This window comes from Eleutherodactylus coqui, chromosome 1 (genome assembly GCF_035609145.1).
Source record: "Eleutherodactylus coqui strain aEleCoq1 chromosome 1, aEleCoq1.hap1, whole genome shotgun sequence".
Taxonomy (NCBI): domain Eukaryota; kingdom Metazoa; phylum Chordata; class Amphibia; order Anura; family Eleutherodactylidae; genus Eleutherodactylus; species Eleutherodactylus coqui.
The window spans coordinates 313,303,196-313,447,374 of NC_089837.1; the positions used below are offsets into that span (position 1 = coordinate 313,303,196).

Here is a 144,179-nt window from a genome sequence, read left to right on the forward strand (position 1 = left end):
AAAAAAGAAAGCGTTTAATCTACTAAAACAAGAAGGCAGCAAAGAAGCCTTAAAATCCTATAGGGAAAGAAAATGTGTAAAAGAAACATCAAAAGTGCTAAGGAGAAAGCAGAAAGACTGATCGCCAAAGAGCAAAAATAACCCTAAACCATTCTTCAGTTATATTAACAGCAAAAGGATTTGCATTGAGAGCACTGGCCCTTTAATAAATAATGCAGGAGAAATCATAGAAGACGATGGGGGGGGGGGGGGGGGGGGGGGGGGGAGGCAAAACTACTAAATAGCTTCATTTCAAGTGTATTCACAAATGAAAAGGAAATGTCACACGAGATGCAGGGGAATAAAGCGTACTCCCTGCTAAATCTTGCATACCTAACACAGGAGGAAGTACAGGGTCAGTTAAAGAGGATTAAAATCGCCGGGCCCAGATGAAATACACCCAAGGGTTCTAAGGTAACTAAGTGATGTGATAGCTGGACCGCTATTTCCTATATTTATGGACACTAACAAGACCGGGGTTGTACCACTGGATCGGCACAATTGCCAAAGTGGTTCCAATATACAAAAAGGGGTGCAAAAAGACAGCCTGGTAACTACAGGCTGGTAAGTCTGACTTCAATAACTGGAAAAATATTTGAGGGGTTTCTGAGAGACGCCATCCTAGAATAACTCAAGGAGAACAACAGTATAACCCCTCATCAGCATGGGTTCATGAGGGGGAGGGGGGTCAATCATGACAGACCAATCTGATCAGCTTCTACGATGAAGTAAGCTCTAGGCTGGACCTGGGAGAGTCTAGTGATCTCATATATCTGGATTTCTCTAAAGCGTTTGACACCGTGCCACATACTGGGCTAATATATAAAATGAAACAGCTCGGACTGGGTGAAAGTGTGCATCTGGGTAAAGAACTGGCTCAGATATAGAATGCAAAGGGTGGTAATAAATGGTTCGTACTCTGATTGGGCCACTGTCGCTAGTTGGGTGCCACAGGGTTCAGTATTAGGCCACATTCTGTTCAATATATTTATTAACGACCTGATAGAGGGGCTGCACAGTAAAATATCAATATTTCCAGATGATACAAAATTATGCAAGATAATTAATACAACAGAGGACAATGTACAGCTACAAACGGACCTAGATAAGCTGGGGGCTTGGGCAGAAAAATGGCAAATGAAGTTCAATATTGATAAATGTAAGGTTATGCATATGGGTAGGAGAAACGGATGTCACCAATATACACTAAATGGGGTACAGCTAGGGAAAAGTGATGTGGAAAAAGACCTGAGGGTACTAGTCGATTGTAGATTTAACTGGAGCAACCAATGCCAGTCATCTGCTGCAAAAGCTAATAAAGTCTTAGGGTGCATTAAAAGAGGGCATAGGGGCGAGGGACGAGAACATTATTCTTACGCTATATAAGGCACTTGTCAGGCCTCACATGGAATACTGCGCACAGTTCTGGTCACCGGTGCTCAGGAAAGATGTAGCAGTGCTTGAGGGGGATCAAAGAAGAGCAACTAAACTAATACATGGAATGAAAGGACTGGAATATCCAGAGAGGCTATCAAAATTAGGATTATTTACCCTAGAAAAAAAAGACTGCTAAGGGGCGATCAAATAACTATGTATAAATAAATTAGGGGACAATACAAGGATCTCTCCCATGATCTGTTTATACCCAGGACTGTGTCGGTAACAAGAGGGCATCCGCTAAGTCTAGAAGAAAGCAGGTTTCATCATGAACACAAAAGGGGGTTCTTTACTGTAAGAGCAGTGAGACTGTGGTACTCTCTGCCTGAGGACGTGGTGATGGCAAAATCCATTGAGGAGTTTAAGAGGGGACTAGATGTCTTTCTAGAGCACTTTATTATTACAGGATATAGACATTAGGTGACCAGCGGGGTGGTTGTTGCGGGTCTTACATTTAGATAGGAACTATCAAAAGTTGATCCAGGGATTATTCTGACTGCCATTATGGAGTCGGTAAGGAATTTTCCCCCTGAATTGTGACTAATTAGCTTCTGCCTCTTGGGGTTTTTAGACTTCCTCTGGATCAACAAGGTGGTTGAAATAGGCTGAACTAGATGGACACTATCCTCATTCAGCCTAACATACTATGTTACATGAGCGACTTTTTCAAGATACGGGGGGGAAAAAAATTGAGGCAGGCCCTCACATCGCATTGCCCATTGTTTTCAATGGGGCTGGCAAAGCATCGCACTAAGTAGTAGGTGCAAACGAGTGCGATTTGAGGTTGCCCATTGAAAACATTTTGCTACTTCCCTGAAGTGATGCGGGACAGTTTTTACAGAAATGCCTCACATCCATGGGGAAATCGCATGTTGGCTAGAACACGTCCCAATATTGCACTAGCTCGTGTGAAATTAGCCTTAGGCATTTATCCGACAACCATAAATTTTAGCTTTCCTATTGTAGCAGCAATACCTGGAGCTCTCAAGGTTTTGCTGAACTTGGATCTCCATAAACTATGATGCTTTAGGTAACTTCTAGGGTCCAGGGATGGTTATCTCACACACTGCTCCTATCTGAATGAAGTGAGTATTATGCATGGAACAGCATGCTGCTCGGCCGTATTGCAAGGATTAGGCAATAAACAAGTCCTTAGGTTTCTACCCTTTCTGGGATCTATTTTTGGCTTTTTAAAAAGAAAAGAAAAAGCAGAATAAAAGCATAAATCTGAAAACCACCATATGTAAAGCACTTCTAGATTAGTCATGGAGTTCTAAACCCAATAGCAGTTTATCAAAAATTATTCCGCTTGTGTCCAGTCTTCTATCCGTTCTCCAGGAAGATAAAGGGGTGGTAAAATATAAGCAAATATCAGAGTCACACACGGCTTGTGGGCCCTGTTTACAGGGAAAAAAACCATCACAGAAACAAAAAAGTCCATCTCTTCACTGAGTATGTGCATAACCAGTGGGACATAACGTTCTTTCTGGGTAAACCACAGCTGCTTGTGGTTAGTGAAAAACATCCAATAAACTTCAGATTAAAGCAGGAACGTGTAGTGGAAAACTTGGCTTTCCTCTACTTGCAGAAATAAATGTAGCATTGGTGACTGCACAAATGTGACAAGGCTACAGTGCGAAGCTAAGGAATGGAAACAGCAGGAATTACTTATGTTCACAAGTACTTTTAAAAGTGCTTTGAAGAGGTTGTCAGATCAAAAAAAAAATAATCAATGTGCTATATTTGTAAAACCTCACTACTCTAAGGCCGCTTAATCGTGCGATGCGACAGTGCTACAAGTTGCATGTATGTGAAGCCTGTGCTTTCCAATAGGTTCCTTCACATTAGGAATGTTTTATAGGCTGCTACAATGTGAAAAAAACACAGCATGCTAAACTTCGTCATGATTTGCGATGTTTTGTAGCCCATGTTTCCCTATGGAGCCTTCCTTTCTGTTGCATTGCATGCAAATGGGTTGCAATGTGATGCAACTCTTACAGTAGGAAGTCCTACTGTTTGTCTATAAACTAAACCCTAGCTGCATTAAAAAAAAAACAAAAAACACAATGCATCACTTACCAGGTGCTGTCCGCTCTGCCGCGCTTCTCCTCGCAGGTCCCCTGCACTTGTTTGAAGTCTTCAGGTGGCGCTTCCTAGATTAGAGGTTCAAAAACCCCACCTACAGGAAGCGCTGGCTCTGATTGACTGAGCCACGGTGCTCGAGAACCAATCACAGCCATTCAATGCCTATTCAAAGCTTATTTTTCAGGTTAGAGCTTATATTTCAAGGCCCCCCCCCCCCCAAAAAAAAAACTGGCAAAGAAGCAACACAAAATCGTGATATTGCAGAGAGAAACCGCTGCGATTTAGCACAGAACGCAGACGCAATATCGCTGCAATTTTCTTGTGGCGATATTGCTGTTCCCCCTGTGAAAAAGGCCTCAAGGTGCATTTAGACAGAATGAATATCATTCAGGAAAAAAAAAATTTGAAACACAGCTAACAATTGAATGATAATTCACTTTCATTCATTTCATACAGGCGTGAAAATCGTGATTGGCTCGTTTGCTAATGGTTCAGTCGTTCTCTTACATACATGCAGCGAATGTGAATAACTGAACAATTTTGTGAGCGAATAAAGTTATTTGCCTGTAAAAAATGGGTGCACAAGCAAATTGTGACATTGTTCGCTCATCATCTAAAAGCAGCCTTATCAACAAGCTGTGTCTAGTTTAGCAGTGAAAAACTATTTTAAGAGAATTAGATGCAATACCAGACAGAGCCTAGGGCAAAAAGAGGCGCTGTTTTTTTTAGGGAAAAAGGCTGGAATTATCCATGTAGATATTGTAGTAGTCTCTTGAGCCCCAGCCATTAGTGAATCGAAAAAGTAAAAGAATAAAATAAAGGCTATTTTTCTCTTTTATATCCAGTTCTTTATTTTGCTTAAAAAAAAAAGGCAAAAACTGAATGCGCAATTGCAACCGGAAAAAAAAAAAAAATCAGGAAAAACATTTTAAAAACAGATACCTGAAAAGTCAAGCAGTAAGGTAACATCCATCTAGAAGATACATATTTTTCCACAATTTAGTAGGAATTGGCCAAACTATTCTACACCTTGCTTTTGTCTTGCATATTTTTCTCCTTCAGTGTCTTGGAACATACTTGGTTCCTCTAAACAGCTGTGCGTGTTCATTACACAGTGTTCCAGGCAATTCCGAGTATGTAGTCATAGCAATTCATGCGTAGAGGTCAGTCCAAGCACCTTATCCAGAAGGGCAGGAGCACAAGCTCTTTAACAAACAGTTTCAGTGCTAGAGCAAGTGTGTAGCTCTGTCATTGTCACAGTTTCTGATTGCACAATAGCATAAATACAAAGTTATACGAAGTTGAGCTTCAGTTTTGAAAATACTTGGAGTAAGATATTGGCAAATTGTATACCTAGCACTTTGATATACATTTAGGCCTCCTTCCCACGAACGGATTTCCGCCGCGTAATTCGCGGCGAAAATCCGCTGCGGTGCCCGCAGCTATTAGGTTCTATTGAACCTAATAGCACAATGCTCACGATGCGTAATTCCACCGCGGAATTACGCACCGCGATTTCTCCCGTCCTCACCCGCAGCATGCTCTATTTTCTGCGGGTGAGGACGGGCTGTACGCACTGACGGCTTCCATTGCAGTCAATGGAAGCCGTCCGTTCACGCTATCTCCCGCTGTAACCAGCGGGAGATAGCGTGAAAAAACGCTTTCCCGCCCACCGCCGAGCGTCATATGACGCCAAATGACGCGGTCCGGCCGCGTCACGTGACACGGCCGGCCGTGCACGTGACACGGCTGGTGACGCGAGGGCGGTGGGCGGTGACGGGCGGTGACGCGCGGCGGTGGGCGGGGAAGCGATTTCACGCTATCTCCCGCAGGTAAGTATAGGGGCTCTGGGGGGCGCCGTGACGGGCTTCGCAGCGGAATATTACGCTGCGGAGCCCGTCACGCTCGTGGGAAGGAGGCCTTAGGGAAATGCTCACAATGACCCAAGCAGCAGGGAAATTTACCCTGTGACTTTCCTTCTCTAAACACACTAAATTTTAAAGATAAAAGGCAACAACTCAACAGCAACCTTAATGATTAAAAGCCCATTTAGACAACGATTATCATTCAAAAGCCATCTTTTGAGCGATAACCGTTGCGTGTGAAATGTGCCCATCTTCCACTGTTCGGCCAAACAATGAATTTCAGAACAGCTGATAAGCAGGACTGCATGCGGTGTTCTGCCAGGGAAGAGCTGATAACAGCTGATTGTTCTGCTGGCGGGCTGACAGCTGAGACAAAGCAAAGCGAAAGTAATCAGAAAACAGCAGGTGGTCTGTTCCCTGATTACAGCTCCCTGCGGCTCACATGCTGCTACTTGGTACTAATAGGCATTCGTGCCAAGTAGTAGTTTATGCAAAATGATCGCTCAAAAGCCATCTTTTAAGTGATCATCTTTGTGGTGTAAATTCACCTTTACAGTCCATCACTGCGGAAAATCTGCATATTCCCCTGACTTAGAAACCATGTCAAGAATGGATATCAGTCCTTTTTTCCATATGTGTGGTGAAGAACCCATGCCATATGAACTACAGTGCAATTTTCCCATGTGAACAGGGACTTGGTATATTCACATGCATCAGATTTGTTGCAGGAACTTCTGTCACTTCCGCACAGTTTAATTGGGCGTTTCTGCAAACCCCATTCAGATGAATGTGACAGGCACAGAAATCCCTACAACAAGCTTGCCACACGTGAATATAAATTTACGCAGTTGCCCCTGACATTAGTGGGCTGTATGTGTAGTATGAATTGTGGCAGTGAACTTAGGTGCTTGCTGTATGCTTATACAATTACATACATCTTCCATTGACGTCCACTATAGTTAACTGATTAACGTGGTTCATTTTTTTTGGTGGTAGTGGTGGTGCGGTTGCCAGATACCCTTCTTCAAGTTGCTATAACAATTTATGGTACAGGACAGCACGGTGTACAAAACCTAGACCCATGCAGGAATAACAGCTCTACGACATGGTAACAGACTGCCGTGCAGAATAGAATGCTTACCTTTTGGTGTGGCTTAGTCTTCACAGTGTGAGCACGCAGGTAAAACCCCTTAGGCTGCTTTCAGATGCGTGTACTATGTGTTCATTTGTGCACCCATGTTATAGGCAAGTGTCCCAGTCAACTGGGCCTACTGACTCAAAACACACAGCATTATGTTGCTAAATCAACTGCACCAAAACACTTGTACAAGGAAAAGAGCACTTCTATTGATTTTAAGGAACTTGGCCAAGTGTTTTAAAAAAAACTACAAAAAAAAGATATGCAAACCTGCCCTTATTAGAGATGAGCGAGTATACTCGCTAAGGCTCATTACTCGAGCGAGTAGTGCCTTAGCCGAGTATCTCCCCGCTCGTCTCTAAGGATTCTGGGCCGGCGCGGCTGACAGGTGAGTTGCAGCGGGGGGGGGGGGGGGGGGGGGGGGGGGGGAGGGAGAGAGAGATCTCCCCTCCGTTGCTCCCCACCCCCCACGGGCCCCCGAATCTTTAGAGATGAGCGGGGTGATACTCAGCTAAGGCACTACTCGCTCGAGTAATGTGCCTTCGCGAGTATACTCGCTCATCTCTAGCACTTATGCAGCAGATTGCCAACTAAAACACTAGGGCTAGTGGGTTTATACCATTTGGGCAAAACCATTCCCAAGAGACTTCGCAGCAATGATTGCCGGGGAATTCGAATTTGTGGATTAATTTTTTTCCTATTATAGGTTAAACTAACCATAGGCTAATAAATATAGGCAACCGTTTGACTTTTGAAACCATTAATAAGTTCAGTCATTTTGAATAGCAGCACTATATATTAACACAGAGATTGTAGATGGTTTGCAGATTGATGTATGCCCTGTTTTATGACCAGGGTGGAAGCAGCAACGGTTGATGTGATCACATTGGCGCCTGCCCACCGCATACAATCTGTCGCATCTAATTATTCCAGTTATTAGGTAACATAATGATTCCTTAATGTAACTCAACAAGCACTCTTTTAGGACAGAGAATTTTGGATTGAAAAAGTGATTGTTGGGCATCATGTGACAGGTTAATATTAACGGAAAAGGAAGAAACTCCGTTAACCTGAGGCATCATTTGGACCTTGACATAGATAAAATATTCACACATATAAACCTCTTAGGCCTCATGTCCACTAGCAAAATTGAATTGCGGATTCCGCAGGTGAAATTTTGCCAATAGGAAATCATTGGCCATCTGCAGGTCAATTAAACTGAATTTTGCACCTGCGGATAGAATTTTAATTGATTTGCGCTTTTAACGCGCAGGAAAAAAAAAAAAAAAGCAGCCTGCTCCATTTTAATGCAGATTCTGCGTGGATCGGCCACATTGCTATCAATAGGTGCGACTATCCGCATGAAAAAAAACCCAAAACATTTAAGGGTGCATTCAGACGACCGTATATCGGCTGGGTTTTCCCACCCAGCCGATAGACGTCTCTCTCTCTGCAGGGGGGGGGGGGGGGGGCCTGGAAGAGCCAGGAGCAGTGCTCTGAGCTCCCGCCCCCTCTCTGCCTCCTCCCCGCCCCTCTGCACTTTTTGCAATGGGGAGAGGCGGGACGGGGGCAGGGCCAATTCTAAAAACTTAGCCCCACCCCCGTCTCACCTTCTTTTATTCCAAAGAGTGCAGAGCGGCAGAGAGGGGGTGGAGAGGAGGCAGAGAGGGGGTGGGAGCTCTGTTCCTGCTCCTGGCTCTTCCATCCCCTCCCCCCCCCCCTGCAGACAAGGACATCGTATATCGGCTTGGCGTGAAAACCGAGCCGATCTACGGTCGTCTGAATCCACCCTAAAGCAAATCTGCACGGAATCTGCTGCAGAAATGTGCGCGGATTATATTTTTCTAGTGGACATGAGGCCTTACTCCATCATTACAACATATTTGTAGATGAAAAAAATACAATGAGATATCAATGCAGTATACGCTTTAATGCAGACCGTTTTTATAAACAATAGGCAATTTATTTACACATTAGAGGGTTTTTTTTTATTCATCCACAGATTATAGTTATTCCATCAATATTTAGTGTATTATTACACCTCCTTTCAAATACCTTGAAAATACGAGCTGATAACCCATTATATAAGAAAGATAATAAGTGTGCTGCTGACATGATGCCATTCTTGTCACTTTCCCTGGCAATAGCATCTTTTCTTATTGAAAATAAAAATGTCTTTCTGAAGAGTTAACAGGTGCCCTGTGTGCCTGGGACATTGGCATCTGGAGGTATAAAAGGTCTCTCACCTTAGAGTTACATGAAAAATATACTTCTTATTGCTGTGCTGATATTTTCTTCAACATGCCGACTAATGCTTTGACCACACAAAACTCAAACACAAACCAGGTCAGGCTGCTCGCTCACCTGCGTTAGGGCTTTCAATCAGAATTCTGGTTTTCTGCTGCAAAAATGGGACAGAGATGGAATTCGGACAGAAGCCCTAATGCAGTGTGAAAGCAGCCTTAAATACACCCTCCTCCATCAAATAGTCAGTTAAGCTTCTTTGGGCTATAGTCACGTGAGCTGTTTTTTGCAACTGTTTTTGATGCTTTTTTATTAGGCCCGATTGTGAAGGTGGAAAAAAAAAGAGCAATGAAAAAAAAAAAAAAAAAGATTTGCACAAAAATGGTATATGTGATAACAGCTTTTAAAAGGTCATCCTGCGTTCTTTCTTGGCACATACAATATACCTGGTTCCTGAACTACACAAACATACATTCCTCAGGCTGGCACATGTCTTGTTTTTGTCTTAGTGGAATGTTTTCAAAATTAAGTTTCTCAAAGAAACCCATGAAGGTAGGGTTCCCTAGCCTACTACCCTGTTGTGAATTTGCCTTTCCACTGAACTATTACAGAGGGCTGAATGACAGTGCAGGGGGATGGTGGTGGAGAGCAGGAGGACAGAGCAAAGAAAGGTACTATTACAGAGGACAGTAATTTACTCCTAGTGAATTTTCTAATCTTATCAGCACTGACGGGAAATGATCAGCAGCTACTCAGAGAGAAGATGAGCAATAGCTGTGTAGTATTGAGTGGATGTAGTTATGATACACAGCCTATGAAGGTGAGAGGGAGGGAGAACTGAGCAGGTCTGTGACAGAAACCAGCTGATCAGTGCTACATTTCCTCTGCAACCTATGGCAGGTTTACTATGGCTTCCCCCAGCAAAATCAATTCAGTTCTTTGCCAATAGTGCAGCTGACTCTTCAAACTCTTGGCAAAACCCTTTAACTCATGTGGTCATTATTTATATGTACTAATGCTAAGAAACTTTGCTTTTCGATATTTCCTGATTTTTTCCCCCACTTTTAAAGCAATGAAGACTAAAACATAGATTTGTACTTTGAATGGTAAAATAATGGTTCTGCAATAGGAAAGAATAGAAATGTAATGAGTTGGTGGATTTGCTCTTATTAGTGAGAACTGAGCTTTAAAAGGTGCTCAGCATACTACACATGATAGTAGTCATTTATATGAAAGCTCAGTCTGACAGCTCTTCATTTTCCCATTCTTTTATTAAATAGTGCGCAACCACTCAATAGACAAAATAAATGACTGAGAGGCCATTCTCACAGCTTACACATGATGCTGTTGAACTAGTTGCTGGTGCCATATTGTAGCATGTATTGACATATTAAAAATAGTGAAAATATCACTTCTGTTTCTTCGCATACTTCATTTATTCATTATGTTTTGGCCATTACTTGGAAGGTCAAAAAAGGACCTTAGGGCTAAAATTCTGTGCCTGCTGCATATGGATATACTATTCATTTTAATGTATAAATCAGTCTGCAGTTAGCTCCTAAACTGCTCCAGCAGGCATTCAGAAATTTATAGCATAACCTTATGGCTGAGTGCAAAAAAAAAAGCTGGGTATTTGGAGGCCAGTAATAGAAAAGAAGAGCTTCAACCTTTATATATTGTGAAATTATTCAGCACGGAATTTTAAAAACACACGAAAACAGTAACTTTGTTGAGCATTTAGAGGACATTTTGGCAAATACACAAATTCTTACAAAACACACAGCCCATTCTTGTTTACAGTGACTCCCCATTACTAAGGCAGCAAATCCAGGGCATAGTGAGAACATGCATTGGAATGTCTCAACATATGTAGATACAACTTTTTTTTTTTTTAATCCAAAAAAATAATCCATTGCTTACACTACTCCTTCTGTACTGCACAGATATCTTATAACTTCTATCAGCACTATCATTGCAGCATCGTGACAGGTGCTTTACTAGTGCCCTATAGTGCAGGGAATGGGAACATTCCTAGTAGGCAGCTACTATCTCTTCAATGATTACGCAAATATACTTATTGTACAATCTTGAAAACCATAGCAAAATATAAACATCCACATTTAACAAAAGTAACATGTATTTGCTTGTTTCTATCAACACTTTTTAAGACTAGATCATGCATTCAAGAAATAACTATTTACAGTAACAGACACAATGTAAGTGAATTGGCAGACAAGTGCAAAACACCCCTTAGTCACTAAAAATATAATACCACATTGTTTATGTCTACTTTCATACACTGTATAAGTGCCAGTCCCTATATGGCATCAATTATACTTTTCATCATTGTATGATGGGTCATAAGAACTTGTCAGAGGCTCGTATAACCTGGCCATGATAAACCTTCAGCTCTCTATGGGCAGCTGCTTAGTAGTAGGGTGGCAGATAAGCAAGACCAGAGAATATTTGTTGAGGAAGCCAAGAATGCATAAATAGACTTTAGTCAAACCAAAGCTCTTAGAGGGCCATGGCAGGTCAGATTTATGTCCAGCTTGGCTTGTTACAAAAAACAGAAAATTAAGCTACATGTAAAGATGGCATTGCAAAAAACCAATGGGAATTTCAGAAGTGGCAAGATCTTTTATCACAAGTTGGTAAAGGTGGCCTGAAAAAGGCTGCCCATAAATCCAGTATACTAAATATCCCATTTGATTTCTGGATTCAAAACCGTGGCTAAAGATTTTGTGAAACTTTTCATTCCCTGGCCAATTGAGCAGCATACAAGTGGAGTGTAGTCAGGCGGCCTCGAAATAGAAAAGCAGAAAAATAATATCCTAACAAGTCAAAAAATAAAGTGACAGAGGAAAAGGTAATTGACAATAGAGAATCTCAATCTCATGGTCAATCAGAGTAAAAGTGCACTTCATATGATAATTTTTGTCACATGCTGTTTTTCAGAGAATAAAACGCAATCTGAGGCTGGAAGGCAATAGTTTTTGTAGGAGGAACCAGGCAAATCAACTGTATGCAATGCATACCCACCTCAACAATCTTTACAAGACTGTATAGCTAATTCATCTCATGTGGCTGAAAATGCTATATGTAGACTATATACTAAGTTTTTTTTTTTTTGTTTTTTTTTTACAATGGAATGCAAAGAATTTTCCAACCTACAAAAAGAGGTTATTAAAAATCCCCCTAGATCACTTCCGTTTTAAGATCCAGACCTAATTCAGACATGCGTCAAACCGTTTTTTTTTAAATGGTAACATTTCACAGCAGACAAAACAAGGAGAGAGACTTCCAAACTTTTCTATTCCCGGGATCAGTTCAAGTTTTACATTTGTAATAACAGAAGGGAAAACGGACCTCTTAGAATTTAATGAGGCGCAATACAAATTAATTCAATGATGACTGCAAAGTTCTTAAAGGATTTATTTCTAGCATTTATCCTGTTTATATCTCCACAGAGAATTTGTGATTGTGCAGGTCTGTTACCACAGAGGCTGTGCAGATATAAACTATTCATGGCCGATCAGCAGGGTAGGCACTGAATAGTGGATCAGCAGGGATTTAGAAGCCAATACTGATCAGCTGTTTGCTAGGCCGGTGTGCTTGTGCGCCGAGTTGGTTTTGGCAGGAAGTATGCAGCTCCATTCCTACCGCAGTGGGCAGACATGGTATTACAGGTAAATTTCCTATTTAAATTAATGGCCTGTAATGCCAAGCCTGCTGTCTGCTCCCTGCAGAAATCAGCTAAGTCTGTGAGTACATCAGCCCAGCGAACACCTGTAACCAAGATCCTGGGGGATGGATACCCTCCATTCTATTGTTAACGGTCTACTTTAAGGATAGGCCATCAATAGTTTAAAACTGGACAGCCTCTTTGAATTTATGAACAGTTGTTATAAATCTTTTAAAGGGGTTGTCTCGCGGCAAACCTCAAAATTTTACCTTACCCCATTTTCCCTGTCACCCCCCTGGCATAAAATAGCAAAGTAAAGCGGTTTTTAAGCCGCTTGCTACTTACCGATCCGACGAAATAAGGACTTTAAAAAATCTTCTCCCAAGATGGCTGCCGGTCCTTTCCCAGGGATGCACTGCGGTTTTCTCCCATGGTGCACCGCGGGTCTTCTCCCATGGTGCACCGTGGGCTCTGTGCGTTCCATTGCCGATTCCAGCCTCCTGATTGGCTGGAATCGGCCCACGTGATGGGGCGGAGCTACGCGATGACGCGTAGAAGGGGGCGGAGCCAGAACGCCGCTCGTGCCTGGACCGAGCAGAAAGGGAGAAGACCGCACAGCGCAAGCGCGTCTAAAAAAGCAAGAAGACATCAGAATTAGACGGATGCATGGCGACGGGGACGCCAGCAACGGAGCAGGTAAGTGAATAACTTCTGTATGGCTCATATTTAATGCACGATGTACATTACAAAGTGCATTAATATGGCCATACAGAAGTGTATAACCCCACTTGCTGCCGTGAGACAACCCCTTTAATTTGCTCAGATCTTGTGGATACTACTTGCAGTTTGTAATAAACTATTTCAACATATCATCCTTCGCTTCACGTCCACTATGAAAGGTTTACACAGTCCTATTTCTAACCCATCCTCCTACTTTATTTTTACCTACACCAATTTGTTCCGTATTGGACAGAATATATACATAAGGGTTACAGACTGCATACTGACTTATAAGCCTACCCTTAAATGGTCGCTGTTGTTTCAACAAAATTTTGTTAATATGATCGCCAATGTGATAACTAGCAAATCACTATAACTAAAAGTGACGTTACTTACCTGAAAAAAAAAATGCTTGTGCCAGGACTGACACTCTCCCAAGAGTTAGTAAGGAGAGGTGTGGGGGAGGGCAGCGCTGCCATTGGTCAAATGCAGGATGAGAACTAAGGGAAAGGAAGCATGTATGGTACCGGCAGACCCCACCGGCAGGGCCACCACCCACTGAAAAGGAGTGGATGGTTTATAACAGTGCAGCAGCTCTGGGGCACTTTATAGGAAAATAAAAAAGTATGCACCTCCAAACACATTACTACACAATCTGAGGAATAAGAGCTACAAGCCCATGTTTTTATTTCAGTATTTGATTAAATGACAGGAATACTTTGATGCCTGTAGTGCTTAAAATTCCAGGAGAGAAGCTGGTCTTAAAGATGTATTCGCTTACATAGAAAAAATATTGAAGTACAAAACTGTGCAAAATACTTGTTTTCTTAAGGCTGGATTCACATGAACGTATATCGGCTCCGTTTTCACGCCGAACTGATATACGTCGTCCTCATCTGCGGGGGGGGGGGGGGATGGAAGAGCCAGGAGCAGGAAGTGAGCTCCCGCCCCCTCTCTGCCCCTCTGCACTATTTGCAATGGGGAGAGGCGGGGCAGGGCTAATTCTCGGAATTTAGCCCCGCCCCCGTCCCACCTCCTTGCATTGCAAATAGTGCAGAGGGGCAGAGAGGGAGTGCAGAGGGGCGGAGAGGGGGTGGGAGCTCAGTTCCTGCTCCTGCCTCTTTCATCCTCCCCCCCCCCCCCCCCCCGCAGATGAGGATGACATATATCGGCTCGGCGTGAAAACCGAGCCGATATACGTTCGTGTGAATCCAGCCTTAAGCTGATTAGCTGATTTTGCTAATAACTCACACCAGAGACCGGCCATGGTCTGTAGCGCTGGCTGTTCTTATGTAGTAGGAAAGATTCCCTGTTCTGCCAGCTAGACTCCACCCCATAATATAACAAACAAATCATCTAAACGGAAACAAATTATTTGTCATTGGGTCCAGTCCCTCCTATCACATAAATTTTCCTTCTACCTAGATGCCCTCCTGGTACTTTTGAACTAGTGGCACAAAAGCAAAAAATTGTTTGGAGAGATGTGAAAAAGAGGTGGCACATCCACCAAATCAGTCACATGCCTTGTCTTTCACAGTTCTTCTTCAGGTTATTTATTGACCTGAAGCCGTTACAATAGCCTTCATTGTGCTTTTTACATGAATTTTAATAAGTCCATATTACAGAATGCAGAAGCAATAGAATACTTTAAAAGGGATTCTGCCATCAGGTTTGTGCTGCCTGGGATGCTGTGACAAGGAAGCCTGTTGTCCTTGTGGGCGTTTTATTCTGAAAAGCTGCAACATTTCAAATTAAACACACTTTGAAGTTTGACTTAGAGCTGAGCTCCAAGTCACGGGCCGGGCCAGCCTCTTCCTGCTCACTGCATGCAGAGAGACAGCTCTATTTATGCACAAAAGGCAAGAGAGCTGTCACTCTGCAAGCAGGTGGGGATAGGCTGCTGCAACCCTGGCCACGTGACTCGGAGTTCAGCTCAAAGGCAAACTTCAAAATGTATCCATTCTGAAACACCATGACGTTTCCGAATAAAACATCCACATGCCAGATTCATACTGTTCTCAGATCAGGCAGGATGAACCAGACAACAGAACTCCTTGAAAAATACTTGATGCAAATCAATGGCTACGCCTAGTGCTTCATATAACAGTCAGTAATACTTTAGCAATAAACTTTGTAAAGGTCATCTTTGCTTTTCCATTTTTTAGTATGCCGACTGATGTACTGGTAAGTGTGTGACTCTAGCCCCCCCCCCCAAAAAAAACCAATAAAATTATCCATGAGCCTTTGTGCTTTCTTCTGTCTTATCCTTAATGCAGAGAATCAGTAACATAAAAAAATGAAATTCAGATTTCGATAACACTTGAGAAATTGCCATAAAAAGGGAACTTGGCAAATTTTAAAACACTCTAAAGTTAGCAATTCACATTAGATATACAGTATATTGATCAAACTCAGCAATTTTGTAGCAACTGACCAGTCATCTAATGTGTATGGGAGTTCCTGACTCTCCCCCAATGACAAAGGTCGGGAGAGAAGAATCCGACTGTTAGATTTCAATATGCCCAATCTTTTTTGTTCCCAGGGAAAATAAGCCGCTGCTAGAGATGTCTGACAACAGCTTATTACCTTCTTCTCATTAAAGGGGGTCTGTCAGGTCAAACATGCTTGCATTTAAACTGCAGGCATGATGTTCTAGAGCAGGAGGAGCTGAGCAGATTGATATCTAGTTTTATGGGGGAAGAGTCCTTCTAAACTTGTATTTCATTCATTTATATCTCTGCGCAGCCCAATGGGCAGTCCTATCAGTGATTGACAGCCATCTGTGTACAAAGTTATACTGAGTCTTTCCCCATAAGACTAGATATCAATCCGCTCAGCTCCTCCAGCTCTATAATATGCTGCCTGCAGTTTCGACAGCGTGTTCAAGCCGACGGACCCCCTCAAGACACATGCATGCCTGGCCAAGCTGAGTGTGCTTATATAAGGGATGGGGATGTTGGGAGAGGTAGCTATCAGCTGAATAAGTGTTTGGCCGACAGCTTTCTAATGTCTATGGCCAGCTTAACATTGTGTCTCAGATATATTGCATTGTAAGGCAAAAGGAGAACCTGGATTTGTAAGTCACGCTGTAAATTGATACTTTCCATTCTCCATTCTACAAAATTTTTGTAACAAGTAAAAAAATAGAGTTGTAATGTATGTACATACATAAAATGCTCATTGTGTAATTAACAGCAATACGGATAAAGTGTGCATTTTCTAGACACCCAAGGTAAATTGAATTATTAGGCATGTATGGTTAAATATTTATTTCCTTTCTAAGTCTATGCCTACACCACAGATCATGGATTCCAAATCAGCCTCTCCCTCGAAATTTATTCCATAGCATTTCCTTTGCATCACACCCAGGATAATACAAATGCTCCTGTGTTTGTGTTTTGAGTCTCCCTTGCAGGGTGTTAACCCCTCAGGTCACTACCAGAGCCGCTTCCCACAGAAATAAATGGGAGCGGTCAGAGATTTAATTAGAGTGAGTCATTCTGGAAGAGGCAGTCTGAAACTCATGTAATACAACTTGCCATAACAACAGAGGCAGTGTCAAAAATATCTCTGCAATCTAGTGTGGCACCCGAATCCTATATTACAGAATACTTGTTCTCCAAACTAATTTGAAGGATTAAAACTAAATAGGTTAAATGCATTTTAGTCTTTGTACATGAAAAAATGATAGGATAATCAAAACGTAAAAACAAGAAATCTTGAAAATGACGAATTTTGAAAATGGCCTGCACCATTGTTTCCCCAACTCCAGTCCTCATGGAGCCCCAACAGGTCATGTTTTCAGGATCTCCTATAGTAAGAACACCTGCGGCAATGTCTGAGGCACCGACCCAGAAAATCTGACCTGTTGGGGCTCCATGGGGACTGGTGTTAAACACTGGCCTACACATACAAGCTGTAGCAACAGAGATCAATATGGAGACATTGGGCCAAATAAACTATGGTAAGCACACGAGGTATCTACCGTACACCTGATTCAGGTCATCTACTGGCTGCAATGTCTGATTTCAGAGAACAAATCTGGGATTTTTTAACCACACAAACACATTTTTTGTGACCGGACTTAAAAAGGCCCCAAAGCTAAATTACCAGGAAAGCTTATAAAGTGCTGCTAACTTTCACATATATACTGTATGAAAAGAGAAAGTAATCATCATGGAGGGGCAAACATTTTCCGTCCAGCCTAGCAGGTAACAATATTTTGTATACAATTACACCAAAAAAGCATGAACCATAGAGTGCAAGTAGAAGTGAAATGCCGGACTCATATAAAAAAGCCATTACAGAGAAATCGGCTGACAGATGTCCTACTTTAGAACAGATCATACAGGTCACATTGCTAAGATCAGATCTGGGTGGTTCCTACTAATTTTAATAGGGAGATGGCATGGTCATAAGTAGCCATTCCCTAGATAAATTCAGTGCTGGAACCAGTTAATTCTTGGCATTTGTAATAATCACAGCACCTTAACCCCACTGATGTGACCTTAAGGACCTTCATTACAGTTCATAATGGGTAAAAATCCCTTGAATTCTAACATGATATATAACTGCATGCTATCGTACTGGTCTGCTCTACATACTGCACAGCTTCTTAATGGACTAACGAGGATAAAGACTTGTATTGTCCCATCAGGACCATCTGCTTCATTCATTAGAATGTGAACATTTAGGTGTAAAACTATACAATATGTATCTAATTAATAAAGGGCTTTGTTTTGTTCAAATCAAACATTGAATTGGATATGAAAAAGATAGATATGCCATTTCCATTTCTAATCCTGTAATGGAAACTCCCTAGAAATACAAGTTTTCAGTAAGTGGAAACTCATTCTGCCCCTTACTCTTGCATCCTTGGTTCATATTGCTTGCAGATTTATACATCAACTTTAAACCAATTATTGACCTAGATATAAAACCTACTGACACATAAATGATACTGTTACCATTTAGAGGAAGCCATCCCTGAACTGGCAAACTAAAACACAGCTTATTCTACCATACAGTCAGTCTATTGTATCTGACTCCATCATGTGTGTCTATATCTCCATTTCACTTTTGGTCTACTTGCAATCTATTGCCCTTTTGTGGTTCCAGAACTCAATGTGGTTAGTGGTGTCCAGTTGTTGTCATAATGTCCTATTCTTGTGTTATTTTGGTTTTAATTATGGAATAAAAGCCATGTTTCAGTTTGCCTTTTCAGTGATGGTATAGTTTTTGTTGGGCATACACAAGAATTGTTGGACATTTAGGCTGGGTTCACACAGGGCATATTTCCGCGTAAATTCCGTCCGGAATGTCGCTGCAGCAAATCCGCCTGCGGCCGCTAATCCCGGTATTAGCCAGCCATGTGGACGAGATTTCTGAGAAATCTCGTCCACACAGGACAGTGAATCAGTTGTGGCAAAGCCGGCGTTGCAGCATGGATTTCCCGGCCGCAGCATGTCCATTTGTTTTCTTTCCGCTGTGGCACCGCTCTCCTCTATAGGAGCGCCAGCTGCAATGGAAAAGCGTGCGGCCAAGCTGCTTCAAAACCCGCAGCTAAGTGCTGCGGGTTTTGAAGCAGCGCTTTACCGGTGGAAATCTCGAGTTTTTTTGCTGCGGCCAAACCACGAGATTTCCAGTGGGATTCCGCCATGTGAGAACCTAGCATCTGCATTCAGCTCCTTTGTTCTTTGATGTGTTAAATAGCTGAAACAATGCTATCAGCACTACCCTCAGAGAACTTGATGAGACCACACGATGATTTTTAGGCTGGCTTGAATTTAACAATCAACTAGCAGTGTACGATGGCTGCGTGTTTAGACGCAATGATGATCGCTCAAACGATCGCTTTTTAGCGATTTTTGAGCGATCATCGCTCCGGGTAAATGGGCCTTAATAGTGGTGTCTTAAATAGTTTCTAATCACCTATCCAAATGACTAAACTTGGCCAAATGCATTGTGAATTCACTATTTTGTCAGTTGTCTGATAGAAGCTTATTCCCCACTCAGTTATTTAAGTAAGCATGCATGCTCAAGGCAATCTAGGCATATACATTTATAGCAGAGATGGGGAGACTGTTGGCCAGCACTTATCTTAGGTCACCTTAACAGGATTTCTCATGATATGCTTATTATTCCTTTCCTGCAGTCTAATATAACACAGGCGTATGGATCGGAAGCAGTTAGCTCTGACCTGTGTAGTGGGTAGTACTAGCAATTGCAGGCGCAGCTCTCATTAAAATCGATGGAGCTGCGCCGCCACAGGGTCAGAGATCTGCTTCCACTCCGTATTCCTATGTGGTGTGGCGCAGACAGTGGGCGTCTGATCAGCTGATCCCAAGTGGTGGACCCCAGCACTGATCAACTATTGAGGATCTACCCTAAGGATAAGGTCATCAACAGTATTTACCTGGGAAATCCCTTTCAATTAGCATCTCCAACCACTCTAGATACTTATTTATACCTTGCATCAGCCTATAAATCATTTAAGACATCATTTGCAAAACCTGAAAATCCAGACCACACAGGTGAGTCTTTGCAAGCAAACCTGGCAGCTCTACTCTGCATAAAAGCTGAAAGAGCTTTGGTCCAGGGTGCACCATAAAAAAAAAAGAACTGGCATTAAAAACAGTGAACATTCTTTAGGTAATATTTATGTAAACATTTGTTATATATTTGATATACCTATATGGATGTAGTATGCTTCTATAGGTCTAGTTTTATTGCAGTAGTAAGCAGTCTACACAGCTGATACCCTTGCCAGCACTGGTTTTATGCACAAGTGGATAGCTCTTGAGATTCATGTTTCTATGCTGCCCTCTAGCTTCTATCAGAATGTAGCATACTAGAAAGCCCATTCATAATAGTTGTGGCAGAGTTTAAAAAAAAGGTGCAAGTCTTGCCCCAAATTCATATATGCCCATGCACCAGAAATACAAAAATTACAAAAACACTGGTCAACATGAAGCTTTTTATAAATGTGAGCCTGATTTACAGAAAATTAGTGTAAACCGGCATCTTTTATGTGCTATGACATAATGCAGAGTATCACACGTTCTCCAAACACTGCTTATTCATTAATACGTTAGTGATCGGAATTAGACTGCAAGAAATAAGTGACTTTATTAGAACTTTGAGAACTCCTAGTCACCTATACACCACAAGGTATAAAGGTCTAGAACATCTAACTAAAAATAAATAGTTACAAAAACAAATCCATCTCTCATATTAATAATGCTACAATGGCATTTACCTTTTTTGGACTATAAGATGCACAGGAAGACATATGCAAACTGGAATACAAGCAGAGAGACTCTCATTCAGGCTTTATCAATGATTTATCGATGCAACTGCACCCGTTTCTAACACAACTGCCCTGAAACAAACAGCAGGTTTTTAAAGGCCCTCACAAGTTTTACCGTAATGAGGGCTGTGGAATTCCATGGCACATCAGCTTTACGAAGCCTCGACCAATGTCTTTCAGCTAAAAGAAAAGACGTCTTAATAGTCAGAAAAATGCAGAAAATCTGTTCTTCCGGGTTACTAATATGTAAGCCAAAGTGAAGTCATTTCATCCAAATATTGTACACAAAACAGCACCTGGTCTTTGAATACACGCCGTCTAGGGATTTCAATCCCAAAGCACCCTTGTTAGAAAGAGAAACCCATTATTGTATAGGGCTAGCTGTCATTGAAGATTTTATATTACTTTTGTGTTTTGCAACCGAAAAACTAAAAAGAGCTTCCAACACACTCCATGAGTGCTCCGCAGTGCTACATTAATACACGGTTTTAGTGCAATCCCGAAAAATGTCTTAATATGATCATTCCAGGAATGCAGGAGGAGAAAACTATGTTCTTATCAACATAGCAAGAAGGCTGTAAGTGAATTCATGCATCCGCTTTACATGTGACGTCAGCCCATTCTATCAGGCTTGGAGGGAAGATAAAAATTTAAGAACATAAAAAGAAGCTATTAGGGTTATTTGGCAAAACAGGACCGGCAATACTACAGAGGAACCGTCACCAAGACAAATCACTTTATTAAGGTTAAATTAGTGCATCAATTAGATGCCATAAAAACACCTAATAGATGTAATGGCATCCACTGAATGGCCCCAGAAGTCCTAAAAGGGGACTACAGGGAAGCATGCACTGTAAACAACCCAACAGATCTGTTTGGGCTGACTAGACAAGAAAGATCCCTTGACAGTCTGCATTATAAGGCCTCCGTATTTGGGACCGTGTACTGTCCACGTTAATCTACGGATAGCATAAAGCCTCGTTATAGGCCTATGAGGCTATGTACATTTATATTTTTTCATACAAACCCATGGCCCACGTGAAAAAACTCATGACGTGTCCTATTCCTGTTAGTTTCACAGAAGAGAATTAGGGCATGCCAATGCATGGCAAGGTGCTATTTGATGCAGGTTGCGCCTGACCATCTCGGGCAAAACTCAAACTCATGGCTAGTCTGCCAGAGGCCTCAGGGAACTGCAAAGTAACCTGTAGGAAGATCCCTGCAAGCCAGAAAACAGGTCTGTGTTGCTGCAGATACAGTACATCGTTTGCTACCTCTTCCTGATTAGGACTAGGGGGTATTGGAGGGTACAAGTGCAGCCACTAGATTAGTGTTGGTTGCAAATCTATTACATGGACTAACTTATGGTCCTTTTAGACGAGCAGATTCTTGTTTGAAAGATCGAATGAGGGAGTGATGTCACCGCTGACTCGTTCGCACCCTTGCAGACCGTTGAGACAGGCAAGTACATTGTTGGCTGAATGATTTTTTTGAACGATAGTCGTTACAGCTAAAAGCACCTTTAGAAGGTATCTGTCATGACAGACTCTTCTGGTATGAGCAGGGGAGTTCCCGTTAATCCTAGGGCACCACAGACCCGGGACGTATAGCAGCCTCTATTCTAGAAAGGAGCTCTATACAATTTGCTAATAGTTATCATTATGCCTATAACAGCATATTAGGGGACTGTTCATAATACTTTTGTTAATACTGTATATCATTTAAAGTGGCAGTAAACCATAGCTGCATTTTTAGTAGGGAAGATACCCATGTATCGGTTAGGAAGTAGAACAATTCATTCATGGAATAGGGTCGGAGCTCCAATAGTTTGCTAGGGCCTATCCCAGATACGCAGTTTCAGCATTTTATGGAAGTGTGCAATTCTTTACTGCTATGTGTAATATCAGGGTTCTATACAAGGAGAAGGAATCTCCATAGTGTAAACTCCTAAATCTTAATAGGAGTCAAGACCCATTTACATGGCAATCAGAGGCTCAGCTTTCTTTCTGCTGCTGACTTGCTGGCTTAGTTGGCTCTGTTGTAGTGACCCTATTCTAGGGTACAGTTACAAGCCATAAGTGTTCCTCTTCTGTATACAGGCAGTCCTCGAGTTACGAACATCCAACTTGCATACAACTACTACTTATGAGCAGGAAACTCAGTATTATGGATCGTTCCCAAGGGAGTATTTGGAGGAGTGGGCGAAGTACACGGGAGTAAGTGACCGAAATGTACTTACATCTGTGTGAAGAAGTTCTATGTACAGGGACCAGCCCTCAGCCAAAGTGTACCGCACAGCATTCTGCGCTCATGCTGACAAAGAATGCCCACCTTTTCGGGCCTAGTTTGTAGTACTGTATGTACATTACAGGAAGTTGACTTGAGTCGGATACTGTACCTTACATAAAGTTAGCCTTTGTCACTGTCGTAGCCTTTTAAAATACTACACTGTGTACTGCCCTGCAACGATGCTATGGAAACACAGATCCAATGCAAGTGCTGGTGATAGAGCAAAGAAAAGAAAAACCATCATCATGGAAGATAAAAAGTTAAAATAATAAAGAGATCAGAGAGAAGTGATGAAACTCCATCATCCATTGGCAGAAGCATTTGGTTACAGACGGTCAACGAATCGCAACAATTGTAACAGATAACGATGGAGCATGTGAAAGGCCATACCCCGATGAGTGCTACAGTTATTACCAAGCCATGCAGTGCTTTCTTTATCAAGATGGAAAGGCTTTTAAAAATTTTGATATAAGATCAAAATCAACATAATATGCCCATCAGTCTTACGTCATTGCAAGTAAAGGCTCAAAGCCATTTTCTGGTGGAGTTACACTTAAAAAAATATATACCTGTTCCAACTTACAATTCAACAAACCTTCAGAACCTCTCTTGTTCGTAACCGGAAGACTGCCTGTAGATACTGTCTCCTATCAGCCAATACCATTATACTTACAGAATTATAGTGTCAGCAGCATTGTTCTTACAATGTAACCACACTTGTTGGTAAAAAAAATAAATAAAATAAATTTAAATGCCCATAAAATATTCCTGAACCTAGGACAGCCAGACTCGAAGTTCAGGATCTGTTCAGAAAAGCAAATATAAGCTTATGATATAGGAACTGGGCAGAGCCACTACATACAGCTAACATAATCTTGTAGCAATTGCGCAAAGATTGGAGATAACTCTAACCAAATTATAAACCGTGAGTTGGTTCTTTAAGTGCCATTATGCACACTCTGCAGAGCTGGAGAAGCAGGATCAGTTTCCTCTTGTCTAGCACTTTAAGGGTTCAAGGCACTTTGCACAATTCTTTAACCGCTACCAACTGAAATTCATGATGTGACGGTGTATGAATTCATCAAATGCATCAACAAACTGTTCCACAATATGAAGGCACGCTGGAGTCAGGTCATCATTGGATAAGAACACCCTATTGCTTTGAATAACCCAGCTCCATTCTGCCTCGGTAGAAGACCATATGGCACCAGTGGATTCCAAGGGGAGAGTGGCAAGTACTCAATTTGTCATGGCAGGTGAAACATTGCCTCCAATATAATTAGATATGTTAGACTTTTTTTTTTTTACTACAAACATTCTAAACCCGAACTTATTCCAGAACTTGCATCTGCACATCACAAGAGAACTATCGAATGACCTGAAGTTAGCTTAGCAAGCCATGTTCTTGTGCTGGTTACGTTCCAAGGATGAGAACGTCTTGTGTGGAACATATGATAAGGAGCATTGTCCAGGGAGATCTTCGATGCTCATGTTTTACCTCGTAGATTCTTGGTTATTTGAAATCAGAATTTATCTTGTGTTTAAGGCTCAAAACTCTTAGTCGTTTTTTGTAGCTCTTTTCATACATTTTTTGCAATGCACATTCAGTCTATTCCACTGGAGCTAAGGGCTCAGCTCAATTTTTTTTTCACCTGCAGTATTGCATTTCAAGTCATCAAGAAATTTGCCGTGGCAATCTGAGGAGACCTGCTGAAGTGGTGCTCTCTTATATTTCCACAACATGCAAAAAAAAAAATGTAATTGTTGTCCAATGTGATTCCCATGTTGGTCACACAGGACCTCACCAGGTTTGTCAGTTTATTTTGAGGTACCCTTCTTTTGTAAGGCTCAAGATCCCAGCAAACACAACTCTTCTGAGCCAATGAGGTACAAGATGTGGCAAACATTTAGACATAACCCACTAGGAAAGCTAGGAGACAAGTCATCAGGCAAAATACATGGTGCGCAAAGTGTCTTGGTGAACTTGTACTGCCTTAGCTAAGGCCTGTGGATCTCTTCCATTGCTTTGTCCAGAAATGTGGCTGCCTTCTCCACTGCAAGAAATGTGGAAAGAGACAGCTTGGTAATTTAGTGACAAACAAGTAGAACTAAAACATCCTGGAAAACAAATACTGTAGAAGGTTTTAAAATTTTTGTACATGAAACCTCTAGTTTTATAAAACGTTGATGTGTCATAGGAACAGGCATACATTGGCGAGTTCTACACTTCACAATTACAGGAACACTCCAGGCAAGAATATGATACCATGGGGGCAAATTTATAAAACAGTCAAAAAGAGAAATGGTCTTTGTTGTAAATAGCAACCAATCACAGCTTATCTTTCATTTTGTATTCTGCTCTTGAAAAATTTAAGTAATTGGCTGCCATGGACAACAATAATACTTTCTCTCTTAGACCGTTTTATGAATATTTCCCAATATATTATACCTAGTGAGGGGGCGGTCCATGACTGTGCTGTTTGGTGTATTCCGAATCCCCCCTTAAGCTCTGCACTAGACAATGGTAATTTAGCTTTGTCTAGAGTCTTTACGTTTTAACGCTCATCACTGAGCCAATATTGATATGATCCCATAGACTTCTATAGGAGCATTATGCACACTGCAGTCATGTAGGTTCCTACAGGCAGTTTGTCAATATTAGCTTAGAGCTCATTAGAACAATTAGTATGGGTAACGTCATGTCAGAGTTTTAAAAGAAGAAAAACAAAAAACAGCTCTATTCATGTACATGTCGGAGGTTTTATAAAGACTCGAAGCTTAAGGGGGTTGTCTAGTTATAAACTATTGTAACCAGTTGTAAACAATAAATAGACAGGAGTCTACCACCCATAATCCCCCATGGATCAGCAGTTTATCTGGCTGGTGTGCCAATGCACTGAGCCGCTTTCTGCAAGAAGCAGACAACGCCATTCTCACTGCAGTGGCCAGTCTTAGTATTACAGGCTAAGATCTTATTAATTTGGCCACTGCAGTGAGAATACTGCAGGAAGTAGACAGCTCCAATCAACTCTGTGCACAAGCAAACTGGCACAGTGGACAACTGATCGATGGGGGTCTCGGGCAACAAATACCTGCTGATGTACGGTGTACAGATTGCCCATTCTACAGGTAGGCCATCAATAGTTTACAACCCGACAACCACTTTAATGATAAAATCTGTGTGTTCTAAGCAATCATAGAAATGAAAAAGTTTGTGTTACGAAGGAGCCCTCTCCTCTCCATCACAGGAATATTCCTGAATGTTCCAATCTCAGTGGAATGGATACTTGTTCCACTGAAAAATGCTCTTCCAAGGTGAATAAGATATTAACATTTCCATAGCCTGTGTGAGGTCAGTCTGCTTCTAGACTTTACAGTAATCCATTTCCCTTCCCTCCGTATGGTAAATAGAGAACTACGTTGAATAGTGCAAAACCACCAGACAGTTGTAAAATAATTCCAATATTTAAAACACTTGCATATTTATTATAACATTCAATATTCAAAAACTGCAAAACTCAGGGATAAAAACACAGACCGTTTGTAGATCAACTTGATTTTCACCTTCTTGGCTGCATCCAAATGAAGTCAACAGGGCAAATACTTGAGTATATTAAACGCTATTAATGATGGGGGATTGACAAACAAGTGTCTGATTGGCAAATAATAGTCTGATGGAACGTTTGCTCCTTAGCTTGGTCTGGGTTCTGTCCCCCTCCATCATAAACTACAACCGTTTTGCTATAACTTTGCATCTCCAGCCTGAAGCACACATGCCCAGTGAGGTTCCTTGCTTTGGCCATCAGGCTCATCGACAACGCGCATGCGCTAACTCAAGAAGTGTGGCACAAGCGCAGCGTTTGGAATGTATGGAGTGTTCAGCTTGAGAGAGTTGGAGATGTCGGCCAATAGCAAATGGGCCTTGAGTTGTGACAATGGAGGGGAGGGAGTCCGAACCAGCCTGGAGATGAAACCGGATATAACAAAGAATAGATTTCCAGCACTGGATGAATATAAAAGCTGTAAATTTATTCAGACATGAGAATGAAAGAATATAGGATGCACGTCAAACCTACTATGGCTCAATCGTGTGGCTGGACATGTATGAAGACAACATCACTTAACTTATGTTGCTCTTCAGTGATTACAGGTTGGCTTTAAGGATATTAAGGAGCTTTTGACTGCCATGAACAGTCTAAACCAGAGAGAGGGTTTTTCTTGGAAGACATGAAATGTTGTGTCAGAGCTATAATGGCTTTGGCGCGTCATTTACGAAAATATAATAACTATTCCGTTATACTGCTAGAATTTATACTACTACAAAGTTTTTGCTTTCTAAATGTTTTTAATGGTTCCTTTTATTTACAAATGCCTGGTTGCCGAATGGGAGAAAAACACTAATCAGATTGTTGCCAACTAATTAGCATACCAGCAGCACTACTTGCAACAGCGATTACAAGGTGGTGGAGTGACTAGAGATCATAGAAGCTCCCAACAACTCTTTACAGGCTATACCTAGATAAAGAATGTCATCTAGAACTATACACTTTGTTACAAATGGCAAATCGAAGATCCGTAATTTAGTACTTTATCGCATGTACACAAGTCCGTTCACCATAACTCCGATCAGATACTATTAACATCTTTGGGATGTCGTAAGAATGGTTTTCGATTTTAACTAGCAACCCCATTATGGCAAACAGAATGCAGCTGTGGATATTTGAAAACAATCACAGCTTTGAAAATTTGAAAGCTAAACTTGTTTTTCTTGCACCTTTTTTGTAAAATCAACCCTTTCATCTCACCTGTCATGTTCCTTGTCTACTAGGTGATATCGTGCTCGGAATGCCACCAGTCGAGCATAGTATGCAGGAGCGGGTATAGACACAGACCGTGTGCAGCGCACATATGTGTGACACAGCTGATATGTGAGGATCTGTAGCTCATCGGCTGTGAATCGGTTGTCATCCCAAAGAACATAGTAATGTGAGGGACGGCTGGTGCCCTGCAGAAAGGAAGAGACAGTAAGTCAAACAAAATTCATGTTTTACAACTGTAGTAGCTCTTGTACATTTTTGGACATATAGTCCCTAAGTTTCTATAACTGTATACCACTGCAGTTTAGAGATCTTTTAGATTCCTCAAATATCCATAATTAAAAAGGTTATAGCACAATACAGTTATCACCTATCCATAAGAGAATCCTGAAAACAGGGGTCCTATGTCTCACACGTCTCATGACTGTGGGCTCGCTGCACTCATCTACAGCGACATTCAACTATAAAAGGAGAGACTGTCACATATATGGTGCTTCTCTATTAATTTCAATGGGGTTGGTGGAAATGGAATAAAAGCGCTCAGCTATCTGCAGCAGTTCCATTGCAGAGGAATGGATTGGCGCTGCACATGGTGCAAAAATTTTGGCACAAAAATTCATCTAAATGAAACCAACTAATTGGGGTTGTAACCATTTACCCTCTATTCCAAAAAAGTTGGGATGCTGTGTAAAATGTTAATTAATGTTAAGAAAAAAAAGAATGCAATTATCTCATATAGCTATATTTTATTCACAGTAGAACATAGAACGCATATCAGAAGGTGAAAGTGACTCATTTTTCCATTTCATTACAAAAAAAAACAAAAAAACACATTTAGAAATTGATGGCAGTAATACATCACTCAAAAGTTGAGCCAGTGCCATGTCTACCATTGTGTAGTATCCTCTCTTCTTTTTACAACAGTCCATAAACATCTGGGAAGTGAGAAGACATAATTGTGGAGTTTTGGGAAAGGAATGTTGCCCCATTCTTGTCTGATGTGGGATTCTAGCTGTTCAACAGTCCTGGATCAACTTTGCTCGATTTTTCATTTTATAGTGCGCCCAATGTTTTCTACTGCTGAAAGGTTTGGACTGCAGGCAGTGAGTTCAGTACCCAGACTCTTCTTCTGCGAAGCCATGTTGTTGCAATGGATACAGTATGCGGTTAAGCATTGTCTGGCTGAAGAATGCAAGGACAAAAAGCTCTGTATACTGCTCAGCATTGATAGTGCCTTTCGAGATGTGTAAGCTGGCCATGCCATAGGTACTAATGCAACCCCATATCATCAGAGATGCAGGCTTTTGAACTGTTTGCTGATAACAAGCTGGATGGTCCCTCTCCTCTTGACTCCACAGGACATGGCGGCCGTGGTTTCCAAAAAAAGAATTTCAAATTTTCATTCCTCTGACCAAAGAGCAGTTTTCCATTTTGCCTCCGTCCATTTTAAATGAGCTTTGGCCCAGAGAAGACACCGGTGTTTCTGGATTGTGTTGTATATGGCTTCTTCTTTGCATAATACAGTTTTAACTTGTATTTGTGGATTGCCCAGCGAACTGTGTTCACAGACAAGGATCTCTGGAAGTATTCCTGAGTCCATGCAGAGATTTGTGTTACAGAATCATGCATAAAACGAAAAAAGTTTGGTACTGTGTTAGCCAGTAGAGAAAAATGTGATTGTGCTCTGTAAGAGAAACGACGTAATCTTGTAGATATGATACCTTTTAATGGCTAACAAAAATACATGATGTTATAGCGAGCTTTCAAACCTACTTAGGGTCCTTCTTTAGGCTTACACAAAGTCTGTGCCTGTCCATATATATGTGTGAATCTTCGGATATATTTAATTAAGCCTGAAGAAGGACCCCGAGTAGGTTTGAAAGCTCGCTGTAACATCATGTATTTTTGTCATTACTTGGTTTCTGTTACTGAGAACAATCCCAAAATCATGCATGTTTCTAATGCAGTGACATCTGAAGGACTGTAAATCTCGAGCACCTAAAATGGATCTTCAGCCTTGTCCCTTGTGCACATTAATTTCTGCAGATTCTCTAAATATTTTGACTATATTCTGTACTATAGATGGTGTGTTATTCAAGGTCTTCACAATTTCACTTTGAGGAACATGTTTCTGAGATTTGTTCCATAATTAGTGTTGTGCACAGATTGGTGAACCTCTGACCATCTTTACTTCTGAGAGACTCTGCCTCTCTTACATACTTTTTTTTCTTTTTATACACAGTCATTTGACTAAGTAGAAAATTGCCCCTTCAGCTGTTTTTCATTAGTACCACTTTGTTTTCCAGCTTTTTGTTAACACTGTCCCAACTTTTGTTGCTGCCATCTATTTCTAAATGAGTTCATTTATTTAAAGGAAATGGAAAAAGGTTTTACTTTGAACTTCTGATATGCGTTCTGTTCTATTGTGAATAAAATATGGTTATTTGAGATTTCCAAATCATTCTTTTTTTCTTATCAATTTACATTTTACACAGCATCTCAACTTTTGGGGAATTGGAGTTGTAGACTATACAGTGTAAAGATACGCCAGACTTATCCAGCAAAGTTAGGCCGGGCTCAAATGACCAGAACGGATTCCACATGCGGGAGAATAGAGGTTGTCTGCACAGATTCCAGTCACTAAATGAAGCATGCAGAAAATTTTCTTCCGCTCGAGGAATATGCAATTTGTATCCATGAGTGTGAAGGTAAAAAAAATTAAAAAAAATAAATAAAAACTACATGCCTTTCAATACCTGCTTTTTGCCACATTAAGTGCGTGCAGACAGCGGTCGCGGATTCCGCGATTTAAATCTGGTTGTGCAGGACCCACAGTGTTATAAAGCTGCAATTTTTCGCATGTCTAGTCTAAGTCTGCACTGTATGACTATTGTATTAGACAGTGTTAGTAAATCTGGCCCAATTTGTATCACCATTATTGCAATATTACTCCAGTTATATTTTCCAACGTCTTTTTGTTTGGGATAACGGGTCTTCACAGATCTTTTGCAGCACATTACCTGGATACCCGCATGACTGCACAGATAAAAATCAAACTCAAAAGGATGTGTGATGTTAGTGTCAACCGTTGTCCCTGCCGGAATGTTACCACTTTTTCCAATCTGCATAGAAAAAACAAACCAAAACATGTCTAAAAAAACAACAACGCAACAAACAAATGAACACACATATGTAGCAATTCAATATATATTTGGTCCATAAGGGTACCATAATGAATTGACAAGTCATTCCAAAAGGATTACTAGATACGTACATTATCCTTGAACATGTTAACGATAAAATACACAGCCGACAGGAAAGCAACAGGATCATTTAGACTAACATACTCCATAACCTCTCAGTAATTGAAGAAAACTTGTAAAAAAAAAAAAAAAATTGCCAGCCACCACATACCCGCTCACTGCGGTCAGCACAAAACAGGCGTGTGTGGTGCCGCTTCTGTACAACAATGTAAGTGATGCCAGGCTGATAGTCCTTCTCCAATTTGATACACGCATCCCTGATAGCCAGCAGCTCATAGTGCAGAATCTGTAAGGGAAGAAATTAAGAGTGATTACGCTTACCAATAATCCAGTTATCACAATCCCATGGTAACATCACCCCCACCCCACACGACAGAGAAAACCTCCCACTACTGAGCAGTAAGCCTGAGAAGATAAAATGGGACACACCTCTCCTCACAATCACTGAGGTATGAAGTATAAACCAGGTACTTTACCTCACTTAACAAGAGATTTCAAGATTTTTTTTTTAAGAGTATGGTCACATCGTGGAATCTGATGTGGATACTTATGTGTGAATTCCACCTCAAAAACTGCAGCAGAAATCCACGGCTAAGCCTCATGCCACTCTCGGAGTCTCTTTTTGATAGTTTGGTCACAAACATGTAGACCGGTAGCCCACTGGAGGTCATTTTGTGTGACTTTGGCAGTGGTCCTCTTGTTCCTCCTTGCACAAAGGAGCAGATACTGGTCCTAATGTTGGGTTGATGCCCTACTATAGACGTGTCCAACTCTTCTCGTGTAGCCGCCCATGTTGTTGCATCTGTTCCATGCTCAAGGCTACGCTAAGAGACATAGGAAAACCTTGTTGCAAAAGCATATATGAACATGTCACTCTAGAGAGGCAGGACTACCTGTGCAAAGTGATTGGGCTGCAGGTACCCCCTTATGCTACCAGTAGTGACAAGGACACTAGCAAAACTAGAGAAAAAAATCAGTCAGGAAGGCTAAAAAGAGTGTAACTGCTTCCTAACAAGACAGATTGATATCCCTGAAGTTTAAGTGACATGGGGACATAAGCCAATGGCACCTTTCAGTACCACCCTTATACCGATGATACTCAAATTTACCTATCCATCCCAGATAGAACCTCTCTTCTATCAAGAACCCTAAAATGTCCTCCACACACTTTCTAAAACTGAACATGGAGAAAACTGAACTAATCATCTTTCCCTCATCTCACTTAGTACCCCCACTAGACTTCTCAAGAACGATCAATGAATTCATACTTTGACCAATGAATTCATACTTTAACCAGTCCCACAAGTCCAGTGTCTGGGTGTAACTAATGACTCTATCCTCTCCTTCAAACCACACATACAAGCCCTCGCCACCTCCCGACGCCTTAAGTTAGTAAACATCTCTCAGACATGATCTTTCCTCAACCCAGAGTCAACAAAAATGCTAGTGCATGTCCTCATCATCTCCCACCTAGACTATTAGAACAACCGTCTCTGCAACCTCTCATCCAATGCTCTTGCACTTCTCTAATCCATCCTCAACTCTGTTGCTAGGCTAATCCTCCTTTTCTCCCTGATACTCCCCTGCCAGTACCTTTACCTTTACTAGCTGCCTACTGTCCCGAGAAACAAATTCAAGACATTGTCCACAATCTGCTCGTTCCAGACATCTCTGACCCAAAATCCCGATAGCTCACCGCACGTAAACTCCAGTCCTCAAATAAACCATAAGGGTTAAAAAATTAGTTATAAGGCGCAACCTATCAACATAGAAAAGTTTGGCAAAAATTCATCTCACGTAATTATATATTTATAAAACCAGCCTAGATACCATTCAGCATCCAGACGTGTGTCCCCAGTAAGTACTGAAGAGGAGGTCTACTGGCCTTGAAACATGTATATATTCTGGTTTTATAAATACCGTATTTTTCGCTTTATAAGACGCACCTGATGATAAGATGCACCTAGGTTTTAGAGAGAGGAAAGTAGGAAAAAAATATTTAGAACCAAAAAGTGGGCTTAAATATTTAATAAAATAACAGAATAATATGTAAGCATGAACAGCAGTCAGTCAACAGCCGCATTAAGAACTATTATTACTGTAATTAACAGATGAGCAGAGATTTTTATTTTAGAACAATACACCTCTAGTCATCAGGAAACCCCCAAAACTCCTCACTGCTGTCCGAACTAATCAAGCTCAGTGACTCACTATCACTGGTGTCAGCATCTTCATAAAGGATTCCATCCTCAGAACCGTCCAAGGCATTACTGATGCCACATTTTTTGAAGGATCCTACAACAATTTCCTCCTTCACAGCCAGCCACGATGTTTTCACCCACTCACAAACCTGAGTGATAGTGGGCCTTTCATGCGTCCTGTGGATGTCAGGTCATGATTTCCAGCAGCCATCCACTTGTTCCACTCCTCTCGCATGAAAACTTTAAATGGCTTGTTAATAGAAACATCCAGAGGCTGCAACTGGCTGGTAAGCCCCTCAGGAATTACAGCTAGATGGGTCTTTGCTTCTTTAAATATTTTTTGTGTGTTTTCACTGATATTTGCCCTAAACTGGTCAAGTACTAGCAGGGCAGGTTTCTTCAGAAGCCCTCCAGGGCATCTGGACCACACTTTTTCGATCCATATTTTCATTCCACCTTCATCTATCCATCCTTTCTCATGAACATGGACAATAACTCCTCGTGGGATTGCCTCTTTTGGCATGCTTTTTCTTTTGAAGATTAGCATTGGTGGAAGTTGGGTGCCATCTGCACAGCAGGACAACACAACCGTGTAATGCGTTTTCTCATGTCCTGAGGTTTTCACAGTTATGGATTTTGCACCTTTCAAATCAACAGTCCTGTTTGATGGAACATCAAAAGTTAACAGGACTTCATCCATATTCCCAATCTGGCCTATTTCAAAGCCATTTTTCTTTCTTGCATCAATTACAAATTTATGAAAAGACACAATCTTGGCTTCATATTCTTTAGGCATTTTTTGCGCAATCCTAGTTTTGGTGCGCATAGCAAGGCCACATCTCCTCATGAACCTGTAGCACCACAATGCGGATCCAGTGAAGTCCTTAATGTCTTTCTCTGCAGCAAGACGCTTGGCTTCAAAGATGATCATTTTGGTAGAGACTGAAAATCCGTTGTTCCTGTGACACATTATCCATTCTTTCATTTCCACGTCTATCTGTGGCCATTTTCCCACGAAACGTGTGCTTACTTTTATCTGCTTTTTGCAGCTCCTCCTTCTGTTTCCTCCATTCCCGTATCATTTTTTCTGTTGGAGGCGGCCCAAAATTTCTCTGAGCTGCTCTGTTCCCATGTTCTTTGGCGTATTTCACCACCTCCAGTTTAAAAGGGATTTTATATGCTAGTCGTTTCTGCTTTGACATCTTTCTAAAAATGGATGGATGCAGCAGGAGACTAAGGTAGCTTTGTCATGCAATAATGAAAGAACTGTAAGCACTTCCTCATAGGAGGAAGGGGTCAAGCTGATTGGTGGAGGAAGGGGAGCAATAGTTGTTCCCGCCGGCGCTCACCGCCAATCAGTGGGCAGCAGTGCAAAGGAGAGAGAACTGATTCTTTGGCCGAATGTTCGCAAGATTGCGCGTTAAACTCGCGATCGCGTGAACAAGCGGCACGTTCACTCTATAAGACGCACTGACTTTTCTCTTATAAAGCGAAACCGAGAAGCTTGGCAAAAATCCATGTAATTTATATGTCTATGGGTTGCTTCTTTGTAGCCAATTTTGTAACCATTCTGGTATTTGTTGTCTAAACGTTTACAGAGTCTGGTATGACATTATTTGAGGTTGGGGTGCACCTATTATATACAGGGATTTTTTCCCCTTCATTCAAAAATTACAGCCTATTACTCTTTGAAAAGAGGACCTAGTCTTCAATTTCTTTTTCCATGTTTTCGCTAGGGTTGCTCCAGCATTCTTTTCTATTCTGTAGTCCTCACAAGAGGACCTTTTTGCTCTCCTTTAATCTGCTCCTCAAATAATTGTCTCAAGGATTTCTCCCATACTTTAGAACTCACTGCTTGAAAACCCGCCGACACTCGATCCAATCACAGCGCTGACAGCGGGGATTTCAAAAGCAAACCAGGGAGAAGACTGCAGCAGCTTGCCGCACCCCTCAGGGACATAGACGCCGGCTGATAGGTGAGTATTGAGGGGTTTTTTTTGGCTTTTTTTTTTAACCTCACTCGAGTATAAGCCGATGGGGGGCTTTTTCAGCACATTTTTTTGTGCTGAAAAACTCGGCTTATACTCGAGTATATAAGGTAAGTAATGTATGTAAACCCCTGTTCTGATATGGACAGTGTCTTTAGAATTAACAGCACTTCATTCCTCTGTAATACAGAAGTCCTTTTTCATGCTTAACAGAAAAAAAGATGCAAGAATTATGGAGTAAATATAGAAATTCAGGAAGCATTTTCGTCTTAAAATCAGATCTACATGACCTACTAGCGTCAATAGGAGTGAAGCCCGGCCTCCTGCCCAGCACAAATGTGGGGCAAGGTTATCTTCGTAAAAGTGATCAACAGAGCTGTGCACAACTATCCCTAAATATGTCATCCTATCTAGAAAAAATTCCAAATGTACCAAAAAGAGAGAGAAGTGAAGTGAAGGAAGGAAGAACAAAAGAGTGTTGTCAGCATATAATGCTATACACTTCTCATACCGCATCTTAAACCCAATTACTGATGTGGACATACTGATCTGGACTGCAAGTGGTTCAATTGCAATGGTAAATAGGACTGGACACAGAGGCCAGACGGGATGCGTGCCCCTAGTAAGAGAAAATATATTAGTTCTGACCCGAGCTACAGGAGAGTGATACAGAACTTGCACCCACCTAACGAACGTCGACCCAAACCCAGATGGGTTATCCCCACCCGTGAAAATCTCCCTTCCAAAGGTTTATTTTGGTCAATAAATATAAGAGTACACCTTCTTGAATTAGAATGTTCAAGTGTAAGATTGGTAAAAAGTCGCCTAATAAACATATTCGTACTTGTGCTTGGCATAAATCCGGACTGATCAGCGTATATAATCTTTTTAGAAGCTCTACGAGTATTTATGTGGGTATCCAGTAATTTGGCCAGTATCTTGATGTCATTATTGAGGAGAGAAATTCATAGTCAAGCCATAGTCACTTGAATCTTTTCCAGGTTTGGGGATCAAAACTACTAGTGCCTCCCACCAATAATCAGTAGAACTCCCACCTGTAAAATATAATTATATAGCCTAAGAATTTTCTGGGACTGTAAACGCCACATTTCTCTCATACCGCTCAACAGGGGGCCTATCAGTGCCTGGGGACTTCTTGTTTGGTTACTGGCTATTCAGTCTTTCCCCAAGTCCCAAACATAGCCTATACCACCAAAATTGGGGGTCTAGTACCATCCTCACTAGTAAGATAAGCCAATAGACAGACATTTTTATAACCCTGGTCAAAAACATGTTAGGAGTTCAAGAGTTTTTTCTTTGTATAATCAACAGCAATTGGTTCTCTCTCTGCAGACAATCAAGTATAGAATGATTAGCCGTGGTAGGATCCATAACATAACACGCCTCTGCCTCAAAAATGCGATACTCCAAATCAAACCTAGCATTCTATAGGGACTTTCTAAAAGCCGAGATGGCCGAAGTAAAGGATCCTCTGCTAAGGGCCTGCCAGAATATAGACTTGGATGCTGATTTAATATTAACCTCCCAATACACCTCAGCTTCCTGTCTAGTATACTAAAAACGTCAGGTTAATCTAACCAAATGGCACCAAGTTTCCTTGTTATTGTGACCCTCTTCCCCTCCAAGATCAAGGACTAACTGAAGCGGTGAATGATCCGAAACACCCTGGGGCAAATGCAAAGCATCACACACCAGGGAAATACACTCCGGAGATCTGAACATATCTGGGAGAAAGAGCAATGAGAAACGGTGACAAGAACAAGCGGTATCGAGAGTGCCTTAACCCTTTCCAATCTAAGCTCCTATGTCGTGCGAGGTCCAACACATGTTTCTAACACTATGCAGAAGAGCACTCCAATGGCAGAGCTCTCTTCTGTTTATGTATATTACACTATGCAGAAGAAAGTTTCAGTTTCGGAGCCCTCTTCTGCAAAGTGTTAGAAACATTTATCTGCAGTTCTAGGATGCCTCTGTATGGCACTGTATTACAGAGATATCTTTCATAAAGAAATTAGAAATAAATTGAGTCTTTTTATACCGGCATATATTTACAGGATTATTACAAATGATCTTACCAGGGTGAAGCACTCAGAACTCATGTTTAATTTTCAAAAAAATTGCTAATAAAATCATCATGACGACAGTTCATTTTTGTGTGTTTCTGTTGAGTAATTCGAAGGAATCCATAATGCACTTTTCCACCCAAAATAAAGAGAGTTAGGGAGTGTGCAGGTGGTAGGGAAATTGGATTAGACAGGGTTAAAGGGGTTGTCTCACGCCGAAACGTTTTTTTTTTTTATTCAATAGGCCCCCCGTTCGGCGCGAGACAAACCCAAGGGATGGGTTAAAAAAAAAAAAAAGTTTATTACTTACCCGAATCCCCGCGCTGCGGCGACTTCTTTCTTCCTTTACCAAGATGGCCGCCGGGATCTTCACCCACGATGCACCGCGGGTCTTCTCCCATGGTGCACCGTGAGCTCTGTGCGGTCCATTGTCGATTCCAGCCTCCTGATTGGCTGGAATCGGCACACGTGACGGGGCGGAGCTACGAGGACCAGCTCTCCGGCACGAGCGGCCCCATTCACCAGGGAGAAGACCGGACTGCGCAAGCGCGTCTAAAAATGCCAGAAGACAGCGAATTTAGACGGATCCATGGCGACGGGGACGCTAGCAACGGAGCAGGTAAGTGAATAACTTCTGTATGGCTCATAATTAATGCACGATGTATATTACAAAGTGCATTAATATGGCCATACAGAAGTGCTGAACCCCACTTGATTTCACGAGACAACCCCTTTAAAGCCCAGACACACAACTGAGATCCTATTCGAGTCAGCTGTGTAGGACAGCTATTTGCTGGATCCATAAGAAGATTAAAAATCACCCATCAATATTCTTGGGGCTGGATCCAAGAGTCCCACAAAGGCCATTATATCATATAAAATCCGAATATCAGCATGGGTGGTAAATAGATATTAACTACAGCGAGAAGGCATCCATTAAGAATAACGGAGTATAAAAATAAATAAATCGACCCCTGAGTTAATATGAATCTACTGAAAAGCAAACTGAGTGAACTAAGATCCACTAGGAGCCAGTAAGATAGTTACACCTCTAGCATAGTTGGAATACGTAGCATGATGAACAGAGCCAATAAACACACATGTTTAGGCGCCAGCACCTTAGAGTCCTGTAGGTGCATTTTCTGTGAAAGGAAGACTTGAGGGGAATCCTTTTAAGAAAGCTAAATACTAGGACCCTTTTAATCTTGGATTTAAGGCTTCTGACATTCCAAGAGACTAATTTAAATTTAATATCAGCCATTGGGATATAAGAAAAAGATCACATAGGCAGAAGGCAAAACTGTTAAATGGTAGTAAACAACCACCCCACCGATCCAACCCAACCAAGGTCTGAATCCAAGAACCATCAAACCAAAGGGGGAGAGACAGGCCCAACTATGAGCCACCACAAAGAGAGAGAAGAAAAAAAAAATAAGAATAATCCGTAAAAGGGGAAGAGAAAAATACTCCCCTGTAAGGGACAAGATGTAATATTCACAGTAATAAACTTCCATAGAAAACAGAAACACACGCCCTGTATTAAACATAAGAAGATCATGAAAGAAGGCCCATCCAATCATGGGGGCCTACCCCCAGAGTGAGAGGCGAGAGAGCAATATGCTTTACATGAGTGTATACTTGGGGCTGACAAATTACAGCCCTGGGAAAAAGGGTACGGTTACCATAAACTAATTGCAGCACACATATACTATGACTGTGTAGGCTGACGCAGACAGAAAAATAAAGCCAATAGTAGAGGTCTATTGTCAGCAGAGGCCCAACCATCCACAGAGGGATGCAAAGAATAGCATGAACGACATCCACAGCAAGACTAAGTTAGGCCAACACAGCAAAAGATCTAATGCCGCTGCAGCCAGGAGACAACATCCTGCAGCTTGATGAAAAAGCCAGTACAGTTGTTTTTAATAACTTTCAACTTAAGGCCCGTTAAAGACAACAATTATTGCTCAAAATTCGCTCAAAAGCAGTCTTTTGAGGGGTAATTGTTCTATCTAAATGCGCTGCCATCATGCACTGCTCGTGCACTATTCAATCATCGCTCATTTCTAGCCAGCAAGAAATGAGAGATGAGCCACATCAGTGCCGCGCGCATATTTTTCTCAGCGGGCAGCACAGATAACATTCTTTCAGCTGATATCCCACTGGGACTTCCCAACGGGATGCCAGCTGAAAGCTCCGAGACCAAAAGGAGCTGTATACAGAAGACAGTGCTCCAGCTGTCTTCTGCATACCCCGCTCTGAGCGCTCAGTTGTATACCAGCTGAGCACTCCCGAGAACACAGCAGCTGTATACAGAAGACAGCACTCCCACTATCTTCTGTATACAGCAGGAGCCTTCAATTACACACTAATAAGCTCTTAAGTAGCTAATTAGCTACTTAAGAGCTTATGCAAAGTGAACACTCAAAACGGTCACTCAAACTGCCGTTTGAGCAAATTTTGAGCGATCATCTCGCCTTGTAAATGCACACAACGATTATCGCTCAAGAGATTGCTTTTGAGTAAATTTTGAGCGATAATCGTTGTGTCTAAGTGGGCCTTTAGCCGGGTACAACATTGTATCAACAAGCTGCTTAGACCGCAGGAGTTCTGCTTCCAAAAATTTTTGACACCACTTCTGCACATCCAAGGAGTAGTTTGGAAAAATCCTCACAAGTTGTCCCCCAACCCTTAAAGGATGCAGTCGACGATTCAATTCGAGCCCTTTATCTGTCCCAATAGTTCAACAGTTTAGCAATAAACATACGAGGAGGCTGCCCTGGAGTGGAGCAATTTACTCGCTCCACACAAAAGAAAGGAGTTTGAACAATAGAATTCTTTAAGCAGTGACTCAAGATATTCATAGAGTTGTGTCCCCTCCTATCAATCTGATGGAAAACCACTCTTGCAGATGCAACAAGTCATCTAGTCAAGAGCCGGCACCTGAGCTCTACGTGGTGTGGCCACATCCTCCAAATCAAAAACGTGGGTCTCCACTAAAGTAGTGCATTCTCGCAGATTTTGCACATCCACTCATAGAAATCAGAAATCACACTGCAAAGCATCTTTCTTCTCCATGAGCGCAGACCAACACTCTGTTATTGCCTAGATAACATCCATATTAGTCGGACCAATCACTGAAGAGCTGGTGTAGCAGTTGTAGCTGGTGTAGCAGTTGTAGCTGGTGTAGCTGGTGTAGCAGTTCCAGAGGAAGATCCCCGAGATTTGGTAGAGACACTAGGTGGAACATTCACAAATTCTTGTAATTTATTAGTGAGCTTGATCTGCTTGGTAGGAGCCATGCAAACTGAAGTGGCACACAAAACAGGAAGAAGTGTAATCTGGAGCAGAGGTAAGGCCAAGCCAGAGTGATTATAGTGTCACAGGGGAGTACTCAGAAAAAAAATCATTTTTCACCACATCATAGAACACACATGAATATCAGACTGTGGTGAACAATCCATAGTGGCCACCTGATGGCAGCAGAAGTCCACCGTCTGAGTGCAACATTGGGAGCAATTCCCTATAGCAGAGTTATGGCACAGAAAGTGCCATTTCAGGAGAAACCACTAGATAGCAGCCATAGCTCAGTAACTGTGAAGATCTGGGATAAAGGCCCGTGACATTTAAAAAAAAAGTGAATAATTGCGAAGTCTCTTGCTGTATATGAAGAAATCTATTGCCACAATACAGTTATGGTGGAGAAGATCCCAATGAAGGAGCCCCATGACCTCCTGTTTAATAAATCCAGAGAGACAAAAGGAACAATGTGTCTGACTTCAGGGATCTGTCCAAGCACCATGAGCTATCTGTACTTGTCTTACCTCCATAGAGAGGCTGCTGAGAGTGTCCACTCAACGGCAGCTTAATGAAAGGGGCTGCAATGAGTCTGTCCTGTTTTTAGACTTGCATAAACTGAATGACGAATGAATTCTCATTCACAACGGTGTCTGTGCATGCTTTTACGCAAAAAACGACGATCCCTCAGATTCTTGCCTGTAAAAGGGTACTTAGTGTTTACTCTTCTATCAGTCTTATATCTACTTGGCGAGCGATTTTCTCCTTTCAGTTATTACAAACTGAAGGAAGAATGATTTCTTGATTGTTGTGAGGAGCTCAGGGCTGAGATTTGAACTTTCAGTTTACTTAGTTCAAGATCCTCATCTACATGTGCTTGTAAAAAGCCCAGGAATAGGGGAAAAAAACTGCTTAAAAAAGGTATTGTGCGTCCCCTATAAATCTAAGAAAGGCTTTCCATACCATCAGATAGATGTTTGATGCTACCTCCACTCTACTGGCTAACAAAGTGGAAACCATCTGGTCTGACAATTTACCCTTTTAAGGAATATGCTTTCAGCTTCCAAGCGGGTAGGTACAATCTCAAGATGTGAGAATGGACTATCAGACTTAGAGAAGTGATTCTCTCTTCAGCAGAATTCAAGGTTGATCCATTAGGAAGGTTCAGAAGTAAATAAACAAAGATCTTAGGAACTTTTGGTGGGATGGATAGGGGCATGGCAATAAACTTAGAGGATGCCTATGGAGTCCTGAAATAAATTTATTGTAGAGACATGAGGCCCATTTACGCGCAAAGATGATCACTCAAAATTTGTTCAAAAGATAGGGAGATTGACAGTTTAAGTGATCGTTTTACATAAGCTGCTTATGGGCACTAATGCCCATTAGCAGCTTATTAGCCTCATTTGCATGTAAATGAGCCTCTGGGAGGGAGCTGTATGCAGAGAACAGCAGGTGGCCTGCCACTGGGCTTTGAGCTGAATACAATGTAATCAGCGCTCCCGTGGAAAACACAGCGTGTGGTCCGTGTTATCTTCTCTCCGGCCAAACAATGAATTTTATGCTCACCTAAAAATCATTGTTTGGCCAAAAAGTAAGCAATGGTAACATTTACACGCAACGATTATCGCTCTATAGCCATCGTTTGAGCCAATTTTGAGCGATAATCGTTGCGTGTAAATGGGCCTCAAGACTTGCATGCAGGTTGTTTTGTACAGCAGGAAGTGGTTCAGCCTTCTCAAACACTCATTGTCAAAGTAAAAAAGTCAAGCACCTAGGAGGAGTTGTCGGAATTGAATGAAACTTTCTCTGTGTGATTGTAAAGTTGATATAAGCAAGCGATAACAAATGTCAGAGCAAAAGGAGAATTTATTGCAGAAAACTGACCCCTTGAAGGGAGGCTCTAGTACCCTGTTGTATCGCCTCTAACTTGGATACAAAACTTTTCACTGTAGCAGAAGAATCAATTGTAGCAGTCTAACAAAGAAATTTTTAACTGCAATGATTCTCTTTCTGTTATTAAAATATAACTCTTTTCTGCTTCTTTCTATACAGACTTGCATCCTAGAGATTGGGCATCACTGCATGTCCGTAGGCTACACGGAGATTATTCTCTAATATCCGTTTACTTATTGCACACCCAGGTGTGTTATGGTACAATTTATGTTTGTTAGTTCTAGTCCCAACAATTTTTGGTTTTAAAATCACCCCTTATAAAAGTTATTTTTTACTAAAAGAAAGAGAATTATTACAGTGAAAATTAACCTGGATACAAGATGTGATATGGGTAGGCACAAAAGCTCTAGTATTCTGTTGTACCGCCTCTAGCTTGGATACAAAATGTGACATGGGCAGGCATGGAGGCTCTAGTACCCTGTTGTATCCAAGCTAGAGGCGGTGCAAGATGTGATATCGGCGGGCATGGAGTCTCTAGTACCCTGTTGGGTACATCGCGGCATTTAAAGGATTAACCGTTTTGGTGAGCGGAGATGCTGATTGCAGCTGTGGGGGGCAGGTATAAGAAACAGCCGGCAGCTGCATTGTATGGCACAGGAACGACCCCTGATCCCCCTCAATACAAACCCTGAACCTCCATGACATAAACGTACATCCTGGAGCATTAAGGGGTTAAAAAACATGCACTTTCCTCCCATCATGTCATCCTCAGAAGAAGCTCACCATCTTCCTGACCTACATCCTTTTCAGAGGATATATCAGACCATCTGGTGCACCCCAAAAGTAGTACTCGGCTGCTTTTTAAAGCTTTTAATGCAACTTCTCTGACTATTAGCCAAATGAATTGAGATTAGGAAGCAGATTCTTCTATCCTAATATTACTTATACACGAAAAACACTGGGGCTTTGGTTGGGAGGAGGAACAGCTTCTCCTTGTACACCACACACACTCTCTCCCCTTGGTTTTAGTAGTAGCTCTTTTTACCAGTCTCTCTAGTAGCATATATGAATAAGGAGTTAGTACTACAATTGTGTCCAAAGGTAATGTCAAAAAAAGGAGATGGAAAAATACCTCTGCAGCGCCATTTACTGGAAGCAGCTTTCTGCAATTCAATGTTAGACTCTTTATACAAGCCTTGTCACAATGACTGAGAATTGAAAACCAAGCCAAGATCCATACACAGACAGCTGTTTCAGGGTGTGTGCCCCTCATCAGCGTGCAGTAGGATTCTGGCTTAGCTAGCGAGAGACCTGTGACGCAGGTCAGGAACTCTATCTTTTCTCCCTGGGGAGAGCACCTAGAAGGGGAGCAAGTGAGGGTAGTGTCACACTCACCAAACATCAGTAGTAACGGACTGGAGTGTCTGAAGTGATTCCTCTCTCAGTGCACCTTCTCCTGATTCAGATACAGTGTAGTTGAGGGGGAGAAGTAACCACAGATCAATTCCTTCGAGGACTAAAAAACTGGCTGATGAACACACCCTCTGTCTTCTTGGCCTATAATTTGGCCCTGGCCAGGTCATGGTTTACTGTGCAGCATTTTTACGAGAAAAACAGCAACATAGGGCGAGAAACCTGGCAAGACTGGAATGCTACTATTTTGATCTACTTAGCCTTGCCAGAATATACAATGTGCCTGTATAATCTTGTCTACTTCTATATTCTTTTACATATTAAAGACAATTGTTAAAATATGAATGAATAGCTACAGCCAGAGACTGTGTGCTGTTCTAGTTTATGCAGTTCCAGTTTTCTGAGAAGTCACCAAAAGTGATAGGGCCGTGACTCGAACTAGATGTTTATTCGACCCTCCTTGCCCTCAAAGCAAGTAAACCACTGAAGGCAGTCACCTGCAGGAAACCATGCTCCCCTCCCCAATAATGAATGTCAACTTCTAGAAGCTAACCAGTCTGCAAAGTGGGAGGGATGCCCCACACCAGACTGCCATCAGCACTCAAAGTCTTATGCTTTACAGAGCGTGAATTAACGGTCACAGCAACAAGAGATCTGCAATCCAGAGGTGGATCCCAGGTAAAAAAGAAGACACACACTCAGGAGGTCCCATTTCTGAACAGAAACCGAATTATGAAGAGATGTGTACCACTTATGTTCTTGGGTTTCTTGTCTAGCCCTGGGAGATCCTCTCCAGGGGAGTGCTGTCATGGGTGAGGGAGTAAAGAAAAACATGTAGTTACACAGACTTCACATGGAAATGTTTATGCCACTTAGGGCCATGCATTCACCTGAGGAAGCTGGCCTTCTGGCACCCCATCTCTATAAAAGATGATCCTAGTGGGTTTAAACCGTGTGGACTTGTAAAACTGGATGAGAAGTTCCCTCACCATGTAGGAAAGATCCTCAATGATCTCCTGCCGAGGACGCTGCACCCGTACTGTTGCACAGTATCTGCTTGGATGAGCGTCCATACTACCTACAACCTGTGTTATAAAAAAATAAACCGATGTTAGTTGCTTCTTTACTTACATCAGATTGTGTACCATCATATATACGGTTTTGTTTCTTACCGCAGTGATTGAGGGCTTCTTCCCATCACCAGCTGGTGGATGTGTAACGTCTGCTCCAAGGAAAATGACTGGCTGCTGGAAGACCGCAGAGCTGTCACAATGGAAAACAAGAGATTTAACTACGCTTATTCAAAAAGAAAGGAAAAGAGATCAATATTGCACCCTACAGCTGAAAACCAAACAATATGTTGACTGATGTAATAAGACAAAAATAACTCTAAAAATACACAGGGCACCTGGAAAAGGGGTGCTGAGTGGAAAGGGTGTTGCTTAAATGCAACAATGTGCACCAAAATTGAGGCAAAATGTTAACTTTGGCACATATTTCGGCCTCCCTCACACAGGCATTTTTGTACAGCGTTTAGCGCTGCTTTTTCAGCACAGCGCTAAACGCTGTACAATGTTCCCATTCATTTCAATGGGGCTGCTCACATAAGGCTGAAAACGCAGCATCTTCAACGCTGCACTTTGACAGCGATGCATGTTCTATTTTTGCCCGTTTTCAGTCTTGCATTGCCCATTGTAATGAATGGGCAGTGGTTTCAGAGCTGCCGAAAACGCAGCACAACTTGGTACCGTGCTTTTTGCAGCACTAAACGCCCTAGCTACAATACCCGAGTAAAGAAGAAAAAAAGAAAATCAATACTCCCCTTACAGGTGAGGTCACTGTCCCCGGTGGCATTCTCGGGACTTGCCAGCCAGCAGGGGAACTTTCGTAATCACAGGGATTCAAAATCCCCGCCTCCAGTGAGAGATTGCTGATTGGCAGCTGTCAGCTGAGTGATAGCCGTCTGAGCCAATCAGAGTCAGCGCTGGATGCGTCCAATCACAGCTATAAATTCATTGAATGGCTGTGATTGGACGCATACAGGGCTGGCTTTGATTGGCTCAGAACGCTGTCACTCAGCTGACTCAGCTCATTAGAGCAATCTGCCGTCTTTCAAGGTCCCGACAGCAGCGCCGGGTACAGAGACTTCACCAGCTAGGAGAGTATTGTTTTTTTTTGTTTTTTTTTCAATCAGCAGCCTTGGCTGTGATTTCAGCTGTGCTGAAAACGCTGGCATAACGCATGCCAGCGCTGCTGAAACTGGGTGGAATCTGTAGTAAACGTCTGTGTGAGGGAGGCCTAAGGCTGTTGAAATCCATGGTAGACCTGAGAGCCTTCAAAAGGCATGAGGCTGGGATGGCAACCTATTGGCTCCCCACAATAGTGTTGTGAGGGTGAGAGGGAAAGTGACAGAGGGGCTAGTTGCTTAAACGTCACAGTCAGCAACATTTAAGTACGACTGAAGCTACCATTACCTGCAGGTGACTACTGTTTGACTACTAAACCCACTCCAGCAGTGGTGGGCACTGCAGGAACCACAGAGCGGGTGAGTAGCAAAAAATACATCACCAGGCTCTGCGTCACCTTCCCTAACAACACCATAACTTCATATGATACTAGTATTCTAAACCAGAAATATAAGAACAAGGCTCTAGACTCCTAACTAGTATGTACTAAAACGCTCAACATTCCATGAAGTTAAAACATAAATACAGCCATCCACATGGAATCCGACTCAAAATAGAGCATGCTTGTGATTTCCCCCCCACTCCCCCCATGTGAGTGGGGCGGGAGTATGGGAGAAATCGCAACTGACTTCTGCTCGTGGGCATGAAAACACGCTTTTACATTGCATCCCTTATGGCAGGTATTTGCTGCGGAATCCAGAGGCGGACACCCGCACCGGGTTCCGCAATGCAAACCTGGCTGTGTGCATTCGGCTTTAGATGACTCAGTAGAGCAAAAGTGATAATCTGGGCAAAAGCTGAACACACAAGTAATGACCAAAGAGAAAGTTCCAAAGTCTCACCTATGTGGTTCCTGCCGATCAGGGTATCCTACAAGTGTCACCTAGTGGCCGTTCTTTTGAACTGCCTGTATACTCAGGTCTGCCCTATGTGAGCATAGCCTTAGATAAAAACAAACATTCACCAAAAAGTCTGTGTCAATGAGTAAGGCCGCCTGCAGAAGGCCGGGTCAGATCCGGCAGCGAGAATTCTCGACGTGGGACCCGCCCTGAGCGCCTGCAGAGAGCAGCGCATACTCATCCGTGCCCCGCAGCTCCGGTCTGTGCATGCGCCGGCTGCCCCGCACCTCCATCCTCCACACAGCCCATTGCACTTTTTACCTTTTTATTCACAAATACAGCTGGTGATCCATTTGCACAGCTATCTACGTATGTATAGTATCCTAATGTTCAAGATGCGCATTTGTTTATTAATGTATATTATGCTCTATATTGTGCATGTTTCTCCCAGTCTGTAAAGCGCTGTGTAATATGTTGGCGCTAAGATAATTATTATTATATAGATTCTTGGGCAAATTCTGACAACCACTTCCTGACAACCGTGGTGTACAAACCAGGTACAGGAGCAGGTCAGCCAGAATATGACCATGGATCCCCCAATCAGCAGGTACCATGCAGGTGAAACTTTTGGGGCTGAGACAGGCACCCCTACATGGGGCAATAGCTGCATTTCATACTGTCCAATAGGACGATAGGCTTAAAAAAAGAGAAGGCATACCGTTGATGAGGCACTAATATGTTGTTGATTCCACCAAGTTTGACATTGATCTTTAGGCACAAATTGCTTAGAGTCTGTGGAGACGTCTTCACAACATTTTTCACCTGGACACATTGGGTGGCCATGCCCAGAAGAGTGTCTCCAACACGCTTCACTTCAGCTGGAAATGAAGTCATTGTTAAAAACTAATCAACATCAACAGTTCAGTCCTAGAAGAATGTACAATACACAGTCATGCCAACCAAAAACAGTGTTGTTAAATGCCTGGGTATCGGCTCATTGGTACATTGTAGCATCTATTTACACAAGTAAAACAAATTGTTTCAGGTAAGCACAAAATTAACCATATGCTTCAAAACAGGAAACACATAGACTCCTTGAGAAAAAAAATAATACACCCAAGATAGAAATGTTGGATTGCTTCAAAACTTGACACCCAGTTACAGTGGTTATAAAAAAAATCTACACACCCATGTTAAAATGCCATGATTTAGTCAAATTAAAAAACCAATCCGACAAAAATGAATCACTTCCGATTTATTTCCACCTTCAATGTGACACATTATCTGTACAAGTCCATTGAAAAACTTGGGGTGGAAAAATAACACAACTAAAATAATGTGGTTGCGTAAGTGTGAAAGACCCTCTTATATTTGGGGATGTGACGGTGTTCAGAATTTTTCAATCACATTTAAACTCCTGTTAAAGGGTTTTTCTTCATTAGAAATTTTTTTTTCAATACTTACCTATTCCCTCTCCAGGCAGTCATCTTCTCACTTATCTTGTCCTGACTCCTCCAGTTCCCCAGGTCACCTCACCTCCAGCCGTCCAGAGCCTCTACTTCCTGTTATGTAGCATCCATTCGGTACAGTTCCCTGCCTAGGAGAGAATGCTCGGCAGCCTGCTTTAGCACGCAGGCAGGGGCTATTGCCGCAACTGCGCGGTATCTCACTGCGAGTGTTTATATATTAGCGGCAAGACCCCGCGCCTGTGCACTAAAGCAGGCTGCCAAGGATTCGACATTCTCTGCTAGGCAGTGATCGCTAGGTCACTAGCAATGTAGCGTTCATTGACCTGCAGGTAGCAGAATGCCGAGAATGGACACTACATCACAGGAAATAGAAGAATCGGCTGGCTGGAAGTGACGTTACCCGGGGGACAGGAAGAGCCAGGAGAGATCGGTGAGGAGAAGATGTGGTAAGACGACTGACGGGGGAAGGAATAGGCAAGTATAGCATTTTTTTTCTAATGACAGTACCCTTTAAGTAGTGGTCAGTACTCCGCTGCCATTATAGTTCAACTCTTTTGGGAGGATTTTCCTGACATTTTCTTAGTTGGTTTTTCAGCAAAAGCTGTAAAGATCTTACAGAACATCCAAGGGATCTGATTGTTGAAAGGTATCAGTCAGGAGAAGGGCACATCACATATACCATGGAACACCATGAAGACCGTGATCAAGAAGTGGATTAAATTTGACACAACAGTGACATTACCAAGCACTGGACATCTCTCAAAAATTGATGAGCGGAAACGGAAGAAAATTGGTCTGGGAGTGTAGTGCATGTGACAAGCATCTCCCGTGTTCTTCATATATCTGGGCTGTGGGGTAGGGTGGCAAGACGGAAGCCTTTTCTAACAAGGAAAAACATCCAAGCCCAGCTATGTTTTGACAAAAACCTACATCAAGTTTACCAAAAGTATGTGGGAGAACATGTTATGGTTTGATTAGGCCATAATTCCACAAGGTATGTTTGGTACAAAGCCAACACTGTGCATCACCAAACGATCACCATAAGCACTGTGAGGATGGTGAGGGGCGGCATTATGAGCACATTTAGTAAATATCCATTGTGTTGAATAAAAAGTAAGTAAACCAATGAATTTAATAAACTGTAGATCTTCCTTTACCAGCAATCACCTCCACCAAATGTTTCCTGTAGCTGCAAATAAGATTTTCACTATGTCAAGGAGGACTTTTGGATCATAGTTCCCTGCAAAAAAAAAAAATACTGTATATACTCGAGTATAAGGCCGCCTGCAGACGGGCGGGTTGGATCCGGCGGCGAGGATTCTCGTCGCGGGACCCGACCCCAGCGCCTGCAGGGAGGAGCGCGTACTTACCTGCGCCCAGCGGCCCTGGCTCTTTAATGTGCCGGCTTCAGGGGCATGCGCAGACCTGAGCCGGCGGCCGGGTGAGTGACGATTCTGTGTGGGGCTCTACGAGCCCCTCACAGAAATAGGACATGCCACGGTTTGTTTGCCGCGTGAGATTTCGCGCGGCCAAACCGCAGCCGCTTGTATAGGAGTGCGTATTGTAATGCACTCCTATGCAGGCTTTCAGTGGCAGAAATCCCGCCGCGGGATTTCCACCCGTGTGCAGGCGGCCCAAGCCTAGTTTTTCAGCACATTCTTTTGTGCTGAAAAAGGCCCCCTCGGCTTATGCTCGAGTTAGGGAAGGCTTAAAAAAAACTCCATATTCACCTCCCAGCCGGCGTCTGTGTCTCCGGCGGCGGTTCGGCAGGCTGCTGGAATTCTCTCCCCTGTCATCCCCTGCCATTCTCTTTGCTCGGCTCTGTCATCCCCTGCCGTTACCGCTGTGTAAGAAAGAGCTGTGATTGGATCGAGCACCGGCCAATCACAGCCAGTGCTTGATCATTCACAGCCAATCCAGCTGCTTTAGAATTCTCCCTGCTCGGCTTTCAAATCCCCTGCAGTCAGTGCTGTGCAAGTAAGCGCTAAATTTGTAAAGTAACCAGGCAGCAGCTGATGATTTTTTATAAAGATAGAAAAAAACTTTTATTCCTCCATAAAAGTCAGACTGGCGACGTTTCGGTTTCCACTGAAACCTTTCTCAAGCTTGGATCCGGACCACACCAGGCTCTTGCATGTTTCTCCCCATATCCACAACAGATGATTTTCAGGTGGAATCCGGAGTTTTAGTCTTTCAACTCTGGTGAGTGCTGTGGTTGCATCAACTTCTTTTGGAAGTGCAAGTAAGCGCTGTGATTGGATCGAGCACCAGCTGTGATTGGCTGGCGCTCAATCCAATCACAGCGCTTACTTACACAGCACTGACAGAGCAGAGAGGACGACGGTGGATGACAGCAGCGAGGATTCAAGCAGCTTGTTGCACAGACACCATCTGGGAGGTGAGTATGGAGGGTTTTTCTACCTAGTATATACTTGCGTATAGCTTGGCTTATACTCGAGTCAATACGTTTTCCCAGTTTTTTGTGGGGAAACTTATTGTCTCGGCTTATACGGTAAATAAAAAAAATTGGAAATAATTCATTTTGGTTGGAATTTTTAACATGACAAAAGCATGACATTTTTAAAGGGATGTGTAAAATTTTTATATCCACTGTATGTCTCAAACAGTCATGTAAATAATTACAGTTATGGCCCGATTAGACTGTGGATCTTGCCATGAAAGGGCATAAAACTGCTTTCTCTATTGCTCTATAAAAAAGCTCTCACAGGCTACTTTTGTGTAGTGTACATGTTGACTGCTAGACATGCTTCGGTCATGCACTCAAATACAGTTAACTGACTTTGAGAGGGGATGCATCATTGGAATTCGAGAAGTAGGATAACAGTTTTGCTTGTTTTGACAAGTGTTCCCCTATCTAAGCCGTTCTGACCAAGATGCTAGGAGGTGTTGGGAGCAGTGTTATGTGAGGCAGGCACACATGGTGAACAGGCTCTGGGCAGCCCAGAGAGACCACCAGTAGAGAGGATCATTTGATCCGCCAACAAGCACCAGCAGATCCAACAGTTTCGTTGTCCACCATCCAGACACAGGTGGCGCCTTTAATGTAGACAGCCGTCTATGCCTGGACAGTTTCCAGGTACTTAGCAGAAGGAAATTTAGTGTCACAACATTCATTACCTGTCCTACCATTAACAGCCCAATACCGTCACATTTGCTTGCAGTGATGTCCTGAAAGAGGAACCTGGACTGCTACAGACTGGAACCGTATCGTCTTTAGCAAGAACTCCAGGTAACCATTTGTGTTCTAGTATGGAGGCTTCCTGGCAAGCACTCTAATCCTGCTTTTACTTTGGAGCGACACACTACTCGAACCGCCGGTGTGATGATATGGGGGACCATCGTATATGACAGTCACCCCTGGTAGTGGTACAAGGGACACTAACAGCTCAGTGATGTGTTCAGGACATCCTGCAGCCACATGTGTTCCTCTCATGTGTTGTTTTCCTTAACAAATTTATGCTTTCGTCCTAATATTGTAATTACATATATTGTCAGTACAGTCACATATAGAGCGTTTAATTCGATTCCAATTACTCTTTCTTGGCACATTATTTTTTTGACAAGGACTGCTTAATATATTGTCCATCTCTCCATTTTTCTAGACACAGGCCGTTGTTTATGCCTTGATTTATCAATCTTGCCTGCAGAACATGAACAGGTCTTCATTCTTACCGTATACTGGTGTTTTTCCTGGCAGTATGACTATAATCAGCTGGAGACCAGAATATGTGTTTTTGAGGTGTCTGAACATTGGCTCCACGCTGTCCGCGCCCTGCGCGTATTTACAGAAGCATGGTTGGCCCTGGATTGGCATCCCAGCATCTTTTGAAATCTTCCTCAGCTGGTCAGTGAAATTTCTGGAAAGTTTAACCAAAGAGAAAAAAAAAAGCCATTTCATATATGGGAAATAGACATTAGGCACAAGTAGTAAATAGATGCAATCCCCAGAGCCAACACTGCATTTCAGTGGTATAAGGCCTCATGTCCACAGCTGTGATAGAGTCCGCCACAGCGCCAACCCAAAATGCCCAATACTCACCACTCCGGATCAGCTGTATGCGTCCTGCCTGTCGGGCCGGCGTGCAGGCGCAGTACAGCACTGGACACACCGGCTGTGCCAGATGACGCGGCTGGCAGTGGGCAGGGACGTGTATTCACGCGATAACTACAAAAGAAGCCGGACGCACATTTTCCCATGGCAAATAGAGTATGCCACTTTTTTTTCACGCTGTGGAATTCCACAGCATAAACATTGAGCCATTGGGTTCAATATAACCTAATAGCTGCAAGACAACACCGCGGATTTCTGCAGCATAAAACGCAGCAGAAATCTGGCCTTGGACATTAGCCCTAAAGCTATTAATCTTCTGCGTGCAGAAATATATTATTTAACCCCTTTCCCCATGTGCGGATGGGTTTGAAGCAGGCTTGCAAGCTGAGCCTGCTGAATAACTGGCAGGTGTCGGCTCTTTGAAAAAGCTGACACCCGCTACAAACAGCTATGATCAGAGCTAGATCTGGTCGCAGCTGTTTGACAGCTAACATAGATGGGGGTCAGTCTTGACTGTGGCATGTAAACAGTCAGCCCCACTTCCCCCTCTGACTCAACACTGATTCCCTCTATAATGCGATCACGGGGTACTGATGATTGCAATGGTAGCCCTGGGTCTAATGAAGGCTCCTATGTTTGTCATTTAACCATATTAAGTCCTGCCTGTGGACATGACCCCTTTCCCCCCACCCACCATTTTTATTTTATCCTCCCCTCTTAAAAAAAAAACCCAAAAAAACCCACTTATTTATCTATCAATGCAGCTTTCTCAGGGCTAGTTTTTGCCAGATGAGTTTTATTTTTCATGTACCATATAATGTACTGAAAATTTTTTAGGAGGTTTTAAGTGAAGTGAAATTGAAAAAAAGCTAAATTCCATCATCTTTGGATGTGTTTTGTTTCTATTGCCACATTTTTAATTTAAGATATTTAATTTTTTTAAATTCTCTACCGCCATTTTCTGACAGCCATAACCTTTTTATTTTGTCGTCAAAACAGTTGTGCGAGGGCTCATTTTTTGCAGGACGTCCTATAGTTTCTATCGGTACCATTTTGGAGCACATGCAACTTTTTGATCGCTTTCTATTACATTTTTTCTTGGAGGCAAGGTGACCAAAAAAAGCGCAATCCCCCCCCACCTCCTCTTTTTTGACCACGTTCGCCTCGCTGCGCAAATAATGCTTTGATAGATTACACTTATGGATGCAGCGATATCAAATATCTTGGTTTTGGATTATTTAGATTCTTTTATTATAAATATGGCAAAAAGGTTTTTTGTTTTTGTTTTTTAACTTTTATTACCTTTTTTATTGAATAATAAAATTATTTAAATTTTTACATTTTTTTAGTCCACATAAGCGGCAGGAACTTGCAATGGTTTGATCGCTCATGCAATGTCATAGCATTACATTATACCGCAATCTGACAGGCAATAAAGTCATGCCACAGACATGGCTTGATAGCCAATCTGCAATGACAGCCCTGGGGCCTTTCAGAGGGTCCCCGGCTGCCATGGCAACCTGTGATCTTATTGCGGGGTGGCAGTGTGGGACCCCCGAACATTCACTGGGGCATTTCAATGCTGCTGTCAGAATTGCCACTTTTGTGGGTGGCTGCCGGTTGTAAGAAACCGCCGGCGCTCACATTGTACGTAGCAGTATCAACTTCCGGATCCCTACAAACCCCTAACCTCTAGGGCGTAAATTGGTGTCTTGCAGCGTTAAGGGGTTAATGCGATACTGTTTATTTAGAACTAGGAGAGCATCCAAATATGTGGATAAAAAAATCTGTACTAGGACATACAATTTAACCAATAAATTGACGTATATATGATATGGAGACCGGGGTGAGAATAGGTGGCAGAAGCATCAAAATTCTCTGTTGCATAGATGACCCAACTCGGCTTGCAGAAACAAGTCGGTCTGATGCAGCTGATATGCAAGATTAAAACTGAAAGTGAAAAAATGGGCCTCTACCTGAATTTAAAGAAGACTAAAATTCTGACAACAGCAAAAAATGGCCAAATTCAAATCAAAATTGACAATGAAGCCAAAGAATGCGTGCAAGACTTCATGCTCCTTGGTTTTGGAAGCTATGCCAGAGACAAAATGTAGGATACCATTGGTGCGATGCTACACATGGGCAAAATCTGGAAAAGTAGGGATATTGACATAGCAACTAAACGCAGGATAGTGCAAACCATCATATGCCCCATAGCCATGTATGGATGTGAAAGCTGGACTGCGAAAAAAGAAGAAGGATTAATGCGTTTGAGCTATGGTGCCGGCGAAAGCTGCTGCGTATGCCCTGGACTGCGAGAGTAACAAACAGAGAAGTCCTGAATCGTATAAGACCCGATACATCAATAGAGGTCAAGATGACCGGGCTCAGTCTCACGGATTTTGGCCATGTAATGCAAGCAGAGTGGCTAGAAAAATCTATAATGCTTGGACAGATCAGTGGCAAAAGAAGACCCGGCCGCCAAAGAACACGAAGGCTGATACTGTCAGAGCTGATACTGGCATGGATATCACACAACTGAAAGAAGCCGCGCAAAACTGAAAACCATGGAGGGAGCCTTTAGGGTCGCCGAGGGTCGTAAACGACTAACAAAACAACAACATGATTAAATAGGCTCTACATAAAATATATAAAGTATGCAGGTGCATAACTGTATACATGGCATGATTCCATCACTTGCAATTAGAATAATGTGCCATTGAGCCAAAGCTACAAGTGAAACCAGTGGAAAAAAGTACTTTTAATTTTCCATTTCCTATTGAGTTTTTTGTTTAATTTTAAAAAATAAAAAACACCTGCATTAAAACCCCCTCATGGTGCTTTTTTATAAGTTTTTTTGTTTTGTTTTTTTAAACGTGCGCGTGAAGGAGAGAATTAAGTGAAACATTTTCGCCCCCTCTCTCTGGTTAAATTCAGGAGAACCATATGTAGTTCCGATACATTACAAATAAGGTGTCTTCCAGGTACTGGCACTTACTTCAGCACTTCCTCTCTGCACTGCTTCTGGGGAGCAAAGCAAGCGATGGCCCAAACTTTAATCTCAATGCCATTGTAAAACTGCTTTCCTCTCATGTCCCACACTCCTTGGTTTGGTGTTGCAATCGCTCTGTTCTAGGAAAACAAAATGCACATTAAAAAGGGATATTCTAGGAGATATATATATATATATATACACATACACACACATATTTATTTTTTTTTTTCAAATTCTACAATTTTTTTTTACTAGTGTAGTAACTGCTGCAGATTAGTCCTGTATAATAACTCCATGGGCTAATTAAACAGACTATACACTGCTTCAGTCACATGATTTCCACCAATACATGACCTCGGCCATTTAGTGAACACCCTCTAATCCCTTTACTGAAAATCCCGAAAATGGGATCGATAAGGAAGCTATATCTGACATAGAAATCTGCTGAAACAGACTAGTATAACTCAGTTTCCCCAGGTTTAGGGTGCACTCACACAGACGATTTGCAGCAGATTTCATCCCTTTAATTTAAAAATAATTGAAAGGGATAGATTTGCTGAAGATCTGCGACAAAACTTAGGCCATGTAAAGATGCAGTAGATTTGCTATGGATTTGTGATGCAGACAACTATAGCAATTTATAATAAAGTACAAGTAGATGGGATTTTCAAAACCCCATCCACATGTAGTTGGAAATTTCCATGCAGAAATCAGAGCATGCTGTGGATTTTTAAATTCATAGCATACTCATATAGTGCTTAAATGCTGTCACGTCCCATAAACCTGACACAGGGGTTCTACATTAGAAGCCCTCATGACAGGGCTGATGTCACCCATCAGATACCAAGTGGGGTTGGGAGGTGGGGAAAAACTATATAAAAGAAATCACTCAAAAGACACCTTTAATAAAGAGAAAAAAATGTACAAAATAGGCAATTCTAAGCATTTTTGCAATAGATTTTAAATCAGCCTGTTCTGAACATTTTTCGTAGAAAGGCCTCTGCAGCTAAGCAGCTAGGTAAAGACTATGCTGAGAAATCCATCTACAGTTAGCCAACGGCATAGATGAAGAGGGAGCTCCAGCTGTGCCTGCACTATTCCCTCTACTGCAGGCACAGCTGTTTCCATATAACCTTTTATTTATAAACTCTGAATATTAGGGATTCTGAAATATACTTCATGTGTGCCCTAATGATCTGTCCCCAGAGCCTCCTGTTTCCACTGCTCTGTGTCCCAGCGTTGTGTAAGGAGAAGCCGTTCTGTGCTGCAGACGGTTTCTGCCCTTCACAGCCCCCCTTTACTACTGGACCCAATGCACCGTCAGGGTCTCAGTGTATCAGGTGTACAGTAAACTACATATCACAACTTGATGCACTCAAGCTAGGGCTTCATGAAAACTGCACTGTATGCGTCCTATAGCAATGGTGTAGACCAGAAACTTCTTGGCTTACTCTTCCTCCATACTGCAATATGGGTGCTGGAAGGACCCTTCCTGTAACCTCTGTCATGTCGTCTTTAACTTTGATTCCAAACTCTTGGATGTATGGATCTAAATTGTAACTTGCATTCTTCATCTGAAAGTATAGAAAAACTTATAAGAATATAGACAAGCAGAAAAATATGTTAAACATCATTCTTACTGAATTCCAAATATAGGGTTTATGTTTAACAGCACTGTTCTATGATAAGAAAGATTTCCCTTTTATGGCTTTTCTTGTAGCTCTAATTATTTCCCAGTGGAGAATGGGGACTGAGGTCACCTCATTCTCTGAGGATCAGTAAAGGTTCCAGTATTCAGACCCCAAATGACAGGCCATTAAACTGACAGATGCCCTATCACAGAGGTGATAAAGGGGTGACATGAAAGTCAGATCATTAGTAGAGATGAGCGAGCGTACTCGGATAAGCGGTACTCGCTCGAGTAATTGGCTTTATCCGAGTATCGCTGTGCTCGGGGCTAAAGGTTCGGGTGCCGCTGCGGCTGACAGGTGAGTCGCAGCGGGGAGCAGGGGAGAGCGGGCGGGAGAGAAGGAGAGAAAGATCTTACCTCCGTTCCTCCCCGCTCTCCCCTGCAGCTCCCCGCTCTGTGCCGGCACCCGAATCTTTAGCCCCGAGCACAGCGGTACTCGGATAAAGCCAATTACTCGAGCGAGTACCGCTTATCCGAGTACGCTCACTCATCTCTAATAATTAGTCATTATTCCGGGCTTGGTTTTTTACAGAATGAGTTGTAGGTTTTTATTTCTAGTACCAGCGTGTGTTTCCTATGACTTTTTGATTATTTTTAATTGGTATACACAAAATTAGCAGTTTTGGCAAGATTTATAATGTTTTTATAGCATTTGCAGTGTGGGTTAAATAAAGTAATAACTTTTTCATTTTGGCCATTACAAACATGGGTGGGTGAGGTATAGGTATAGGGTATAAGAGTAGTTCATGATGAGAATGTGTCTGCGGTTACTATATCCTACTGTAAAACTATTTTAATGCTATAACTAATAAGATACTTTTATTAAATACCTTTGGTGCTGGATATCATGCATGTTTGCCATTATACCCTTCCTGGCAGTTTCATACATCACACACAGTTGACAATAGTTTGTGAATTGGGGATGGATAGGTGAGCAGACTATATACGGTTACTGTAAATTTATGTGAGGTGGTCAGGAAGGGGGTTTAAGAGAAAAGTCCAACTTTGAACACATTCATTTTCTGATCTACGACTGTAAATTCCCTACTTCCTTTCTCAAAGCTATTGCATTGAATTATCGAGTTCTAGATACCTGCAGGCACAGCTAGGGTGACCTAATGGGATACTAGAAAATGTAGTAAAAGAACCTCAAAAGGAATCAAAGTAATGTCACCCACCAGCCTACTGATTTCTTCTTGTCGGTCTGGGGCAGACCTGGCAGTTGCTTTGATCATAGTGGAGGTCTGGTTATCAGTCAGCTTCTTGATACATCTCTGGCCTGCCACGATGTTACAGACCTGGAATAAAAGTCATATTAATCAAATTGTTTAATAACCAAGATAGGTGTTATAATCTGAAAGAGTTATTTTACTTTAAAGGGGTTGTCCCGCGGCGAAAGTGAAAAATTTTTTTTTTCACTTACCCCCGCATTTTGCTTTGTTAAAAAGAAAGCATGGGTTAGTTTTTAAAAAGCACATTGCGCTTACCTGCATCAGCGTTCTGCAGCTTCTTCTTTTCTTCTTGTGAAGATGGCGCCGCTGGTCTTCTCCCACGGTGGACCGCAGGTCTTCTCCCATGGTGCACCATGGATTTTCTTCTCCTTCCTTGCGTTCCATTGCCGATTCCAGCCTCCTGATTGGCTGGAATCGGCACACATGACGGGGCGGAGCTACAATGACGACGCGGTGACCAGCTCTCCGGCACGAGCGGCCCCATTCACCAGCCAGAAGACCGGACTGCGCAAGCGCGTCTAATCGGGCGATTAGACGCTGAAATTAGACGGCATCATGGCGACGGGGACGCCAGCAACGGAGCAGGTAAGTGAATAACTTCTGTATGGCTCATAATTAATGCACGATGTATATTACAAAGTGCATTAATATGGCCATACAGAAGTGTATAACCCCACTTGCTTTCGCGGGACAACCCCTTTAATAACTAACTGCTTTTATTAAAAACACATTAAACAAGTTAACCAGAAAAAACACACAAGAGTCACATAGTCGTGAAAGGCAGAGGAAAACCGGATACATGCATAGACAAGACATACATCATTATATTAAAAGGTTCATCCAACTATTAAAAATTAATGGCCTGTCCTCAGGAGAGACCATTAATATCTGATTGGTGGTTGTACACCGCTCAGGAGCCCCAATGATCAGCTGACTGAAGGGGCTGTGGACCTCAGGTAAGCACTGTTGCCTCTTCTAGGTTTACACTGGAGCTCGATCCGATCAGTACTCCGAACACCATAATTATTCTTTATAGAAGCCGTTCTGAGAAAACAGGCTTGTCTCATTGAAGTGAATGGGACAAGCCTGTAGTACTCAGAATAGCTGGTATAAAGGATAAAAATATAGTATTCTGGGCACGGACCGACTCCCCCATGCTCACTCCTGCGAATCACCGCTCACCCCCGCCGGCCCCGGAATCTTTTGGCACGAGCGGGCATGTACTAGAAAATGGCAATACTCGCTCGAGTTATTTGCCTTAGCGAGTACGCTCGCTCATCTCTATTCACAACCACTCTGTACTTCCAGATTGCTGCTGACCTGCACCTGTGACTGCTGCAGCCAATCACTGCCAACAGTGAGCTTCTATAGACAGTGATTGGCTGCAGTAGTTATATGTCCTGGTCAGAGGCAACCAAGAAGTACAAAGAGACAGTGAAGCAATTTTAAGTAGTGGAAAATCACTTTAAGCTCAGTCCCATTCAAGTCAAAGGGAGAAAGCTGCAGTATCAATGTTCCACACGACTCTTTCATTCCTCACCTCCAGAGGTAGATATGTGTGCTTCTGTTCTTGCCCCACCTGAAGGCAGGGAAGATGAGGGTATTTTAGCTGTAAATTGTATTTCTGCTTAAAGTATTGGGCTACTGTGCACTCAACAGTCTGACCGCTCTCCAGCTGCAGCGGGAACCTAAAGCACAAGATGAGATACAACACTTAGACATGTGCATTTCTTATGTACAAGCATATCTGTGTATTTTTTTTAATTAAAGTATTTTTTATTAAACTTTTTCACCTTTTGCATATTTTAAAACATTTTTTTTAACAAATCTTTGGTTTCCCCTCCCTCCCCCTCTCACCCACCCCCTTCCCCTCACCCCCCTCCCTCCCCTATCCCCCCTAAGATCTCTCTCTCAACGTTCTGTTCTTTGGGTAAACTGTCTCTGAATGAACACAGTGTTGTGTCGTAAACAATAATAACAGTTCATGTAACGTATATTTGTTTTCTTCTTTGGTCTTCGTGTTGCTTATCTTCTTGCTGTTTTCTTTTATTGATTCAGGGTTAGATTTTTTGTTGCATTCGAGGGGGGGTCATATTTCTTTTGCCCGTTGCCCGGTCTCTCTCTCTCCAATCCCTCCTTTCTTAACTTTTCCCTATTACTCCTTACCACTTTATTTTATTGTATATCGAGTCTGTAATTTGTTCTACATTTCCCAATAAACTTTATATATATCCATTACATACGTTGTTATGTCTTAGTAAATCCCCGGTTTACTGGTGCCTCCCCACACGGCTCACCACTCCCTATGTATTTGATCCAACATTACTGCTCTGGGCGTGTATCCATCTCAGCCATATGTCCTGATATTTTTGACTGGTCTTACGCTTAGTGTAAATACTCCTTTCCCACGGTAAAATTTGGTTGACCTTATTTTTGAATTCTCCCAGCGTGGGTGGTTCTTCGTCCAACCAGCGCTGGGCTATTGTTTTTCTGGCTATATACAATAGTCTGGCTACCGCTAGTTTTTCATGATCATCTAATGTTAGATCCTGTATGTATCCCAGAATGCACACGTATGGTGTAAAGTCCATATGTATGCCAAATGCCGCGTTAATTGCATTTCTTATTCCCATCCAATATCTGTGCAATTTCGGACATCGCCATAGCATGTGGATTAGGTCCGCCGTGTGGGTTTTGCACCTTACACATATCGGGGAGGTTCTCATTCCTATATTGTGTAAGAAGGCCGGGGTGCGGTACACTCTGTGTATTAGAAATATTTGTGAGACTCTGTGTGATTCGCTCAGAGATAGCTTGGGTGTCATTTGTAGGATTTCCTCCCAGTGCGACTCCTCAATGGGCCCTATGTCTGCCTCCCATTTTGCTCTTGTTGATAACGGGTTGTGTGCATTGACCGTGTCCTGTATATGGGAATATAGTACAGATATTTTCCCCACTGTGGTGGTGGCTTTTCCTATTATGTCCGCTACTATATTTATTGCCATTGTTATTTCCGCCGTGTTTTTTTCCGCTTGTATAGCGTGTCTAAGTTGCAGATATTTGTAAAAGTCACTATTGGGGATGTCGTGGTTTTGCCTTAACTGCTCGAAGGTTTTTAGTTCCCCCCCCTCCAGTATCTGGTCCATTCTCCTAACTCCCCTGTCTTTCCACCCTTGGAATCCTTTTAGCTTGTTGATTTCTGGCAGGTGCGGGTTATTCCATATGGGGGTATGTTGTGTGCAGTTTTTTATATCAAGCATGTTTCTGGTCTTCCACCATATTTTATGTATCAATAATAGCGTGGGGGCACTTTGACCGTTTTTTTTAAACGCTCCACGTTCCAGGGTTTCAAACAAATGTGATCCGTTAAAGAGATTTTTAAGGATTCTGAAACTAGCGTCGTGTGTTTCTTCTGTCTCCCATCCCCTGAGATGTTGCAGCTGGGAGGCCATGAAGTACGAGAACGGATTGGGCAAGGCTAATCCTCCCTTTTCTTTTGAATTGTATAGCAGTTCTAATTTTATCCTAGGTGTCTTCCCTCCCCATATGAGTTCTCTAAACAGTCCCTTGGCCTTGTGGAAAAATTTTTGTGTTATCCAGTGTGGGGAGTTGTGTATTAGATACAGTAATTGGGGCATCCATATCATTTTTATAAGATTCACTCTTCCTATGATTGTCATGGGTAGTTTTTTCCATATGTGAAGTTTTTGTTTCCATTTTTCCATAAGTGGTTCCAGGTTTATTTTCCCGTACTCACTGACCTCTTTCGTAATTTTAACTCCCAGATATTTAATTGTTGGGGTGCATTTCAGGGTTAATTCTCTGTTGGCAACTTGCATGTCTGGGGTGTCTATTGATAGTATTTCGGATTTGGTCCAATTGATAGCGAGTCCTGAGAAGGCTCCAAATTCTTTTATTGTTTGCATCGTGGTTTCTAAAGATTTTTCCCTGTCCCCTAAAAATAATAACATGTCGTCTGCATACAAAGCGATTTTCTCCTCCATGTTTCCTCTTATGAATCCCACTATTTCCTGGTGTGACCGAATTTTGCATGCTAGGGGCTCTATTGCAAGTGCAAACAGGAGTGGCGATAGTGGGCATCCCTGCCTTGTCCCTCTATGTAGTGGGAATGTTTCTGATGACCCCCCGTTGATGGACACATCCGCCTCCGCTCTAGCATATAGGAGTTTTACTCGTCTCACAAATATTGGGCCACAGCCCATTTTTTCTAGTACCTTCCACAGGTATTGCCACTCAACGCTATCAAACGCCTTGGCCGCGTCCAGTGAGCATATGATTCTGTCTCCGGTATTATCTACGGGTATTTGTAGGTTTAGAAATACTCTACGGATGTTCGTTGCCGTTGATCTTGCTGGTATAAATCCACTCTGGTCTGGATGCACCAAGGTGGATGCCACTTGTGATAGCCGCTTGGCTAGAACTTTTGCTATAATTTTGACATCCGCGTTTAACAGCGATATCGGCCTATACGAGTCCAACAACAGGGGGTCCTTTTCTGGTTTTAACAGAATTATTATTTTTGCTTTTCGCATTGTTTGTGGTAGTTCCCCTTCCTTTTCCGCCCCCGCCCATGTCTCCAGGAGTTGTGGTAATAAAGTGTCTGCATGTTGTTTGTAAAATTCTATTGGGAAACCATCCTCCCCTGGGGCCTTGTTATTTTGCATATCTTTTACTGCCTCTTGCATCTCCTCCAAGTCTATTGGTGCATCTAGAAACTCTCTCTGTTCCTCCGTCAATTTATGTGTTCTTATATCCGCCAAGTATTCCTCGATTTGTTCTACCGTTTTTTCCAGTTTCGAGGAATACAGAGAGGAGTAAAATTCCCGTGCAATCTCTCTTATGGATGTTGCGTCCCTGACTATCTCGCCTTGTGCGTCTTTTAGTTCAATGATGTATGTGGGGCTAGTTTGTGCTCGGGCTATAACTGCCAGCATATGTCCCGTTTTTTCTCCCTCCTCATAATATGTCTGTTTCCTGAACCCATTTTTAGTGGCTGCCGTTTCTAGGACGTATTTATTAAGGGCCTCTTGGGCCTGTTTCCATAGGTTGAGTGTTGTTATAGTTTTCTCTTTTATGTAATTTTCTTCTGATTCTTTTAGTTTGTCTCGTATTTTTTGCCCTCTTTCTCTATGTCCTTTTTTTGCCTGTGTGATTTGCTGTATGTATACCCCCCTCATATATGCCTTCATGGCCTCCCAGCAAATCGTCATACTTGTGGTATCCTTATTTAATATGAAGTATTCCTCTAGTGTTTTTTTCACTATTTCCTTGTTTAATATGTTTAGCCAGTGCGAGTTCAGATTCCATCTTTTTTGGGAATGACTCACAGTGTTACTGTGCTGTATGTCCAGACGTAGGATGGAGTGGTCAGAAACAACTCTTGGTAGATATTCTATCGAGGTTATATCTCTATATATCTGGATATTCCCTACCGCTAGGTCTATTCTAGATAAGCATTGGTATGTGGATGAGTAGCAGGAGTATTGTTTGTTTGTGGGGTGCCGTGTTCTCCATATGTCTATCAATGATATCTCGTTTATTAGTTTACCTAGTGGTGTCAGGTTCCTTTCTTCGTTTGCGTTTCCTGCCCTTAGTCTGTCCTGTGCAGGGTTAATGACCGAATTAAAGTCGCCTATGATAAGGACTGGAATGTCCGGTTTATCTGTTATGAATCCTATAACTTGCCTCATTATCATGTTATTATATGGTGGCGGGATATATACTGAAGCTATAATGCATGTGTAGTTGTAGATTCTGCAGTGTAGGCATATAAAGCGGCCTTCTGGGTCAATTTTTCGTGAGAGACATTTAAACGGTATATTTCTGTGTATCACTATGCTGACCCCCCTGGAATACCTCGTGTGTGTGGAGTGGAAGCTCTGACCCATCCCCCCTATTTTGAACGTGTCCGTATTTTCTTTTGATAAATGTGTTTCCTGCAAGCATATAATAGCCGGGCCTTGTTCCTTGATGACTTGCAGTACTGCTGATCGTTTTGTCTGGTCACTCATACCTCTCACGTTCCACGATACGACCCTTATCCTACTACCCATTTTCCTTGTTTTTTGTTTTCCGCAGGGTTATTATTTTCTGGGCGCCTCCACCCCTTTTTGTTTTTATGAGTGAGTCGCACTGGGAGGGTCCCCATCTCTGTATTTGTGTCTCGCCCGTGTCACCCCGTATATGTGTATGTGTATTACTGTTTGTTCTCCGCATAGGGCTTCTCCAGTAACATTTTGGTTTGGTCCCCCACATCCCCCAGTACAGACATTTATCCACATTTACTATACATATTTTCGTTATTTGCAACACATTTATCATTTGTACATTTACGTTGACATTTCTTCCCCTTATCCCACCCTGAATCATTTTTCTATCGTTTAACCTTATCCCTTTTAACTGTATCTTATCTAATATTCCCCTAATATGCGAGAGAGAGACCAAACAACAGACACCCCCAACATGTAACTCACTGATCCGTTGTCTCATCGGATCGGGGTACCAGTCCTCCATTCTCCTACGCGATGCATCCTGTCGTCCCAGGAGCTCCTTTCAGAAATTTTCGGTTCCCTTGGCATGAACGTTTCTTTAGGTGCAGCCTCTTCATGGTGTCTTGCGCGGCGATCTTCCCCTCCGAATCTGTTCTTCATTTTGATCTATCCAGGCACCTGCATCTTTTGGGTTTTCAAAGAATTGTGTCGTGCCCAGCGCCGCCACTCTCAGTTTAGCCGGGTACAGCATCCCGTAGGGCACTTGTAGGTTTCGCAGTCGTCTTTTTATTTCTACAAATGTTGCTCGCTTCTTTTGTATTTCCGTGGAGAAATCTGGATAGAAGGAGACTTTCACGCCATTATATTGGATTTCACCCTTTTCGCGGGCCTTTTGGAGTATGGTATCTCGGTCTCTGTAATGCAGTACTTTGATGAGTATCGGTCTGGCTGGAGCCCCCGGGGGGAGGGGTCGTGTCGGTACACGGTGGGCTCTTTCGACTGCAAACATTGCAGTTAGAGTGTTTCTTCCGAACAATTCGGGCAGCCATGTTTCAAAAAATTCTGCAGGGTTTCTTCCTTCCGTCTTTTCTGGGAGGCCCACAATCCGCACGTTGTTCCTTCTTGACCTATTTTCTAGGTCGTCTACCTTGTTCTGTAGATATTGTATGTCATGCAGATTTTTTTTCCACGTCTCGTTGCATCGGCTGTATTGCGTCTTCTACGTCGCTTATACGTTGTTCAGTTTCTGTCAGACGCTCTGATATTTTTCTCATATCTTGCCGTAGCAGGTTTATATTACTTTGCATCGCCCCCATCTGCATATTAAGGTTGTTCAGTGATGCGTTGCCTTTAGTGATTTCGCTGAATATTTCTTTCAACGTAGGCTCCCTGGCGCACCTTTCGTCCTCCTGCCTTTGATCTTTTTTGGCGGCATCTTCTGCACTTTGGGAGGTGTCTCGTATAGTGCTTTCTGAGGTGTCTGCGTGATTTGCGCTGTGCGTGCATATGCCTGGGCTGCTTGCATTATTCATGCTGTCTTCTGTGTAGTGTTCGTCTGGATTGACACTGTTTGCACCTTTATTTTTGTAGTTGGGGTTGTCTGCCTGACTTGTGACTTCCTGCTTATTTCCAGCATGATCTTGTACAGCATGTAGACTATTTTGTTTTTCCTTGTCCTTGCTGTGTTTAGCAGGGTCCGTTGTTGTGTTTGCTTTGTCTGCTCTTTCCTTTTTACTTTCACTTTCTGCATGTACTGTGTCTGCAGCTTCTTCCTCCCCTCCTGCTCCCTCCGTTTGTGTGGTTCTCTGTGGGCTCTCCCTCTCTCCCCTCTGTTGTTTTGGGCTTATGGAGTCCTGTTTTCTGCCCCCCTCCTCCCTGGCATACCTTGCCAGCTAGCATATCTGTGTATTTACTTACGTTTGGTGGCTGGCAGGTCTACGAGTCACATTACAGACTCTGTATTTTCTTTTCATCTGTCCGCAATGTGTGACTTCTACTTTCAAACCTGTCCAAAGATGCAGAAATAGTATCAAATGTCTTTCTGTGCACTAAAAACACATTGGGCATGCATGTTCATATACCCAATCAATGGACAGGGTCCTTAAGGGTGAAATTCAACAAATGGTGCAGGCAATTGATAAATTAACCAAACCAAGGATATGAAAGGTAAAAGAATAGGAAAGTTAATTAAACTTTTGACAATTATATACTATCTTAGCACTATGTTCATGCCTTGTAATTCTTGGGTACACACCTTTGATCTCTTTAGTGAATCGCACCCTTTGCGAGTCTGTAAGTGGTTTGGGCTGTTCATCAATGTTTCGAATATCCAAAACCTCACACATGAATTCTATGACTGGTTGAGCCTTATAAAAAGCAGTGGCAGATACTGAACAAAGAGAAACAGAGTTAAAAGAGGCAGTTTAAAGAAAAATCTCAGATAACAATGACAGATCAGAAGGAGTATATTAAACATAGTGTTTGCTCCAGTAATAATTAGAAGCAGAAAGGGACCCTGTGTACATAAATATGATATAAAGGAGTATAAATAAACATTTATGATTAACGTGTTACATAGAATAGAAAACCAGACTGACGATTCCTCTCACCATCAATGTTGAGCATCATGTTCCACATGGCTGGGCGTACAGATTGATGGAAGCCAAACCAAACTTCACGCCCCCCTCCCAGTGGGTGATAGTAACCTTCAGGAGGTGAGAAGAAAGACCGGCCCACTGGAGTATACCTACAAAGAAAATCACCAAGTACATTTCATAGAATCGTAGAGCTGTAAGGGACCTCCAGGGTCATCTGGTCCAATCCCCTTGCTCAATTTCAGGAGCTGCAGCATAAACATAGCTTGTTGCATTTCCTTCTACTTTCAATAAAAGTCCAAGACATAGAAGTTAGTTCATCTCCTTACCTCATTGAGGCCAGATGCCTCATCGCTACATCTAGTGCCTGCACAGATTCTAGAGGAAGCTGAATTCGCCCACTCCCCAGAGCTTCATGTAGCATCCGCCAGCTCACCACGGCCATCCATTTAATGGACACTTTAAATATCCTATCCTTTCCCTCACCAGGTATGGTTACCTCAAAATCGACCTGCAAAGAAGAACATTATGTAGGTTACTGTTATACAACGTTTCTTGATTTAATACACATGGCTCCCCAAACTAGATGTAAAGCTTTTACCCTTTCATGACCAATAGGCAATGCTGTAACTGTATAAATATTCTTCTTTCCATCATATACTGGTTTTCGGTCTCCAAATATCTGTGGCTTGAAATGTTGGACCATATATTCAACAACTTCCCTGAAAGTATACATTAGAGGTCTGGGTCAGATAAACAGGATGAGTTATGTAATAAGAATGCGAAGTACTAAAATTTCTTACATTATATAATACATTATATATGTGCGTTGAAATAGAAAAAAAAAGGGAATAATGCAAACTAGTGTATTTGGGGCTGTAGACTGTGCATGATAATCGACAGACAGCACATGGTACCATTATATTACTATAAGGCTATGCACTTTGTAAGTTTTTAATATAGGCCATGTAGAAAAAAAAGGCATACTATTCCTGTTCACATCACAGACGAGAAATAGAACATGCCAATGTCAATGTGCTGAACTGAACAGCACACAGAACTGTGTCCATGTGCTGTCCAATGTTAAAGTTACGGAAGAGCCTCTCAGGCACAACTTGCATGGCTAGTTCGCACATAGACTTTAGGAAAGGTTTTTTACAGCTTAATAGGCTGAAATCCATAGCAGGTCTGGGGACCTTCACAAGCCTTCAGGCTGCCAATGAGACTGAACAACACCTAGCGATCTAGTCTCGGGTGGATACAGGGATTATCCTCCCTCTGTCCAGCCATTTAAATGCCACAGTGTGTGTCAGCCACGGCACTTAAAGGGTTGATAGTCGATCGAAGTCATCATCAGTCCTAGCTGCTGTAGCTTGGCGTCAGCTGCCTTGGACAGCCAGCATGTACCATGTATAGAGCAGACTCAGCTCCCAAAAACATTTGATATGCATGTATGATGGATCTGTTGTATCTTGTCTCCACCAGAATAATGAGTGGAGAAATGGGTTAGCTGGGGCCAGCAGTAGGAAAGGGCCAGGCTGACAGCTGTACACGCCCATCTGGGCGGTAAGCTTCTTAATGGCTGTTTAACAGCAGGCCTCTGCAGCATGCCATGTCAGCTCCTTGGATCTACAGTGAAAGCTAATTTTTTTCCTTTTATACAGAGACAAGGATTCACCTGTTGACACGCCTAGGACATTTGTCTGGCTTAATGTCCACTTCATAGTGATAGACATCAATCTTGGGAATGTCCACTTCAAAGTAGTTGGCAAGAAGTTTTATTGGTTTCCCAACTGTGCCAATCCCAGGACGCCTTGGAGCTTGGAACACTTGCTGTAATGGTGGAATAAACCCACTTTGGGCTATTAGAGAGAAATAAGGAGAAAAGGATTCCATTTAGCACAACTTATAGTTCTTCACAGCACATTTAGCATATTACGCGTGTTAATTGAACAGTGTACATTAGGGTGACTACCCAGTACAGTTTTTTTTTTCACTGCGAAATTCGCAGCGGTTTTTTTATGCAGGGGTCTGTGGGACTTGTAATGTTTAAAATCGCGATTGCGCAAAATCGTGATTTCGCAGTAAATTGCGATTTTAACATTACAAGTCCCATAGACCCCTGCAGAAAAAAAACATTGTGAATTTCGCAGTGAAAAAAAGAACTGTAGTGGGCAGTCACCCTTAAGGAGTAACACAGGTGAAAAAAACTTGATCTTTACCAACATTTTTGGGGGTTCATAGGGATTGTAGGAGATTTAAAAAAGCATGGTTGCTTACTAAAAGAAGCAGCACCTCTTTTGTCCGAGTTGCACTCAGTTGACAAACCATGGACAAAAGTGGTGTGATTTATGTAACATTAGCATGATTAGTCATGATTTTCTTATACAACACCCTTAAATCACTGAAATGCAAAGTATAGCTTCTCCTCTTCAGCCTCTTTTGACAATATTATTTGCCTATTAATTTAGCAGTGATTTTTTTTGGCTCTTAAATATAACCAGTTCCAAATTTTTGATAGGAAAATACTTGAGTCATGGAACCAGTCCAGTCAGAAACCTAGAATTACTAGGCCCCATTCTAATACGGCACATCCACTGAAGCAGCCATCGTAATCTGAGAGAACAGCCAAATACACTCCACAGAGTGTGGGACAGAAGAATATAGCTGAACCGGACATTTGCCACAGGTTCCTTATCCCACTGTGCTATGCCAACCATAGAAAGGCTTTTGCGTTATTCCTCCCATTTCAACAATTATAGACATGCACACTTGGCTTTCTTCTCCTTTGCTTCACTGGGCCCCAGCAGGGCTGAATTCTGGGGTGTGAAAATATAATTGCACTGTGAACATCAAGCTTGCTTCTGCTGGCACATAGTAATGGGGTAAAGCCAGGCTAGTACAGAGATGCCAACTAAAAGATTACATCTGGTTTATACCAGGTCCTAAAAAGCATGCCAACACAACCTAACAACTAAGGCTATGTTCACATGTGGAAGATTTGACATGGATTCCATGCCAAATCTGACAATCTGCAAGCCCTGCGTGTGGATGGGGTATCTGCAACCCTGTTTAAATACAAAGCAAATTTTACATATGGAGTTTTGGTGACGCCATAGAATACAATTTATTGTGGAAGTACGAGGCATGATACCGTTTTCTTGGATTCCACATGGAATAAAACAAAGATTAGTTGAACTGAACAGGCATGGGCCCGATCCTCCTGCGGATCCACAGCAGTGCGTAGTGCCTAATCATGGTAGGAGTCCCAAGTGTTGGCATTGGATTTTTGCCAAGGAAACTACATGTCAGATTCTCATGTAATGTGTGAACATACCTTTAGTCATTAGCTCCACTAATATACATGCGGTCATATAAAATCAAGCACCTAGAAGAAGTTGTCGTTTCGCTGTTACATCTCAGACAGGTATGCAAATAACTAGTTGTGTTGTGATCAGATGAACGGTCTTGTCACATGAGGCCCTAAAAGTGGTTCCACCCAAGGTTGGGACATCGAAAACCAATATATCGAAATATCGATATACCACTAATGCTTTGGCGATACTTTTCATCGATATTGTTATGTCCGATATATCGGTAACATCGATAGTTTAAGGTGATATTATATCGATTTTTGTAAAGAAGAAACATGTCTTGTGGTCCGGTGACCAGATTTTCTTTCTTTACATTCCGCCCTTTTCCTTGTGTTGGTACAGGATGGAGTTTTGCTGGAGGCACTAATGAACTTATAAACAAGTTCTAGAAACTTTTGGAAAGTGTGAGGTGACTGTCACCAGTAAGGTTTGCTCCAGGCAAAATAACTCTCAGAACAAGTGGGGTCTTCGGCCCTTTTTCCACATGCGCTTGTTCATTGCGTTAGACGCAGGCTCTGAACGCTTGCGTCTAACACAATGGCTGTGGGCAATGCGATCTAAATATAAGCATTTCCACATGCAGATGGAGGGCTGAGCTGAACACACAAAGGTCGCGTCCAGAAAAGGAGACGCAACATGACGTGCGTTCAGCGTTCAACGCGAACGCAGTGCCCATAGAAACGATAGGAGACCCATCTAACGCAATTACAATTGTGTCAGGGCACTGCGTTTGCGTAACCAGGCCCTGCATTGTTTACAAGTTGCCATGGAGACAGTTGGTCCCTCAGCGGCAACTTGAAAAAATGCAGGGCACGCAGCCCTACAAACACACACACACACACACACACACACACACACACACACACACACACACACAGAGATCATGCTCACATCCTGTCAGGTCCAGCGTCCATCTTGGAGCATTGTGAAGGGAGAGCATGCGAGCAAATTAATATTTCTTGGCTCATTAGATAACGATTATTGGGGCCAATGATAAAAAAAAACAACTTCTGGCATCTGTAATTTTTTATTTTCATTTGTAACTTTAATATATTTCCATGAGGTTATCAATAATTAGAAGTTAATAATAAATTCAACAGTTTAAAGTTTTAAAAGAAAACTATAATTATTTTTTTTTTGTTGATTGTTGCTTTATTAACCCTAGACCTTATGCTGTATAAAAATAAAACAAAAAAACCCACGATATATCAAAATATAGATAGTTTTCCACCGATATTTTATTGATAGTTTGTTCATACTATCGACTATCGATATTTTTGTGAAGCACCTTGTGACTCCTTGGCCTCTTGTGTGACATTTCTTTTTCTTTCGTGAATACACTTAAGAAAAAATTATTTATTAGATTATGTATTAAGTGCATTATTTGTTAAAAGGACCAGTGTTTTCACTGCAACACCTTTTATCGTTTATATAATTGAAAAAAATCGTTTAGGGTTATTTCTGCTCTCTTTAGCGATCAGTCTTTCTGCCTCCTCCTTGGCAGTTTTGATCTTTTCTTTTCATAATTAGTTTTTTTCTCTGTATGCTTTTAGCGCTTCTTCACTGCCTTCTTGTTTTAATAATTTAAACACTTTCTTTTTTCACTTATTGCCTCCCCTTACAGTCTTCTTGCACCACATTGGTTTCCTTCTACTTGTAGTTCTTTTATTTTTGAAGGGTATGAACAACTCAAATGAGGCAATTATGATGTTTTTAAACTTCTCCCATTATAAAATATTGCCAGTGGGTGTCCGCCCTTAGGCTGCTCTCATGCAGCCCGCTTTTTGCCACGCTAATCGGAGTACAACGCTCCCATTGATCTCAACGGGGCCTCGCACAGTAGCGCTTGAACACAGCGTTTCTAAGGCGACGATTTTTTAGCGCTCTATTTTCGTGTGTTTTAGCGCATGTTAACACATCTCATCACTCAACATAATGATGGAATGCGTTGAATGCTGTCAAATGCGTTAAAAAATGCAGCGCAAAGTAGAGGTAAAACGCTGCGGTTTCAGACACAGTGTTTTGTGAACACATGTGTGACAGCAGCCTTAGGGACTTGAAATATACAGTCATCAGACAGATGCACTATAAATTGGAGCATCTACAAAAATGTCCATAAGGCCGCCTGCAGACGAGCGGAAATCCCGCCGCGGGATTTCCGCCGCTGAAAGTCTGCATAGGAGTGCATTACAATACGCACTCCTATGCAGACGGCCGCGGTTTGGCCGCGCGAAATCTCGCGCGGCAAACAAACCGCGGCATGTTCTAATTTTCTGCGGGGCACGCACTCACCTGGCCGCCGGCTCCGGTCTGCGCATGCGCCGGCTGCGCGGCAGCCGGCACATCAAAGAGCCGGGGCCGCCAGGCGCGGGTGAGTAAGCGCTCGTCCCTGCAGGCTCTGGGGTCGGATCGCGCGGCGAGATTTCTCGCTGCCGGATCCGACCCGCTCGTCTGCAGGCGGCCTAAAGCGTTAAACAGATATGCAGTCATTACACAAACTCCTAAAGTAAATTTCTGGGAGCGAAATGCTAACATAAAAGGCTGTTGAACTCTTGAAATGTTAAGTATACCCAACTTCTTAGGCCGGTCTCACACAACCAGATTTCTATTGCCGAATTCGCAATCATCACCTGAATGGACGATCCGTGGAATAGCGCGCCTATTGAAAAAAATACAACATTCGCATGTCCGCTCAGATGAGCAGATAGCGATTTCCGCAAGGGATTTAAAATCTCAGCATGTTCTATTTTTGTGCAGAATCCGCACGGACGGCTTCCATTGAAGTCTATGAAGATTGAAGTCTATGAAGTCTGACCTGCAGCCCATCTCCAATTAACATTGTGGATAGGCTGCAGTTACCCGCATCAGCAACAGTCCTTTTAAATATGTACTGCACATAACTGACGGCGAGCGTCTGTGGTCATCTGCAGTACAGAGAATGAAGGTCAGAGATGGAATCCGCTGCAAGATCCCAGATGCGGAATCCGACTTGTTCATGTGAAACCAGCCTTACATCTGTCTTAGCTGTAACAGTTTCTTCTGATGCCGTAAGGATATGTTCACATGTGGTGTACAAGCTGCATATTTCCCACTGTGCATTTGTGTGTAGTATAAAATACATAGGTTTTTACAATAAAAGCCAGGTGAATGAGATTTCAAGAAAGCTCATCTACTTGCCGTGGGGAAAAAAAAAAAATCTGCCAACGTATGCTGTAGATTTTCATCCTCTCAAATGAGGACTTCAAACAGACAGCATATGGACCGGATTTAAAAAAATAAAAAATAAAAAATTATAGCATCTCCTTTACTGGTCCAGTTTCACGACCAAAAATAACCTATGCATTAAGGGCTCCATGAAAAATCAGACATCACACAGATGGCATCCATGTGCTGTCCAATGATTTTTGCGCTGCCCAAATTTTCATGTGACCTTTCAGAAATAACTAAGCTTTATCCTGCCGTAGTGTGTGCTTTAAACAGGATTTTACATAAAGACAAACCCCTCCCCCTTTCCGGTTTTTATAATCTCTTCTGAACAGACTAACCTTTAAGTTTACTGTCCATTCACAGCTTTCATACAACCAGGTCTCAGTGATTCCTGCTATGTTGCAGTTGTCCCTCAGACAATATTACTTCTAGTTCATCAACCTTATTAGTCAGACTTTTATCATTAGTCACCATATATTTTAGAAGGTTTTGGTTATTTTTAGTGTTTCCCTATTAACTGTTCTGCAAGGTCTAACTCTACTAACCCCTCACACTGCTCCACACCCATTTTGATTACTTCATCCAAGGTCACAGTCTACATTATCTTTGCCTCTATCTCTCTGGTTGCCCTTCCCGCAGCCCCAATTTGCAATTTCTCAATTTTTTTAATTAGCCGCACACCCAGCCAATACATCAACAGCAAAAACAATGAAGGGTGCTGTCAAGTGTTCCAGAAAATCTAATTATTGGTAAGTGTAATATAATTACACTTATCGTAATTTATAGGCGTACTCCATGATCTGTCCATCAGATCATGGAGTAAGCCTATAAATCAAATAGAAGATAGAATTTTGTAAAAACTTTATCAATACGAAAACATCGATTTTAGGACAAGATTACCAGAAATTAGAGTTCTGTTCTTTAAATAAATATTTTCTTTTAAAACCCTTTGAGATTAAATATTTTTTCGCCTGTTTTTTACCAACTCTTTAATTAATGAAGACCTTTACTTTTTGCCTTCTAGCCCCCAAACATAATAAATTTGGATAGGTTGTAACCTCATGTTTCTTAATATACATTGTGAGCCTAATTGCTTTTAAAAGTGGTTCAGTATCTTTAGCTAGAAAGAAGGGTTATCTAGGGAGAAAGGAGTCAGAATCCACTTCATCTTCACATTCAAGTTCTTCCTAAGAAGTAAATATGTCAGAATATTTAAAGGGTTTGTCCAGTTGTAAAATATTGATGGCCTATCCTTAGTATATGATATCAATAGCAGATTGGTGTGGCTCTACCACCTGGGACCCCCATTAATTAGTTGTTCGCTGGCCCAGTGCGCTAATGCACGGAGCCAATTTCTGCAAAAAGCAGATAGTGTCGTACCAACTGCAGTGGCCAGGCTTGGTATTACAGTCAAAGTTTCCATTAAAGTGGATGGTCTACAATACCAAGTCTGGCCACTGCATTGAGAACGGCGCTGTCTGCTTCCTACAGGAATCAACTCAGTGTATTAATCATTTACATGAGCTAATTCTTAGTCTCAGGTAACGAACACCAATCAGCTGACGAATGAGCATTCGTTCAGTAGCGCTTTGACTCTTTTACACGACCAACATGACGGAACATTCATACCCGATAACTGGGCTGTGTAAAAGGGCTTTATTTTAAGGTCGCTTCCACATGGGTGACAGCAAGATCGCTGCGATGTACACACGATTTTGTAGCGTCAGTCAGGATCTGTTCTTGGGAAAAATGCAGCAGCCCGTCTCTGTTACCCGCGATTAAAAAAAAAAAAAGAACGATTTTGTAGCGAGAAAGTTAATACGATTTTCTAATATAGAAATCGCATTGCACGAAAATTGCAAGTTTGTGCTATGCAATGCGATAAACAAGGAGGCTCCGTAGGGGAGCTTGGGCTACAAAAAACAAAAACAAAAATGCAAATCTCGGCTGTATAGAGCATGCCGCGACTTTGTAGTCTCACAATGCAACAGCTTACAAAATATGGCTTGTGTGGAAGAACCCATTGGAAGGCATGGCCTTCACACAGACAAAGCTTTCTTAGTTACTGTAATTTAGTATATGCTGCTCATAGCTTAGTTTTATATAGGGCACATTCCTTAAACCAAGTCTTCGTTAACACCTTCTTAGACTTTTTCGCAGGAAAAAGCAGCTCATTAGCACACATATGGGGGGGGTGGGGGGGAACAATACTGACACTGCCCTTAGAGCTCGGATACTAGAAGGTGGTGGAGTAGTGGATTTACGAGGACTATCCATACTGCCGCTACAGGAAGCCTCAGTATTGTTAACAAGCACCCTCCGCCTTCATGTGAAGGGTGTGATCCATGGCCTAGCTTTCTGCTCCTACCATTGGTGGCATATCCAGATGAGTCTTTAGCTTTAGTGGCAGGAAGCCAATTATGCCACACATTCCAAGCTACTGTACTCCATTTTCATCAGCAACTACAGGACCACTTCATCCAGGGCTGCGAAGTGAAAGTATATCATGCCGTTCATGCAAGCTCTGAGGAACAAAGAGTAAAGTGACATTGCCAAGCTGCAACCTGCCAATGACGGGCATTGGTCTGACTCACTGGGTACTACCGCATGAATGCAGACCTCCTTGGACTGCAAACCCAGAACAAGCAACTATAAGGCTGAATGCCCACGAACAGATTATCGCTGCGGAATTCGTGGTCAGACAACCACTGCGAATCCCGCAGCAATCTCCATCCATAGACAAGCCATGTTAAACAGTTCTCCCCTGCCCACGAGCAGAAATTAACTGCGAATCGCAGCAGGTTCTATTTTGTGCGGAAAATTGCACAGCTGGCTTCCATTGCAGTCAATGGAAGCCATCCGTCCCGCAATACTTCCGCTGTGAGCACTCAGGAAGTATCGCGAGAATCAGCGTCACAGCCCAGCGCCGACACGTTATGCGCTACGCTGCGTCGGCCGAGACACTCGTGGCAGATCCAGGCAGGCGAGTATGTGTCTCAGGGTGCTGGGCCTGATTTCGCAGTCAGAATCAGACCCAGCTGTGTGGCATGAGGCTTAAACAATATAAAATTAGGGTTAAGATACCCCATGCCAGCCCCAGAAACCCAAAGGACTCTTCATCCAGGGACAGAAAACAAAAAAGGAAAGTTTTTTTTCTTAAATACCTGCAATAGGCTTCCTGTCCCTGGAGGCAGACCCTGTCTTGTGGCACGGTCACAGGCGATGTGAAAATATGCCATTCTTTACCAGCTAAAAAAAGAGTGGAACTAATGCATTTTGCTCATCCATAATGCATACAAAGGCACCGATGGTTAGCATATAACATTATAACAGACAAGCCACTCATTCAGACGGTTTATTGGTTTCACATAGGTGCATTGATGTTTATTACGGAGACGGATATGTGCTAACATACAGCAGATGTATAGGGAACACAATGATAACACTTTTTAAATCCCTAAGGCCTCATGTCCACAGGGAAAAAAAAAAAAAATTTTAAATCCGCACCGGATCACCAGCGTGCGTGATCCACACTTAAAATTTCCCATTGGAATGCATTGACCACCTGTGGGTAAATAGCTAGCCACGGATGGTATTTTAGGCCTCATGTCCACGGGGAAAAGAAGAATTAAAATCCGCAGCGGATTTTAACTCTTCTCCCGCACGCAGATCCACACCCCATAGGGATGCATTGACCACCCGCGGGTAGATAAATACCTGCGGATGGTCAATAAAAGTGATTTTTTTTTAAAAAGGAGCATGAAAAAAAAAAACGTGACATGCTCCATTTAGGTGCGGGTCTCCCGCGGGGACGGCTCCCGCAGGCTTCTATTGAAGCCTATGGAAGTCATCCAGCACGCTGAGCACATCCGCCGGACGAAGAAAGAAGATCCGGCCGCGAAGAAGAGAAGATCTGCACGGTCACTGTGGGTAAGTTTATTCTTATTTTCAGCCCTCATGTCCACAGGGCAGGAGGGACCCGCTACGGATTCTCAATGGAGAATCCGTAGCGGGCCTGATTTTCCCCGTGGACATGAGGCCTTAAAGTGACTTATATTTTTATTGTAAAATCACAAGCCAATACTCACCTCCCACAAGTCCGCCGCCATCAGCTCCGGGCCTCCACTCTGACGTAGCGATCACTGAGCGCCATAATTGGCTGCAGCAGGCTGTAACGTCCCATAGACTGCAGCAGCCTTTACACAGTACATCAGAGCTGGGTGGGAAGGAAGCTGATTTTACAACAAAAATAAAGCTATAAGGCCAGACTCACGCAGGAGTAAGTGTACGTCCGTGTTACAAGTGGTAGCTCACAGGCAATCAATTATATTCCCTTACGCAGTTTTGCGCACATTAGCATATCGGTATTGTGTAATATGCGAGCGCAAAAAGAACGCAACATTTTCTATTTTGTCGTGTATATACGTGTGAGAGCCCATACACAGTTTCATTGCACATAGGCGATGTGTAGATCATCACTAAGCGCCGGTGCCAGAAATCAAAAATAGATTTAAAAAAAAACAAAAACAGGTGTACGGAATATGACAGTGCGCGAGTACGCGGTTACGCACAGTACAATTTTGCCATACACGGCAGTACTCCAGGTCACAGCCGGCTCCACAGCTGTAAAAATGCTTTAAAACGCTGCAGGATCCACTGTAGTATTTGACGCTTACAGCACTCCTTTAACCCCTTGAATGGCATGCCCGGAAATTTTCCGGGACGAGCTCCACTGCCCATAGCGATATAGCCCAGAAGATTTCCGGGCTATGTTTCACTATGGGAGCTGCAGAGCACACTGCCATAAGCTGTGGCAGTGTGCTCTGCCTGCACACACCCACACAGAACAGTGCAGGACTTTGAAAAAAGAAGCAGGAAGATATTACCGATCTGCCAGCAATCTCCCACTTCTATTTTCAAACTCCTGCACTGCTTTGTTTACAGGTTGCTATGGAGATCATTGGCTTGTCAGAAGCCAACCCATGGTCTCTGTGGCAGGGAGAGCTGATGCTTGGCTATCAGAGGAGAGCCGGGCACCAGCTCTTACACAGCAGAGAATGGAGAAAACCTACCATCTCTGCTGTGTTAACCCTTTACATGCCGCGGTCTATGCGACTGCAGCATGCAAAGGACTGTCACCTTCGGACCCCCGGAATGTAATCAGGGGGTCCTGATGGGTCTATGTGGAAGTCCCCTAAAACCAAAAAATTTATATAAGAGGAAAAAATAATTAAAAAAGTAAAAACAAAAACCTTTGTCTTCCTTTACTATGTAAAAAATTAAAAACAAAATTACACATGTGGTATCCCTGCGGCGTAATGATCCAGAGAAAGAAGATAGTACATTATTTAACCCCTTAATGAAGCAGACCCTTTTTTTTTCCCCCTCCCCGTTTAAAAATCATAACTCCTTTATTTATCCATCGACATTACTGTATGAAGGCTTGTTTTTTGCAGAACGAGTTGTATTTTTCAATGGTTCTATTTAAAGTACTATATAAATGTTCTGAAAAACTTTTACAAAATTGTAAGTGGAGTAAAATGAAAAAAAAAAAAAAGGCATTCCACCATATTTCAGTGCGTTTTGTTTCTACAGCACACAAACTGCAACAAAAATGACATCATAACTTTATTCTACGGGTCAGTACGATTACTACGATACCAGACTTGTATACGTTTTTTTTTTCTTTTTTTTTTGCTGTAGCACTTGTATTTTTTTTCAAAGATTTATATATTTTTATTATTTTCTGCTGCATCTTCTGCGCGCAATAACTTTTTTATTTTTCCGTCAACATAGTTGAGCGAGGGCTCATTTTTTGCGGGATGTCCTGTAGTTTACGTTAGTACCAATTTGGAATACATACAACTTTTTATTGCATTTTTTCTGGGAGACAGGGTGACTAAAAAAGTGCATTTCTGCGGTCTTTTCTTTGGCTTTAAACATGCACAGCTTTTTAACGCAGTGGCTTGGTTGACTACTGACAACCAGGTTACTACTGTAACTGCAAAGCATGAAGAAACCTCAGATCCTTGCAGTTTAACCTCTTAGATGCCACAATAAATATCAAATGGAGACTGTAAGCAGATGATAGGGGAAGAGGGGTTCCATTTTTCAGTCATCTGCATGCTACAATGGGCTTCCATGGAAGGCAGATGCCTCATCCGTGTCTCCACGTGTGCAATGTACCACAGCCTATTAGACCCTGCCAGAGTCTAATAGGCTGATGCCATAGACCAGGGGTCCCCAACTTCAGTCCTCAGGGACCACCAACAGGTCATGTTTTCAGGATATCCTATGGTAAGAACACCCGTGGCAATGTCTGAGGCATTGCCACTTAATTACATCACCTGTGCAACGCTGGGGAAAGCCTGAAAACATGACCTGTTGGTGGTCCCCGAGGACTGGAGTTGGGGAACACTGCCATAGACACTGTAGAATGCACAGAATAAGTAATGCAGTTTACTGTCCTAGTGGTCAAACGATCACATCTTCCTGAGGGACTAGTCTTGTATAACAAGTCTAACATTAGTATGAAGGAATGCTGCCTTTCAACAGGTGGCACTGTGGAGGTATTGTTCCATCTCCCTTATTTGCATATTACCTGGAGGAGCATGAATGGCCTTTTAAGTCTCCTCACTCACTCACCTTCTAGGTGCTCTCCTTAAGGAGAAAAGATAGTGGGAAAACGAACATAAATCTAGTCTTTTTGCAGATGACATCCTCCTCACTTTATCCAGGAAGGGGGGGGGGAAGGGGTAGGAGAATCGTCCCTGGTATGATTCCTCATGTTCTGAGAAGTCTGTTAAGGCCAGGTATTTCCAGGAAAGCGGTCCATGGCTGCCAGGCTTTGAGGAATAGCTCCATGTTATCTTGCCTCATGGCCAACAATTTTTCGTACATCATCATTTTCAATATACTTGTAATAACTGGATTAAGTGAGTGAGTAGGTAAAAGCCACTGGGAAGCAATGTAGATTTTAGCGGCCATGCAAATATACTGTGAAAGCTTATGTTGTTGGTTGTTAAAGCCATGGGGCTTGTCCACTAAGAGGCAGGTCGACAGGGAAAGGGGGAACGTTTTACCCAGGACTCTAGATATAAAATTGGTCACCTGCCTCCAGGGAGACCTCACTACCAACCACGTCCACCATGTATGGGATGTCTATTCCAAAATGTCACATCCCCTAAAACAGTTCAGAGAAGTGCTTGGACAATATCTATATAGATTGTTGTAGGCACTAGGTAGGATCTATGTAGAATTTTAAGCGACAATTTGGCAAGTGCTACTTGATGGCTAACTTACAAGATGAATGAACAGCAATGCTGCCATTGGGGTAAGGAGAGATATTAAGATCCGATTCTCAACGTTGCATGAATGGAAATTTTGCTCCCACTGGGGGGCTGGTTCATGTTCGCATATGATAGGGATACCATGCCTGTCCTACCAAGAAGCGGAGGAAGCTGCAGATTTGCTCCACCCTCTTTCGGCCCCACACTAGGGGAAGCCCTCTTGCCACAACCACCTATCTCTCCAAATATGGGGAAATCTCTAGGAGATTCCCTGTAGCGCCGCCTCCCTCCCTCCCTCTCCTTGCTAAGGGGGATTCCTTCAGCCCCCCAGGGAAGCGAGACCGTTTTTATGTGAAAACGCCTTGCTTCCAGGGGTATTCAGAAGGATTGCGAGGGTGATATCAGGCTGTGAATCACGGTCCAATATCGCCCTTATCAGTGTGCAGGAGCCCTATCCCTTTTTCTCAGTCGGTGCATGTAACCCAAGAGCACACATTTGTAAATCAAGAGTTTTCTCAAGCACACCCAATGCAAATCATTGAGGGCTTCATCAGTAAGATCAGGTGTGCTTCATAAAGCAAATCAAATACCTGGATTGTCTATGTGCCTCTCACACACCACGTGAAACGCTTGCGCAAAAAAATACAAAATGCACTAATCTTGACTTGTATTAGGTGCATACAGGCCAAGAAAATGCATGAGGATTTGTTGAAAGGCAGCAATAGGCAATGCAAGATACGCCTGTGGCTCGCAGGAGAGAGCGCTCACAGAGAGCCCCAAGTCAAGAGAGTGGTCCAAAAAGCTAGGCCACTATCACAAAAATGGATTTGTATTGCGGAATCCAAGGCTGGCATCCGCACCGCAGTTCTGCAGCAAATACCGTTCATAGCATGCTATGGAAAAATCACTTCTTCCTGCACACTTGCGGAATCGAATTGAGATTTCTGCACACAGAGGTAAAAAGATCATGCTCTATTTTCATGGACAGCTACCATTGAACTTAATGGAAGCCGTCCGATTCGTGCCCCTTCCGCAATTGATATTGAGGAAAAGTTGTGAATTCCGTGTCATCGCCAAAAAAAAAAAAATAGACAAAAACATTTGTACTGTGCATGTCCGTTGGTGAGCTGTCTAGACCATCTGCAACAGAAAACACAGGTGTGCGTGTACGTCGGCACAGGGTCGGATTCTGCTGTGGGCTCCTGCATGCGCAATCCGTCCCGTTCGAGTGCAGGCAGCCTTAGGCTAGGGTCACACAGGGCGGATTTGCCGCGGTTCTGCCGCAGCAGATCCGCCCGTGGCAAAACCGCCCGCGGCCGCTAATCTCGGGATTAGCCAGCCATGTGGACGAGGTTTCTCAGAAACCTCGTCCACACGGGACGGCTAATCCGCTGCGGTAAATCCCGTTGAAACCGTGGCTGCGGCCGCCGCAGCCGCGGTTTCAAAAGAAGCAGCATGTCTGTTTACAGACGGTTTTTTGTTTATTTATGTTACGGCCGCGCTCTCCTCTATGGGAGAGCCGGCCGCAACGGAAATGCATGCGGCCGGACCGCTTCAAAGCCGCCGCGGCTTAAACCGCGGCGGTTCTCCCGGCGGAAATCGCGCGGTTTTTGCTGCGGCCAAACCGCGAGATTTCCGACGGGAATCCGCCCTGTGTGAACCCAGCCTTAGTAAAACGCTGCAGGAGCTGGCGCTGAGCAGGCATATTGCACTGTGCATGACAGAGTGTCTTGCATACGCCGTCTTCCTGGTTTTATTTTTTTTAATTTTCCGCTGTTGCTTAGCGACGTTGCATATAAACACCGCACTTACGCAATGTAACGCAATTGTGCATATAAATTAACACATTGAAATCCGATGGGTTATTTTCCCATGTGGGTTCTGTCCATATTGCAATTGGACGGAACTCACACAGGAAAATCCTTTGTGTTAATGCACCCTTAGCCACAGAAATGTTAGTATTCCATTCTGTGGAGTGACTAAACAAAACTAGAACTTTTTGGGCCTATGGATGAGTGGCATCCGTGGAGGAGGAAGAAAGGGACATCCCACTGTTGGGCAAACGTTAAGAAGAAAAAAAATTGCAAGGGAAAGCAAGTTACTGCTTTCATTTTCTAAAGAATGTGTAAAAAATGAGAGCTGGAATCTCACTAGTTGCTTCACTCTCTTTGCACTAGATCCGATAAATCTCATTGTATATTTTGCAGTTGCAAAAACCGTCGTAAACATAGGCCTCCTGCAGATGGGCGGAAATTCTGCGGCGGGATTTCCTGCAGAATTTCCACCCGTGCCCGCTGCCATAGGATTGCATTACATAATGCAATACTATGCACACAGCCGCGATTTGTCCATGTGAAAACATGCGCAGAAAACAAATTGCGGCATGTTCCATTTCTGTGCGGGTCTCGCAGAGGCCCACACAGAAATGTCACTAGTGACACGCCAGCTCCGCTCTGTGCATGAGCCGGCTAGGCAGCAGCCAGCACATAGAAGAGCGGAGGAGACGCGGGAGCAGGTGAGCCCCACTGGTCACTGCAGGGGCACAGCTCGCATCCCGTTGGGAGAATTCATGCAGTAGGATCCGACCTGGCCATCTGCAGGTGGTCATAAGTAATAAATACACAACTTTCTTTTTTTCATTGCATTCTACATAGTTACGTAAAAGGGTTTTCCCACATTATACTGTTTAATCTATTTATTTAGCTTTAGAATCTTTTCTGCCTGTCGGTACATTTACAACGATGTTTACATATTCTATATATTTATCTGAAGTACTATTTTGAGGTACATCTGATTATTACTTTTGTGTTTTTTGCAAAGTAGTTTTTTTTGCTTTTACATCCCCACGTTCCAAGAACCACAATAGTTTTATTTTATTTTTTTAAATCACCAAAATAAAAAAAAAATTCCACAATTTTTTTTAAATATTTTTTTATAGGGTATAGATAAAATGTTACCTTTTGTCCGCCTGCAGATGGTCGGGTCGGATCCAGCTGTGAGAATTCTCGCAGCGGGACCCGACCCGAACGTCTGCAGAGAGCAGTGCAGGCACTCACCTCTCCCGCGGCCCTGGCTCTTTCATGTGCTGGCTGCGGCGCCTGCATAGGATTGCGTTTGTTAACGCAATCCTATGACAGCTTCCAGGGGCCAAATTTCCGCGGGAAATCCCGCCACGGAATTTCCGCTCGTGTGCAGCCGCCCTTATTCTGTGGGGCGATACAATAAGGCTCCCTGTCCACGGACGTGATTTCGCCAGCAGTAAACCGCCGGCAAATCACGCAGTCTGAAACTTTCCATAGCATTGCTATGGAAAGCGCCAGCCCCCTGTTAACAATGATTCGCAATCATTCTCCACTCGTGGCCGGCAATTCGCAGCATGCTGCGAATTGCCCCGACCGCCGGAGATTCGTCTGCGGCTCCTGCTCCTGGGCAGTGGCTCCCACCGCAGGATACCGCAATGCCCGTGGACAGAGGGCCTTAGAGTGATACCAAATTAAGTACACTCTAAAAATTAATTAATTAACAAAAAAAAAAAAAAGGAAAAAAAAAAAAATCAAGTGCCTAGTTATATGTGAGGCAGATATGTAAGTGTTTAGAGTTGTGGTGTGATTAAATGAGGCCCTAAAAAGTGGTTCCACCCCTGGTCTACTCTTACAGGCTCCTTGTGTATAGTGGATTTCTTTTCTGCTTGTGTAGAGCTTGTTGACCACTAGATGCCTCTACAATGCAATCAAAGACACTTTTGCCCAGTTAACAGAATTTGAGAGGAAGCACATTAATAGAACACGAGAAGCTGGATGGTCATATCAATGAATTGCCAACCTCCAGGGCCACTCTGACCAGATGGTTTGGAGGTCTTGGACCAGTGGAGGCTTGAGGGCACACACACAAAGGGACTGAGACCAGGACACCCTCGACAGACCGCCAGTAGAGGGGATTGTCTGACAAGCACGAGCAGCTCCAACTGTTTCGCTGTCCACCATCCAGAGACAGGTGGCACCATTGTTACACCCCTGTGTCTGTCAGAACCATTTCCAGGTGCTTAGCTGAGGGTCATTTGGGCTCATGGCACCCATTACGTGTACGTCCTTTGACACCCATTCACTGTTGCCTCAGTTTGCACTGGGGTCTTGAACAATGAAACTGGACTGTTACTGAGTGGAATCGGGTAGTCTTCAGGGTAGAACGCAGATTTAGTTTGAGCACTGAAGACAGCTGAGTATCTGGAGACCAAGCAGCCTTATGCCAAGGTGTATCTCAGAGGGGCTCTGTGGAGCCCCGAATTATAAAAGGATCCCTCAAAACACTTCTGCCCTTGCCCCCTCAGATGTCATTTAGGAGGGTTAAGGTGGGGCCATGCATCCCTTGTGGAAAAATCATAATTCCCCTTTTTCCCCTATACCTGATCAGGAGGCCCTCCGATCAGGAATTAAGGCCCAGCATATTTCTGATCCTGATTTTATCTATTCAGCAACATCAAGTATGGCACGTAAATTATAACCAGGTATGCCATTCAGGGGTGATACTGAGCTTACATCGCAACATGGGTAGATGAGTTTCATTCAGATGGCCCACCCGATTACAAAAATATAACAGATATCGGGATAGGACCTTTGCACAACTAATAACACTTTCTAAATGATTTTCCCCTTAATCTGCCTCAGATTCGTCCGGTCTATGGGAAATAACAGAGGTGTTAAGGCCCGTTTAGACACACAAATGATCGCTCAAAAGATGGCTTTTGAGCGATCATTTTGCATAATCTGCTAATTGATTCCAATGCCTATTAGTACCAGTTAGCAGCGTGAGCCACTGGGAGCTGAATTTATACAGAGGACCACCCTCTGTTCTCTAAATATATTCCTTTGGTTCTGCCAGCGGGGCTGACAGCTGAGACAATGCAATCAGCTGTTCTCAGCGGTCCCCGGGCAGAGCACAGCATCTGGTCGTCTTATCAGCTGTTCTACTGAATGATTGGCACATTTAAACACAACGATTATCGCTCAAAAGACTGCTTTTGAGCGATAATCGTTGTGTCTAAATGGGCCGTTAAGCTTTACTGACAGGGTAGTTAGCATCCTCCTGTCACTAGCTAACTTTATTGCTATCATGATGAAGACTTCCTGAGGCCTAATGCATATCAGAGGCCTCTCAGATGTGAGGGAGGAAGGGGAAATTAAAACATTGAATTCATCTTTCCTAGTATCCTGAGCGGCAAATTGCTATGGATAGTTGTGGGCCACTATCAATATCTCTATATCACAGTGCTGCTCAGGTATCTCCACAGTCCCGTTAAAAAATGAATGGAGCACTGGTGCACTTGCATGATCAGGGTTCCATTCCTTCTCCTTACTGTAGGTTGTGTAGTAGGGGGATACAGGACCTCTATTCTTGAGATTGGTGGGGCTCTCAGCAGTAAAACCCCCACGGATCAGCAAGTTATCCCATATCCTGTAGATAGTTTGAAATTCTGGTATAAGCCCTTTAAATACATACTTATTAGAAAATTGCATTATTTCCTATTCTATAACTAACTAAATAAAAAGTACAAAGTGGACAACGATCCAGGCCTGGACAAACAAAGATGGCTGCATCAGCTTCTCAGACTACCTGATAGACCAATTATACCTATAATACACAGTATAAAATACTACACCTGCTTTGATTAACCAGTGCTGGCCAGTCATATCAGCATGAAATGTTTTAAGGCCCTTTTACATGGGACAATTATCATGGAAACCGCTTGTTATATGGAGCAGTTTACAGTATAAGGGTGTGTCTCTCACAGAGCAGCTACTGGCTTGCGATCAGGTCGGCAAGATCACACTCCCATTGGCGGCCACAGCTGGGTTAAATAGCAGTCTGGTACCCGTTACATGGGAACATACCCCAATTGCGCAGTTTAAATGCATACAATAAAAGAACCAGCAGAGATAAAAAGGGTCTACCGGATGCATACTAATCCAGTGTGCATTAGGTAGTAAGAAAAGCGGTTCATCCATCTTTTTTTTGCAGACCCAAAGGGTTGCTTTAGGCTGGGTTCACACGGGGTGGAATTGCCACGGAATTTCCATGCCTACTTTCTGAACGGAAATTCTGCCGGCAATCTTAAATCCGAGCCCAAGCAGCAAAGTGGACGAGATTTGCAGAAACCTTGTCCCCACGCTGTGGACAAGCAGTTGTGGCCAAGCCGCGCTGGAACTGACATGCCGCGTTGAATTCAAAGCCGCAGCATGTCAATTTTTTGCCGTTTTCGCTATGGGCTCTCTCCTCACTAATCGGGAGAGACTGCCACAGCGGAATACAGGCGGCGAAGCCATTTCAAAACCCACTGCCTTTAGCTGAAAAAAAAGACACATGTTCGTCTCCAACTCTCATGTATCCTTTTACAAAACTGGATCCCATATTCATGATGTGTCCATACAAGGGATTAATCATATTTTTATGGCCATCTCAAAAACATCCTGGGGGAATTTAAGACCTGCATATTAAATGTCATTTCTGCTGAAAATGCAATTAATGTATGAAGATGTGCAAAACCTCTTCATATACTGGGCACATTTCAGGCAGTCCATCAGATTCAGCCATAAATTATACTTGAAGTGGCATGAGCCGGCATAAATTTAAAAAGTCGGAAATGTTTTGTGCTGGCGATGCTTGCTTCAAAATTGAGTCTTTCAAAAGTTTCGCATGATAAATTCCCCTGTGTGTAAATGAGGCCAGAAAGTACTGAGTTAACTTGTTAACTCAATTAGCAGCTAAATACTGTAGTACTGTAATTCTGGAGCAGAGCTGTATGTGGAGATATACAAAAATACAAAAATCCAGACAAAATAAGTGGAGCAATTGTAAAGATAAATCATTAGTAAGCAATTCCTTGGAAGGGTCACCGTTTTATACGTGCACTCAAGCAGCTAATAAAGAATGCGTTGTAGGCAGAGGGGTTCACGGGTAGGAGATCGGACGCCAAAATCCCCATTGTGTCTTTTTATCCTAGGCATGTATTTAAAAAAAAACAAAAAAAAAAACTTGGGGGTTGAAAGAAGATGAGAGGGAAGCCCCAACTCTCAAAAGAGTGCAAGGGGCTTCTGAAGTGGAAAGAGGAGGGGGGGGGGGGGGGGTGTTGCCAGGAGAAAGATCATGGGCTACAGCAAACACAGGCGCACTTTTTCTTTCTTTTTTCTTGTAGCCACAAGGCCTCACAAGCTCCCTATTGTCATGCAAATTAGCTTGACGGGACACTGTTTTGGCGGGAGACAATAAAGATGTTGAATTAAACAAGACATTAACCCCACTGCTGCCATTCTGGCCTGTAGTAAATATGTGAAAACATCACCAGGGCTGTTTGTAATTAGACGTTCAAAGACAGGTTATAGGACAGCAAGGGGGATAGTTAGGGTGAATTTAAAGAGTTACTGCTGTAAGATATAGAATATCACTATGTAACACTTTTTCCATATACCAATAATTAATATTATATATATAAAATACATACACACAGTGTATGTGGTAAAAAAAATTCCAGTTTGAATAAAGTAGGTGTTCAATAGAAATCGCCACATATGGCATGAAAGTGGATTTTCAGGATAGGTCATCAATAGTTAATCAGCCTGGGTCTGTCGCTCTGGACCCTGACTGATCAGCTGAGTGGGTGCAAGCTGGGTATTATTGTATCTTGTCACTACCGGAAGCTAGGGGTTTAACAGGGCTTGGATGGAGGAGCGCCCCTGTCACACCCCTAGCTCCCGATAGGCTGACTTCTGTAAGGTCCTAACAGCAGCGTCTGTATAGATTTTCGCCTGGGCTGGAGGGTTAGAGTTAGGGTTCATATTGGGCTTACTTTATTAGCTATAAATACTTGCATGCTACAGGGGTAACATGGAAGCATTTAGAATTAATAATTTAAGCCTAACATGAAAACTCACCCTAACCCTAACCGTACAGCCCAGACAACAATCTGTACAGATGCTGCTGTTAGGAGTTTCCCCAGAGCAGCCGTCCCCCTAGCATCTCCCCTGGGCAACCTGTAGCAGACACCTCCGTGCTGCAGCAATCCCCCTGCACTGAAGCAGTGCCTCCGCTCTCTCACTGCTCCGGCTGTGCTGCGCTGCCGCCACTGTGTCTCCTGCCAGTGCCACACCCGCCCAAAGCCTTGCTGCAGCACTTAGGGGATTATAGACCGCTCTGCCTCTCCTGCCACCGCTGGCTCTGCATATCCTGTGTCAGCGCTGCAAATACACAGAGGTCAGAGCGGATGCCTCCGTTCAGACCTCCTTATAGTGGTCGGCGCTTGTAACTGCAGGCACGGCTCCCATTGATTTCAATGAGAGCTGTGCCTGCAGTTACAAGCGCTGGCTACTACACGGATGCCTCCGCTCTGACCTCGGTATTAGGCCTCCTTCACACAGGCGATGAAGTCACAGGATTTTCTCGCGTTGCGACAATGCTACAAATTGCATGTATGTGAAGCCCATGCTTTCCTATGGGTCCCTTCAGATTTGCAATGTTTTGTAGCACGTGACATTGAGAGTCAAAAACGTCACAGGTTTCGCGATATGCACGCGACTTGCAAGGTTTTGTAGCCCATGTTTCCCTATGGAGCCTTCATCTCTGTTGCATCACTCTAAACTAAGCCCTAGCTGCAAAAAAAAACAAAACTATAAAAACATAACCTTAGGCTAGGGTCACACAGGGCGGATTTGCCGCGGTTTTGCCGCAGCATATCCGCCCGCGGCAAAACCGCCCGCGGCCGCTAATCCCGGGATTAGCCAGCCATGTGGATGAGATTTCTCAGAAATCTCGTCCACACGGGATGGCTAATCCGCTGCGGTAAATCTGGTTGAAACCGCGTTCTCCTCTATGGGAGTGCCGGCCGCAGCGCGGCCGGGCCGCTTCAAAGCCGCCGCGGTTCTCCCGGCGGAAATCTCGCGGTTTTTGCTGCGGCCAAACCGCGAGATTTCCGACGAAAATCCGCCCTGTGTGACCCTAGCCTTAGAAGCATTGTCCAGCTTCACTGCATCTTCTCCCTGGCACTGTTCATCATCATCTCTTCTGGCCGGGGATTGAAAAATCCCCGCCTCCTAGAAGCACTGCCTCTGATTAGCTAAGCATCACAGCGCTCAACCAGAGCCAACGCTCAATGAATGGCTATGATTGGTTCATCGAGGCTGGCTCTGATTGGCTAAGCATCACAACATTTAGTCAATCAGAGGCAGCGCTTCCGGGAGATGGTAACAAACAGTGTCTGGGACCGGAGGGTGGGGCGGGGGAGTAAGATGCAACAGAGCTGGACAGTGTTTCTAAGGGGATATATATATATATATTTTCCTGCAGCTAGGGCTTATTTTCGGGGTAAGGCTTTCAAGACTCGCCTGCCCACCCCCAAAGATCCTCGCAAGTGGTGCTACAAAGTCGCACGACTTTGTAGCGCCACAAAATAGCGGTATTGCCGCAAGAAAATGCAGCGATACTGCACAGACCACTGATATGATATTGCGTCGTCTGTCTGAAGCAGGCCTTAGGTCCAATGCATATGGGTGGATTTTTGTTGCGGAATTCGTGGCGGGCATTTGCCCGCAGGTTCTGCAGCAATGTCCATCCACAGAATGCAATGCAAAAGTGATTGTTCCATGCACACGAGCGTTAGTCAAATGCGATTTTCACTCACAGCAAAAAGCGCAGCATGCTCCATTTCGGAGCAATTTCTGCACGGGCCCATCTGGAATAACAATTGCAGAAAGGTTGCGTATTCTGCGTCATAGCCTTGCGATGGCGCGGGGAAATCTGTATTGCACATGTGCACCGATGCGACCGCCGGCACATTTGCAGCACAGAAGAAAGAAGGCACAGACAGGTACGCAGGGCCACCATGCAGAATTTGTGCGTTTCCGTGCACATCGGGCCTTATAGCACCCGCTCAGTTGATGGATCGGCTGTGGTCTGTCACCCAACCAACTATTGATGACCTATTCTGAAGATAGATCATCAATTGCATTTCCCTGGAAACCCCCTTAAATAATATAATTAGTGTTTAATTTTATAATGCCAACATATTCCGCAGCACTACTAACCGGAGAGAACCTGAACTGACAAGTTAGACATTAAACCAATAAACTATTTGAATACTAATTTATAATCATGTAAGGTAACACTCAAGTGGAAACAATCTGTATGCTGGCTTTAATGTAATAGGATGACTTTGGTGAACTAATAGACATTATAGGGCTACAGAAGACAAAGCATGGGTTTTCCACAACCCCTCCTGCCATCTGTCAGCCAGGTTGGGGGGAGGGTTACAGACACAAAAAAGAGATGAAGAGTCACTGGGGTGGACTAAGCAGCAGCCAGGCAAATAAATCACAACACTGGCTACAATTGCCTCAGCCTTTCAGCTGCTGCAGGGTCAGACTTGGTGCCCGGCACAATAACTTAGGAGTCCACACCAGAAGAATAATAGATTGTAGCTTCACTAAAGTGAACTAAAGCGCAAAGACCAATATTAAACCTCACAGCCATGTGCTTTATGTCTTTGCTTATATAGTTTATATAACTGATTAACATATTCGTTAAGGAATATGTTCATATGGTGGAAATTTGCTGCTGATTCCACATCAAATCTGCACCACTAAAGTGTCTGATTCACTTGAATGGTAAGGAGTGTAGATTCGGCTCCCGCTCAGCTATCCCTGCAGTCCCATTGAAAGTGAATGGAGCTGTAGTATGCATTTCGTGACCAGTGTTCCGTTCAGTCTCCCCCTCGTTGCAGGGGGTGTAGTAACCCCACAGTGAGGACGACGGGAGACTCGGGACCCCCATTCTTAAGATCAGCAGCGAGTTAACTTGATATTCTAGTGTAGCCCCTTTAATTCTTAGGACGTTTGGTGCTTGTTCCAATTTGCTATTTTTATCCAATATCAGGCGTTTTCGCACGGTGAGAAATGTATACCTTTTCACTGTAAAGATAGGACACAAACTTATGGAAAAGTAAGGCTAGGTGTTTAACAGGCCAATTTTTTAATATATTTTTTTAATAAGTACGGGCTTACTTTAAATTGCATAAGTTTAAGTTTTCTCATGCAAGTTTAACGTATATGCTAAACATACATTAAAAACATGAGCTGAACAGCCCTTAAGCTGTCATTGATTCAAGGGAATTGCTGCTTAAAGAGGAGCCGTCACCTCACCTGTCCGTTTTAGTAACTACTTGTATTCCCTGTAACAATTCTGGAGCAGCTTTTCTTATAATTATTGGATATTGGAATTGCGTCACAGAACAGTCTGACACTGTCCAATCACTGCTCACAGTATGTATGGGGACACTCCTTGTCATGTGGAATGGTTACACCCAGTTGTCAGTGTAGTTATAAATGTCCAGAGACGGATAACAGAGGAACGATACAATGTAGAGTTATAAGAAAAGATACTCCAGATAATACAAGTACTTACTAAAATAGACATTTCAGAATAGTTACCTGGTCCTCTTAAAAAAAAAAAATTGTGTTCGATTTCCAATAATAACAGTTTCTGAGCAGTGCCAACAGAGTTATAGTATGGGATTGCTGCCTTCAAATATACTTTTAATGGTGTGTTGTACTATAGTGGTTTCACACCTGCAACCAGGGTTCCACTTTCCAGATCCGTGCAAGGAGCAGGAAAAGGAAATCTCCCTGGTCAAATAGCTCTGTCTGAGGACAGAACTGAACACCGCCAGAAAAATTAATCACATTATTAAATCTCATCAACTAACAGAAAAAAAAACAAAAACAACAAAAAAAAAAGATTCTGTGTTCAAGAAAAAAACAAAATTAAAAAAAGCGATCAAGAAGTCGTATGTTCCCCAAAATGGTACAGATCACCCCTATCAGTTTTAAAATAAAAGACTTATGGGAATCAAAAGACTGTGGGAGAAAGAAACTTTTTTTTTTTAACCGTACCATGTTTCCCAGAAAACAAGACCCTGTCTTATATTAATTTTTGACCCAAAAGAGGCATTATTTTCGGAGAATATCTTATTTTACTTACCTAGCAGGCTCGGTCCACGCCCCTTCCCCTGCACTTCTTTCAATCTTCGGCCGCCGATATAAGATTACTTCCTGGTTATGGGATTCATAAATCCTGCCTTCAGGACACGATGGCTCTGATTGGTTCTCGAGAGCTGTTCAGCAAATCAATGCAGCACTCACTTAACCAACACAATGGCTGGAATTGGTTCTTCAACCGCTGCTCAGCCAATCACAGCCATCGCGTTGTGGAGGTGGGATTTATAAGTTTGGCCAATTCATGAATCCCGCCTCCACAACGCGATGGCTGTGATTGTCTGGGTACAGGTTGAAGAACCAATCAATGCAGCTCCGGAGAGTAACAGAAGTGGCACAGACTGAGCTTGCTAGGTAATGTATTAATTTTATAGAATGCAGCTAGGACTTATTTTTGGGGGAGGATGTCTCAAATATCACGAAAACAGAAAAAAAAATATCAGGATAGGGCTTATTTTCCGGGAAACACAGTATTACTGTATTCTAGAACTATATAAATTTGGTATCGCTGTACTAATACTGACCCCCAGAATAAAGATACACAGACGCTGTAAAAGTTTTAAAAAAAACAAATGGTTCAAATTGTGATTTTTTTTCTCTCCCCTTCATGTTCACGACCGACCGGGTCTTCACTGCGTATTACATGTGCGTTGCACGGCCGCGTGATATCCAGTGAATCAAGTCAATAAAAAAAAGTCAATGAATTTTCATTAATCCATGCACACGCGCGTGTAGACACGTATTGATACGCACTAGAAATAGATTGCAGCATGCTTCATTTCTCTGGGTACCAAGCAGCGTAAGCCCTTTACATTTGTATAGGCCGCATATGAAATGCAGTCCATATGTAATACATTGCCGTCGCAGCCATTCGCGGTCTTTGCCGTCAGAGCTGTTAAAAAATTAAAAAATAAATCGGTAAAACGCTGAGGGGAGACTCACAGTGCTTTACCAATACATTCGTGGGCATGAGCCCTTCGAAGTTTTATGAAAACCTTCCAATATATTGTGGTACTTTAAACGGTGCCATTAAAAAACATAACGTGTGGCGTAAGAAACAAATCCTCATGTAGTCGTGTCACCACAAGTGACAGAATATGACCTGGAAACAGGCGCATTAATGACCCTTGGCCATGAAAGGGTTAAAGATCGCTTTGGTTAATTTTGTTACTTCATTCATGGTGTAGCCCTTCCCCAGTAGATAGTCAGCTAGTGTTACCTTGGTTAAGGCCCATTTAGATGGGATGAATGTCAGGCTAACGATGCCAGACACTTGTCCCCGCACATACTAGCTCTCATGCTGCTGCACAGGAGCTAGAGACTTCTCTCCTCGCTCTCTCCCGCTACTGTCCATTGACTCAACACAGCTACCAGTCAGTACTGAACTATGAGTGATCAGCTCATCATTTATGCTGCATAAACAATGGACTATGAGCTGAACGATCATCGCTCAGTGTAAATAGCAGCCGTTCACTACTGAACGGCCTCTATATTAAGGTAATGGAGAGGAGCCTGAGAAAGACCAACCAGGTCGAAATGTTGCCTGTTCCGATTTTTTTTTTTAAACACGGAACAATTAAAGCTTTTTAAAAAAACTTTATTGCACCTTTGATGCTGTTGTTTCTGTACTTGACTATCACACAGCTACTGTCACACAGTTATAACACAGTAAAGCATACAAATTGCATCAACAGCACTACTGTCTGGGTCAGGCCATATGCAATCGCCAGTTAGGGAGCCTCAAATGACAAAAAAGTGGAGCGGCAGCATTTAGGGATGCAACAAAAATATTGTTTTATTCTCCGAGTGCTGCCAGTCCACTCTTTTGCTATAGTTATAACAGAGATCACAGCTCATCCTTACGAATGTATACTTAGGCCCAATGTCCACGGGCAGATTTCAATTGCGGAATCCGAGCGGGTCACCCGCGTGAAAGATTCGCAATTCAAGCCGCCCATGGAGAAGCATGGGTGTCCGCATCTGAATTAAAGCATGCAGATTTATTTTATGGGCCTCTTGGTCCAGAAAACAAAATCTAAGCACGCTCCATTTCAGTGCGGTTCCCGCACGGACAGCTTCCATGGAAGTCAATGGAAGCTATCCTATCCACGACCCAATTCAATTGCGGACGGGCCGTGGATTCCACAGGAAAGCAGAAATAAAAAAAAACAAAAATGCATTGCGTGTGTGCGTCGTCTCGTCGACCGTCGCTTAAGCAGTGCAGAAAAAAGAAGACCCAGACAGGTACACAGGGTCGGATTCTGCTACGGGCTACCACATGAGGAAACTGATCCACCCGTAAACTTGAGGGCTTACAGTGTTACTTATTTAGGTGAATATAGAAGGCAATTAAACTGTTACCCCCAGAAGACAGAATTTGTATAGCTACTACCTAATACTGTGCTGATGGATCATCAGATTGCTTTGAAACTGAAAGGAAAATCAAGATGATGCCTGATAAGCATCAGACAGTGGGCTGCACAGCATGGAAGAGACTGCAATACACAGAGAAGAACTCCAGAGTGTGCCAAGCAATCAGGTGAGGGGACAGGGATAGAAAAATGCACTTTTGCTGGAAGTGGCATTTTAAAAGAAAAATACCTGAAAATATCTGGAAATCCCAGCTAACAATATGCATAAGGGTTAATGCCCACGGCAGGGTTTCTGCCGCGCTTCCCACGGCGGAAATCCGCAGCTATTAGGTTCTATTGAATCTAATAGCTTTTCTGCCAGCCAATAATGACACGCGGAATTACCATGGATCGCCGCAGCGGGAAATAAATCGTGACATGTTCTATTTTCCGCAGCTTTAAGCTGTGGGAGGTGTTCATTAATATATTAATGGAGACCGCAGAAAACCGATCACCAGTGGGTGCGTTTTGTTCACAAACGCAGTACTCCCGCGGCGGTCGTGGCCATAAGGGCCTTAAAAGTCTCTGTTGCCTTGGTTATGCCACATAGATTAGTGAATGACATATACTGACTTCAGGTATTTACCACACATTCAAATTTATTAAGCCGGCATTTCCAAAGAGAATACCTCTTCATGTATTGACGCTTTCAAGGTACCTCCATGCACCTTCTCAGAAATGTACACCATAGCTGACATGGTGTACATTCCTCGTAAAAGGAATTTTTGTTCATTCCATTTCATCAAAGATAGTTGGGCGGTAGTGAAGAAGGCATTTAGGCTTAGAAACCTGACAAATAGTACAGTCTGTATATTAGGGGGAAATTCACATAGCATTTTATGCTCGATTCTGGTGTTAAAAAAAAATTTTTAAAAAAGATTCAAATTTTTTTTTTTTTTTTTTACACGTATTGCTTGTGCAAAAAAATCTGCAACTTTTTGACTGCTGCGCTGGCTCACCACTTTCCTAAAAAGGGGGTACGGCTTGTCGAGAAGGGGGCACGGCCTCCCCAGACCAACACAATTATGTAAAAGTTTACACCACAAACTGGCACAAATTATAGCAGAAATGTACACTAGATCAGAGCTGGTATACATCTTTGTGTACATTCTCTGTACAAACGGAGGAGCCGAGCATCGTGTGCTAGCATGCGTAACATTAGGACCGGCCTATGAAATGGTGGTCTTTATTCCCCCAAATGACTTCTTCAGCTTTATATCTTCAAATCAATTTAGCTGCATTGCAATGCGAGACATTCATGGCCATATCTGCTGTATACATTTATATCAGAGACCTCTCGGCACCCTTAGCATATTTACTGATCTGGAAAACTAAGGAATGCACAGCATAGCAGAGCCTATAGGGATGCGTCAATCATGAGGCTAAAGAGGTGGTGGTCTTCCCCAACAACACTTTTTCCAACTTGTCTGACAACACTGTGCAAAACTTTTAGGCAGGTGCGTAAAAAATTCTGCAAAGTAAGAATCCTATAAATATGTTAATAGTTTATTTTTGTCAGTTAACGAAATGCAAAGTGAATGAACAAAAGAGAAATCAAAATCAAATGAATATTTAGTATGAAAACCCTATGTCTTAAAAGCAGCATCAGTTCTTCTAGATACACTTGCACAGTCAGGGATTTTGTAGGATTATACTGCAGTCAAGTGTGTAATTAACCAAATATACCAGACTGGTAATCATGATCATCATTTTCACATATAGGCTGAAACACAGTCATTAACTGAAACAGCTGTGTAGGAGGAACAGCCAAACGCTACTACAAAAGGTGAGGTTATGGAAGACAGTTTCCTGTTATAGGACATACACCATGGCGAGGCTGCGCACAGCAACAAGACACAAGGTAATTATACTGCATCAGCAAGGTCTCTCCCGGGCAAAGATTTCAAAGCAGACTGAGGTTCCAGGATGCGCTGTTCAAGCTCTTTTGTAGAAGCACAAAAACTAGCAAAGTTGAGGACCAGAGACGCAGTGGTCGGCCAAGGAAACTTAGTGGAGCAGACAAAAAAAACACATCATGCCTAGTTCCCTTTTAAATCAGAAGATGTCCAGCAGTGTCATCCACTCAGAATTGCCAGAAACCAGTTGGAGCCAAGTACACCCATCTACTGTTCATAGAAGTCTGGCCAGAAGTGGTCTTCGTGGAAGAATTGTGGACAACAAGGCCAGGCGACTCAACTATGCACAAAAACATAGGAATTGGGGTGCAGAAAAACGGCAGCAGGCGCTCCAGACTGAGGAGTCAAAACTTGAAATATTTGGCTGTAGCAGTTAGTTCACCAAAGAGCAGTACAACAATGAGTGTCTGCAGGCAGCAGTGAAGCATGATGGAGGTTCCCTTTGGGGCTGTATTTCAGCAAATGGAGTTGGGGATTTGAGCAATTAGTGGTGTCCTTAATGCTGAGAAATACAGGCAGATACTTATCCATCATGTGATACCATCAGGGAGGCATCTGGCTCCATATTTATTCTGCAACAGTACTACAAGCCCAAACATACAGCCAGCAAATGTTTTTAACGGGGGGTTCCGGGCACAGACAAGCATTTTAAAATCTAATGTACATTAGTACAATGTAATTTTGTACTAGGTTCACTGTATCTGATATAGCTACTTTCTTCAATTTCTATATCATGTGACCTTTTGCCTGCACTTCCCCCAACATCTTGTCCAAAGCCTTCAACATCTTGTGCGCAGCACATGATAGGTCGACAAGAGAGGAAGCACTGCGCAATATTGCTCATGTGCAGTTCAGAGTCCTGGAAGTGATGATATGGCTCCCATTGAGCCCTGAGTTCATCATCATAGAGTATGTCTGGAATTACATGAAGAGACATGGATAGGATTTGAACATATATCCACAGAAGTTCTGTGGTTAGTTCTGCAAGATGTTTGGAACAACCTCCCTGCCGAGTTCCTTCACAAACGGAGTGCAAGCGTACCTAGAAGAACTGATTCTGTTTCGAAGGCAAAAGGGTGGTCACACGAAATACTGATGTGAATTAACAAAATGCCAAAGTGAATGGACAAAAATAATCACCTCTGAAAGCATCCTTGTCCCATAGCAGACCTTAGGAGAAGGGACGAAATCTATCGATCCGGGGTCTGTCTTTCATCACTCTAGCAATATTGCAAGCTTGAAGTCATTACAACACAGGCTAATTTGTACCCAGCTTTTCCGGACTTCTGCACACACGCACGCGAAGCAAAAGCACAAATCACCAACTGACCCATTCTAATGCACTCCAGAGCTCTACAATTCTCATACAAATAAATACTGCCACCACCGGTTTTGTTATCGGTAAACTGGAACCCGATTTATGAACACAATCTGAGGAGTTATGGTTCATTCTAAAATGGACAAGGATGACTTTTAAATTGCAGAATTAATCTAGAAAAGGTCTAGTAGTGCAATATATCTGATATGTACAAAGATATACAAAAAAAAAAGGGTTGTTACATGGGAGAATAAGGAAATACAGTATGAATACACAAGACAGATTTTTAAAAGAAAGATACCGTATTTGGATATCTATTCAATGTTCCAATACATGCAGAGTAACTGAAGCGACTGGGATAGCCTTATGCCGAGGCGTATCTCTGTAGGATCTGACGCTTTGGGGTCTGTAGGGTCCCAAATATAAAAGGCCCCTCAGAACACTCCTTACCCCGCCCTCTCTGATGTCATTCAGAAGAATTGGGTTTGATTCCTTTTGGAAAAATCATAATTCCCCATTTCCAGTCATATCTCAGCAGGAGGGCCTCCAATTGTGAATTTGGGCCTAGCATATTTTTACGCACGACTTTACGTACGTTTTGAGAAACACTCGGATAGGTTCACATCCATATTTTCCCAGATATGCAGTTCTGGGCCTTGGACCTCAACACGTGTAGATGCGTTTTGTTCGGCTGGCCAGCCCGATTCTGAAAATATAATTCATATCGGGCTAGGACTTTCATATGCTCAAATATCCTTTATTAAAAGATTTCCTTCTGATGTGAAATTGGGCACCAGGATGTCTGCATGAACCATGCAAGGTGTCAATCCACGCCAGTAGGGGCCTATTAGGCATCCCCTTGTCAGTAGCCAGTTTATGGCCAATGGGAAAAAGAATTTCCTGTCCTCTTGTACATCAAAAGCTTGTCAGATACAACGGAGAGGAAGGGGAGATTAGAACATTAAAGTTATTCAGCTTTAAGCCTCATTTAGACATAACGATTATCGCTCAAAATCCACTCAAAAGCCGTCTTTTGAGCAATAATCGTTGTATGTAACTGCACTTACATTGTGCAGTTTTCGTTATGCCGTCGCTCATCATTGTCTTTAAGCGTGCTGATAGACAACGATAAGGCTCATCAGGGATTCACAGCAGGATACAGCTGATACTATTGTTTCAGCTGTAACCCGCTCCCTGATGATAGGCTGGGTATGAAGAACAGAGCCGTCCAACTCTGTTCTCCATACCCCGCTCGGAGCGCTCGGCTGCATAACAGCCGGGCGCACCGAGCAGAGAACTGCTGGATGCAGAAGACAAGCGGGAACACCCGGCTTGTCTTCTGCATCCTCCGCTTGGAGCGCAAGGTGATCGCTCAACCTTCATTGGATTTCAGGGGGACTTCCTTTGAGCATGAGCAACCCTCTGAATGAACAGAGCAGTAATGTTAGGTTGCCAGCAGCACCCACACTCCTCATGCAGTTGCCTGTACACGTCTAAGAAGGGACTGGATCCCGTTGCCCCAAATAACAGTCACAATATCAATGGTAGAAGGCAGCACTTCTTACAGCAGTGGAATAAAAAAAGATACGACCTTTATTCAGTCCATGGTCAAACAGAATGCCTCAGCAACGTTTCAACCCCAGCGTGGGTTGCTGAGGCATTCTGTTTGACCATGGACTGAATAAAGGTCGTATCTTTTTTAACCCTCTGAATGAAGTTTATTTGGTATACAAATCGTGCTTAATTGTCACAATATACTTTAGGCTCCTGAGTGTGGGCTGTTTTTTGTATTACTATCACAAATTTGCACTGCCTAGTTTCATTGAGCTCTATGGAAGAGAGCGCTCTTAATAAGTCCCTACAGCTTTCCATATAATTAGGTTACAGCTAGTAATAGAACATTGGTATATCCACAAAACAAGTGCAGTAAACCCTTGAGTAGCATTGCTCTTAAGTAACACTGTTTTCAACTCAAGTCAATGTGTCAGGGCAGCGGCGGTCCCTCAAATAAAGTTGCATTCCTCAGATAAGGGCGCCCACAGCTCCATGACCCCAGGTGCTGCCCAGTGAGCCGGTGCGCAGCTGATGCCGGTCACTTCCTTCTTCTCCTGCATCAGCGCGCGCCTACTGCTCCCCTCTCCACAGTGCCGGCTGAACGTTGCTGTGTCTGCCTGCCTCCTGACACAGTACAGCAGCTGAATCCCCGAAGTGCCAGGTGAACGCTGCCTGCCTCCTGAATCCCCACTGTACTGCAAAATGTAAGTACTGTACAGATGAGTACAGTAAAGAAACGTTTGTAAATAAATACTGCAGTCCTAGGTCAAAGCACAGATAACACAGTGCTACATACTGCTAATGATGTCCCTGCAGTCCTATGTCAAACAACAGATAACACAGTCATACGTACTGCTATAAGGATGTTCCTGCAGTCCTATGTCAAAGCACTGTATACTCAATGTCCAAAAACCTGTTAAATGTTAATTTATTCTTTACAGTTGTGTTTTATATTCATTCAGTATTGTTGTTGTTTTTGGTATTAAAGACCAGAGTTATTCTCTATTAAATGGGGTTTGGTGTGTTTTTTAGAACGTCTAGAACCAATTAATTGGATTTACATTAATTCCTATGGAAATAATGTCCTCAACTAACATTGATTTCTACTAAAGTCCATTGTTTCCGGACGGATTAATGACGTTAGTTGAGGTTCTACTGTACAATGGCAGACAAACCCTTCGAAATCTATAGTACCATTAGAATGCCAGTTGGAAAATAGATGACCCCTGCTGAACGTGTCCACTGGCATCTTTCTGGTCAGTAAGCCAGAACACACACAAATCCTCGAGCGGAAGACAAATAACACACGAGTTAAACTTTAGGCTATGTTCACACTCGCACGGGAGATTCGCAAATCAAAGCCGCCCATAGGGGTGCATTAGCATTCGCAAACGATTTAAAAGCATGCAGATGCCCTTTTCTCCCGGCGTGCAGATCACAAGCTGCGGCAGAAAAGTCGCAGCATGCTCCATTTTGGCCGCAGATTCTGCGAGACGGCTTCCATTGAAGTAAATGGAAGCCGTCATATCTGCAGCACAGCCAAAGCTGTCATTGCGGCTGTGCCGGGTATCCGCGGGAAAGTAGGACATTAAAAAAAAAAAAGTACTGCACATACGTCCGGCACGTCCAGACGCATTTGCCGTGCTACAGAAAAAAGATCCAGCTGGCACATGGCTGCGGGCACACAAGGATTCTACTGTGGGATTCAGCAGTGGAATCCATGCGTGCAAGTAGATATTGGGCCTAAGACTTGAAAAAAAAATGAGTTATTTGGTCGGTAGGGTTGATCCAGAGAAAAGAAAAAAAAAACCTGGCAGTAATTACATTTTTCTTCCCAAGTCTAAATGTGGCGATCAGAATAGGGTTCTTTCTGATCCACCTACTACAGCTTGAAGTTTCTATAAACCCTGCGACTTACTTTAGGAGGTTATTGTTCTGGAGGTGAAGAATGGAGCCCTTTCCATGTTTAGCAAGGTCTATTTAGTTCCTTTGGCGGAGGATAGCTAGATAAAGCTGGGCCTCATAGCAATCTTTTTATTGGGCCCTCATCCTATATATAAAGTTCTAGATGATATCTTAGTCACTATTGTCAGAGGCATCTAAGTGGTTAACGTGCTAAGCATCAGGATCTACCTTGTGTGCCAGGCAGAGCGCCACCATCAGGAACTGCTGGACCCCTCATAGCCAAAGCTCTAGAAGAGCCCTGGTATAAGAAAGAGAAGTATCTCTAGAATACTTTATGGGTAATGAGAGATCTACTAACCTGCATATGCTAGCCCGAAAACTCCAACATAGCTTGCACCAAAACCCATGACTCCTGCTCATTACAACACTTAGGCCTCATGTCCACTAGCTAAATGGAATTGCGGATTCCGCAGCGGATTTCCACCTCGAATCCGCAGCGGATGTTGCCTATAGGGAATCATTGGCCATCCGCGGTCCATTAAATTGATTTTTGCACCCGCGGATAGCATTTTAAAAGAATTGCGTTTTTCACGCGTGGGAGAAAAAACGTGGCATGCTCCATTCTGCTGCGGATCGGCAACATTGCTATCACATTGATAAAAAGAAATACCATTTAAAGCGAATCCGCTGCGGAAATCCACGGCAGATTCTGCGCGGATTGTATTTTTCAAGTGGACATGAGGCCTTAATAAATAGCCCCTACTGAGAGCATCTGGTGCGTTTAAGTACGTACGTACATACATACATACATATATTTTTGCCTCGCTGTGTACAAGTGCTGTTACCATCATGTTACTGGTCTACATTTAACCCCTTAAGGACATGGCCTATTTTGGGCTTAAAGGAGATGTCCCGAGGCAGCAAGTGGGTCTATACACTTCTGTATGGCCATAATAATGCACTTTGTAATATACATTGTGCATTAATTATGAGCCATACAGAAGTTATAAAAAGTTTTTTACTTACCTGCTCCGTTGCTAGCGTCCTCGTTCCCATGGAGCCGACTAATTTTTGGCCTCCGATGGCCAAATTAGCCGCGCTTGCGCAGTCCGGGTCTTCAGCAGTCTTCTATGGAGCCGCTCGTGCCAGAGAGCGGCTCCGTGTAGCTCCGCCCCGTCACGTGCCGATTCCAGCCAATCAGGAGGCTGGAATCGGCAGTGGACCGCACAGAAGAGCTGCGGTCCACGGAGGCAGAGGATCCCGGTGGCCATCTTCAGAAGGTGAGTATGAAGACGCCGGACCGCCGGGATTCAGGTAAGCGCTGTGCGGGTGGTTTTTTTAACCCCTGCATCGGGGTTGTCTCGCGCCGAACGGGGGGGGGTTTAAAAAAAAAAAAAACCCGTTTCGGCGCGGGACATCTCCTTTAAGGACGCAACGATTTTTGGTGGATTTTCATCTTCATTTTTCAAAAGCCATAACTTTTTAATTTTTCCGTCGACGCGGCCGTATAAGGGCTTGTTTTTTGCGTGGCGAACTGTAGTTTTTATTGGTTCCATTTTTGGGTACATAGACTATATTGTAAAACTTTTTTTTTAAGATAACAGGAAGAGAAAAACGCATAAATTCTGCGATAGATTTTTTTTACAGCATTAATTATGCAGCATAAATGAAACAATACATTTTTTCTGCGGGCCGCTATGATTGCGATACCAAAATTCTTTTTTTTTTTTTTTAGGTTTTCCATTTTTCTGCAATAAAAACCCTTTTTTGGATTTTTTTTCTAAATCACTGCATTCAAAATCCTATAACCCTTTTATGTTTCCATGTTCGGAGCTCTGCGAGGACTTATTTTTTTGTGAGACAAGCTGTAGTTTTTATCGTTACCATTTTGGGGTACATACAGCTTTTTTGTTCACTTTTATCACATTTTTTGCAAGGCAAAAGGGTAAAAATTAGTATTTTGCCACAGCTTTTAGCGTTTTTTTAAAATGCTTATTGTACGCGTAGTTACAGACACGACAATACCAAATATGTGGGATTTTAATTTTATTTTTCACTTTTTTTCTGCTAATAATTTTTTTTTTTAACATTATTTTTATCCTTTTTTTTTACACCATTTATGTTTCTCTGGAGCACCAGTCGCTATGATAAGGCACTGCAGGACGTCTCTCCTGCAATTCCTTATTGCTTACTACAGCAATCATAGGCAGCGGTAAAACAGGACGCCTGTAGGTGGTGTCCTGTTACCATGGCAACCAGCCGGGCTCTCTGCGATTACATCAAGAGACCCCGATATCATCACAGAGGGAGCGCGCTCCCTCTGTGAACTCTTCCCATGCCGCGATCTACATAGATCACGGCAGGGAAGGGGTTAACAGTAGGGGGGGGGGTGGCGCTGCTATGATGCACCCCCGCTGTTGCAGCAGGTGACAGCCGGCTCCCGCTGCTGGATAGCGCCAGATCCCTTCTGATCTCTCGCTATCCTCAGGACGTAAGTTTTACGCCCTGTTGTGGGAAGTACCCTGCTGCTAGGACGTAAACTTACACCCTGGAGCGGGAAGGGGGTTAAAAAACAAAAATTCTGCTAACCTAAGTATAATTGCTGATATTAGCCAAATGAAAAGGTGCCGATTCCACATATGAAATCCAAAAGTATGCAATACATCAAATGTTTTCACGAGTAACTGTTTGATTAGAGGTTATAAAGTCAAATATCAGGGATAATAAGTTCTGCAGAAGCGATAGCACGTAATATATTTGTTTCAAGCAAAAGAAAAACGAGTCTATCGTCTAACCAAGAGAACAAGAGTTGTGTAAATGTTAATTGTTAGGGAGAGATTCTCTCTTTTTGGATGCTCTGGAATAGTTCTGTCCAGGATGGCCACACTGTAAAGATCAGCAGTAGTCTCATCCTGTCTGTGTTCCATCTGCCTTGATATCTAGGTTCCATGGTTTTGATGTCTTGGTGAAAGCGTTCTCCTTGTTCCTCACTCATACATCCAAGATATGAGGGGAAGTAGTTCATGTGGCTATGAAGAAGATACAATTGGACACTCGTGTTTGCTCCCAGTCTTTGAAAAGCAATTAACAGATGTTGAACTACATGGTTATAATTTTTGTCCCTAAATCTGTCAACAAAATCTTTAACCACGTCAGAAAAAGCAGACCAAGCATCCTTTACTATGGGTTTCATGGTCTTAAGAAATTCTCTGTCTTTGATTAGAAGTAGAGATGAGCGAGCGTACTCGGAAAAGCACTACTCGCTCGAGTAATTTGCTTTATCCGAGTATAGCTGTGCTCGTCCCTGAAGATTCGGGTGCCGCTGCGGCTGACAGGTGAGTCGCAGCGGGGAGCAGGGGAGAGCGGGCGGGAGAGAGGAAGAGAAAGATCTCCCCTCCGTTCCTCCCCGCTCTCCCCTGCAGCTCCCCGCTCCGTGCCGGCACCCGAATCTTCAGGGACGAGCACAACGATACTCGGATAAAGCAAATTACTCGAGCGAGTAGTGCTTTTCCGAGTACGCTCGCTCATCCCTAATTAGAAGCCTTATTTGTGGGCCATCAAATATGACAGCTTTTAACTTCTTATGTGAAAGAGCAGGAAATTTGGTACAGATGTACTTGAACTCACCATCTCGATGAAAAAGCCCCCCTCGACTTATACTAGAGTCAGGCAAAGCTTAAAAAAAACCCTCCATAGTCACCTCCTAGCCAGCATCTATGTCTTTGGCGGTGGTGCGGCAGGCTGCTCGGATTTTCTCCGCTGTCATCCCCCGACGTCCTCTTTGCTCGGCTCCGTCATCCCCCGCCATCAGCGCTGTGTAAGTAAGAGCTGTGATTGGATCGAGCGTCAGCCAATCACAGCCGGTGCTCGATCATTAACAGTCAATCAAGCTGCTTTAGAATTCTCCCCGCTGTCATCTCCCTACTCGGCTTTCAAATGCCCTGCCGTCAGTGCTTTGTAAGTAAGCGCTGTGATTGGATGGAGCTCAATCCAATCACAGCGCTTACTTACACAGCACTGACAGAGTCAAGCAGAGAGGACGGCGGGGGATGACAGCGAGGAGAATTCAAGCAGTTTGTCGCACAGACACAAACGCCGGCTGGGAGGCAAGTATGGAGGGTTTTTTTACCTAGTATATACTCGAGCATAGCTTGGCTTATACTCGAGTCAATAAGTTTTCTCAGTTTTTTGTGGTGAAACTTATTGTCTCGGCTTATACTCGGGTCAGCTAATACTCGAGTATATACGGAACTTTCAGGACGCCACATAAAATCCAGCAATGATCATTGTATTTGATTTCTTGGAGAAATGAATCCATGAGAACCAAAGTTTTTTCTCATATTCACCAAGTGAGCAATAGGAATGGAAGCCAATATATGGCCATTGTGAAGCAACACACACACACACACACACACACACACACACTTTAGACTTCTCTTTCCACTGTCAATAAAAAGCCTCCATTCTGCAGGTAGATAACCATCACATCCCATTTGACGTCAATGCAGTATACAAGCTCCTCGTCCATCTGGAAATATTTCAGATCTTTCTAGCCAACACATTTTAGGCACTATGTAACCTGTTGGAGGACAGAGACCACATACATACCAATACAACTATAAATTATAATTTCGCTCACATTACGTTTCTACTGTAACTGTTTATTAGTAAACAGTGTTTTGCAGAAAAACTAGACATGACTGGAGGAAATGGATGGGATTTTTGGATTCAGCGCACCAAAATACATAAAGATCACATGTTATCTTGTAGTTAGCAAAATTGATGTAGACCAGTTGTGAAGTGCCACTACGTGAATACGGATGGAGATGCCCCTTACATGAGCCATTAGTGGGGAACATTTTACTAAACTTCCCACGTTCTCCAGACCCCTCACAGTGTGTATCTACCAAATTCTGTTTCTCCTACTCTAATAGAGGCATTTTGGCTTGAACTCAATGTTCCTGGAGAGGTCTGTGTCAACACCTTTCGCTTGGTAGCAGGCTAGATATGTCTGGCTCCAATTACCTCGTTAACCCTTACAATTTTTGTTAAATGAATGAGATTTAGCCTAGCATTGCACGACAACTATTTTCCACTAGGATTCTGATCGCTCTTCACTACTCGAATACTGCAGCATGCCGTTCTGTGATTGCCATCACAAGGAGGGAACCCCGATACGTTCGGCTGACATTAACCCTTTCCAATACAATTTGTATCCTGGTTTTCCGAGGTGGCTTACTCTTTTTCTGCCATTATACAATGGCGCTATATGTTGGCTAAAGCCAGTACTGCATGAGGTGACACGTTGGATAGACTCCGACAGCAGAGAGGCTGGCAATATACAGTAAGAGAACCCCGACGGACGTCTTCCAAAATCAGAGCTGTACAGCCTTAAATCATTATGTCTTTAGAGGTCAGACAGTGGATTGGAAAGGGTTAAAAATGGCAGCCGTGACACAGATGTGAATACGGACTAAAATGAACTAACAATATATTCAGGTATTTTAGCCATATTTATGTAATTAATGAGAACGCTACGAAGCCCCCGTTAACAGGGAAGTCAAAATGAAATCCAGTGACAAGGCTGTGTAGGTGGCCACAAGGTCCCTTCGTCTGTAGTCAGCACACATTATGCTGTAGTGCACCAAATAGTAGTTTGGTGGGACTGCTCTGCACCAATTACATTCATTAAAGGGTGCTGCGGCCCAATTGAAAGCAGTGGGTTTGCAGCGATAGCTTTTGGGGGAAGATCTTGATATGTAAGCGTTTCCTTGAAAAGCATAGCAAGCTGTTAAAAAAAAAAAAAAAAAAAAAAAAAGGATTAACTCACCTAGAAGAGCCGTTCGTCTCTTCTCTCCAGCCCCGCAGTCTTCTTCTCTGTTCTGAGCACTCAGCCAGTCAGAAGCAGCAACTCAGCTGTCATTCAGTGACGGCTGAGCACTGCCTCTGATTGGACACAGCACTTAGCCAATCAGAGCCAGCGCTTTCTAGAGGCAGGGATTTTTCAATCCCCAGCCTCCAGAACAGACAAGACAACTGCCAGGGTCGGAGAGAAGAGACTGACGGCTCTTCTAGGTGAGTTAGTCTTTTTCTTTTTTTACAGCTTGCTATGATTTTCAGGGAAGCACGTGCAGGCAGCCTCCTACAAGTAGTAGTGCAGCCTCCTACTAGTACCACTCCATGCTGCAGCACTACTTGTAGGATGATGCCTGCACCTGTCACCACTAGTACCACTCCATGCTGCAGCACTACTTGTAGGATGATGCCTGCACCTGTCACCACTAGTACCACTCCATGCTGCAGCACTACTTGTAGGATGATGCCTGCACCTGTCACCACTAGTACCACTCCATGCTGCAGCACTACTTGTAGGATGATGCCTGCACCTGTCACCACTAGTACCACTCCGTGCTGCAGCACTACTTGTAGGATGATGCCTGCACCTGTCACCACTAGTACCACTCCATGCTGCAGCAATACTTGTAGGATGATGCCTGCACCTGTCACCACTAGTACCACTCCGTGCTGCAGCACTACTTGTAGGATGATGCCTGCACCTGTCACCACTAGTACCACTCCGTGCTGCAGCAATACTTGTAGGATGATGCCTGCACCTGTCACCACTAGTACCACTCCGTGCTGCAGCACTACTTGTAGGATGATGCCTGCACCTGTCACCACTAGTACCACTCCATGCTGCAGCACTACTTGTAGGATGATGCCTGCACCTGTCACCACTAGTACCACTCCATGCTGTACTACTACTTGCAGGATGATGCCTGCACCTGTCACCAATAGTACTACTCCATGCTGCAACAAATACTTGCAGGATGATGCCTGCACCTGTCACCACTAGTACTACTCCATGCTGCAACAATACTTGCAGGATGATGCCTGCACCTGTCACCACTAGTACCACTCCATGCTGCAGCACTACTTGTAGGATGATGCCTGCACCTGTCACCACTAGTACCACTCCATGCTGCAGCACTACTTGTAGGATGATGCCTGCACCTGTCACCACTAGTACCACTCCATGCTGCAGCACTACTTGTAGGATGATGCCTGCACCTGTCACCACTAGTACCACTCCATGCTGCAGCACTACTTGTAGGATGATGCCTGCACCTGTCACCACTAGTACCACTCCATGCTGCAGCACTACTTGTAGGATGATGCCTGCACCTGTCACCACTAGTACCACTCCATGCTGCAGCACTACTTGTAGGATGATGCCTGCACCTGTCACCACTAGTACCACTCCATGCTGCAGCACTACTTGTAGGATGATGCCTGCACCTGTCACCACTAGTACCACTCCATGCTGCAGCACTACTTGTAGGATGATGCCTGCACCTGTCACCACTAGTACCACTCCATGCTGCAGCACTACTTGCAGGATGATGCCTGCACCTGTCACCACTAGTACTACTCCATGCTGTACTACTACTTGCAGGATGATGCCTGCACCTGTCACCACTAGTACCACTCCATGCTGCAACACTACTTGTAGGATGATGCCTGCACCTGTCACCACTAGTACCACTCCATGCTGCAGCACTACTTGTAGGATGATGCCTGCACCTGTCACCACTAGTACCACTCCATGCTGCAGCACTACTTGTAGGATGATGCCTGCACCTGTCACCACTAGTCCTACTCCATGCTGCAGCACTACTTGTAGGATGATGCCTGCACCTGTCACCACTAGTACCACTCCATGCTGCAGCACTACTTGTAGGATGATGCCTGCACCTGTCACCACTAGTACTACTCCATGCTGCAGCACTACTTGTAGGATGATGCCTGCACCTGTCACCACTAGTACCACTCCATGCTGCAGCACTACTTGTAGGATGATGCCTGCACCTGTCACCACTAGTACCACTCCATGCTGCAGCACTACTTGTAGGATGATGCCTGCACCTGTCACCACTAGTCCTACTCCATGCTGCAGCACTACTTGTAGGATGATGCCTGCACCTGTCACCACTAGTACCACTCCATGCTGCAGCACTACTTGTAGGATGATGCCTGCACCTGTCACCACTAGTACCACTCCATGCTGCAGCACTACTTGTAGGATGATGCCTGCACCTGTCACCACTAGTACCACTCCATGCTGTACTACTACTTGCAGGATGATGCCTGCCTGCACCTGCTCAGCATGGTGCTCTGCAGCCCCCCACATCCTGTTAAGAGTCCCGCAGCCAGGACTGACACAAACTTCTGAGAACTCCAGCCTGCAAGGTGCCACCTGGGAAATGGACCCGCTGCTTACCCAGGATAATCCGGAGCACCACTCACATCCCCCGCTAGTGCCATTGTTTACCCCCTCCTCTTGGCATCACAGTCCTAATTTGCATCTCTTTAGGGGGTTCTCTCTCCGTTAGCAGGAGTTCCAGGGACTCTTCTCCCTCCTCCTTTACACTGCAGCACACCCCACGTTCGCTGTGCTAGAAGTAGCCCCGGGGCCTGCTCACCTGGAGGAGAAGGTCCAGCTTCCATCCCATCCACCCAGCCTGCTCTGAGCCCTTCTGTACAAGGTTGCCAGGTCCCCGGCTGCTCTGCTGCAGCTGCTGCCTCTGTTCCCTAAGCCTCCAGCATGCCCACGCAGGCGCAGCTGAGCCCCAGCCAAGCAGCCAATCACAGTGCGCAAACATTCCTTTTTTCACTCACAACCAACTTTATTGCTAAGCTCAAGTGCGTACAAAGGCTGCTCTATCTACGCGAAGGAGAGCTAGTTAACTGCTCTACAGCTCCCCCTGTCAGGGTTCTGACGGGACAGCCCGCGTTGCACACATAGTAATAAGTGGGGAAGTATTTGGCCATCACCGGCTTTTTAAATGAATCTTAAATCTTTGTGTTTTTTGCAGGTAAATAGCAAAAAAGTGTTTGGATAGTTATTGGAAAAGTGGACTGATCCTCAGTGGAACCGCTTGCAGGTGTTTATTGCCACAACTACCTGAAAAGTGCCTCAAGACAAAAGGGTGAAATCTGCGTTTCCACGACGAAATTTGTGACAAAAATCTCGCCATAAAGGCTGGGGTCACACGGGGCGGATTTGATGCGGAATTTCCGTGCGGAGTTTCGCTGCGACAAATCCGCCTGCAGCCACTAATCCCAGGATTAGCCAGCCATGTGGACGAGAATTTGCAAAAATCTTGTCCACACGGAGCGGTCAATACATCGTGGCAAGGGCAAGCGGAACTGGCGTTCGACGCGGATTTGGAATATGCAGCATGTCAATTTATTTTTTTCCGCTGCAGCCTCGCTCCTCTCTATAGGGCCGTGATGGCGAACCTATGACACGCGTGTCAGCACTGACACATGTGGCCATAGTCGCTGACACGCGGCCGCTCACCCCATTAATGAATACCGACAGGGGCCGTGACTTCCCTGCCGGTATTCATTAACCAGCACTACTAATCAGCGCTGATCCCGGCGCACACTGTGATGTCAGTGTGCACCAGGATCCTCCTCCCCCCGTCCCCCGAAGTCTCTCACTTGTTGGTTCCGCGGGAGCGGCCGGGGGAGAAGGCATCCTGCAACACACTGACGTCACAGTGTGCGCCGGAGATCATCGCTGCTGGAGGGCGCCGGGCACAGGAGGAGCGGAGCATCCAAGCATCCACAGGGTAAGTACATGGGTCGGGGGGGGGGGGGTCCGCTGTGAGGGGGCAGTCACCGCTGGGGGTCACCTGTGGGGGGCATTCACCGCTGGGGGTCCGCTGTGAGGGGGCAGTCACCGCTGGGGGGGCCGCTGTGGGGGGCAGATAATGCTGGGGGCCTCTGTTGGGGGGCAAGTAATGCTGGGGGCCTCTGGGGGTGCGCTGTCGCTGTGGGGGGCCGCTGTGGGGTGCGTTGTCGCTGCTGGGGGGCCGCTGTGGGGTGCGCTGTCACTGCTGGGGGGCCACTGTCGCTGCTGGGGGCCGCTGTCACTGCTGGGGGCTCATCATTACTGAGATAAGTGAGGTGGAGGCTGGGAGATGCGAGGGCCTGTGCTATGGGTGTTTTGGGTTTATTAAATACAGCTATACAGTACAATTATACATATTTGTTATTTAAACTATAAATATCGCGAATTTATGGATTTTTTTCTCGAAGTGACACATGACCCGAGTTATGCTCGGTTTTTTGGCGAATTTTGACACACCGAGCTCAAAAGGTTGCCCATCACTGCTATAGGGAGAGAAAGCCACAGCGGAATCCCGGCAGACAAAGCGCTCCAAAACCCGCAGCAAAATGCCGCGGGTTTTGAAGCTGCGCTGTTCCAGCAGAATTCCCGTGGTTTTGAAGCTGCGCTTTTCCAGCAGAATTCCCATGGTTTTTTTGTGCGGCCAAACCACGGGAATTCCCCTGGAAATCCGCCCTGTGTGAAGCCAGCCTAAGTGCGCTGTGTGCCGCTGTGGATTTCCAGCAAATGCCCTGCGTTTTTTTTGCAGCAGGCCCACCTTGTGTGTTGGTAGCCAGAGGGTCCCAGCATTAGGACCCCCGGCAATAATACTGTTAGGTCACACAGTAGTATTTTGATCAGTGATTGCAGAGGTATGTTGCCCAGCAGTCCAGTCCGCAGTGGAAATCAAGGCTGTGGCCGGAGAAAGGCAAGAAGGCATTGCTATTACCACAGTAGCTCCACGGAGATGTTACCCGGGCGAGCCTTTCACAGGGCGATACTTGATCAGTAGCCACATAGCACGGGCATTTCAAAGGGTGTATTTTATAGAAAAGGGCAAGATTAAATGTATTCTGGCCTGGATCAGACCCCTAAATTAATTTCAGATATATTTAGATCTCGACCTCCTATATTTATATTAAACCTTAAAGGGGTTTTGTTGTAATTAGAACATAATCCCATGGCTGTGCCCCGACTAAAATAAAAAACAAGGGTAAAGGTCACCCCTCCTGGGGCCACGGGAAATAGCTGACAGCCAATGCTGGCATGTGACTACTGGGACTATTGACAAAACCCATCGCTTAATTCACACCACTAAATATATTCAGACACCAGACTAGACCCTTTAAAGAGCTTTATTTATTTAATAACTTTTTTATTTTTCCGGCGACATAGTTGTGCGAGGGCTCATTTTGTGTGGTACCCTCTGTAGTTTCCATTGGCACACTTTTGGAATATATACAACTTTTATTTCTGACAACGTTCATCGCGCGAGGTAAATATTGCGTTACTTTGATAGATCGGACTTTTTCGGATGCAGCGATACCAAGTATGTTTTTTTGTTTTATTATTTAGATTATTTGAGATATTTTAAAATATGGCAAAATGTTTTTTTCTTTTACTTTTAATTTTTTTTAATAATTAGTAAAAATTAAAACTTTTTTTGACGTTTTTTTTTGCCCCCAGAAGGGACAAGAACTTTTGCTGCTTTGATCACTGCTGTAGTGATGCCATAGTATTACATTATACTGGAATCTGACAGGCATTCTATCAAGCCACGCCATGTGCATAGCTTGATAGACACTCTGCAATGACAGCCCTGCGGCCTTTCAGAAGGCCCCCAACTGCCATGAAACCCACCCGGCAACCTGCATACTTATCGCGGGGGAGAGTGCGGCACCCCGAACATCGGTCGGGACATTTAAATGCCGCTGTCAGAATTGACAGTGACATTTAAAGGGTTAACAGCTCCGATGAGCGGCGTGGCTTATTGGAGCTGTTGTGCTCTGCGACCTCCCTTCATACATAACCCGAACCTATAGCGTTAAGGGGTTAAATATATTCATTCCCCAGACCAAGCCCCCTAAATATTGTCAGACTCCAGACCTCCATTGTGAACTTTAGACCCAAGATCAGATGAAAATAATATTTAGTCCCCAGTAGAGATGAGCGAGCATCAAAATGCTCGGGTGCTCGTTACTCGGGATGACATTTTCGCGATGCTCGAGGGTTCGTTTCCACTAACGAACCCCATTGAAGTCAATGGGCGACCCGAGCATTTTTGTATTTCGCCGATGCTCGCTAAGGTTTTCATTTGTGAAAATCTGGGCAATTCAAGAAAGTGATGGGAACGACACAGCAACGGATAGGGCAGGTGAGGGGCCACATGTTGGGCTGCATTTTAGGTTCCCAGGTCCCACTATTAAGCCACAATAGCGGCAAGAGTGCCCCCCCCCCTCTCCCAACAATCTTTACTTCTGAAAAACCCTCATTAGCAAGGCATACCTTAGCTAAGCACCACACTACCTCCAGCAAAGCACAATCACTGCCTGCATGACACTCGGCTGCCAATTTTCCTGGGTTACATGCTGCCCAACCCCCCCGCACGACCCAGTGTCCACAGCGCACACCAAATTGTCCCTGCACAGCCTTCAGCTGCCCTCATGCCACACGCTGGCCTCATAGCCACACCACCCTCATGTCTATTTATAAGTGCGTCTGCCATGAGGAGGAACCGCAAGCACACACTGCAGAGGGTTGGCACGGCCAGGCAGCGACCCTCTTTAAAAGGGGCGGGGCGATAGCCCATAATGCTGTACAGAAGCAATGAGAAATCCAATCCTCTGCCACCACCATCAGGAGCTGCAAACGTGGGCATAGCAATAGGGAACCCATGTGCCACACACTATTCATTCTGTCAAGGTGTCTGCATGCCCCAGTCAGACCGGGGTTTTTTATAAATAGTCACAGGCAGGTACAACTCCACAATGGGAATTCCGTGTGCACACACAGCATGGGTGGCTCCCTGCAACCCACCGGCTGTACATAAATGTATCCCATTGAAGTGCCCAGCACAGCTGAGGTAACGTCAGGTTTAATGCAGGTGGGCTTCGGCCCACACTGCATGCCCCAGTCAGACTGGGGTTCTTTAGAAGTGGACACATGCAGTTACAACTACGTGTGGTCCGACAGCATGGGTGGCTCCCTGGAACCCACCGGCGGTACATAAATATATCCCATTGCATTGCCCATCACAGCTGAGGTAACGTCAGGTTTGATGCAGGTAGGCTTCGGCCCACACTGCATGCCCCAGTCAGACTGAGGTTCTTTACAAGTGGACACATGCAGTTACAACTCCGTGTGGAGCGACAGCATGGGTAGGTCCCAGGAAGCCACTGGCGGTACATAAATAAATCCCATTGCATTGCCCATCACAGCTGAGGTAATGTCAGGTTTGATGCAGGTGGGCTTCGGCCCACACTGCATGCCCCAGTCAGACTGGGGTTCTTTAGAAGTGGACACATGCAGTTACAACTCCGTGTGGACCGACAGCATGGGTAGGTCCCAGGAAGCCACCGGCGGTACATAAAGAAATCCCATTGCATTGCCCATCACAGCTGAGGTAACGTCAGGTTTGATGCAGGTGGGCTTCGGCCCACACTGCATGCCCCAGTCAGACTGGGGTTCTTTAGAAGTGGACACATGCAGTTACAACTCCGTGTGGACCGACAGCATGGGTGGGTCCCAGGAAGCCACCGGCGGTACATAAATAAATCCCATTGCATTGCCCAGCACAGCTAAGGTAACGTCAGCTTTAATGCAGGTGGGCTAAAAATTACTAGGATTACAAAAAATTGGTGTACCAAGAGTGCTAATGTACCTCAGAAAAATTGCCCATGCCCAACCAAGAGGTCTGGTGAAAGCCATTAATCGCTTTGGTTAATGTGGCTTAATTCTTAGCTAGGCCTGTAGGCAGCCCAGTTAAAATAAAAATTGGTTCAGGTGCAAGTTTCAACGCCTTATTGAATTGAGAATTGAAACGTATAAACATTGTTTACAAAAGTTATATGACTGAGCCTTGTGGGCCTAAGAAAAATTGCCCGTTCGGCGTGATTACGTGAGGTTTCAGGAGGAGGAGCAGGAGGAGGAGGATGAATATAATACACAGATTGATGAAGCTAAAAGGTCCCCGTTTTTGATGGTGATAGAGAACGATGCTTCCATCCGCGGGTGCAGCCTACGCATTGTTTAAGTATCGCTGCTGTCCGCTGGTGGAGAAGAGAAGTCTGGGGAAATCCAGGCTTTGTTCATCTTGATGATTGTAAGCCTGTCGGCACTGTCAGTTGACAGGCGGGTACGCTTATCCGTGATTATTCCCCGAGCCGAGTTCAGGCCACGTGTCCAGCTTCGACACCCAGTAGTTGTAGGGGGCAGAGGCGTCACGGAGGATGGTCGTGCGATCGGCTACGTACTCTCTCACCATCCTTTTACAGTGCTCCCGCCGACTCAGCCTTGACTGGGGAGCGGTGACACAGTCTTGCAGGGGAGCCATAAAGCTGGCAAAACATAAAAAGATAATCAGGGAGGCGCTTCAACTAGTTAACTGGGGGGTGTCGCTGGGTGGTCAGAATAAGTGAATAATAATAAAGTTAAAAGGAAATAAAATAAAATGGGACTTACCCGGTGTATGGTGGAAACCCCTGTGGAGAGGGGTCCCACCAACACCTCCTAGTCCAAGTTTGCTTGTCAGACCTCTCAAGGGTCTTACTCCTCAGGTGTCGACCCGGTTCCTGGGTTGTTGGAGTCTGCTGCAGAGCTTCTGTGTCCAATAGAGGATTGGACCCACGGAAACGTGATGACAATGAAAAAAAGTTTGAAAAAAATGCTCTTGCGCTGTCTCAACAAACAACTGGAGTTGACAATGTAATATTGTCTAAAAGATTTAATAAAGTACAACGCGTTTCGTCGCGTAAAAGCGACTTTATCAAGTACATCTTGCCGGCGCACCTTTCCGAGCAGGTCTCACAAGCATGGGTAGCTTTTCAGAAAGCGCTGAACCACCAAATTAAAGACGTGGGCCAGGCATGGCACGTGCGTGAGGCTGACGAGCTGCAGAGCCGCCACCAGGTTACGGCCGTTGTCACACACGACCATGCCCGGTTGGAGGCTGAGCGGCAAAAGCCAGCCGTCGGTCTGCTCTGTCAGACCCTGCAGCAGTTCGTGGGCTGTGTGCCTCTTCTCTCCTAAGCTGAGTAGTTTCAGCACGGCCTGCTGGCGCTTGCCCACCGCTGTGCTGCCACCCCGCGCGACACCGACTGGTGGCGACATGCTGCTGCTGACACATCTTGATTGCGAGACAGAGGTTGAGGAGGAGGAGGAGGAGGAGGAGGAGGAGGAGGGTGGTTTAGTGGAGGAAGCATACACCGCCGCAGATACCAGTACCGAGCTGGGGCCCGCAATTCTGGGTAGGATGTGAGCGGTCCCAGGCTCTGACTCGGTCGCAGCTTCCACTAAATTCACCCAATGTGCCGTCAGGGAGATATAGTGGCCCTGCCCGCCTGTGCTTGTCCATGTGTCCGTTGTTAAGTGGACCTTGGCAGTAACAGCGTTGGTGAGAGCGCGTACAATGTTGCGGAAGACGTGGTCGTGCAGGGCTGGGACGGCACATCGGGAAAAGTAGTGGCGACTGGGAACCGAGTAGCGCGGGGCCGCCGCCGCCATCATGTTTTTGAAAGCCACCGTTTCCACAAGCCTATACGGCAGCATCTCCAGGCTGATCAATTTCGCTATGTGCACGTTTAACGCTTGAGCGTGCGGGTGCGTGGCTGCGTACTTGCGCTTGCGCTCAAACACTTGCGCTAGCGACGGCTGGACGATGTGCTGAGAGACATTGCTGGATGGGGCCGAGGAAAGCGGAGGTGAGGGTGTGGGTGCAGGCCGGGAGACGGTAGTGCCTGTGTCCTGAGAGGGTGGCTGGATCTCAGTGGCAGGTTGGGGCACAGGGGGAGAGGCAGTGGTGCAAACCGGAGGCGGTGAACGGCCTTCGTCCCACCTTGTGGGGTGCTTGGCCATCATATGTCTGCGCATGCTGGTGGTGGTGAGGCTGGTGGTGGTGGCTCCACGGCTGATCTTGGTGCAACAAACCTTGCACACCATAGTTCGTCGGTTGTCTGCACTCTCAGTGAAAAACTGCCAGACCTTTGAGCTCCTCGGCCTCTGCTGGCTGGCCTGGCACGAGGGGCCGCTTTGGGAAACAGTTGGTGGATTATTCGGTCTGGCCCTGCCTCTACCCCTGGCCACCGCACTGCCTCTTCCAACCTGCCTTGCTGCTGCACTTGCCTCCCCCTCTGAAGACCTGCCCTCAGTAGGCTTAGCAAACCAGGTGGGGTCAGTCACCTCATCGTCCAGCTGCTCTTCCTCCGAATCCTCTGTGCGCTCCTCCCTCGGACTTACTGCCCTTACTATTACCTCACTGATAGACAACTGTGTGTCATCGTCCTCCTCACCCACTGAAAGCTCTTGAGACAGTTGCCGGAAGTCCCCAGCCTCATCCCCCGGACCCCGGGAACTTTCCAAAGGTTGGGCATCGGTCACGACAAACTCCTCCGGTGGGAGAGGAACCATTGCTGCCCATTCTGGGCAGGGGCCCGAGAACAGTTCCTGGGAGTCTGCCTGCTCCTCAGAATGTGTCATTGTAATGAAGTGAGGAGGCTGGGAGGAAGGAGGAGCAGCAGTCAGAGGATTCAGAGTTGCAGCAGTGGACGGCGTAGAAGTCTGGGTGGTCGATAGATTGCTGGATGCACTTTCTGCCATCCACGACAGGACCTGCTCACACTGCTCATTTTCTAATAAAGGTCTACCGCGTGGACCCATTAATTGTGAGATGAATCTGGGGACGCCTGAAACTTGCCTCTCTCCTAATCCCGCAGCAGTCGGCTGCGATACACCTGGATCAGGAGCTCGGCCTGTGCCCACACCCTGACTTGGGCCTCCGCGTCCTCGCCCGCGTCCACGTCCTCTAGGCCTACCCCTACCCCTCAGCATGGTGTATTACGAGTAGAGCAGAAACAGAACGCTGTAATTAAATGTGCCGCTTATTGGCCTGTGGTTGGAGGCTGACTTCGCTTACGGAACGCACAGCAGAGCCAGGAAACAATTTTGCGCACGCCTGTAGTGAGACGTAGGTGCGTATCACTGAGCTAGTGGAATTCACAGCTCAGAAGCAGTCAAGTGGCCAAAGGCCAGTAGTAGGCCTTAAGTATTTTGCTTCTATTTTTTTTAAATGCTGAGCTGATACAGCAGACAGATACTGTAGGCAGCGTATAATATTATGTATACTGATTCCCTCTGCCGGGATGACGGCGGTGATGTAACGGAGACAGCAGAGGCAGGAAACAATTTTGCGCAAGGCTGCTGTAACGCTTAGCTGCGTATTAATTAGGACTTCTACCCCCAGCAGACAGATACTGTAGGCAGCGTATAATATTATGTATACTGATTCCCTCTGCCGGGATGACGGCAGTGATGTAACGGAGACAGCAGAGGCAGGAAACAATTTTGCGCAAGGCTGCTGTAACGCTTAGCTGCGAATTAATTAGGACTACTACCCCCAGCAGACAGATACTGTAGGCAGCGTATAATATTATATATACTGTTTCCCTCTGCCGGGATGACGGCGGTGATGTAACAGAGACAGCAGAGGCAGGAAACAATTTTGCGCAAGGCTGCTGTGACGCTTAGCTGCGTATTAATTAGGACTACTACCCCCAGCAGACAGAAACTGTAGGCAGCGTATAATATTATATATACTGTTTCCCTCTGCCGGGATGACGGCGGTGATGTAACGGAGACAGCAGAGGCAGGAAACAATTTTGCGCAAGGCTGCTGTAATGCTTAGCTGCGTATTAATTAGGACTACTACCCCCAGCAGACAGATACTGTAGGCAGCGTATAATATTATATATCCTGTTTTCCTCTGCCGGGATGACGGCGGTGATGTAATGGAGACAGCAGAGGCAGGAAACAATTTTGCGCAAGGCTACTGTAACGCTTAGCTGCGTATTAATTAGGACTACTACCCCCAGCAGACAGATACTGCAGGCAGCGTATAATATTATATATAGTGTTTCCCTCTGCCGGGATGACGGCGGTGATGTAACGAAGACAGCAGAGGCAGGAAACAATTTTTCGCAAGCCTGCTGTAACACTTAGCTGCGTATTAATTAGGACTACTACCCCCAGCAGACAGATACTGTAGGCAGCGTATAATATTATATTCACTGTTTCCCTCTGCCGGGATGACGGCAGTGATGTAACGGAGACAGCCGAGGCAGGAAACAATTTTGCGCAAGCTTGCTGTAACGCTTAGCTGCGTATTAATTAGGACTACTACCGCCAGCAGACACGCAGTAAACTGTACACGGTCACAGGCAGCCCAAAGATAGTATTTTTCCCCAATTTTTTTGAAAAAGCCCACTGCCTATATAGCCTGTATATCTCTTTCCCTGCCTCACCAGTACTGTCCCTATACTCTGTGCAATGACTGCAGACTGAGGACGCAATGCTCTGCACGCCCGATATACAAAAAAAAAACAAATTGTGCACCACTGCTCACAGCAGCCTCAACAGTACTGCACACGGTCAGATGTGGCCCTAAGAAGGACCGTTGGGGTTCTTCAAGCCTAATATAACTCCTAACGCTCTCCCTATAGCAGCAGCAGCAGCAGCACTGTCCCTGATCTCTGTCAGAATGCATCTGTGGCGAGCCGTGGGCGGGGCATATTTTAATACTCGGGTGTCACCTGATCTCCCCAGCCACTCACTGCAGAGGGGTGGTATAGGGCTGGAACATCACAGGAGGAAGTTGTAATGCCTTCCCAGTCTTTCTATTGGCCAGAAAAGCGCGCTAATGTCTCAGAGATGAAAGTGAAAGTAACACGAACATCGCGTGATGCTCGTCTCGAGTAACGAGCATCCCGAACACCCTAATACTCGAACTAGCATCAAGCTCGGACGAGTACGCTCGCTCATCTCTAGTCCCCAGTGCCAATGCTATACTTCCCCTCCTCGGTCCCGCTTCTTGTTCAGTTCTGGGCACCGCTACACTGGGTCATAATGTTAACCGTCCTGGGATGTTGTCTGCGCCTTCACAGACTACTTCCTGATGCTGGTACAGCAGTGCCCCGAGCTGAAGTGTACACAGCGCTATTTATTGGCTTAATGCTATAGAAAATAGCGAACTTAGTTTTTTTGCAGCAGCTGGCCTATTTTTAGCCTCCCTCACCTGGCAACAGGGTGAAAACCATATATCACAAGGTGATTGGGTGAGGGCGGCTGAAAATGGGGTGACTGCCTGTAAAACCGGGTAAGTTGACCTATCTGTTTCCATGATAGTGGAAGCTCCACAAGGCACTGAAGCCCGAGTATGGTGACCAAGGAGGACAGATGGCGGAAGAGATCTAACTGAGATGATAATATATTGTACTGGTATATTTCATCAGTATGCAGTTGCAAGAAAAAGTAAGTGAACCCTCAGGATTTCTGCATTGATTACTAATAAAATGTGGTCTGATTGTTATCTTAGAAACAATTATAAGCTAATAACAAAAAAGTTGCAACATTCATTCTTTTATTAAATGTATTGCGTAAGCATCCAAGGAGTAGGAAAAAAAAGTAAGTGAACCTAAGGCCTCATGCCTACGGCTGGGTTGGATTCCGATTGCGATATCTCGCAGCGGAATCAGACACGGTAACCCCCAGAGACCCTATACTCACCTGTGCCGATCTTCCGCGAGTGTGTTGGCCAGCACTTGTGCGCAGTGCAGGGCATGACGCTCCAGGCCTGGGCTATGATGCGCAAAATCGCAGTTGATTTCTGCTTGTGGGCAGGGAAGACTCTTAATATAACATGTCTATGGACGGCCAAGGATGCTGAAAAAAAAAATTAAAACTCATCTAGCAGGTGCCATGGGGGTCCTTGCCAGTGTTCTCCATAGTTCTGGCCCGGCTGCCAGGCACTTGTCAAGCTGACAGATGACGTCATTGAATGGCTGTGATTGGTTAACGCAGCGCCGGCTTTGATTGGCTGACGCCACGCTGAGTTAGCCAATCAGAGCATTAGCTTTCTGGAGGCAGGGCATTGAAGCCCCGCACCAAGAAAACAATGCTCTGTCGGCATGGAGGAGGGAGCGACAGCCTGCAGCAGCGCTGCGGGACGGGAGTATTGATTTTTTTTTTCTACAGCGTATTACTGGCGCGTAAGTTGACAGTTGGGGGTTGTCTTATACGCCGGAAAATACGGTAGTTTTTTTTAAAATGAGTATATTTACACTAAAATAAAGTATGGGAATAGGGGCTGGGTGACCTGTCTACATACAGCGTGGGCGTCAGCTGTTTATTACAGTCCATTCTGACAGCGGCATTTAAATCCCCTAAACGGTGAGATCGAGGGAGCCATTCAGGTGTCATGGCAGCCAGGGGCCTTCTGAAAGGCCCCAGGGCTGACTTAGGTCACTGCCTATCAAGCCATTCCCGTGTGGTGACTTGATAGGCTGCCTGTCAAATTGCAGTATGATGTAATGCTGTAGCATTACGTCATACTGCAGGAGCGATCAAAGTATTGCATGTTGTAGTCCCCCAGAGGGACTTAAAAGCACAGTAAAAAATGATCAATAAAGTTTTATTAATTGTAAAAAAAAAAAAGTTATCAAAGTTTAAACCCCCCGCCTTTTGCCATATCTATAATTTTAAAATCATAAAATAAAAATACATATTTAGTATCACCGCATCCGTAAAAGTCCGATCTATCAAAGTAACACATTATTTACCCCACACGGTGAATGTTGTCCGAATGTTTTTAGTCACCCTGTCTCACAGAAAAAACGCAATTAAAAGTTTTTCAGTACATTATATGGTATTTTAAATAGCACCACTGAAAACTACAGCTTGTTCCGCAAAAAAACAAGCCTTCATACAGTGACGTTGATGGATAAATAAAGGAGTTACGATTTTTTTAAAGGGGGAGGAAAAAACAAAAATGGGGGAAAAAAGGGGCCGCATCATTAAGGGGTTAAAATGACACATGTCAGATTTCCAAAATTTGGCTTGGTCATTAAGGCGCAAACAGGCTTCGTCACTAAGAGATTAAAGAACAGGATATGGTCCTTTTTGTAAACTACTGAACTTTGAGTAGTGAAGCTCCTGTATAGAATATCCCATGTGAGGCCTGGTTTAATTGTCTGCCATAGTGAAAACTTATATTGCCCCACAAAGTGCTTCACAATAAGTAGGCCTTTGATACCTTTATGTTTTAAATCTTGCACCATTTACTGTGCACTATAAATAACACATTATCTTTATTCTGCTTGACACTACAATTACATTGATACCAAATTCATAGTTTTTTTTGTTTTACAGCTTTTGCACATAAAGACACTTTAAAAGGATTAATTGTTTTTGTGTCGCCATATTCTGTTGTTTTTTAGGTTTCTGTCACTAGAGTTGTCTTAGGGCTTGGCAAAGCATTGCAAAGTTTTTTTTTTATTAGTATCATTTTGGAGTACATAATACTTTTTGATTACTTTTTGAAAGATGCATGACTAAATAAATCAGCAATTCTCAAATTGCTTTTTAGTTAGCTTTTTCTTCTACAGCATTCACCATGCAGTATAAATGACATGAACTTTATTATGTGACTTGATATGATGACAGTACTGATTTTGTATAGTTTTTTTTATGGGTCTTAGTACGTTTGCACAATAAAGACTTTTTTTATGTGTTGAAATAACTTATTTTTCTATCAACAGAGGCGTGTAAAGGCTTCTTTTTTGTGGAACAATTTGCAGTTTTTGGAGTACCATTTTGCTGGACACATGACTTTTCACCATAGACTTCTCATAATCTCCAGTGATGCATGAAACCACTTCCAATGTTGCTTCCGGTCTTCAGAGTGTCAAAGATGGTTATAAATGTGTACTCCCAAATTCTTCTATGATATTAAGATTTGAAATTGCCTTTTAATAAATTAAGTTTCATATGTTCTATGTTGTGTCTGTGACTAGAAAAATGCTGAACCACAGGTAATTCTGTCTTTTTTTTCCTTTAATTGTGTGGCGGTGAAACCTCATCCTCGCTTTCAGGTTTTTTTTGTTTTATAAAAGTTTTTATTTAGGCAGCATTTTCTCAAATAACAATTATGTATAAATAATTATTGCAAAATATAGAATTGTAGTATCCAATCTCAATTGAGTATAAGCCCAGATATGGAGCAGCATCCACGGGTATTTTTCAAAGAGTCATCTTTATTGTGCCCAGAAATAAATGACAACGTTTCGACCATGAGAAACAGTGGTCTTTGTCAAGTCCATACAACATATACAACAACCCCTCCTTATAAAACCAAAAGACCCACCCCCAGCACCAATGAAAAATACCCGTGGATGCTGCTCCATATCTGGGCTTATTCGTGGTATTGGACTGGTCCAGGATCCAGGACTGGATTGGGAGCGTGCATATACAACCCTATGGAAGATTCCTCCCTCTAATTTGTGGTTCTGTGAGTGCTGTGGTCAAGTGTGTTAATACTACAATCTCAATTGAGTAATGCAAAAACATGTTTTGAGAAACATCACTGTCTCCAATTTCTCATTAAGTATAAAGAAAATATAAAAGACTAAACTAAACACAATGTAAGGGGAAAAAAGGAAAGTAAGAGAAAAAGGGGGTGGGGATAGCAGGACATGGTCTTGGTCCGATGCCACTAATAAATCCAATCTATCATAGGAGAAATCAATCTATGAATTCTAAAGCCTAGATATAACCGGATAGAAATCCAGAATTGCCAGGTAGCATAGAAGCATGGGTGTGTATTAAACACTTCCACCCACATCACACTGTTGGGGGGTGGAGGGGGTTAGAGGAACGTCACATTCTGGGAATAATTTGTCTGGGGGTCAGGACAAAGAACCGGAGGAGGCCTTTCCTAATACGTGAAGCTGAACTTGAGAATATAGATAGTAGGGCAGCCTCAGAGGTAAGCCTGATAGATAATCCACACACATGATTTTATAGGGCCACAATGTCCTGCCACAAGGCAGCTATAGAGGGACATTTCCAGCAGATATGAAGCATAGTGCCAATGGCTCCGGAGCACCTCCAGCACAAATGAGAGATTGGATCTGATATTTTATGAATTCTCTGTATACCACCTAGAAAGAATCCTGTAGTTTAGTTCTTGCAATTTACATTAAAGGGGTTGTCCCGCGAAACAAAGTGGGTCTATACACTTCTGTATGGCCATATTAATGCACTTTGTAATGTACATTGTGCATTAATTATGAACCATACAGAAGTTATCAGAAATTTTTCACTTACCTGTTCCGTTGCTAGCGTCCTCGTTTCCATGGAGCCGTCTAATTTTCAGCGTCTAATCGCTAGATTAGACGCGCTTGCGCAGTCCGGGTCTTCTTCTTTTCTGAATGGGGCCGCTCGTGCCGGAGAGCGGCTCCGTGTAGCTCCACCCCATCACGTGCCGATTCCAGCCAATCAGGAGGCTGGAATCGGCAATGGACCGCACAGAAGCCCTGCGGTCCACCGAGGGAGAAGATCCCGGCGGCCATCTTCAGCAGGTAAGTAAGAAGTCACCGGAGCGCGGCGATTCAGGTAAGCACTGTCCGGTTTTCTTGTTTAACTCCTGCATCGGGGTTGTCTCGCGCCGAACGGGGGGGCTGTTGAAAAAAAGAAAAACCCGTTTCGGCGCGGGACAACCCCTTTAAGCTACCATCTTGTGTGTTACAATATGAGCTTTGTGCCAGGATTCCTGAGGCAGGCACCTCCCAAGCTCCCTCTCCCATGCTCCCACATACCCCAGAGCTTTGTCCCCTGTCTCCCAAGTCAGCAGCATCTTATATAGAACCGAGATCAATTATTTGGCAGAGTCCGAGGACAAACACAGTTCCTCGAAAGGAGTGGGTGGCTTAGTCATGTTTACCTTAGGTGTCAGAGATTTTATAAAACCCCTTAACTGGAAGTGTTACATCAAAGCCCCAGGTGAGACTGTAATGTCTCTGTAAAAATCTACCTAAGGCCTGACCTGGACACAACATCTCCAGTTCGAGGTATGGGGAAAGTGGAAAGGAATAGCAGAGTTGGGCTATGTGCAGTGGCCTCAAATTGAGGATTCGCTAGTAAAGGTGTAAGGTGGGCTGGTATGATAACCAGGTTATATTTAGAGGCGAATTTGGACCAAACATCTACCAGCTGAATCAGGAATGGGGACATGGAAGAATTCTTCCCAGGAATGCTCCCCGGGATCCAGAACATTCCCTGTATTAACCTGTGGTCTGTGTCCCATTCAGTCTCTATGCATAGCTTGGTAGTCCAATGTTTAAGTAGATTAGGACACAATTGGAAATATTGGCTTGATAGTATAGAGAGAAATCAGGGTGACCCATGCCACCTGATTCCCTTGTACGAGTGAGAAGACTATAGCGTAAGTGAGGTCTACAGCTCTTTCACACGAAATTGGTGATTAATGCGCTCATAAACTGCAGAAACAGCCTGGCCAATCGCACCAGGAGAGTCTGACACAGATACAGTATCTTTAGAAGGGTATTCATTTTAATGGTGTTTACCCTGCCACTCCAGGATAGAAAGAGCGGATCCCATTTATCCAAGTCCTTCTCCAAGCTGGAGGCAAACGGTGTAAAGTTCAGGGAAAAGGCTCTGGTGGAATCAGCTGGCAGGTGAATACCCAAGTATTTTATAGAGGAATGTTTCCATTGAAAGGAAACTGTCTCACTAGGGATGACACAGCGGTCTGCGATAATGAGACATTGAGAATCTCGGACTTCTGTAGGTTAACCATAAAATTGTTGATCGTACTAAATTTTCTAAACTCGTGTAGTATCACTGGAAGGCTCACCTTTGGACAGGACAAATATAAGTGGAGGTTGTCTGCAAATAGTGACATCTGGTGTTCAGTTTGGCCTACCACAACCCTCCTTATGGAACCATTTTTTCTAATCGCATTGGCCAGGGATTCCATTGTTAAAATATAGAGGGATAGGAACAGAGAGCATCCCTGTTGTTTGTCATTCTGGATCAGAAGAGGGGCCGACATGGACCCCTTTAACTTGGTCTCTAGCAGTGGGTTGATTGTATAGTCCCATTATCCGTTCTCTTATGCGGGGACCCACTTCTACTTTCTTTAAAGTCACTTCCAGGAAATACCAGCGAACTCTGTGAAAAGCCTTTTCTGCATCTACTGCCATAAGGCAGAGAGGGGAGCCTGACTGTTGGGCCCGAGACACCAAGGACAAGGATTTAATAGTGTTATCCCTAGCCTCCCTCCCTGGGATAAAGTCCACCTGCTCTCTGTGGATTAAATCTGGAATGAGTAATTGTAACCAATCTGCTAGCAGCTTGGAGAACACTTTTACATCAATGTTTACTAGAGATGAGCGAACGTACTCGTCCGAGCTTGATACTCGTTCGAGTATTAGCGTGTTCGAGATGCTCGTTACTCGAGACGAGTACCACGCGATGTTCGAGTTACTTTCACTTTCATCTCTGAGACGTTAGCGTGCTTTTCTGGCCAATAGAAAGACATGGAAGGCATTACAACTTCCCCCTGCGACGTTCAAGCCCTATACCACCCCCCTGCAGTGAGTGGCTGGCGAGATCAGGTGTCACCCGAATAAAAAATCTATTTGGGCTGCCTGTGACTGTCCTCAGTGTACTGGGTCTGTGCTGGGTGTAGTTGTCCTCCTAATTCATACGCAGCCAGCTAAGTGTTACAGCAGGCTTGCGCAAAATTATTTCCTGGCTCTGCTGTGCTTTCGGTAAGCGAAGTCAGCCTCCAACCACAGGCCAATAAGCGTCACATTTAATTACAGCGGTCTGTTTCTGCACTACTGGTAATACACCATGCTGAGGGGTAGGGGTAGGCCTAGAGGACGTGGACGCGGGCGAGGATGCGGAGGCCCAAGTCAGGGTGTGGGCACAGGCCGAGCCAGTGCGGTGGCCAGGGGTAGAGGCAGGGCCAGACCGAATAATCCACCAACTGTTTCCCAAAGCGCCCCCTCGCGCCATGCCACCCTGCAGAGTTCAAGGTGCTCTACGGTGTGGCAGTTTTTCACAGAGACGCCTGACGACCGACGAACAGTGGTGTGCAACCTTTGTCGCGCCAAGATCAGCTGGGGATCCACCACCACCAGCATGCGCAGGCATATGATAGCCAAGCACCCCACAAGGTGGGACGAAGGCCGTTCACCGCCTCCGGTTTGCACCACTGCCTCTCCCCCTGTGCCCCAACCTGCCACTGAGATCCAACCCCCCTCTGAGGACACAGGCACTACCGTCTCCTGGCCTGCACCCACACCCTCACCTCCGCTGTCCTCGGCCCCATCCAGCAATGTCTCTCAGCGCAGCGTCCAGACGTCGCTAGCGCCACTGTTTGAGCGCAAGCGCAAGTACGCCTCCACGCACCCGCACGCTCAAGCGTTAAACGTGCACATTGCCAAATTGATCAGTTTGGAGATGCTGCCGTATAGGCTTGTGGAAACGGAGGCTTTCAAAAGCATGATGGCGGCGGCGGCCCCGCGCTACTCGGTTCCCAGTTGCCACTACTTTTCCCGATGTGCCGTCCCAGCCCTGCATGACCACGTCTCCCGCAACATTGTACGCGCTCTCACCAACGCGGTTACTGCCAAGGTCCACTTAACAATGGACACGTGGACAAGCACAGGCGGGCAGGGCCACTATATCTCCCTGACGGCACATTTGGTGAATTTAGTGGAGGCTGGGACCAAGTCAGAGCCTGGGACCGCTCACGTCCTACCCACCCCCAGAATTGCGGGCCCCAGCTCGGTGGTGGTATCTGCGGCGGTGTATGCTTCCTGCACTAAACCACCCTCCTCCTCCTCCCACGCAACCTCTGTCTCGCAATCAAGACGTGTCAGCAGCAGCACGTCGCCAGCAGTCGGTGTCGCGCGGGGTGGCAGCACAGCGGCGGGCAAGCGTCAGCAGGCTATGCTGAAACTACTCAGCTTAGGAGAGAAGAGGCACACGGCCCACGAACTGCTGCAGGGTCTGACAGAGCAGACTGACCGCTGGCTTGCGCCGCTGAGCCTCCAACCGGGCATGGTCGTGTGTGACAACGGTCGTAACCTGGTGGTGGCGCTGCAGCTCGGCAGCCTCACGCACGTGCCATGCCTGGCCCATGTCTTTAATTTGGTGGTTCAGCGCTTTCTGAAAAGCTACCCACACTTATCAGACCTGCTTAGAAAGGTGCTCCGGGTCAGCGCACATTTCCGCAACTCCAAGACGGACGCTGCCACCCTGCGGACCCTGCAACATCGGTTTAATCTGCCAGTGCACCGACTGCTGTGCGACGTGCCCACACGGTGGAACTCTACGCTCCACATGTTGGCCAGGCTCTATGAGCAGCGTAGAGCTATAGTGGAATACCAACTCCAACATGGGCGGCGTAGTGGGAGTCAGCCTCCTCAATTCTTTACAGAAGAGTGGGCCTGGTTGGCAGACATCTGCCAGGTCCTTGGAAACTTTGAGGAGTCTACCCAGATGGTGAGCGGGGATGCTGCAATCATTAGCGTCACCATTCCTCTGCTATGCCTCTTGAGAAGTTCCCTGCAAAGCATAAAGGCAAACGCTTTGCACTCGGAAACGGAGGCGTGGGAAGACAGTATGTCGCTGGATAGTCAGAGCACCCTCATGTTTATATCTCAGCGCGTTGAGGAGGAGGGGGAGGAGCATGAGGAGGAGGGGGAAGATACAGCTTGGCCCACTGCTGAGGGTACACATGCTGCTTGCCTGTCATCCTTTCAGCGTGTATGGCCTGAGAAGGAGGAGGAGGAGGATCCTGAAAGTGATCTTCCTAGTGAGGACAGCCATGTGTTGCGTACAGGTACCCTGGCACACATGGCTGACTTCATGTTAGGATGCCTTTCTCGTGACCCTCGCGTTACACGCATTCTGGCCACTACGGATTAGAGGAAAGGGGTTCCAGAATGATGGTATACCACAGGGCGCTGGTGGACAAACTGATGGTAAACTTGCCATCCAACAGCGCTAGTGGCAGAAGGCGCAGTTCCGAGGGCCAGGTAGCAGGGGAGGCGCAGAGATCAGGCAGCATGTACAGTGCAGGTAGGGGAACATTCTCCAAGGCCTTTGCCAGCTTTATGGCTCCCCAGCAAGACTGTTTCACCGCTCCCTAGTCAAGGCTGAGTTGGCGGGAGCACTGTAAAAGAATGGTGAGGGAGTATGTAGCCGATCGCACGACCGTCCTCGGTGACGCCTCTGCCCCCTACAACTACTGGGTGTCGAAGCTGGACACGTGGCCTGAACTCGCGCTGTATGCCCTGGAGGTGTTTGCTTGTCCTGCGGCTAGCGTCTTGTCAGAGAGGGTGTTTAGTGCTGCTGGGGGAATCATCACGGATAAGCGTACCCGCCTGTCAACCGACAGCGCCGACAGGCTTACACTCATCAAGATGAACAAAGCCTGGATTTCCCCAGACTTCTCTTCTTCACCAGCGGACAGCAGCGATACCTAAGTAATACGTAGGCTGCACCCGAGGATGGAAGCATTGTTCTCTATCACCATCAAAAACGGGGACATTTTTGCTTAATCAATCTGTGTATAATATTCCTCCTCCTCCTCCTGCTCCTCCTCCTGAAACCTCACATAATCACGCCGAACGGGCAATTTTTCTTAGGCCCACAAGATTCAGTCATATAATTTTTCTAAACAATTTTTATACGTTTCAATGCTCATTAAAGCGTTGAAACTTGCACCTGAACCAATTTTTATTTTAACTGGGCTGCCTCCAGGCCTAGTTACTAATTAAGCCACATTAACCAAAGCGATTAATGGGTTTCACCTGCCCTCTTGGTTGGGCATGGGCAATTTTTCTGAGGTACATTAGTACTGTTGGTACACCAATTTTTTGGGGCCCTCGCCTACAGTGTAATCCAATTAATTTTTTGCCCACCTGCATTACAGCTACATGTGTCCTTTGTAACTACATGTGTCCACTTACTAGCATTGTAACTACATGTGTCCACTTCTAAAGAGCCCCAGTCTGACTGGGGCATGCAGTGTGGGCCGAAGCCCACCTGCATTAAACATGACATTACCTCAGCTGTGATGGGCAATGCAATGGGATATATTTATGTACCGCCGGTGGCTTCCTGGCACCCACCCATGCTGTGGGTCCACACAGAGTTGTAACTGCATGTGTCCACTTCTAAAGAACCTCAGTCTGACTGGGGCATGCAGTGTGGGCCGAAGCCCACTTGCATTAAACATGACATTACCTCAGCTGTGATGGGCAATGCAATGGGATATATTTATGTACCGCCGGTGGCTTCCTGGCACCCACCCATGCTGTCGGTCCAAACGGAGTTGTAACTACATGTGTCCACTTCTAAAGAACCCCAGTCTGACTGGGGCATGCAGTGTGGGCCGAAGCCCACCTGCAGTTAATCGGACGTTACCTCAGCTGTGATGGGCACTGCAATGGGATACATTAATGTACAGCCGGTGGGTTGCAGGGAGCCACCCATGCTGTGGGTGCACACGGAATTCCCATTGCGGAGTTGTAGCTGCCTGTGACTATTTATAAAAAACCGCGGTCTGACTGGGGCATGCAGACACCTTGACAGAATGAATAGTGTGTGGCACATAGGTTCCCCATTGCTATGCCCACGTGTGCAGCTCCTGATGGTAGTGGCACAGGATTATATTTCTCATTGCTTCTGTACAGCATAGTGGGCTATCGCCCCGCCCCTTTTAAAGAGGGTCGCTGCCTAGCCGTGCCAACCCTCTGCAGTGTGTGCCTGCGGTTCCTCCTCATGGCAGACGCACTTATAAATAGACATGAGTGTGGCGTGGCATGAGTGCAGCTGAAGGCTGCGCAGGGACAATTTGGTGTGCGCTGTGGACACTGGGCCGTGCAGGGGGGGGTTGGGCAGCATGTAACCCAGGAGAAGTGGCAGCGGAGTGTCATGCAGGCAGTGATTGTGCTTTGTTGGAGGTAGTGTGGTGCTTAGCTAAGGTATGCATTGCTAATGAGGGCTTTTCAGAAATAAAAGTTGTTGGGGGGGGCCCACTCTTGCCGCTATTGTGGCTTAATAGTGGGACCTGGGAACTTGAGATGCAGCCCAACATGTAGCCCCTCGCCTGCCCTATCCGTTGCTGTGTCGTTCCCATCACTTTCTTGAATTGCCCCGATTTTCACAAATGGAAACCTTAGCGAGCATCGGCGATATACAAAAATGCTCGAGTCGCCCATTGACTTCAATGGGGGTCGTTACTCAAAACGAACCCTCGAGCATCGCGATAATTTCGTCCCGAGTAACGAGCACCCGAGCATTTTGGTGGTCGCTCATCTCTAATGTTTACCTTTCATCCACATGCCTCATCACCTGGTCTAATGTCCATCAACTCGCACGTCAAAGTGTCTCCAGCGCCCGCAGTAGCCCGATAATTGTTGCCAAGGTCCATGTGATGAAAGAGAGGGGGTTCAGTTCCTGGTTAATATGATATTGCCTCATATACATCTCACCTGTCATGTCCCTATTGGTCCATGTATTACATGGTATTTTTATACTATTAAAATGTATTTTGAATTTTATCTTGATAGTTGAGAATTTTTAATCTACCCCAGGGGTAGTGGGCTGTGTTATCACCGCCCCTTATCCTCATTCCTCTTGCACCAGGCTCTTTCACGCATCGCATTCTAGGCTTGCAGCGCCTGCAGCACCCCTCCCCCCCTCCCTCCCTCTGCAGGTGATTACTTTACAATCACTAGTTTCCCTCTGAAGGTACGTCTCTCCGAGGGATCTCTTTGGCTGGCCGCATTTTGAGTGGGGACGGACAGTCCTTTTCCCCTAAAATGAGGAAAGTTGGCTTTTACCCCATAGAGGTTTATTGCTTTCCCCTGGGTTGACATTAATAGCACTCGTAAGAATAATGATAGATTATCATCGTCATCGTCGTCATCATCATCATCATCACCCCCCTGTACAAAGGCTGAAGAATTTAAACATACAGCAGGCCTTTTTTTCCACTGTACACAACTATAGATAGGGATTATATATATAAATAAATCTTGCTATTTGTATAGCGCCAATTTATTCCGCAGCGCTTTCAAGTAATTTACTTATCACCCCACACTCTAGCATTTTACCAGCCTCGGAATGATGGAAGGCAGTGGTTTATAGATATGGAATATATATAAATTTATAATCTATTTATTATATATATATGTAGTTTCTATCCTCTATATTAATAATAATCTTTATTATCAATATATATTATATCAATAGATAGAAACACAGACATTCATACACACCGTATGCTAATGATCCCAGCAGTCTGGCAGTTAAGACTACATTGTGATGTCATCAGTCTATTGTGAAATAGGCAGTATAGAACTATAAGCGCCAGAGCTTGGCGGCCATCTTAACGCAGTCTCCGCTGCAGCTGGAAGTGGGCAGATGTGTCCTCCTGTATCTCCCCCAAAAAGCCACAGGAGTTGAATAATTTTTATTCTTAAGGGATCGCCTTTTTAATTTGGCCCACAAGGGGGAGACAGCGGCCTACAAAAATCTAATTGGCCGCTGCTGTTGCATTTTAAAAAAAGGTAGGTTCAAATCTTCCATGGAGAGGAATAGGTATGCAGGCAGGTAGGTTGGTTCAGTTCTTGTCAGTTGGGGAATGCTTATGGGAAGGCCTTATGCCTGGTGGTGCATGAAACGTCAGGAAGGTTTGGGCCAACTTTTAAAGATAGAGCAGCATTTGGGTTTTGAAAAAGTCCAATGCACGTTTCCTTTAAAAGGACGTATTTCTTCATTCAATCCATAGATACGACAAAGTTTTGACCCCTATTTGCGGTCTTTATCAAGCGGACAGAACGGTGTTGTGTCTATAGATTGAATGAAGAAATATGTCCTTTTAAAGGAAACGTCCATTGGAGTTTTTTGCACCCTGAATGGTGCTCCATCTCTAAAGGTTGGTCTGGATCTTCATGGATGAATACGCCACATCCTATGCGGAGCGTGCATCTCAGCCCACATGCTGGGCTTCCCCTCTATTTCAGGGGCATCGTGGAGTGCTGCTATCAAATAAGGTATTTGTGTTGCATAGGAAGGCTTGGGCCTGTGTAATTGGGGGTCCCAGGATACGTTGTAACTGTACAGTGCCATGACGCTGTGCCTGACCAATGTTTCCATCTTGGCTAATAACACAGTCGTACAAAATATGGAATGCAGTTGGCATATTAGCTGGTCTGCGGTTTTGCTTCCAACATTACCACACACACTCTGCCAGACGCAGCTGCCCAGTGGATGCTGAGCAATGGACTGCCGTCTACGGCACAAGCACAGGCAACCTTCTGACAGCATCCACAACACACTGCGGTGGATTTAAAATCTTTTGCATAGCATCGCCTTGTGAATCGCCCCAACCCTTATTCTTATTCCTCTTGCACCTGGCTTGCTCATGGATCCTAGGCTTGCAGCGCCTGCAGCACTCTTTCCCTTTCTTTCCTTGCAGCATGCTTCATCAGGTGAATTTATGTGTTGAAATAACTTATTTTTCTATCAACAGAGGCGTGTAAAGGCTTCTTTTTTGTGGAACAATTTGCAGTTTTTGGAGTACCATTTTGCTGGACACATGACTTTTCACCATAGACTTCTCATAATCTCCAGTGATGCATAAAACCACTTCCAATGTTGATTCTGGTCTTCAGAGTGTCAAAGATGGTTATAAATGTGTACTCCCAAATTCTTCTATGATATTAAGATTTGAAATTGCCTTTTAATAAATTAAGTTTCATATGTTCTATGTTGTGTCTGTGACTAGAAAAATGCTGAACCACAGGTAATTCTGTCTTTTTTTTTCTTTAATTGTGTGGCGGTGAAACCTCATCCTCGCTTTCAGGTTTTTTTTGTTTTATAAAAGTTTTTATTTAGGCAGCATTTTCTCAAATAACAATTATGTATAAATAATTATTGCAAAATATAGAATTGTAGTATCCAATCTCAATTGAGTATAAGCCCAGATATGGAGCAGCATCCACGGGTATTTTTCAAAGAGTCATCTTTATTGTGCCCAGAAATAAATGACAACGTTTCGACCATGAGAAACAGTGGTCTTTGTCAAGTCCATACAACATATACAACAACCCCTCCTTATAAAACCAAAAGACCCACCCCCAGCACCAATGAAAAATACCCGTGGATGCTGCTCCATATCTGGGCTTATTCGTGGTATTGGACTGGTCCAGGATCCAGGACTGGATTGGGAGCGTGCATATACAACCCTATGGAAGATTCCTCCCTCTAATTTGTGGTTCTGTGAGTGCTGTGGTCAAGTGTGTTAATACTACAATCTCAATTGAGTAATGCAAAAACATGTTTTGAGAAACATCACTGTCTCCAATTTCTCATTAAGTATAAAGAAAATATAAAAGACTAAACTAAACACAATGTAAGGGGAAAAAAGGAAAGTAAGAGAAAAGGGGGGTGGGGATAGCAGGACATGGTCTTGGTCCGATGCCACTAATAAATCCAATCTATCATAGGAGAAATCAATCTATGAATTCTAAAGCCTAGATATAACCGGATAGAAATCCAGAATTGCCAGGTAGCATAGAAGCATGGGTGTGTATTAAACACTTCCACCCACATCACACTGTTGGGGGGTGGAGGGGGTTAGAGGAACGTCACATTCTGGGAATAATTTGTCTGGGGGTCAGGACAAAGAACCGGAGGAGGCCTTTCCTAATACGTGAAGCTGAACTTGAGAATATAGATAGTAGGGCAGCCTCAGAGGTAAGCCTGATAGATAATCCACACACATGATTTTATAGGGCCACAATGTCCTGCCACAAGGCAGCTATAGAGGGACATTTCCAGCAGATATGAAGCATAGTGCCAATGGCTCCGGAGCACCTCCAGCACAAATGAGAGATTGGATTTGATATTTTATGAATTCTCTGTATACCACCTAGAAAGAATCCTGTAGTTTAGTTCTTGCAATTTACATTAAAGGGGTTGTCCCGCGAAACAAAGTGGGTCTATACACTTCTGTATGGCCATATTAATGCACTTTGTAATGTACATTGTGCATTAATTATGAACCATACAGAAGTTATCAGAAATTTTTCACTTACCTGTTCCGTTGCTAGCGTCCTCGTTTCCATGGAGCCGTCTAATTTTCAGCGTCTAATCGCTAGATTAGACGCGCTTGCGCAGTCCGGGTCTTCTTCTTTTCTGAATGGGGCCGCTCGTGCCGGAGAGTGGCTCCGTGTAGCTCCACCCCATCACGTGCTGATTCCAGCCAATCAGGAGGCTGGAATCGGCAATGGACCGCACAGAAGCCCTGCGGTCCACCGAGGGAGAAGATCCCGGCGGCCATCTTCAGCAGGTAAGTAAGAAGTCACCGGAGTGCGGCGATTCAGGTAAGCACTGTCCGGTTTTCTTGTTTAACTCCTGCATCGGGGTTGTCTCGCGCCGAACGGGGGGGCTGTTGAAAAAAAGAAAAACCCGTTTCGGCGCGGGACAACCCCTTTAAGCTACCATCTTGTGTGTTACAATATGAGCTTTGTGCCAGGATTCCTGAGGCAGGCACCTCCCAAGCTCCCTCTCCCATGCTCCCACATACCCCAGAGCTTTGTCCCCTGTCTCCCAAGTCAGCAGCATCTTATATAGAACCGAGATCAATTATTTGGCAGAGTCCGAGGACAAACACAGTTCCTCGAAAGGAGTGGGTGGCTTAGTCATGTTTACCTTAGGTGTCAGAGATTTTATAAAACCCCTTAACTGGAAGTGTTGCATCAAAGCCCCAGGTGAGACTGTAATGTCTCTGTAAAAATCTACCTAAGGCCTGACCTGGACACAACATCTCCAGTTCGAGGTATGGGGAAAGTGGAAAGGAATAGCAGAGTTGGGCTATGTGCAGTGGCCTAAAATTGAGGATTCGCTAGTAAAGGTGTAAGGTGGGCTGGTATGATAACCAGGTTATATTTAGAGGCGAATTTGGACCAAACATCTACCAGCTGAATCAGGAATGGGGACATGGAAGAATTCTTCCCAGGAATGCTCCCCGGGATCCAGAACATTCCCTGTATTAACCTGTGGTCTGTGTCCCATTCAGTCTCTATGCATAGCTTGGTAGTCCAATGTTTAAGTAGATTAGGACACAATTGGAAATATTGGCTTGATAGTATAGAGAGAAATCAGGGTGACCCATGCCACCTGATTCCCTTGTACGAGTGAGAAGACTATAGCGTAAGTGAGGTCTACAGCTCTTTCACACGAAATTGGTGATTAATGCGCTCATAAACTGCAGAAACAGCCTGGCCAATCGCACCGGGAGAGTCTGACACAGATACAGTATCTTTAGAAGGGTATTCATTTTAATGGTGTTTACCCTGCCACTCCAGGATAGAAAGAGCAGATCCCATTTATCCAAGTCCTTCTCCAAGCTGGAGGCAAACGGTGTAAAGTTCAGGGAAAAGGCTCTGGTGGAATCAGCTGGCAGGTGAATACCCAAGTATTTTATAGAGGAATGTTTCCATTGAAAGGAAACTGTCTCACTAGGGATGACACAGCGGTCTGCGATAATGAGACATTGAGAATCTCGGACTTCTGTAGGTTAACCATAAAATTGTTGATCGTACTAAATTTTCTAAACTCGTGTAGTATCACTGGAAGGCTCACCTTTGGACAGGACAAATATAAGTGGAGGTTGTCTGCAAATAGTGACATCTGGTGTTCAGTTTGGCCTACCACAACCCTCCTTATGGAACCATTTTTTCTAATCGCATTGGCCAGGGATTCCATTGTTAAAATATAGAGGGATAGGAACAGAGAGCATCCCTGTTGTTTGTCATTCTGGATCAGAAGAGGGGCCGACATGGACCCCTTTAACTTGGTCTCTAGCAGTGGGTTGATTGTATAGTCCCATTATCCGTTCTCTTATGCGGGGACCCACTTCTACTTTCTTTAAAGTCACTTCCAGGAAATACCAGCGAACTCTGTGAAAAGCCTTTTCTGCATCTACTGCCATAAGGCAGAGAGGGGAGCCTGACTGTTGGGCCCGAGACACCAAGGACAAGGATTTAATAGTGTTATCCCTAGCCTCCCTCCCTGGGATAAAGTCCACCTGCTCTCTGTGGATTAAATCTGGAATGAGTAATTGTAACCAATCTGCTAGCAGCTTGGAGAACACTTTTACATCAATGTTTACTAGAGATGAGCGAACGTACTCGTCCGAGCTTGATACTCGTTCGAGTATTAGCGTGTTCGAGATGCTCGTTACTCGAGCCGAGTACCACGCGATGTTCGAGTTACTTTCACTTTCATCTCTGAGACGTTAGCGCGCTTTTCTGGCCAATAGAAAGACATGGAAGGCATTACAACTTCCCCCTGCGACGTTCAAGCCCTATACCACCCCCCTGCAGTGAGTGGCTGGCGAGATCAGGTGTCACCCGAATATAAAAATCGGCCCCTCCCGCTGCTCGCCACAGGTTTATTCTGACATAGAGGAGGGAAAGTGCTGTTGGTGCCGGAGCTGCTATAGGGAGAGTGTTAGGAGTATTTTAGGCTTCAAGAACCCCAACGGTCCTTCTTAGGGCCACATCTAACCGTGTGCAGTAGTGTGGAGGCTGCTTTTTGCAGTGTTGCACTTTTTTTTTTGTATATCGGCCGTGCAGAGCATTGCACCCTGCAGTAATTATACATACTCCAGGGCCAGTAGTGGTGGTGAGGCAGGGACAGAAGACATATATTTATTGAATATAGGCAGTGGGCCTTTCCAAAAACATTTGGAAAAAAAAATCTATTTGGGCTGCCTGTGACTGTCCCCAGTGTACTGGGTCTGTGCTGGGTGTAGTTGTCCTCCTAATTCATACGCAGCCAGCTAAGTGTTACAGCAGGCTTGCGCAAAATAATTTCCTGGCTCTGCTGTGCTTTCGGTAAGCGAAGTCAGCCTCCAACCACAGGCCAATAAGCGTCACATTTAATTACAGCGGTCTGTTTCTACACTACTGGTAATACACCATGCTGAGGGGTAGGGGTAGGCCTAGAGGACGTGGACGCGGGCGAGGATGCGGAGGCCCAAGTCAGGGTGTGGGCACAGGCCGAGCCAGTGCGGTGGCCAGGGGTAGAGGCAGGGCCAGACCGAATAATCCACCAACTGTTTCCCAAAGCGCCCCCTCGCGCCATGCCACCCTGCAGAGTTCAAGGTGCTCTACGGTGTGGCAGTTTTTCACAGAGACACCTGACGACCGACGAACAGTGGTGTGCAACCTTTGTCGCGCCAAGATCAGCTGGGGATCCACCACCACCAGCATGCGCAGGCATATGATGGCCAAGCACCCCACAAGGTGGGACGAAGGCCGTTCACCGCCTCCGGTTTGCACCACTGCCTCTCCCCCTGTGCCCCAACCTGCCACTGAGATCCAGCCCCCCTCTGAGGACACAGGCACTACCGTCTCCTGGCCTGCACCCACACCCTCACCTCCGCTGTCCTCGGCCCCATCCAGCAATGTCTCTCAGCGCAGCGTCCAGACGTCGCTAGCGCCACTGTTTGAGCGCAAGCGCAAGTACGCCTCCACGCACCCGCACGCTCAAGCGTTAAACGTGCACATTGCCAAATTGATCAGTTTGGAGATGCTGCCGTATAGGCTTGTGGAAACGGAGGCTTTCAAAAGCATGATGGCGGCGGCGGCCCCGCGCTACTCGGTTCCCAGTTGCCACTACTTTTCCCGATGTGCCGTCCCAGCCCTGCATGACCACGTCTCCCGCAACATTGTACGCGCTCTCACCAACGCGGTTACTGCCAAGGTCCACTTAACAATGGACACGTGGACAAGCACAGGCGGGCAGGGCCACTATATCTCCCTGACGGCACATTTGGTGAATTTAGTGGAGGCTGGGACCAAGTCAGAGCCTGGGACCGCTCACGTCCTACCCACCCCCAGAATTGCGGGCCCCAGCTCGGTGGTGGTATCTGCGGCGGTGTATGCTTCCTGCACTAAACCACCCTCCTCCTCCTCCCACGCAACCTCTGTCTCGCAATCAAGACGTGTCAGCAGCAGCACGTCGCCAGCAGTCGGTGTCGCGCGGGGTGGCAGCACAGCGGTGGGCAAGCGTCAGCAGGCCATGCTGAAACTACTCAGCTTAGGAGAGAAGAGGCACACGGCCCACGAACTGCTGCAGGGTCTGACAGAGCAGACTGACCGCTGGCTTGCGCCGCTGAGCCTCCAACCGGGCATGGTCGTGTGTGACAACGGTCGTAACCTGGTGGTGGCGCTGCAGCTCGGCAGCCTCACGCACGTGCCATGCCTGGCCCATGTCTTTAATTTGGTGGTTCAGCGCTTTCTGAAAAGCTACCCACACTTATCAGACCTGCTTGGAAAGGTGCTCCGGGTCAGCGCACATTTCCGCAACTCCAAGACGGACGCTGCCACCCTGCGGACCCTGCAACATCGGTTTAATCTGCCAGTGCACCGACTGCTGTGCGACGTGCCCACACGGTGGAACTCTACGCTCCACATGTTGGCCAGGCTCTATGAGCAGCGTAGAGCTATAGTGGAATACCAACTCCAACATGGGCGGCGTAGTGGGAGTCAGCCTCCTCAATTCTTTACAGAAGAGTGGGCCTGGTTGGCAGACATCTGCCAGGTCCTTGGAAACTTTGAGGAGTCTACCCAGATGGTGAGCGGGGATGCTGCAATCATTAGCGTCACCATTCCTCTGCTATGCCTCTTGAGAAGTTCCCTGCAAAGCATAAAGGCAAACGCTTTGCACTCGGAAACGGAGGCGTGGGAAGACAGTATGTCGCTGGATAGTCAGAGCACCCTCATGTTTATATCTCAGCGCGTTGAGGAGGAGGGGGAGGAGCATGAGGAGGAGGGGGAAGATACAGCTTGGCCCACTGCTGAGGGTACACATGCTGCTTGCCTGTCATCCTTTCAGCGTGTATGGCCTGAGAAGGAGGAGGAGGAGGATCCTGAAAGTGATCTTCCTAGTGAGGACAGCCATGTGTTGCATACAGGTACCCTGGCACACATGGCTGACTTCATGTTAGGATGCCTTTCTCGTGACCCTCGCGTTACACGCATTCTGGCCACTACGGATTACTGGGTGTACACACTGCTCGACCCACGGTATAAGGAGAACCTTTCCACTCTCATTCCCGAAGAGGAAAGGGGTTCCAGAATGATGGTATACCACAGGGCGCTGGTGGACAAACTGATGGTAAACTTGCCATCCAACAGCGCTAGTGGCAGAAGGCGCAGTTCCGAGGGCCAGGTAGCAGGGGAGGCGCAGAGATCAGGCAGCATGTACAGTGCAGGTAGGGGAACATTCTCCAAGGCCTTTGCCAGCTTTATGGCTCCCCAGCAAGACTGTTTCACCGCTCCCTAGTCAAGGCTGAGTTGGCGGGAGCACTGTAAAAGAATGGTGAGGGAGTATGTAGCCGATCGCACGACCGTCCTCGGTGACGCCTCTGCCCCCTACAACTACTGGGTGTCGAAGCTGGACACGTGGCCTGAACTCGCGCTGTATGCCCTGGAGGTGTTTGCTTGTCCTGCGGCTAGCGTCTTGTCAGAGAGGGTGTTTAGTGCTGCTGGGGGAATCATCACGGATAAGCGTACCCGCCTGTCAACCGACAGCGCCGACAGGCTTACACTCATCAAGATGAACAAAGCCTGGATTTCCCCAGACTTCTCTTCTTCACCAGCGGACAGCAGCGATACCTAAGTAATACGTAGGCTGCACCCGAGGATGGAAGCATTGTTCTCTATCACCATCAAAAACGGGGACATTTTTGCTTAATCAATCTGTGTATAATATTCCTCCTCCTCCTCCTGCTCCTCCTCCTGAAACCTCACATAATCACGCCGAACGGGCAATTTTTCTTAGGCCCACAAGGTTCAGTCATATAATTTTTCTAAACAATTTTTATACGTTTCAATGCTCATTAAAGCGTTGAAACTTGCACCTGAACCAATTTTTATTTTAACTGGGCTGCCTCCAGGCCTAGTTACTAATTAAGCCACATTAACCAAAGCGATTAATGGCTTCACCTGCCCTCTTGGTTGGGCATGGGCAATTTTTCTGAGGTACATTAGTACTGTTGGTACACCAATTTTTTGGGGCCCTCGCCTACAGTGTAATCCAATTATTTTTTTGCCCACCTGCATTACAGCTACATGTGTCCTTTGTAACTACATGTGTCCACTTACTAGCATTGTAACTACATGTGTCCACTTCTAAAGAGCCCCAGTCTGACTGGGGCATGCAGTGTGGGCCGAAGCCCACCTGCATTAAACATGACATTACCTCAGCTGTGATGGGCAATGCAATGGGATATATTTATGTGCCGCCGGTGGCTTCCTGGCACCCACCCATGCTGTGGGTCCACACAGAGTTGTAACTGGATGTGTCCACTTCTAAAGAACCTCAGTCTGACTGGGGCATGCAGTGTGGGCCAAAGCCCACTTGCATTAAACATGACATTACCTCAGCTGTGATGGGCAATGCAATGGGATATATTTATGTACCGCCGGTGGCTTCCTGGCACCCACCCATGCTGTCGGTCCACACGGAGTTGTAACTACATGTGTCCACTTCTAAAGAACCCCAGTCTGACTGGGGCATGCAGTGTGGGCCGAAGCCCACCTGCAGTTAATCGGACGTTACCTCAGCTGTGATGGGCACTGCAATGGGATACATTAATGTACAGCCGGTGGGTTGCAGGGAGCCACCCATGCTGTGGGTGCACACGGAATTCCCATTGCGGAGTTGTACCTGCCTGTGACTATTTATAAAAGACCGCGGTCTGACTGGGGCATGCAGACACCTTGACAGAATGAATAGTGTGTGGCACATAGGTTCCCCATTGCTATGCCCACGTGTGCAGCTCCTGATGGTAGTGGCACAGGATTATATTTCTCATTGCTTCTGTACAGCATAGTGGGCTATCGCCCCGCCCCTTTTAAAGAGGGTCGCTGCCTAGCCGTGCCAACCCTCTGCAGTGTGTGCCTGCGGTTCCTCCTCATGGCAGACGCACTTATAAATAGACATGAGTGTGGCGTGGCATGAGTGCAGCTGAAGGCTGCGCAGGGACAATTTGGTGTGCGCTGTGGACACTGGGCCGTGCAGGGGGGGGGTTGGGCAGCATGTAACCCAGGAGAAGTGGCAGCGGAGTGTCATGCAGGCAGTGATTGTGCTTTGTTGGAGGTAGTGTGGTGCTTAGCTAAGGTATGCATTGCTAATGAGGGCTTTTCAGAAGTAAAAGTTGTTGGGGGGGGGGCCCACTCTTGCCGCTATTGTGGCTTAATAGTGGGACCTGGGAACTTGAGATGCAGCCCAACATGTAGCCCCTCGCCTGCCCTATCCGTTGCTGTGTCGTTCCCATCACTTTCTTGAATTGCCCCGATTTTCACAAATGGAAACCTTAGCGAGCATCGGCGATATACAAAAATGCTCGAGTCGCCCATTGACTTCAATGGGGGTCGTTACTCAAAACGAACCCTCGAGCATCGCGATAATTTCGTCCCGAGTAACGAGCACCCGAGCATTTTGGTGGTCGCTCATCTCTAATGTTTACCTTTCATCCACATGCCTCATCACCTGGTCTAATGTCCATCAACTCGCACGTCAAAGTGTCTCCAGCGCCCGCAGTAGCCCGATAATTGTTGCCAAGGTCCATGTGATGAAAGAGAGGGGGTTCAGTTCCTGGTTAATATGATATTGCCTCATATACATCTCACCTGTCATGTCCCTATTGGTCCATGTATTACATGGTATTTTTATACTATTAAAATGTATTTTGAATTTTATCTTGATAGTTGAGAATTTTTAATCTACCCCAGGGGTAGTGGGCTGTGTTATCACCGCCCCTTATCCTCATTCCTCTTGCACCAGGCTCTTTCACGCATCGCATTCTAGGCTTGCAGCACCCCTCCCCCCCTCCCTCCCTCTGCAGGTGATTACTTTACAATCACTAGTTTCCCTCTGAAGGTACGTCTCTCCGAGGGATCTCTTTGGCTGGCCGCATTTTGAGTGGGGACGGACAGTCCTTTTCCCCTAAAATGAGGAAAGTTGGCTTTTACCCCATAGAGGTTTATTGCTTTCCCCTGGGTTGACATTAATAGCACTCGTAAGAATAATGATAGATTATCATCGTCATCGTCGTCATCATCATCATCATCACCCCCCTGTACAAAGGCTGAAGAATTTAAACATACAGCAGGCCTTTTTTTCCACTGTACACAACTATAGATAGGGATTATATATATAAATAAATATTGCTATTTGTATAGCGCCAATTTATTCCGCAGCGCTTTCAAGTAATTTACTTATCACCCCACACTCTAGCATTTTACCAGCCTCGGAATGATGGAAGGCAGTGGTTTATAGATATGGAATATATATAAATTTATAATCTATTTATTATATATATGTAGTTTCTATCCTCTATATTAATAATAATCTTTATTATCAATATACACTACCGTTCAAAAGTTTGGGGTCACATTGAAATGTCCTTATTTTTGAAGGAAAAGCACTGTACTTTTCAATGAAGATAACTTTAAACTAGT

The 144,179-nt window shown here is 44.5% G+C and overlaps 1 protein-coding gene across 1 annotated transcript; it reads right to left on the bottom strand.

Annotated features, from left to right (window-relative positions):
- Positions 1-20,175: 20,175 nt before the first annotated feature.
- Positions 20,176-110,409, bottom strand: LOC136574055 (protein argonaute-1). The gene is made up of 19 exons (XM_066574987.1): positions 110,351-110,409; positions 68,537-68,720; positions 67,460-67,580; positions 67,188-67,369; positions 66,874-67,010; positions 66,519-66,653; positions 66,182-66,269; positions 59,794-59,941; positions 58,200-58,319; positions 56,783-56,905; positions 55,335-55,468; positions 51,958-52,142; positions 47,514-47,673; positions 44,943-45,033; positions 44,661-44,855; positions 31,043-31,177; positions 30,649-30,750; positions 27,617-27,816; positions 20,176-24,865 (listed from the first exon to the last, which is right to left on the bottom strand). Exons 1-19 carry the CDS (start codon positions 110,373-110,375, stop codon positions 24,757-24,759), a joined length of 2,574 nt encoding a protein of 857 aa, XP_066431084.1. The 5' UTR covers positions 110,376-110,409; the 3' UTR covers positions 20,176-24,756.
- Between the last annotated feature and the right edge of the window lie 33,770 nt (positions 110,410-144,179).

Bases quoted from the DNA above. Each gene is read 5' to 3' on its own strand.
- LOC136574055 (XM_066574987.1), bottom strand. From the start codon at position 110,375: ATGGAAGCTGGACCTTCTCCTCCAG. The intron at 55,469-56,782 runs GTAAGCCAAGAA...TTGTTTTCCTAG, and splicing joins TATTGCAGTATGGAGGAAGA to AACAGAGCGATTGCAACACC. The intron at 31,178-44,660 runs GTGAATGCATGG...CTTCCCTTACAG, and splicing joins CAGAAGGCCAGCTTCCTCAG to ATTCTGCACTATGAGCTGCT.